At 42.4% G+C, this 104,091-nt stretch overlaps 1 protein-coding gene and 1 non-coding gene across 4 annotated transcripts; both read right to left on the bottom strand.

Annotated features, from left to right (window-relative positions):
- Window positions 1–5,628: 5,628 nt before the first annotated feature.
- Window positions 5,629–84,565, bottom strand: LIFR (LIF receptor subunit alpha). Of its 3 annotated transcripts, none has more exons than XM_053201353.1 (20): window positions 84,442–84,565; window positions 59,364–59,524; window positions 57,604–57,718; window positions 55,113–55,252; window positions 49,243–49,406; window positions 43,624–43,798; window positions 41,564–41,818; window positions 36,461–36,590; window positions 35,863–36,032; window positions 33,601–33,746; window positions 32,018–32,180; window positions 29,796–29,866; window positions 26,295–26,508; window positions 23,476–23,655; window positions 20,757–20,858; window positions 20,041–20,208; window positions 16,187–16,348; window positions 15,180–15,273; window positions 13,241–13,319; window positions 5,629–12,858 (listed from the first exon to the last, which is right to left on the bottom strand). In XM_053201353.1, the coding sequence occupies exons 2-20, from the start codon at window positions 59,503–59,505 to the stop codon at window positions 12,235–12,237; spliced, it is 3,294 nt and encodes a 1,097-aa protein (XP_053057328.1). In that variant the 5' UTR covers window positions 59,506–59,524; window positions 84,442–84,565; the 3' UTR covers window positions 5,629–12,234. The 3 variants fall into 3 exon arrangements, with proteins under 3 accessions (XP_053057328.1, XP_026931430.1, XP_053057329.1); XM_027075629.2 differs by lacking the exon at window positions 84,442–84,565 and adding an exon at window positions 83,601–83,739; XM_053201354.1 differs by lacking the exons at window positions 59,364–59,524; window positions 84,442–84,565 and adding an exon at window positions 56,027–56,324 and having other exon boundaries at window positions 57,604–57,708.
- LOC113594928 (U2 spliceosomal RNA) lies at window positions 28,546–28,741 on the bottom strand. The gene has a single exon (XR_003415420.1). It is a non-coding gene; the product is annotated as a U2 spliceosomal RNA (small nuclear RNA).
- Window positions 84,566–104,091: the final 19,526 nt, after the last annotated feature.

Below are 104,091 nucleotides of genomic sequence, written 5' to 3'. Positions count from 1 at the left end.
AGAACCCAGGGGAGTTGTTGCAAACTATTTCCAAGCAGCAGCGTGCTCCCCGGGGCCCCAGCCAAGAACTGAAAGCACAGGGCAGGCAGCGGAGAAAGCTCGCTGTCTCTCCTCCTCTTCATGTCTGCCTTTGCAGAGACGTCTTTGGTCCTAGAAAGGCTCCTGGGAGCACTTGTCTTTTCCTGGAAGGATGTGAGAGGAACACTATGTCTCAGTATTTGGGATGAGGTCGCAGCTTTCTATTTGTCTATCTTTATCTTGCTGACCTGCTCACGCTCCAAGTGGCTTACAGAGGCACGGAAATCTCTAAACACGTGGTGCGACCTCCCCCAGTGTCCCAGCTGCCCACCTCCAAGCAAGAGCCCCGCTTGGGGCTATGGCCTCCTTGGACAGTTATGGGGCTGCAGCTCCGACTTGGCTGAAAGAGGACTTGGATTGGAATGTCTCTGAGAAGGAAGGCCAGGGGAGCTCAAGAAATTTGCTCAGATATCCTCATTTAGCCACAAAAGTAACAGGCACCGGGCCAGAGGATCAGCTGCAGAAAATCCTGCTAGGCTGCAGGAAAGCAGAGACCAGGTGAAGAGACTAGCAGACCAAGAGAGTGTGGAGGAGAGCGGTATGAGTTTAAGGCTGCCCCGGCTGCGGGCGTCCTGTGTTGTCACTAGCATCAGCTCCAAAGGGCACCTGGCGGAGTGTGGGCATGATATGGGGGCACTGTCAGAGCAGAAAATGTACCCGCTGTTTGTCCGAGTCACATTTCTCCAGCCTCACGAATGAAGCTGGGGGACAGACTGATCCAGCCCCCCAGGACTGGGGAGGTAAAATGATTTGCCAAGGGTTGGGGGTCTTCTTTATGGTGACAGGACTGCCTCTGGCCTGGCAGCCTGAAGCCCTTGGGGTTTGTTCAGAGGCTTGGGGGCTGTTAGGCTGGAGGGAGGCCAAATGATCTCTTGGGGCCTCGCATTGCTTTAGCGCTCGCCTTCGCATAACGTGCCAGGACACGTTTGCTTCATGAACACTCGCTAAGGATTCCCTCGGTGGGAACCGACCCCTGGATGAGACACGGGTGAGCCTACGAAGGACAGAGAAGACCCAGCTCCTCAGATCCAAGTGTCCCCCAGGGCTGTGGTCTCATCTGGCACACTCACCGGCCACCTGCTCCTTCGAAGCGGTCAGGAGACTTTCTTCAAGGCCCGGTCCCTCCCGGTCCCCCCCTTCTTCAAGGCCAGCGCTCCTGATTCGGCTACCCATCGTGGATAATCTTCCTTTCTATGAACACAAGTCAACTGATGGGTAACCTAATCGTGGGAGTGCCATCCTGTCACATTCACACTCCAGGGAGTGGGATTGTAGCAGCCCGTGCACCAGGGGCGAGCATCTCGGGGGCCATCTTAGAATTCTGCTGGCTAGACCCCATCAGCCCTGACTACCGGGCGGTGCTACCTCCCACACAGTGCTTCACCGGAAACCAGATTTGTTTTCCTAAGACACGTTCATGTCATGTGCTCTCTCAGTAAAGAATGCGCCACAGCCTGCCGCGTCCCTAGACAATGAGTCAAAGGCTCCTAGGATAAAGGGACTTCTATTCCCGGAGGGTATCAAAAGATTTCAAAATCCCTGTTTATAGTTCCTGAAAGTCCTGTTTCCCGTGGGTCCAGGGACTCTTACCAATAACGGAGGGCCCGGGATGGGGTTCAGCTGCTGGTGTGGGTGCCCCGAGGACTGGCTAAATTGAGCCAGGCCTTTTCCGACGGCCACCCTGCATGAGCCCTGAGCAGCCCCCACTCCCGAGCTCCCGCTGGCCGCCCCGTCACCTTAGAGGAAGTACCGTGTAAGCAGAATTCTGTGTTAAGTCAGAATCTTCATTAGTCAGTTGGTAGAAAAGACTACATTTTATGGCATAGAAAAGTTGGGGAGCGCTTGAGTATAATGTGCCAATGGTTCCTAGTGTGAAATCTGAGTGTTGTTATTTAGTCCCAGCCAAATCAATGCCAGACGTCTTTGCCTGGCTTTCGAAGTCATCCATTATTTAATGAAAATATGAATAGTATGAATAAATTACAGACTAAAGGAATTCAATAAGGACTAAGGAATAAGAAATTTAAATAATATTTCCATACGCTAGTGTTACATATCCATGAAAGAACAATGCACATGAATATTCTATTGATATGAAAAAACGATTTTCAAAATATGTTAAATGAAAGAGTCAGGTTTGAAAACAGAATATACAATATAACCCTTTTATATATGCACGCATATACACGTATATGAAAATGTGTACGTATTTACATATACACATCCACATAGGAAAAATGTCCGAGAGGATAACAGGCAAAGTGTTAAAAATAGCTAATGCTATATAAGAAGATAGTGATTTTTTTCCCATTTCCTTTCATTTATTTTCTAGTTTTTCTTCAGTGAGCCAGTAGTAAATATTTATTGTTTTGGCCACTTGAAATTCTACCTCTCTTCTTTTGGGGGGACTCTGTGTGGTTTTTGTAAAAGTGGCCTCTGAACAGAACTTCTGTCCAGCCACATGACCAGCCCATGGACGGACACGTGGCACAGGCCAGGCCCACCAGAGTCCTTGCCCATCATGCTGGGAGGCCACTGGAAAAGGCAGTTGCCTGTAAGCTTGGAGAAGCCTGACCTTACAGGCCCAGCTCTCTGGGGTCATCTGACCTGAGAGAAGAAAGTTCTGGATGTAGAGAAGAGACGTGTTAGCCCCAGGTAAAGTGAGGGTCTACAGCCCCGTGTGGCCTGCGCAACTTACCGGGACTCACCTACCCATCAGGTAAATGTCTGAGAGATGCCATAAGGGTTGTCTTCTGGAGAAGCAGATGCACAATTCAGGGAGGAGAGGTGGGGACAGAAATGGATCGCCTGGTTATGCAAATTGTCACTTGGAAGAATACGGAGAACCTAACCCAGAGAGAAGGAAATCGATTTCCAGACAGGGAGGAGGTGCGGTGGTGGTGGATGGTGGGCAGAAGGAGGGCTCGAACCTGTTGTCACTTCAGTCAAGGCTATCCTTTATCCACTGCTGTCAAAGAGATATGAGGAGAAGAGCAAATTTCCTTGAGGAGGAACACAGGGTCACCACGTTCAACAAATACTTGAGGACCTCCGGTGAACAAACCCTCCCTGGCTCACCAGAGAAGGAGCGCCTTGGGCCACCACCTTGTCTGAGGCACAGCAATTCCGTGAGGACGCCCTGTCTTTCCATGGTTGGAGACTTTGCCACAGGCGGATCACCTCTCTGTAAAATAATGTAGTTCTTATAGCCAGGAAACAGGCCACGTATTGGCTTTTCAAGGTACGGTTATTTCGGGACTATCAGGCTCTTGGGGTGTGTCTGATACTGTGCCGTGCTCTGTGGATGCAGCGCTGAGACGCTCAATTTCTGTGTCGAAGAAAGCGTTAGAACCGTGCTCGGTGAGCAGAGGGGGTGGGGGTGCAGGGAGACGTGGAGGTGCTGTGCAGAGGTGGGCTGCCTGGAGGGGTGGGGGTGCCACACAGAGGTGGGGTGCAGGGAGAGGTGGGAGTGCCGTGCAGAGGTGGAGGTCCTGGGACACTGGAAGAGAACTCCCTGAGCCAGCAATGCTTTAACTGAGACGTGAGGACGGAGACAGTCACCCAGGTAAAGAAAGGTGGAGTCCAGCCTATGAGCAGGTGGGAACAGGCCCCGTGGTTCATCTTGGCAGGACTCTTGCCGTGTAACAAACAGCCCTCTGGGTAACTGTGGGCCGTAGCCTAAGGTGCATCTTATCCGTGTCTAAGGCATTTTCACATTTGAGGTGCCGGTCACAAAGAGCCGTTCCCGAGGCTTCTGGAGGGATAGAGTCACATGTAAGAATCTCACACCTATTCTGTTGGGAGCATCACATACACTATGGGAATCCTCACGACAGCTTTGCGAGAAGAGGTTATCAAGACCCACCGTTCAGGGCGGAGGAGAGCGAGAGTTTGGTAATTCCCCCAGGGTGGCCCAGGTAGCAGGTGGTGAAACCAGCTGGGAGCCAGATGTGCGTGGCTCAGGGAAGCCAGCCGCCGCCTGGTCTCACGGGAAACCCCGTCCACCGCCACAGAAGAAGAAAGGAGCCACCAACGGCAGAAAATTAGACTCGAGGTTCATTTGTGAAGGGTGCCATTGGCTGTTGGTAATTGGGCAATCTGGGATTAGGAGGGTGCACGTGTCTTGCACTCTGCTTCTTCAGGGCCTCCTGCCTCTCGAATCAGAATCAGAATCCGCCCTGAGGACCAGGTGAGTGGGGGGCGGGGGGTGTGCAAGTACCTGCAGGGATAGGAAGACGGCGGCGGCGGGGGGGGGGGGGGGGGCTCCTGCCTTGGAAGGCTGTCTGCAGCGGGAGACGCGAGGGCCTGCTTCCACAGCAGTGATAAAGCTGGCTGGGGTCACCCGGGAAGCAGATTTGCATCTGAGCTGGGACCTCAGACTCGTTCTCACCTTTCAAAGGTTCAGAGAGAATCTTGAGCAGCCATTACACTTCAGTTGCACTCATTTTAACAGGATTTCTGCTTCCCAGTTTTTACCAAAATCCTCCTCAAAAGCTTTTGTCTCTTTAATCTGAAACTAATCACTCTGGGATAAAATCATCTCCAATTTAATCCCAAATTAGTTCAAGACATCTCTAGTTACATCAACTTCGCTGGTTCTTAGAGACCGAATAAATACTTTCAATTCAATTTTTCTGTTAGTCGCTCCAGGGGAAGGGTACTGGATCAACTTCATAGGCCATTCAAAACTAACTTTTACACAGCTCTTTTGTAAAGAACTGGGGTTTGTAAACTAACATTTTTAGTGATGTTGAATACATTAAAAACAAGTTCATACATCTCTACTTTTCTTTCCCTAATACATCGTTCCTCTCTTTTTGACCTTTTCAAAGTCCCTACGGTTGATGGGGATACTATGTATTTTGGCTCAAGAATTCACCATCTGGGAAACAAGTTATGCATGGACATCTCCCTGGAGGACAGACCACATGTACACGCTCTCTTAGGGCTTAAACACTAACACGTGTTTCACAACTAATTCAAAATTAGTTCACAGTTTCTTCAGGTTAAATTGTGGCCCATTCATATTTCAGTTGTTACTCTGGGTAAAGCACAGGCTACACAGGACCAAAGACTTAATTTCTCCCCCTTATGAAATTCTACTTAAGATCACTTCTTACTTGAAAATTACTGAGGTTTTGCTGAAGCAACGACTGGATTTCCAAATTCGGTAACTTGAGATAAAACTAATTTTGATATATTCCTAGAAGCTCCAGAAATGTTGGTCTTCAAAGGGAAGAAATTAGAAACCATACTTTTAAGGACCAGTGTTGTTTTATAATGTTGGAGTCCCACTTTTTGGTTATTTTTACGCTAACATTTCTGGTACACAGATTATAGATTTAGTGGAAGATACAGATGATTATCTCAATGGCATAGCAATGTATTAAAATATTAAAAATGTATAGATAGCCCTACGTTATTGCTTCATAAACCAGTGTAATTCTTATCAGAATTAACAGAAGTATTAAACAAAGCAGAAGGTATTTTTCCTAAGTGCTTAAGACAGGAGGGAAAAAAAAAAAAAAAACCCAGTAATGCCCAAATTCGTCTGCGTAAGTTGTAAGAAAATATATTTATTTTTTTCCATGACAATACTATGATAAAATTGTTAAATACATGCACGTTTTAAAAACAAACATAAGTAACATCTTTAGAGTTAACAGCCAAGCATACTAGTTTTACATTTAAGGTGTCTTAGTAATAGGTTACTTATATTCTATGTTCTTGATATAACCATGTTCTCCAAAAGATATGGAAACTAAATTCTGAAATTATACGAGGATATAAAATGTTCAAATTTTCCATTCTAACAGCAACATAATCTCCACATTTTCACAAGGCAGAAAATACTTCAGTTGTCATCTCTGTTAAGTGGAGTTGTTTTATTCCATTTTGAACTCGGAATTCTGTGAATCAGACTGAATCACACAAATATACTGCAATCTGTAGTTTGCTTCCTCTACATGAGTATTTAGATGTTTCCTTACATGATTAAGTATGATTTTAGGTACAGATTATCACAAATTATAGCTCGGGTTTTTTGTTGTTGTTTTTTTTAGGTCTGTAGTGGTGACATTTTAAGAAATGAATACAGGAACGGTGTTGGATTTGATTTCTCCCTATCTTTCCGCTACATCTGCACACACCTGACCAAACAAAAATTAGTAAACAGTTACTAGTATTTATTTTAAAAACTGAAAATATTTAACACAGAACCCTTAAAAAAAAAACACTCACTCTACAAACAACCTTATAAAAAACAAAAAGTTATATCTGTTCACAGTATGTGTATTTTGTAAACAGTAATTCACTACAATGCAATTTTGAAAGTAAAAAAATGGCAATTTCCTAATGTTATGAAGAGGACCTCTGACTTCTGGCCAACTAATGAAAGAGAAGAAAAGGCAACACATTCCTTTAGGATAGTTAAGTTTTTAAGTGACTTTTACCTTTGGACCTGTTTTTAAGGTGGTTCTATCTCAAATTTTGGATGTCTTTCTATCCAGACCAATCTTTTTCAAGCAACTCTGAATTGAAATGTATGTAAGAAAAAGCCATGCTCCTTTCTGAGAAAATAACAGGAGAAACAAAGCCCATGGTATCTTAGAATACCCACCCTTCCACAACAACAAACCGAACAGGGTTTTTTCTTGTGTGTTGTCTTCAACTATTCATAACATATTCACATTTTCCCAAAGCATTATGTTGGAAGGAAAAAATTAAATAGATGAGTATATCATAAACATCCAAAAAGTTTTGGAATCAAATTGGGGGCAGAATATTTGAAAAATGTCTTATGAAAATCATTAATTACTATTGTTTTCTATGCTCAATTACAAAAATACTAATGTTAAACCTAACAGTTTAGCTTGTCCATGTTTCAGTGAAAATTTTATATACCATCTAGAAATCTTTCTGAGCTCTTATAATGGAATGCTTAGGAGAAATAGTAAGTTCAGAAATTGAAAGTTACCCCTTTTTAAAATGGAATAATTATGAAGGGAAGTACATTTTAAATGTATAAGGAACTTCAATACATTTAAATAAGCCATCAACCAGGTATACAAAGTATTTTTGGCTTAAGGACAGCATAAGGTCTATGGTGTTAGTTATTTGGGCTTTTTAAAATTATGACTGGCTACTGACTGCAAAGGCAATCTCAGAAGATTTATGTAACACAAATTAATTTTCTTATCAATTAAATATTCATTTCCCCCACCCACATCTTTTAACTTATAGCCATCAAAAAGTACTATGTTATTACTGATTTGTATTTGGTTAATATTTAATCAGTATAGTGTCCATATTTAAGAGATTTTGAACTTCCTGTTTCTATGGTTCTTCAGCTAGGCACTTGTACATAAAAACATTCAGAAGTTTTCCCTCTTAAAACACTTTTAATTTTCATTAAAATGTTGCAGTTATGTCTTACATAGGTAAATTCTGTCTATAACTTAGACACTTATAATCCAAAATATGAACATTCTTAATAGAGGGAGAAATAAGCACTACCCATGATTAAAAGCAACAGAAACCTTTCAGAACTCAGTATCATAATTGTAAGAATTTGGATATATTCCAGATCAAATCACATCCCCTGGAATTTTACCACACACGATAAAGCCTGACACATGAACTTAATGTTCTTGATCCTCCATATAGGCATTAAAAATAGCTCATTTGTATTATAACTGGCATGAATATGATCATGTAATAGACAAAAGCTCAAACTGAAAAGAAATAAAAATCTCACGACCGTATTGAAATAAGTTTAAATATTAATAGCCCTGGTACATAATCCATGAAGACATAAATGGAGCAAATTTAAACCAAGTGCTTTCCAATGATATTCTAAGGTCATATCTAAAAGATGCATTTACAGTAAGTTTAGAAAATCTTTTCCTTCTGTGAAAAATTTTCTTCTGGATATAAAAAGTAAGATGGATGGGCACGGTACCATGGAATTTTGTTTTGGCGGGAAGTGCCAGTTTAAAATAAACGCTTTGAAGAAAGAGTTTATCCAGAGAATGAATGAGTGCTTATATTAATCGGTTAAGCTCACACATCAGTGTAGTGTTGGTTCGCTAGAACACATGCTGGTTGGCACAAACAGGTCCCAAGTTTTGTAGCCATCAAATAAAAAGACACTACGAATACTCATGAGGGAGGGAATAAGATGCAAGGAATAAGACAGTGATGCTTTTGCAGGAGTCTTTCCCAAGTTTTCGTTGAAACTGGAGCTACTTCGTGAGTAGATCTGAATCTTTCAGCCGATAGTCTTAGATCCACACAAGCTAGATCCTGGTACATACCACCCTTCAGGAAAACTGCTTATTCTGCACTTTCTGGAAGGGGCCTCGATAAACAATTACTCATTGAACTCCCACTATGTACCTAGTCTTTGTAAATAGTTAATGATCTCACATTTGAATTCTGAGATGCTTAATTTTAGATAAGAAATAAGAAAAAAAAAGACATTTTATAAAAGATATGCAAATGTTTAAATGGTTCGAAACAGATAACAGTAAAAATTACTTTAGCGTAAATAGAAAAAAAAAAAAAAAGTCTTATCAGATTATGTGCCTGAGCAGTAGAAAGCTCTGAGATAACATTTTCTGCATGTCGAATGTTAGGGAGTACTTCAATTTCAAAAGACCGTAAAATTGATTTCAAATTCTTTTTGCACTAACCTAAATCTAGTTATTCAAACACAGAAAGGGCTGTAATGTTCCTAAACGTGGACAACATGAAAACCACTAAGAATTACAGGACTAATAACTTCCAGCAAGAATCCAAGTTGCATCAAGTTTTAACAGTGTGACTTTCACTAGTTTCTGAGAGGGCGACAGTACTGGGTGTCTAAATTCTTCAGACCCACGGGCCGTGAAGGTTATGCTGGTATGGAAGACGAGGCTGACACTTCCTCCCTGAACTTGTTCCACGAACGGCTGCTTCTGAGTCTCAGCTGCAGAACAGAGCACCTCTGTCACCTAAGCACATAAACACACAACTGTCCAGATACCCAGGGCCACAATCTCAAATCCAGGCTTCTACAGTTCAACACACTGATGACTGCCACTCTATGTGGAGATTAATCCACGCAGTCCATAATGCACAAGCTCTAGCTAATGCCAAAATGCTAGCTACGTCTTCTAAGAATATTTTTATGCTAAATGTTGTTTACCTAGGAGGGCCACTCACAACAGAAAGGCAGCCATAATGACCACCAGAATCTCCATTTCTCACAAGGGAAACTTGATCTGAAATTGGCTACTAAGTGAACTGGCTTGTAAGAGATATGAAAATGCGTCCTAATACACAGTACTATTAAACAGACATGGTGGGGCGTAACTGTAGTTCAGATATTTAGAATGTTCTAAGCAATGACTAGGCCTTAGTTGAGGAAAGAGGGATTTCCCAATTACCTTCCCAGTCAGGAAGGGCTGGAGAGAACAATTCTAGTCTCCCCTGCCCCAGGCAGAGGCGCTACCATGACTGGACAGAGCAGGACCCCTACGAAACTGCTTTTCACACTGGAGCATGGCCCCAGCATTGACGGACAGTGCACATTTACCAGGGTCTCCAGTGCCACAAACAACTGGATATGTGACAAAGGGCATCTTCTCTCTCCACCCCTCCCCTCTCTCTCCCCGTGTTGAGGCCACCCCCATATGCCCAGGTTGGGGGGTTGGGAGTGGGTGGGAGGTAATAACTTAGGATTTACACAGTGGGTCTGGCTGTCTTCAATTCCGTGGGAAAAGGCAAGGAACCTTTGGCCTGACACCTAAACCACATACTCCGAAGCATGAGGCAACTTATCAGGAGCCTACCCACACTAACAGTGTTACTCTGCTTCCCATTAACCTAGTGATCACTGTGTATGGAACCCCAGAGGCAGGGGAGAGCAGAGCCGAGCAGCTCTCTGAACCTTTTTCATGCAGGAAAAGTACTGAAGTCTCGGACAAGGTGAAAGGACTCAAGAGCCCAGTGACACTCCCTGTCAGCTGAACAAATGAGCTGTATAGGCTGGAAAGGGCATCAGATCCACATGGCCACGGCTGCAATGCATAATGCATATGTACTGATGACACAGATCAATTTCTGTTGGCCTGCCTTTTCCCATTCTCGGTGAGGTGTAGTTCACACCAAAAAAAATGTCTACCTTAGCCAACACGTATGCTATCCTAAGGAGATGAAGTGCAGGATCCATTTGGTTTCAGGGGGAACGAGGCATGAGTTGTGGGCAGCAGGGGTGCGGTAATGACCAACCACGGCGGGAAACGAAGGCAGCCCCAGGTCTGAGTGTCTGGGGTGTAAGCTGAGGAAAGGAGCCCAAGAAGATAAAGAAGAAGAGAAAACTGTTAGGGATGGCTCTGGCTTGATAGATTTTTCACTGTTTTAAATCCCAAGGAGCTATGACATGGTTTTAATATACCGTGTGTGTATATAATTAGTTCTAGTTCATCGCACGTGTCCATGTAACATGAAGCTCAAGAATTTAGTTGAACTCTAGCAATTAGAGCCAGGATTCATAGAGTACCCAAATGGATTTTGCTCCTTGTCACCCTGTGGCTTTTTTCCATGACATGGTTTTTATAAAAGAAACATTAGGAGCTAGAAAAAAAGACAACTGATCCATTATATGCAAATACATCACAGAACCTCGGATGATAAAAAAGAAAAAAACAGGCACATTTTGATGTATTCAGAGATTTCCATTTTTCAGGTACTTTGCCTTAACTGTCAAAAGACAAAACACACAAGACAACGTGGGGGTGAGGGAAACAGAAGATACACTTTTGAGTTTTTCATTCTGACCACATTCGTCCTAGACATCACGTATGAAGACCAAAGGGGACAGAGGATGCTGAGAGGACACACAATCACGGGCAGCTCACAAAGAAAATGCTGTGCCCTTAATGCAGGCGTGCCCACGGATTCAAACTGACTTTGTGACAGTTCATACAAAATAGCCCTTGAGTAACGGTTCCTACAGGAAGCATTATCTTTTTAGTTTTAGATTTAAAACTTTGAGGACTGGATCAAACAGTCTGGACTCACGATCATTTCAGAGGCAGAACCTGCCAAAATGCCTGATCAGGAGGAACGTTTGCTACGAGATGTCCTGGGTCATCACCGCCTGGGTGCGTGGGGCTCCGTGGCACAGCCTTCTCACGAGGCACTGACACCGATCAGGGCTGCTGCACGAGCATAGCTGACACAGTGAGACTGCCCAGTAGTCACCTCAAACAGGAAACCCCTGGAATCCTGTGTTTATCAGTAATACTGAATTTGCTCATGTTTACAAAACGGGCACCATGTCACACGCAAAAAAACAGATGTTTAGGAAAACTTAGATCTGCAGTCTCAGAAATTTCAATTTTAAGTATTAGGGCAACCAACTGCAGCAAGGGAAGTCAGCATGCAAGCTACAAAATAAGGGACAGGTTTGTAAACCCTCCCAAAGCAAGAGAACACGATTCTCATTTGGGCTGGTCAGTGTCACGCTCATTTTCAACGTTTGTACCCCTGAGAAAACTGTTTGATAACCATTATACAGTAGGCACGGAAATCAGTATACTTTATCAAACAAAACACTAAGTAGCTGTTGCTACGTTAAAAATTATATTAATTTTTCGTAAATGCTGTGGATAGAGGAGAATGATGTTAACAATTTTGAAATCTGTGCTTGGTTTTCATCTAAATGGAGCAAGTGTCAGGCAAATAAACATCATCTGTTACTTTGACATTTTTCTCCTGTGCCTGTAAATCTGCTTGCAATTCCATAAAGTATCCGTATGAGAAAACCACTGACAGAACAGAACGCGCTGCTGTGGGAGTTGTTTTGCATGTGTGGGACCGGACAGGATTAGCCGTGAAGTGCTCCCCGAAGGTGGAGCACGAGAGAATTCTTTGGCTCTAATCACAGATAGCTCCGAAACTTGAGTTGCATGGTCTGGATTTCTGAGTTACCCTACTTGGGCCATGAGACTACGTTAAGAGCACATTAACACTTGGAGTGTAACTTGCGCAGTGAGGTCCACCTTGCTAACAACACTTCACAGGATCCCTCCAAGATGCCCCATGCTGGCACGGCAGCACCAGCAGTGAGAGCTTACTGAGATGGCAGACTGAAGTGACAGAGTGACACTGTTAGTCATTCGGTTTGTTCTGGAAGAAGTTTGTAAAGGACCATCCTCCTCCATTCGATTTAGGAGAGTCTTCATCTTTAGGAGGAATCAAAAATTGTCGGGAGTTAATGGAGCAGGGACTTCCAAAAGAGACAATTTCACTGTTGCTGTCTGTGGATCTGGGGGAGTCTGGAGATACTAAGTTCCAAGTATTTACATTGGCCTGAGGTCTGTAACCTGCAGTTTTATCTAAGTCAGCATCTGCAGCCAGGTCTTCTACAGTAGAAGTGATGGGGAGGTGCATTTGTGGCTTATAGCCTGCCCCCTCGACGGGGTCGCTCTCTTGTTCCTCTTCTGGTTTTGCCTGAGGCTGGTACATGGACTGGACATCGATGTAAATGACTTGTGAGGTCCCTCCGGCTTCATCCACTCCCGGGTTCGGTATTTCTTCCTCGATGACTGGCGGACAATAGGACACAACCACGTGGTTCTCGGGTTCCGCATCAGAGCTCTCTTCTGGGCGCTCGGCTACGGGAGAAATTATTTCTGTATCTTCTATTTTAGGAACTGCTGATCGAGTTTCCAGAACTTCAACATTATTTGGGGTACAAGGATTCATTTCTAATGTTTTGAGAGCGCTGTTTCCCTAGAAATAGATTATGAAACAATGATTAAGAATAGCACTAAAAGCTGCCACAATGCCCTTCCCACAAAAAGGGGTGTTGCTGGAGGGATTTTTTTCACAGCTGTTTATACAAATTTGTCTCTACTCTTCTGTAGTACCTGCTAGAACAAAGTTACTTTTTTACATATCAATATGTTCCTTGCTATTAATAGCAATGGAAAAAAGAGCATGGTAAAAACAAGTTAAAATTAATAATTTCAGAAGTTCAGCAGATGTTAAAGCACTGCTCTTTCGCTTGATACATTTTACGTTGAATGATGTTTGCACATTAAAAGCTTTTCACAAAAGACTGAAAAAAGGAGGCCAGTACTTCAAAGAGAAACGTAAGAAAATAAAGGGTTACCTCACAGACACTCTTCTGAAACTGTAAAGCTTTACAATTTTCTGGATTTGGAATGTCAGGGTAGAAGGTTTCTTTAATCCTTTAAATAAAGATGATTGAGTACATTTAATAATTGAGATGATCAATTAGACAACAAATAAGTTAGTAAATCACTAGGTTTACTTGGACATTTTATATGATGCTTTAATGAACTGCTGAGATAAAAATGCAAGATCCCTTTTAGTGTGATCATTCATGAACCTTTCTGTACAATGCACTGAGAGGTTCCTATTTGAAACAGACAAGCGGTACTTCTATTTTAGAACGACAGCATCTTCTGAAAATAGAAAGCAATGAATTGAAATGGCGACTGTCCTCCCAAATCATAAGTGAAACAGAGGACCTGCTCATCTACTCAAACATCCACAGTGCAAACTAGATTAAGCAGGGCCCATTACTGTGGGAACGTATTTGCATCAGGCAGTTGTCCACTGCTCGTAACAGGTTCTGGACTGTTAGGGGAAAAGGCTATTAATGTTGAGCAAAAACTAAATGCAAACGTAAAGGGTATTTTCTCAGTGCCATATTACATTTATAGCTGTTAAAAGGAAGTTTAGTATTTGAAATTCCTGCAGGAAAAAACAAAACAACTTTGTTAAATGCTAAGTATGAAATGTTCTAGCTTTTAAACTCTCTCATGTTGGGGCGCCTGGGTGGCTCAGTCGGTTAAGCGTCCGACTTCGGCTCAGGTCATGATCTCACGGTCCGTGAGTTTGAGCCCCGCGTCGGGCTCTGTGCTGACAGCTCAGAGCCTGGAGCCTGCTTCGGATTCTGTGTCTCCCTCTCTCTCTGACCCTCCCCCATTCATGCTCTCTCTGTCTCAAAAAGAAATAAACGTCAAAAAAAATAATAAAAAAAAATAAACTCTCTCATGTTATCTTTTGTATTAAAATCATTTTTAAAATGTGATTTTTGGTAATGAAAATATGGTTACTGAAACAGGGTATTCTCTAGTTCTAAACTATTACTATGCTAATTTATAAACCGAGATTATTAGAATACGTTCTCTTCTCTGTCCTGAATGATGGCATTTTTAATGCCAGTGAGGGCTGTCTATGCCTGAACACAGCCATCTGTCCCAAGCCCAGCCCAGGACAGTGCCTGCCAGTTGACCATAATGTACTCTCTCACACAGAGTCCCGGCTTACCACCTCACCTCACCTCCTGCCTCTCAAGCTTCACCCAGACTCACAGTTCCTCTCACTTTCTCCAGATGACCAAGCTCTTTCCAATGTCTGGGCCCGCACGGGAGCTCCTCTCTCTCCCTGGAACACTGTCTCCTCTCCTTACACTTTGGGACTCCACTCAAATGGAACTCCCATAGGGAAGTCTTGGTTGGCATCTCTAGTGACGTGGTTCCTGTTATTCCCCTCCTGGTGCCCAGTGACTTTCCTAGTACCCACTCATACTTCATAAGCGTGCATTTACTGGATGATTATGTGTTTAATGTCCACCTTTCCCTACTACGATAGAAGTCTATAAGGATCACGCTTATTTAGTTCACCTCTGTCTCACTCTTCACATGGGAGATGTCATTCATATTTGTTGAATAATGAATAAATGATAGTAGTTTCTAAATAGGTCATCAGGACAAATGTGATCCTAATCATTAATCTCGCATAGAGGTACTGCCCTATTTATGCCTGTAAATATTTTTTGGTATATCTGCTATTACTTAAAATTATTAGTAAATACAGCAGGAAAAAATTTACCTTTCACTTGACTAAAAACCTTTAAATAACATGCCATGTTCTTGCTTACTATTAAATCCAACATTGATTCTGACTAAATCCACATTTTTCACTGACCAGTTTCAGCCAAGTACTTCTCCATTAACACATAAACTAAACAATCATGCTCTTAAGAACACAACAGCAAGAGTAAATGCAGGTACCATTACCATTCTCGTTTCCGATAGCAAAGAATGCTCGTTACCACTCCCACAATGACCGCCACCGCCACTGGGATGAGGATGGCAATAATTAATCCCACAGCTAAAAAGAGAATATTGGATATATTCACATCACTATTTTTAGCATGAAGTATAGAATAAATTCCTATCAGAAGACATTTAAGTTGATAGATTATTTAAAGGGAAAAAAATTGCACTGCTCCAGGGACACTGAAAAACTACTCAAATACGACCTTTAGGCATTTTAATAATGTTTACACTAATACTTAAAATTCTTTAGAGCATAGCTGAGCGCTACTGACCGTTAGATTCTTCTTCCCTGTGTGGGGGGCGGGCGAGGAGGCTGTCGTGCACGCTCTAGGAAGTTCCACGGAATCCCTGGGCTTCACTCATGTGATCCCAGGAGCACCCTACAGTTCTGGGATCCGAAAATGTCACCAGACATTGCCAAGTATCCCCCAGGAGGCAAAATCACCCCTGGCTGAGAACTGTATCCTCATGGTGCTTTACTCAGTGTGTGAAGCCCACCTCAGGGCTACAGGACACGCCGTGCCCCGACTCAAGTTCTTTGCCGTGGACAGTCAAGACTATCTTCCCCAGTCTCCATCTCAAATTTGTGAATGCTGGGCTTTCCTTTTTTTTAAGGATATTTCTTTCACCCTTCTCTAGATATGTTAAAAATCACATTTAGAATAGTTAGGGAAAAAAAGGATAAAGTGGGTCACCATTATCTGAATTCAACATGCATTCAGAACTCCAGACTTCAGAGGTATCCTTAATTCCTTAATTTCTTAGGTACTCACGAGGAAACAGCTCCAGATAACTGACAAGAATAAATATGAAGCCATCCCCATGGCCTCTTAACACTGCTGGCCACCACTTTAAACATGCAACATGTGAAATTTTTTAGAAGAGGGTTCCTACAGCGACAAAACTTGCTAGAAGCGTTATGCACTCAAGTGTGGAAAGCATCTCAACAGCAGTAATTAACTTACAATTTTCCTTTGTCACCACAAACATGCTCTTCTCTGGGCCCATTCCACCATCTGTATAGGCTCGCAGGACCAGATGGTAACTCGTTTTACCCTGAAGATCGGCAATTCTCAGTGTCTTCTGGGAGAGGTCGGTAATATTCTTAACCTTTATGTCAGAACGACCTATTTTTAAAGCGAAGATTATTATTCCTGATCTCTACACCATTTTAAACACCTGGTCATTCATCTCTTGTTCTACCCACATCCCTTTCAAGTGACTGGTTTCTGGTCACCGGGAGGACCAAGGCCTGTGGAATCAGCTAAGTTCTGCCAGTTAGTAGTCGTGGAATCTGGACCTGTTATGTAAACCTCTCTGAGCTTGAGTTTCTCTGCCCGTGGAAGTGAAGTTGCCATACATTCCCTAGGACAATCCCAGCGTATAGCCGACAAACAAGTGAAGTCTCTTCTCTTCCTAAGGGCAGGAGAACACACCACAACCGCAACTTGCTGGGGAGGGGGACGCGGTGCCTGGGGCTGGTCCTGCCTGAGCTGAGAGAGAGGCTCGAGGGAGGAGAGCCCGCTTAGCTAGAGCACTTGCTCCAAACCACCCGGGGTAGAGGCAGCGCACCAGGGTTGCCGGACGAGTCACTGGCGAGGAAGTCTTGAATCATTTCAAAAGAAGTATGAAGAACTGTCTAAACCATTATTTTCAAGTTTGAATCAAAATACCGGAAGACAACAGTTTGCAAAACCGAACTGTACTAAATGGCTAACGGCCAAAAAGTAGCAGCTCCCTGCCAGCACCTTCCCCGCCACCGACAATCACCACACAATCTGCCTCTTTGCGGATTTACTTCCGTATTTTGAAAAAAAAACCTCAGACTGGCAGTGCTTTGATTTACAAATCTGATTTGATTTTGATTTATAAATTTGATGTAGACCTTCTGTATGCAGGTCCTACAAAGATGGTGACGCTTTGGTGTTCTCCACACCCCTTCTCCCCTCTCATCCCACGTCATTCACACAAACACATCGAAATGTCTGGGAAATCCAGCGTGTACATCACTAGGATCATAGAAACATGAATTCCTGTTAAGACAAATTGCTTGGTCTGCTCATGTTTCCTTTCTTGTTTTACTGTTGTTGTAACTGCGTGTTTTTGCCCTCATTTGCTTAGTGTACCTATTCCTAATTCTTCCCATATCCTCCTGTGAATATTCAACACAATTTTTCACGTGGCCCAACAACAAAATCCCAGTGCCACGACCAGCTCCCCCCAAACCCCTATGTCCCCCGGGGTCCCCTCCCCAGGGTGTCTGCTCCAGACGTGAGGCTTTCCTAGCTCCCACCCTCCTGGACGGGCCTGCCCCCCTTGCTTCCTCAGGATGATGGGCTCTTCTAGAGCCCCCTGACAAGGGGGCGGGCATGGGGGAGGAAAGATCTGCAGCTCTCCAGGTCTGAGAATGCCTTCGTTCTGCTCTCACACGGGCTGGAAGATTGACAGAGTACAGACTTCTAGGTTGAAAGATTTTCAGTCAGTATCTTGAATTTTCAGTCAGTATCTTGAATTTTCAGTCAGTATCACATAGCTGTGCTATCTTCTGGCATCTGGTATACTGTTGAGAAGTCCGAGGCCGCTCTCATTCCTGATGCCTCACACACAAGCCACTTTTCTCTGTTTCTAGGACTTGTTCTTTATCTATCAGGTGCTCTGGAAATTCATGACGATCTACCTTGGTGTAGATTTTTTTTTTTTCTATTTATCTGTGTACATTTACTCTATATAGCCTGGTCTTTCACTTCTGGGAAATGGTCTTATGCTCCTTCTTTGGTAATTTCCTTCTATTTCCCTCTTCTCTCTCGCAAGACAGTGCATGTCTCTGATGCTCCAACTTCCTAATCGTTTTACTCCAAAGTTTTCTCCTCTGCATTCATGTAATTTGGGGAAGAATTTCTCTATTTTCAATTTTCCTCTATCTTCTATTTAATTCTTTAAAATTTTCTTAGATCACATTTTTAATTTTGATGAACCCTTACCTATCTTCTGATTGTTCCTTTTTAGAACATGATGCCCTTTCAATAAATACAGCGCATCTCAACCACACAAGGATAGTTTTAAATTTGTTTCCCTACACTGAACCTGTTTCCTCTCATTTCTTCCGGTTTCTGTCCTCGTGTTAGAATCTTTCTCAACCATCTGGTTACCCCTGGCTGCTAGTCATGGTTAAGAGTGAGCCTCTGGAAGGTCACTGTGAATTGGTGGCGCTTACTGGTTGGTGGGCATCGCTTTATCACTGGTGGGAAATGACCAGGTCAATTTCCAGCCTTTCACTGGGACAGCCCCCCACTATCAGCACCTTTTGTGTCGTTCCTCAGGAACCATGTACTTTTTCCAAAGAAAGATCCTCCAATCTCGTCCAAGGAAACAGGCCTAGCTGAAGATGTCCCATTAGCTTCCTATTAGAGGAAGGAGAAGGCAGGGTGCTTCAGACACTGCTTCCTGTCATGTTCCCCTCTCTGGAGGCTCTCTGGCTCAGTTTCTCCAAAGAATAAACCCCTTGTCTTCAGGCAGAGGAGAGAGCACTCATGTTCACTACATGAAGTCGGTGCAGGACTTGGGGGTTCTAACTGCTTCTTGCAGACTTTCAATCACCCTCACTGCTCAGCCCATATCCATCCTAACCATCTGTCTCCAATCCTGGCCCCTACAATGAGTGAAATTATTTCTCACTGAAGCCTGAACGTCCACCTGGATTTCATGGAGCTCCGCTTTTCTCTAGGTCATGTGCCCCACGCCCATCAGCTCCCAAACATCCACATCCGGTGTACTCTCGCCTGTCCAGTTGCCTTTGTTTTCTTCTTTTAGTGACGAATCCACCACCTCTAAAGGGAAGTCCATATGCTAGAATTTTAGCTGATCCAAGTGTAAAATTTCTGAGCATTTAAGAAAAGTTTCACTAGACCTCTGGATGTTTGTAGAACTTTGTGTTTAGGATTTTTCTCACTCACAGGCAGTGGAAGGTTCAGGAAATGCAGACCTCAGTGATGTGGGGGAGGTACCCATGGAATGCAGCTGCTCTGGGAAGTAACCTAGCTAATGCCTGGTCAGCATCTCCATCCAGCACTGTTGTTCTCTACTTGCTGGACAGGCATTAAATAATTAAAATGGCTTCTTTCTGAGGAGAGGTCATTAAGGGAAATGAAAGCTCTCAAACTGAAAAGATGATATGCTTGTGTTATGTGGCTATGAATAGGAATCATCTGACTCCCAACAGAAATATAATTTAGGGAGAAGCCAGAGGTCTGCGCAAACATCTCTGTATTTGTAAATTTGAAAATTCTCTAAGGTCTTTGGACACATGCTTACCAACTGTCGAGGACTGACTGTACTTTTTAGGATCTAATGGAGACACACGTCCCCAGTCAAGTCAGTTAAGCTGGCCAGCTCATTAAGGCCCTGGTGAACTACACGGGTGGCTCTTTGTCACAGAACAGCAGACGCTCCAGAGCCATTCTTTGGGTTCCTGAGCTTTTCTCCTCATTATAATTACAGATGCTATGTAAGATGCTATGTTATGCATCATACAAGACTAGAAAGAGATGGTCTCCCTGCCCTATGGGGCTTATTACCAAGGGCCACAGAATAAATAATTTAAATGAACGGTGGTACATGTCTTTTATCACACACTAAAATCCTAAAATTCTCATATTCATACATTTTCATTTACCTATTTTTCAGACAGTTTTGGAAACAAGTATTAAGTTGCTCAGCAGAATTTCTTTTTCTTTCTTTCTTTTTTTTTTTTTTTCATGGTTAATGAGAACTTCTAGGAAGTACTGTTCTTGCTATACTCACAATCAGGTAATTTACTTACCGGATTCCAAACCCCTGATCTTAGATGTGTCTCTCTCTCCTTTTTCAAAGTAAAATAAATATCCTCTTAAAAAGCCTCTAAGCTCTTCCACAGGAATATCTTCCCATCTTACTAATATTGAATCTGCAGATGTGTCCTCAACAGTAAAATTTGGGGCAACAATTGGAGCTGTAAAAGGGAAAAAGTGGATAGTTAAGGGAGGATTTACTGATACGGAGCAAGACATCAACATTTCATGAAATTTCTATCCTCAAAAATAACTGCATTTGGACTTAGAACTTTATTCTCTACTGAGTCATAAAATTTCAGAAATTCTATCACAAGTGTCCTTCCTGTGAAGCTTATACACTAATAACTAGACACACAGGTGGAACCCAGGACACACACACCCAGGGAAGCGTCCTGGGCCAAGTCTGTAAGCGGTCACTCCAACAGACGGTCTCGAAGCTAATGGTGTTTTAAATGTGTTTAAGTGCAAATTAAGTACCTTTGACATCAAAATGAAGATCTGGTTTTCTCAATGGTGAAATTGTGAAATATAAACATTAGAGAAATGAAGATGAAGTAATCACGATTTTAAATTCATCAAATGAATTATTTTTCCTTCCTTGAGCTAATTATCTCCATTTAATCTATTTATAGAATTTACTCTTGCAATTGATTTCTATTTTTTCACATTACCTTGAACTCCAAGAAATCTTACCCACGTAACTTACCCAATTCTTCTATATATCCAATTATAGAACGCAGTAACTGATATCCTTGATTTCTGCACCCATACAGAAAAAAATTGTATCTTACACCCGGTCGAAACTGATCTACAGGGTGAACACAATTAACTTTAATAAGTACATATTACTATGGACATCTATTTTAGAAATATCCAGTTTATGCTAACTTATTCTGAAATTTCCAAAGCTAATTTTAAACAGATGTTTTCTTCTTCTAAAACAATACATCTGTATTTTCAAAATTGACAAAGTGAAAAGTGACCGAAGAAAAATTAAACAAATTCGCTTCTGTTGTAATGAACAGTATTATAATATGACATGACCTTGAAGGGAAAGAACAGTGATCAAAACTTGCATTTTGTTTCTTAAAATCAAGCAATGAAGACTTCTCCCCAGGATCTGGTCCAGGGTCAGTTTACTAGCAAGTCACAGGTCCCCATCAAGCCCCTGGAAGCCCTTCCCTGGCCAGTGTTCTCTCTCCCTCCTTGCTCCCAAAAGCAGACACTGACATTTCCGCCCTCCCTTGACGCTGCAGGGTGGAAGGACCTGGCCATAGAGTCAGCCTCTCTTTGTAGCATTACCATTCAGTGCCCTTGAGTTATTAACTTCACAAGACATGCAAGAGAAGATTCTTAACTTCAGTTAAAAAATCCCTTTTAAGATACCTCCTCAATACCATGCAACGTGAGAAATGTTGGGAATGGGTGGACACAGTATGGCCCATGGCCTAGAGAGGCTGGCAGAGTGGTGGGGGGACAGACGAATGGGGTAACCATGACACAATGTGCTAGACCACAGGGGTCTATCATAGGCTGTGGCACCTTCAATGACCAAATGAATTTAGGAATATCACGAAAATCCACCAAGAAGTGACATGTGAACAGGGCCTTAAAGGGCAATCAGGAGCTCACCAGTGGTGGTCTAGGGAGATGATACTGCTTGGGGGGAAATTCTGGTGTGGTGAGAGCACCAGATCTCCAGCTACATGCCCAAGGAACACCAGTGGGTCTACAAGCTCAAAGGAGAGATGGATCAACCTCTACAATCATTCTGCAACTTTTTTCTTTCGAGACAGGTGTACCTGAGGTTATTGTAATCTGCACGCACCCAGCGTTATGTTACAATTATGTGTATCAGTATTCTGTAGGGTTCCACCGCCTTAAGAAGAAAAAAAGCCCGAGTGGGGTTCCATGTTTTGAGGTCATAAGATAGAGAGGATAGTGGAGTGAGTACATAAAGGGGACAAGAGAAGTGCCTCCCAGCAACCATATATAATGGAGACAACTCCTGGCCTCCTGAGGCTCCCAACAGCTCTGAATGTGAATCCTGGTGCTATCCCACACCAGTTTTGTGACGTTGGGCCAAGCCACCTACTTCTCAGAGCCTTTGTTCTCTCAACCACACCGCAGGGCCTTTGCTCACCTGCCTTGGCATGGGAGGCTGGCCCTCTCACCCTACAGGTCACATGCTATCCAAGGAGACCCCTTTCCACACCACCGAACCTGCCCTAGTCCACCCAGTCATTCTCAAAGCCCAAGCGAGAAGGCTGGAAAACGGACGAGAGCTCCGGTGGGGTGCGCCAGGACCGTGGGAGACTCAGGCAGCTCCGTGGGGGGAGGAGGGGGCCCAGGAGAGGAGCTGGTGTGAGCTGGGCACTCTGATGAGGGAGGTATGCTCTAAGAAAGGATGAAGGGAACCACTGCATATTTCAAGAAGTGGCAAATAATCTCAACCGACTTGGAGTAATCTCGTGGGCGGGACTCATCTTCACCATTTGACAGTGAAAAGGGCAGGCAGGTAGCCCTGGTTCTCTGGGAGATAAGAATCAGCAGCTGCTTGCTCTCCTGAGCCTTGTGCCCATGTGAGGGAGAACCACGGCAACGGAATGACCTCGAGAAGCACCACCACCACTGAGCTACATGTTCCACAATTCCCGAGGGCAAAGGCACAAAACACTCATCAGCCACTCAGAAGGAACAATGATAGTGGAAAGGGGGCTGTAATTACCAAGGATAGGGCTGGCTTAGCCTGCAGGTTACCACACACTCCTCATGGCTGAACTCGAGACTGCTCATATCTAAAGCAGCTCACCTGGTAGGACTCACGGCTCATCAACAGTCAGACACTGGGAACGGCCCCCCAAAACATGCACGCACCATGCCCCTTGCCACACGGGTGCCCCCATGCCGTACACCAGCAGTGATGGCTGCGAGTCCTTTGTTCTCGGCTCTGCCTAACCCCTCAACCTGCACCCTGAGCACACGATGAGTGAGACCATACTACTTAGGGTTCCAGTCTTTTTTCTTCAGGAGCACTTGTCCTTGGTGTTACATATTTGACACAATCTTTGGCGTTAACATTCCACTTTTTAGATGTACTGTAATTTACTCATTCTCCTGTTTGCTGTTTGGGTTTTCAATTTTTATGTTTATAAATACCACTGTGGTGAACATTCTTACATGGTATCCGATGTCACTCTGATTATTTCTTGGAATAAATTCTCAGACAAGTAATTACTAGATCAAAAGATATGAACCATTTCACACACACATGGCTACAAAGCACTTTCCAGAAAAGTCACACCAATTCACAGTGGTGGTGGTGGGGGGGGGTGGGTGGTCACTCATTATACCCAGTCACACCATATACTGCCGTTTAAAAATAAATTTAAGAACTTTCATTAAGAGGCATGAGTTCATCTTACCAGATTCTATTACAGCTTCAGTGCTGTTGGAAGGGACTTTTTTCCAGTCCATGAGGCAGGGCTCGGCCCGAGAGGAGTTACACCACTTAATAACATAGTCACAAGTCATGCTGGGATCGTAATTCCACGTGAGGAGAATTCCATTTCCCATCCCGACAGCCTGCTCTACTTTGAGATCATCTTCAACAAGAAAGAAGTAGGGTTTTACTTGTATTAAAAACAATAACATACGGTAAATCTCATGAAAACGGGCAGGAGTTAGAAAAATTACTTCACTGTAGAGAAATTTGAAAATAGTGCTCAAACTAGATAAATCTCTAGCAAAGTTTAGAAATGTCGCTCTGTTATTTCTGTTGTAGAACAGTAATTACCAGTATATACAGATAAACTCAGAAGCTGGAGAAAGTAATAAAGAGCACCCAGGATAGACGGTGACACAGCAGGGCTGGGATGTGAAGGTCAGCGTCAGGAGGGATGGGGCTGAGGGCGTGAGGGCACTAGACAGGTGCAGCAAGGCAGGGGGCAGGCATGCCGGAGGCAGGTGCAGAGCACGAGTGGACAGTCCTAACCTCTCCTCTCCTCGTCCACTACAGACATGAGCCCCATGCCAGCAGGCAGAGGCATGTGCCTGCAACCCCAGCCCGGGGCACACGGAGCAGGAGCACAGTGACACGTGGTGAATGAGCAGATGGAGCAGACCTGCTCTTCCTTTCAGGCCCATGGTGGGAGTCAGGGCGCCGGGGGGCTGCAGGGGTTTCTGGAGAAGGTGTGAAGAATGGGGAATCTGCTAAAATGCAGTGGGATCAAGAGCTGTGGGACGGAACAGCCAGTGTGGGCAAAGGGAGGGGTGAGATGCAGAGGTTGGTGGGAAGGGGGCCGTGCTGAGGTTCTGTTTCCCCATCCTGCCAGATCCCAGCCCAGGGATAAGGAAGGCCCAATGTTGGGGGTGAGGATTGGGTAGGTTAGGCCGAAATTTCCCACAGTAATGGGAGAAAAGACATAATTTCTGTAACTGATTTATATTCAAGGGTTTAGTAAAAAAGTCAAAGAAAGGCTTTCTGGGGGAAAAAAAAATTGTGCTCATAAGGCAATTACTACCTAACAAAAGATAGCAATTTGGTTTAGAATTCAGAAGACTTTGGATTTAACATGTTTGGGCCCAATGTGATTAAAACCCCACAGTGTAAACTTGCTCTGAGGCCCAAGGCCGCCATCTTGGGAAATCCTCAAGGCACACTGATTTCTTCTTAACTCTCTAGGTGCTGATGCTAGACCACTGTTAGTTCCATAAACTGCCACCTTCCGAAGGACACAGGGAAAAGGCAGGAATATAGTTCTTAAATTAAAAGACAACACAGCTATTGCTTATCATTATAAAGCAATGAAATACAGACTCTAAATCAGAAGTGTTGGTGTTCTCTTCTGTGTGTCTCTCTTTCCTTTCCTTTTTGTGCTCACACTGCTACCTGGAGACCTCTCTTTCTGGCGTGTGCTGCTTCCTGGGCTCTGTGTTGCGTGTCTCTGAAATGTATGGCGCCTCCCCTCGTCCTTCCTAATTCCCCTGAATTGTTGACTGAAACAAAGCAAAGAACCAGCTAAGTTACAGGCAGTAAGAAACTGCCTCAATCAAGAGTTGAAAAGATACTCAGAGGACCCCAACCGGACCAACTTTTCTTCCTTTAGGAGTGGGTGGGCACAGATAGGAGACCCCATATTGAGGCAGGACAGCAAAGTGGGGGAGCAGGGAATGACCTCAAAGAGGAATCAACCGGGAAAAGAGGCAGAAGTGGCTATTTAAAATTCCCAAGTCTAGAGCTATCAAGGCGGCCAAGAAAGAACGGACACATGATTGGGAATCCATAGTATTTAAAGAAAGGCAGGGGAGTCTGGGTGGCTCAGTCCATTAAGCATCCTCTTGATTTTGGCTCAGGTCACAACCTCATGGTTTGCAAGATCGAGCCCCATGTCAGACTCTGCACTAACAATGTGGAGCCCACTTGGGACTCTCCCTCTTCCCCTCTCTCTGCCCCTCTGCCCTCTCTTTCTTGCTCTCAAAAAAGAAACTTTAGGGGCGCCTGGGTGGCTCAGTTGGTTAAGCGTCCGACTTCAGCTCAGGTCATGATCTCACGGTCCGTGAGTTCGAGCCCCGCGTCGGGCTCTGTGCTCACAGCTCAGAGCCTGGAGCCTGTTTCAGATTCTGTGTCTCTCCCTCTCTCTGACCCTCCCCCGTTCATGCTCTGTCTCTCCCTGTCTCAAAAATAAATAAACGGTAAAATAAATAAATAAATAAATAAATAAATAAACTTAAAAAAAAAAGGCATTAAGTTAATTTCAAAACTGCCCCAGTTACTTTTTCAAGCTTATATTGATGATATATATTATAATAAAGACGTTTGTTGGTAAGACATTACCAACAAAGTGGCTACTTAAAATGAAAATGTTGTCCTAGCAGTGTGCAAAATAGCCTAGCTAATACAGCATCAGCTCTCACGGTCTTGGAGAGAGAAATGAAAACGGTACTTGAGTAAGTAGTTGAAACATTTCCTATGAAGAGTAATCTACCACCATAACTCTCCAACATTATGCACTAAAGTAACTGGGTAATTACTTTATCCATCAGTAGATGTTTGGAGTCAACACTAATGACTGATGACTGCTGTCTCTCAATGAATTCGGGACATTAATCTGCTTGTTCCTCCTTTTGCATCAGCAGCAAGAGGGGATAGGAGAAGAAAGCTGACATTATGAGAGCAAACCACCTTTAAGATGCTTCACTCTAATTCCCTGTTCTTATGTACTACGTTATCTTAAGTACTCACCGTTTGGAATTTCCATACTAGCTATTTTAGAAGGTGGCGATGAACCAACAGAATTTTTTGCCACCACGCTGATGATGTAGTCGTTTTTATCAAGTTGTAGTTCTGCCTTATGTTGAGGATCAGGGATCTCAGAAAGGGACTGTGTCTCCTCATCTAGTGAACATGACACATTATAGGAAAGGATTTTCCCATTAGCTTCGTTAATGGGCAAAGGCTATGAAAAACAGAAAAATAAATTCTGTCAAGAAACCTGCAAAAAATGGCTATGTGATGAGGCAGGCCCACCCATCAAGTCTAAACCAGGTACTGCATTAATCACAACAAGGTAACAGTGGAATAGATGAAGCTGTTAACAGTATAAAACACAGATTTAAAAGGCATGAGACCAGGATAAATCAGGAAAGTGATACTGAAGAAAAACTATACTTACCGTAAGCAGTAAGAACACACAGAAATTTAAAAATTAAGTAAATACAAAACAGCATTTAGCCTCATTTTTCAGACGCAAATGAAAAAAGTAGTAAGAATGACTGCTCTACCCAGCAAAACGTCAAGAATTATGGCATGAGGGACCCCTGGCTGGCTCAGTCAGCGGAGCATGTGACTCCTGACCTCAGGGTTGTGCGTGTAGAGATAAATAAACAAAACTTAAAAAAAATTACTACATCATAGTTTTATGTAAAAAAAAAATTTTTTTTTAATGTTTATTTTTGAGAGAGAGAGAGTGAAAGCTGGGGAGGGGCAGAGAGAGGGAGACACAGCATCTGAAGCAGGCTCCAGGCTCCAAGCTGTCAGCACAGAGCCCGACGCGGGGCTCAAACTCACAAACCGTGAGATCATGACCTGAAGTGGGACGCTTAACCGACTGAGCCACACAGGCGCCCCTGTGGCATCACAGTTTTTAGAAAATATTTACTGTTTTATCAAACCAGTACATGCTCATCACCAGAAAATTTGGAAATTATACAAAAGTTAAAAAAAAAAAACTATAAAATGTTCCCATGTCTATCTCTTAAATACTTTTGCATTTTGATACTTTCTTCAAGTTGTTTTTCTAAGATGTAGATTTTTTAACATTGTTTTAATCATTCTATACATCTTTTTTGCCTTTCTATAATATACTTGTCTATAATATACACACTTTAATGGCTTTATATTTTATGTAGTATTTTTACTAGTTGACCTGAATATTCCTTAAATAAATGAAATTTAAGTAGTTTGCAATTTTTCACAATACTAAGATAATAGTTGATGCACCTTTCAGTGCCACTTTTCATTTTCATGGTTAGGATTAATTCTTTAGTATGGATTTCTAAAGTAGACTTACTGGGCATGAGGAAACATTCAAACTTCTTTATTTATGGAGCTAAACTGCTTTTCAAAACCACTGCTCCAATTTATATGATGACACATGGAAGCCTCTAATCCAGACAGACCTTGGTATCAATGTTCTGCTGAAGGGGCGCCTGGGTGGCTCAGTCAGTTAAGCATCCAACCCTTGATCTTGGCTCAGGTCATGATCTCACGCTTTCGTGAGTTCAAGCCCAACGTCAAGCTCTGTGCTGACAGCACGGAACCTGCCTAGGATTCTCGCTCTCCTCTCTCTGTGCCCTCCCCCCCACTTAGACTATGTCTCTCTCTCTCTCTCTCTCTCTCTCATTAAAAACAGAAACAACTCTGCTGAAAACACTGCTCCACAACAGGTCCTCAGTGACTCTCCGATGACCTGTTCTACCGTACCCATTATCATCCCAAGATTTGTGGGCTTCATCAGATGATGCTGACTGCTCACTCTTTCACAGAACCCCCTCCCTCGGCTTCTGCTATATTATTTTCATCTGGTCTTCCTGCCCATCTACCCTTCCCACTCTCCTCTGCTGGATCCTCTTCCTTTGCTGGTCCTTTTATGCTGTTTTCACGTAGGGGTCCGTCCTTGGCCTCTCTGCACCCTGCATGCTCTCCCTGAGTGATCCCAGTTACATGCTACTCAAAGCTGTGTCTTAGCTCCGACTTCTGCCCCGAACTCCAGAGCCTTACATCAAACCACCACCTATTAGACTCTGCTTGGATATCCCACTGGCACAGATTTTTAAAAACAGATTTAAAAAATTCAACCCCAAACAACTTAATTTTCCACCCAAATATGCTCGTCCTTGACAAATGGCAGAACCATCCACCTAGTCACCAAAGTTACAATCACTTCAGTATTTTTAAGCTTCGGTTAAGCATTCGTCTAGTTTGAACAACATTACAGATTTTCTCTATACCTGAAGTAATGGTTCTGCAGTACCAGGCTGATGTGTGAAATGGACACAGCAAGCTCCTATTCTGTCTTATGATTCCAAAAATCCATGTGTTATATTGTTCTCAGATAGAGGACATATCAGATACTAAACTGTTAAGAACAGATACTACACTTGATCTTAGCCAAAAGGCTGAGAAGTGATATACTGAAGTGACTGTATCATCGTTACTATATTATCATGAAATGTGACAGACAGTTGTTGGGTAGCCAGTAGATTTTCTAATCAAGAGTAAGGGAGGGGGGGCACTTGGGTGGCTCAGTCAGGTAAGCGTCCAACTCTTGATTTTGGCTCAGGTCATGATCTCACAGTTCATGAAATCAAGCCCTGTGTCTGGCTCTGCACTGACAGTGGGGAGCCTGTTTGGGATCCTCTCTCTCCCTTCCCCTTCTCTCTCTCAAAAATAAATAAACATTTAAAAAAATGAGTAAGAGGGGTCATATACAACCCACCACAAAGCAACAGAACTTAGAGTGAACTTGCACAAAGACTCACTTCACTCAAAGTTGTACTGACATCAAATTTTTGCAAAAATAGTTTTACTTTCAACAACAGAATTCCCTAAAGAAATCCAATTATGACTGTTCTTATAATATCTGATGTGGAAAACAATGGTTTTTGATGTCTGCAAATCAGATAAAGAGTACAGCAACAAAAACGGTTGCTCTAGTAGAGAAAAACTGTGAAAACAGAATGCAATTTACACTGTATCTAAAATTTTTACAAAACTTTACAACTTAATTTTCCACCCAAATGCAAAAATTTTAAGTGGCATATAATAATGCAATTTACTTAAGGGAAACAAAGTACACACGAAATACGTAAAAAGTTTCCTATGTGTTCAAGATAAAAAATGTAACACCAACACAACTGAGATTCTAACTTGTGGCTTCTTGAGGTGTTTCTGGCTGAAGTGACAGACGTGGATGGAATTCATGAAATCCTCAGGTCCTTTCCAGTCCTCATGAAATCAAAGTAAAGAACGCTCTGATCCGAGAGAGAAGACCCTCACCACACTGGCCGTGGTGATTCAGTAGTGATGAGGGGTCTGGGGGGTTTTAGTACCAGGTTAGATTCTCAGCAGTGCTGCAAAGAGCCAGTCTGGGAAATCCAGTCTCCTGGAGAACCCAAGTACCACACGCAAGTTTAGCATAATATAATCATTTAAATATCTAAGGAAAAAAAATTGGACATTTACCTTCCAATAGATTATTAAGTTTTTTCCATCAGAACTCCACTCTCTCCAAGTATCTGGTCCCTTTGAAGGAACTAGGAAAGAGATTTAAAAGTTAGCATTCGAAGACATGTACGGCATGTCAGTTGAGACTACCGATAATTGAGACAGTGGCGCTTGAGATTCTTTTCTAGGTTTTTGGAATTCTCCATAAAAATGTGAAGCAGTTCAGTGGCTTCTACTTAGAAGTGAAGGGATGAAACAGCCGAGCTCTCAACGTCTGCAAGACATAAGGCCCCTTCGAGTGGATTAAAATCACCCTTCAGGCCTTACCTGAGGCTCGTGCTGCTCTGGCTCACATCTTCCCACCTCCTGCTGCTCAGGTAGGCTCTGGCCGAGCACGGGCTTCCTGGTGCCCCGCTCCTCCAATGTGTTGAGGACACCTGCCTCAGGCTTCCTGAGCTCTCTGTGACCTCTCTTCCTGTGCGCAGAAGCTCTCCTGCCCTGGTTCCCCGTGTAGCTTGCTACCTCACCTGCTCTAGATCTCAGCTCCAATGTTACCTTAATAGTGAGGTCTTTTCCAGCTACCCTATTTAAAACTGCAACCCCTCTTCCCCCATCACTTTGTTTCCCTAGTCCCCTTTCTCGGCTGTATTTTTCTCCCAACATACTATGTTTAAAATTTTACTTCTAATCCTCTAGCCTATAAACTCCATGGGCAGAGACTGTTTCATCCACTGCTATATCCCTGGTGACTAGAACAGTCCCTGATACATGGCAGGTACTCAATAAGTATTTGTTAAGTGAATTAATGCTGTCATCTTAATGAGGTGTGAATCAAGTGTTTCCTCTTGGCAACAGCAGCTTGTCAACCGAAGGCAAAGGCCCCTGTGGTAGCCAGTCTACAAATGACCAATGACATTGGTCACGCCTCCTGATATGCCTGCCTGTGTGGTCCACTCCTACAATGTATCAGCATCAGCCTGTGTGACACAGAGCGCAACAGACACGATGGCTCCTCCCTTCTGAGGCGAGGCCATAAAAGGCATCGTGGAGGCACCATGGTCTCTCTCTCCTCACTAAGTCTGGGTGGAGCTAGCTGCCATGTTATGAGGCCACTCGGCAGCACTATGGAGAGGTCTGTGTGGTGAGGACCAGCCACTGAGCGAGCCATCTTTCAAGCAGATTCTCTAGTCCTAGGCAAGCCTGCAGCCCCCACCCACATCCACACTGTGGCCTCACAAGAGACTCGAAGCCAGAGATACTCAATTAGGCTGCTTCTGAGTTTCTGACCTAAACTCATCGTGAGAGAATTAATGTTTACTGTTTTAAGCCCCTGAATTTTAGGGTAACTTGTCAGGCAGCAATGAATAACTAACACTCTCCGTCTCTGGATTCATGCATGGGATTCCATTTTGATGATCCAAACCACCTGGACACAATATTGCAAAGCCCCTCTCACCTTTCTAAGCTTCCTTCCTGTGGAGAGGCAAAGTCTGGATCAATACCTATCAGTTTGTGTTTTACTGTTCATTAATTTTTTGGAAGAAGTTTTACACGCCCCCCCCCCAAGTTATCTAGTTTAAATAAAGCTTTTGCTATCTTTTACTGAATGACTCCTGAAAATTATACCTATTTTTAAGTTTTTTGTTTTTGATTTTCAAAGCTGACATGTGATTAATCAAGGATAGAATCTCATTCTGTCTTTGGAAATTATCATACTCAGAAAACCAGTCAACTAATTTTGCGCCTATTCTGACCTATTTGGTGTACTGCAGAAAGAGTAGTTCAAGACCCGTGGCCCCATCCATTTCTCAGGCCTAGGTCGCAAACAAAAATTCCAACAAATTCTCTTTATCAAGAATTGTCTTCAGCAAACAGAACTGAACAGAATTAAAACAGAATTAAAATTCTAGGAAAAGGAGGAAAAGACTGTGAGCAAAATCACCCCGTAATCTTAGCACAGTTTCCAGTTTGTTTCCTCTGCATCATTTTAGGACAGCTGCAATCATCCGGCAGACAGACCTAGAGTTTCCCACACAACACGGGCCAAGTAACTGTCCACACTATCCCAAACCTTAGAGCCACCATTTAAAATGTCTGGATGACATTTTACGAGCAGATACTATATAATTACACAATTCGAGTGTTCTCCTTTTACTCATTTGGTGACATTAAAAAAAAAAAAGTTGTAAAATTTCAGGATCCCTAGTGATATTTAGCCATAAATCATTTAGTTAACTTACTGGCTTCTGTGGTTAAATATTTTTTTTCATTGCTCCATTTGCTCCATTTCCAGAAAGTTTCAGCAGAACAGCGAATCCGGAAAGTATATACAGTATATGGGTTTAACTGGTCCACAGCTACAAGATAACTTGAATTTTCTACTCCTCTGACCGTGACATTCCGCTATTAGAGAGCAAATAAATATGCAAATGTATGTATAAGTAATGTCATGTGTTTAAAAACACACATTTATACACACATACTTTTTTTTGATAAGAAAGCTGCCCAAATTTGTCACATAAATCGACTAAATGTCCACCTGAATTTGCCTTTAGAGCACTAAAGTTAGTTCAGCCACCAAAACATTTTAATTTTTACGTAACTACCAAATCGGTAAAATTATGCTCTGCAACAACAACCAAACAACTTCGGTGTCATTTTAATCCAAATACTGGATCTAAGTAATAATGATCAATTAAATTATGCAGAGAAGATGATATAAATTTTGATCATCGGTCAATGGCTAATGGTAATACAATAAGCCTTAATATATGGTAAGCCTCAGATTTACTAATCTAAGATGACCTTGAGGATTTAAGTACATTAGTCAGGTATATCTGGAAGCTTCGAGGCAGGCATCGTCTTGTGCATTTTTTAATACAGCACTTAGAACCTCTAGTTTGGTGTTAAACATGCGGAATATTCAACAAATTCTTATTTAAATTACATAAAAAATGAAACAGTTTAAACAAATTTGGGGATGTGCATGCCTCAGGAAATCCTCTGAACTCCCAATTACAAAGCTTTTGGGGTTATATTTTGGCATCTGAGTTTTGTAGCAACCATCAATAAGCTTCCAATGAATATTTTCATTACAGTCTCTTTTATTTGGGACTTAGCACAAATTACAAGACGGTACAGTATTAAAGTCAACCTTAAGTATCTAAACGGTATTAAAAAGTCATGCTCTCACTTACTCACTTGTTCCTACTGCTGCACTTGGCAGTCTGAAACCTTCTCTCTGGTGCTTATTATTAGTCCATTAATTCATGCTGGCGGCTATGGCAAAAAACTACTCATTCATTCACAAATTTACTGGGCACTAGCTATGTGCAAGATGCTATATGAGACCTGGAAACAACCTAATAAAAGTGCAACTCATGTTCTAATAATATCCAGCATTATAACTGTGTTCAAGTACTAAATAAAATGCCGTTATTACATTGATGTATAGTGCCTTAGTTCTTAGTAAATCTCTATAATAAATAACCTGAAAGCCTATGCATATCAATTTACACAATTCTTTAAGTTTATTTATGTATTTATTTTGAGACTCTCTCAAAGATAAAGAGAGAAAGAGAGGGGCAGAGGGGCAGAGAGGCGGGGGGAGAGAGAATCTCAAGCAGGCCCCATGCTGTCAGTGCACAGCCCAATGCAGAGCTTGATCCCATGAACCGTGAGATCATGACCTGACCTGAGATCAAAAGTGGACGCCAACTGACAGAGCCACCCAGGTGTCCCTCAATTTACTCAATTCTTTTTGAAAACGAAGTATTTTATCTAAAGTAACCTCAAAGCAAGTCTACAGAAGAATCTTACTCACCAATTCTTGTACTGCGTTAGTTTTATTAATTTCAATTTGACATAAAAGTTTAATCTTTGCAAAGTTGCCCGGTAAATGCCAGGAAAGTATAACAGCTGTTGAATTAATATCCTTCACTTTGATTGAAGTAGGAATACGAGGATAAACTGTAAATACAATTTGTAGAGATTTTTTTTTTTTAATTTTTTTTCTTCAACGTTTATTTATTTTTGGGACAGAGAGACACAGAGCATGAACGGGGGAGGGTCAGAGAGAGAGGGAGACACAGAATCGGAAACAGGCTCCAGACTCTGAGCCATCAGCCCAGAGCCTGACGCGGGGCTCGAACTCACAGACCGCGAGATCGTGACCTGGCTGAAGTCGGACGTTTAACCGACTGCGCCACCCAGGCGCCCCTAGAGATCATTTTAAAAGTTCTTTTCTAACATGACAAATGACAATCAAAAAACCCCGAAAAACGAAAGAGGTATCATCAGTACTGATCAACAATATTCCACTCAGTATCCATGGAACACAAAAGCTCACTTTTACTGCTGATATCATGCCCATAGTTTTCATGGACCAACCACACTCAAGGTTCCTATACTGCCATCAGGAATACTACAAGGTCGTAGGAGCATAATCTCTACCTTTAAGGAACCTCTAACTTGCTGGGGGACTGACAAACAAAAAGAAAAGTAACAAGAGTACATATGCTGAGTTTGAAATGTGTGGCAGAGATATTAACAGCTACTGGAGTTTAGACGTCAGTGTGGTAGGGAAAGTCTTAGAGTGAAGATGGGTCTTAAGAGGAGCTTTGAAGGGAGAATCTGAGCAAAATGGCAGAATGGATGCAGAAAAGCATTTCAGGTTGGACTCTGAGCAAGAACAAAGGCGCAGTGATGCTGATGACAATGCGCATGCCACGTGAGTGGGAGGAAAGCAACATGCGAAAATAAAGTTGAAAGGCAGAGGGCAGGGAAATACACACAAACACCACCACTCAAGTATAAAACGTAGCTGTTTGGACCTTACGAAAACCCGGGAAATAACAAAAATGATGAGAAGGAATAGCTGATGAAGTGTACTTAGGTTTACAAACAAGGCAACAGGGTCATCTACTAATCACTTGCCAGTCTGTTTTTTAATGGCATTTGGTTTAAGCCTTTCTCAGTGACCGAGTCTCTAAGAGAAGGCCTCTATGTCACCGTTCTGTGCTGCAGAGGCTGGTATGGACCCGATGCAGCAGAATGCCCACAGGAATGAATGCTAAGAAGATGGACCATATTTAAGTTCTATTTGGAGCTATGTATTAACAGGGCTGCTAAAAATTCCGGAATCATCGGCAATAAAAAGGAACAAGCTACTTACTGATACATACAGCAACTTGGATGGATCTCAAGGATACTGCCCTTAGTAAAAAATGCCAATCTCCAAAGGTTATACACTGTATGATTCCATTTATATAACATTTTCAACATAACAAAGCACTGAGAGGAATAACAGATTGGATATTGCCTAGGGAGCGGGATGCAAGAGCATGTGTGGAGGGGTGGTGGTGGAGGGGTGGTGGAGGGGTGGTGGAAGGGTGGGGGTGGGGGTGGGGGAGGGGATTTGCCAACGGGGCAACAAGAAGAAGTTCCTTTGTGGAGATAGAACAGTTCTATATTGATTGTGTTGGTGGTTCTGTGAACCTATACGTGGATCCAACTGCACAGAAGTGCGCGCGCGCGCACACACACACACACACACACACACACACCTCTAAGTGCACGTAGAAACTTGCGAAAACTGGGCAAAGTCAGCGGGCCAGCTCACTGGCCTGGTTTACAGTAGTGGACCAGTGTCAACTGCCTCATTTGGAAATGATACTATATAGTTACTAAGACATCAAAAATGGCGAAAGCTAGGTGAAGAGGTCACGGGGCTGTAATTTATATCTTTGCAACCACCTGTGAGTCTATAATTAAAACAAAAAGCTTTTAAAACTGGGGCAAAACATTTTTCAGGAATCAAAACCTATTAGATAAGACCACTTAAAGTTTCTGTGAAAACGACTAATTCAAATTTTTATCTGAATTCAATAAAATGGTGAAACATTAATTATACATTTTAAGGATTCTCAAATAAAATTTATAAAATTTATAAAACTAATTTATAAAAATTTGTAAAACTAGAAAGAAAATAGTAAAAAGTAGTCCCCGGAAGCACTCCTCATTAATCTCAAGACACTTCAGCACTTCTACAATTATTTTTAAGACACTGGTTTATGAAGCAGCTTACCTTTCTCAGTTATGTTAACTAAAATAGTTGATTCTGACCGACCCAGAGGATTGCGAGCATTCAAAGTAAAATTATATATTTCTTGATTTGGACGCATTTGAAAGAATAACTGGTAGCTTTCATTTGTTGGTGCTTCAACTCTTTTAAATTTAACATATTTTCCTGAGAAACTATGAATTAAGAGAGCAACAAGATTAAAATAATTTCAAAATGGCAAGAGAGATAAATACGGCAGGAAAAAATAAGTGGGTAAAATTTCTAATAATTAATCTTTTTAAAAAGTTTATATCTCTAATTATAGATGTTACTACAGACGCTGGGAAGAAAACGTAGAGGATACAGAAAATAGATGAAAATAATTGGCCAGAAGCCTACTACCCAGAAACAGCCTCTGTTCGTATTTGAGGGTTCTTCCAGGATTTTTAAAAGAGCATGCAAATATAGTCTGTGTGCATGTAATATGCATATCCAATTTCATACGGCATACTGGATTTTCTATCTTGCTCATAACATAAATGAGAGCATTCCCTATGTCATTTAATACCCCTCCAATGCACTCCTCACTGTCTGACATTTTTCCCTCACTAGTGATCTTTACCTTTCAAATAAAGTGTAACTTGTATTGCGTGGGCCCACCAGTGCTGTCGGTCTTCCGGGATTCCAAGTACATATAATCTCTTTTAAATCGTATGTCTCACAATTCAGTTTTTGAGGAATATCAGGTGGATCTAATGGGAAGAAAAATGTAGTTACAGGTGATATACCATTTCCCTGAAAACATGTTTCAGAAATGTTAATTATGTTTTGTACAATTTCTTTTAAAAATGAAAATAACTTCGTGTTTACACTTTACCTTTGGAACAATGCAGGAATTTCTGTAGCATGTTTTGGAGTTGATTTTACATTAGAAATGATGGATTAAAATATGCTGACGAATGACTACTAGCTCATTTGGAAGCTCCCCAACAACGACCCCCCCACCCGCCTCAAAATCTACCAAATCTCTCAGAGGAACCTGGATCCAACAAGTCAGAAAAATTTACAGGTTAAAAGTATCAATATCTATCATTTGTAACTGTGATTTGAAAAGAAATTCCAATTCAAATTAAAAGTCAACACGGGTCGTGTTACAAGTTTCAAAGTTCTTAAAGAAGTTGCAGGGACTATTACTTATAAAGTATCTCTTGGTGAAATGCTGCATCTTCCTATAATTCAGAAGTGACTACTGCTCTTTGATTTTTGTTCTTTATTGAAATGATTCCCTCTCATTTTGCAGGGACAAAACAAGAAAAAAAAAGAATGTGTGTGTGTGTGTGTCTTAGACATTTAAAGTAATAATGGAAAATTCTGTGTTGGACACTAGTTACACAAATTGGTTATTTCCAGGGTCACCTGGGTGGCTCGGTTGGTTGAGCGTCCAACTCTTGATTTCAGCTCAGGTCACGATCCCAGGGTCATGGGATCAATCCCTGCGTCTGTTTAGATTCTCTCTCTCTCCCTCTGCTCCTCTTTTTCTCTCTCTCTCTCTCTCAAAAAAAAAAAAAAAAAAAAGAAGAAGAAGAAGAAGAAAGGAAAGAAAAGAAAGAGAAAAAAGAAATTGGTATTTTTTTTTTAAATTTTTTAACGTTTATTTATTATTGAGAGACAGAGACAGAGCATGAGCATGAGCAGGGGAGGGGCAGAGAGAGGGAGACACAGAATCTGAAGCAGGCTCCAAGCTCTGAGCTGTCAGCACAGAGCCCGACATGGGGCTCGAACCCACAAATGGTGAGATTATTACCTGAGCCAAAACCAAGAGTTGCATACTTAACCAACTGAGCTGCCCAGGTGTCCCAATAATTTTATTTTTTAAAAACTAAACTTTAGGGGCGCCTGGGTGGCTCAGTCGGTTAAGCATCCGACTTCAGCTCAGGTCACGATCTCGTGGTCCGTGAGTTCGAGCCCCGCGTCAGGCTCTGGGCTGATGGCTCAGAGCCTGGAGCCAGCTTCCGATTCTGTGTCTCCCTCTCTCTCTGCCCCTCCCCCGTTCATGCTCTGTCTCTCTCTGTCTCAAAAATAAATAAACGTTAAAAAAAAAAAAATTAAAAAAAAAAAAACTAAACTTTAAAAACCGTTCTTAGACTGTGTGAGTAACTGAAAAGGACTTAGCAAATTTCCCATACCTTCCTGAGATAGAATAATGTCCATAAATGATATTTTAGGTAACATTAAGAGGAGTCATGAGTATTTATATTGAAGTCTAACAATGGCATAGTGAGACTAAAACTGACATATTTGTTTTGAAAACTGTTTTAAATCTAAGGCCAAACTTTAAGTCATTTTATTAGAATGACATGCCAAATTTTTGAGTACACTAAAAATGTTGATTATTTTAGTATTTGGCAGATATGTTAAGTTGAAATAGTTAAAATCCAAATAACAGGAGCAAAGAGAAAGAAGGAGAAGGGAAGATGGGAGGCAGAAAAAATATGAGAGGGCAGGATCTGAAAGGTAAGGTACTGTCTTCTCAAATAAATTAACTTATAAAGGAATCACCTGACGCTAGGTAAAAACTAGGTATAAATCAACTGTATTACCAGCAAATAGAAAATGTAATTTAAAAAACAAAGCCATTTTTTATGAAAATGATTTCAAATGAGCAAGTATGAAATCTGACATTGACATAAATATTTAAACACTCTAATTCTATGTCACAGTGTATTCTGTTAAAATGCTTTAAGTATGATGAAAGATTAGTATTTAGGTCAATGTTTAATGCTGAAGTGGCACTATCTATGAAAATAACTCCAGAGGCGCCTGGATGGCTCAGTCAGTTAAGCATCCGACTTTGGATCAGGTCATGATCTCAATGCTCCTGGGTTCGAGCCCCATGTCAGGCTCCGTGCTGACAGCTCACAGCTTGGAGCCTGGAGCCCGTCTCAGATTCTGTCTCCGTCTCTTTGTCCCTCCCCCGCTCGTGCTCTCTTTCTCTCTCAAATATAAATAAACATTAAAAAAGAAAAAAAGAAAATAACTGAGTGATTACTGAAGAAATAGTATTTATAAAATAAGATCTATTTTGCTTAGAACTAAATTAGCTCATGAACAAACACTGACAAGTATTGGTAAATAAGTATTCTTCTGTCTGCTGGATAATAAATTTATTTGCAATTACAATAATAAACTTAAGAGGAAAAAAAGCCACTGTTACTACTAGCACCAAACACCAAATTCATAGGAATAAATTTATTAGAAGATACATAAGACTTTCTATCACCAATATAAATCAAAGAAGACCTAACTAAATGGAAAGATAGACCATGTTCCTGGCTTGGATAACTCAGTATAGAAAGAATGAAAATTCTCCTAAACTGGTCTCCTCAATTAATAGATCTAATGTAACTCAAACCAAAATCCTGGTAGGTTTTTAATGTGTCTTTTGAACACATGGCCGGTTAACACGATATCCATGAGGGAAAGAAAATAATGACTCTTGATCCCTAACTCACACCATAAACTGCACTTGCTGTTAAGTCCCTAAAGAAATCCCTCTGAAGGGAAATTCTACCACTGCTCCGGAGTTAACAAATAGTATTTCAACCACCAAATGCTACAAATGAAGGTTAACATATGAATTAAATAGGTTTGTCCTACTATGTGACAGAAGGTTAGAACACTGTTAGAAATAATAAAAACTTGATGCATATTCTCATCTTCTGAGTTTTAATTTTTGTCTTTTGTACTTTTAAGTGGCTGTCTCATTTTTTGGTTATCACTTATCAGGTAGCCTCACTACATACACCACTGGTTCTCAGTTTATATGCTCCATGATCATTTATGAGGAATGTTGCAAGTCATTTCCTAAAATTCCATTAGGAAAGAAATTTCTAAAGTTTAAATTTGAACATAATCTCACTTTCACTTGAACTGCAAAATGCATTTCTGGGAAGACAAAAAGGGAACACGGTTCCAGCCATCACTGAGAAGTGCACCTAAGCCTGGTTATTCCCTTGGGAGTGTATCAGCGAATCCACAGAATTCCTCCTAAGTTTCAACAGAAGGAATAGACAGGTGGAGAGCTGCTGGTCTAGAGCACAGCTGAGAATCAAAAAAAGTTTAAGAAAAATCACCACACAAGCAAAAGAAAATCACAAAACCCACTCACTACGTTCCACACACTTTATTCACGAGACCCTTTGGCCCAAACTCCGCCTCGAATTCAGAATTGCGGGGGAGGAAGGGAAGCAAGAACTGCTGGAGGCAAAGCCATCAGTGCGCCACGGGACAGTTGCCACAGGAGAGGGGACAGAAAAGCTCGAAACGCAAAGTCCCTGTGGACACTCAACACAGGCTATATAAATAGGGCAGTCTCCCACAATAACTTCTGGAAACATCCTGTACTTTTAGAACTGTAGGAGTGACCACATTAATAACGATGCCCCTGTGTAATGGAGCATATGTTATACACACAAACAGGGAGAGGGGGCCCTTTCATGCATGTCCTCCAGTTACTCCTCCTTCTCAAATATATTACTTTAAAAGTCACAGAAGCCTGAAATACACTACTGAAAGATTTTTGTGTAAAATCATTACAATTTCTTTAATTGGGGTAAGTTTTAAAAGGTATGTTTTAAATTTTTTAAAATTTACTTACTGTAGAGAGAGACAGACAGACAGCAAGAAGGGGAGAGGGACGGAGAGAGACAGAGATTCCTAAGCAGGCTCTGTGCTGAGCATGAGGCCTGATGTGGAGCTTGATCCCACAACCTTGAGATCATGACCCGAGTTGACATCAAGAGTCGGACGCTCAACTAAGTGACTGAGCCACCCAGGTGCTCCAAAAGGTATGTTTTAAAGTTAAATTTTAAAAAGATATGTTTTAATTAGGTGGGATGCTTTACCTTTTTAATTTTAAAAGGTATGTTTTTGGTGGGAAACTGACACAGAGTGGCCCTTGAAAACACAGGGTTTGGGGAACCAACCTCCCACGAAGTTCTCATGGAACCTCCCAAAAATCTACATGCAAGAGCACCCAGCTGGCTCAATGAGAAGAGCACGCGACTCTTGATCTTGGGGGTCATGAATTCAAGCCCCATTGTTGGGTGTATTTTTTTACTAAAAAAATAAACTTAAAAAAAATCTATATATAGCTTTTGACTCCCCCAAAACTTAACTACTAGTTTACTGTTGACTGGAAGCCTCACCAATAACAGACAATTGATTAACATAACACATATTCTGTGTATTATATTCTCACAATAAAGTGAGATATTTAACATGTTAAGAAAATCGTAAGAGAAAATGCATTTACAGTACTGTATTTACTGAAAAAAATTCACGTATAAGCAGACCCATGCAGTTCGAACTTATTTTTTTGTTCAAGGGTCAACTGTTATATGAGATAATTCCTGAACAATGTAGGATTAAGAAGTATTATATACTAATTACCCTTGACTCAACACAGCCGTTAACTAAGAATTTAAAAATTACTGGCTGGATATTGCAAATCTTCTTACAAAACTTTCAAGTTATATAAATACAAGATTAGAACTCATCTTAAAACAAGCAAAAATTTGGATGCCTTCATCTATAATTTATTAAAGAATTAAAAAAAGAGAGAAAGAAATAGCACCATCCCCCATCACTTGGAAACAGCATTAAAGCTTTCAAAGAGGACCAAAACAGACTACTAGGAACTCTTTCTTCAGTATTATATACTTACATCCTGCGAAAATAACTGTCCCAAATATGTTATCTTCTGTTGTGAAAACCACATTTGTTCCACTGTTTGCAGAAACTGAAATATTATGGATCTTGATTGCAACATTTTCCCCATCAAGATGAATAAGGGGACAATTTGTTTGGCCAATCTGTGCTGATAACACTTTTTCTTGAGTCACACAACAAAATGTTATATCTGAGCCTACAAGTATCACTTTGTCTTGAGGAAAAACCTTAGTCTGGGAATCAGGAGACCCTAGAAAGAGCAAAAGGAATCACAAATACTTTAGAAGCATTTTATCATAAAATAGCCCAGTGTATGCAAAACATACTATAAAGTGTTTTGTAATAATGGTGGCCCAAAGACAAGGTATGACCCCCCAGGTTTCAAAGGAGCAAGACCTACACAAGAAATAAAAGTAGGTATGTCTTATCTGCTTATGATGGGTGATGGTGGGGGAATGCAGGGGACTATAGGCCAATAGCTAAGGTCACAGGTTAATGTCTTAAGAAGTGTAAAGGTTCAAATTAAATGGGTTTATATCCACACATAAAAAATCCACACCAAGAAAAAGTCACTCATTATATAATTCTATTCCTCTGAAATGATTCTATGTATTTAGGGCCGACTTCTTACTTTCCATCAGCCTGAATATATGTTTAAGTATTCTACATCTTAAACAGAACTTTTTCTTTAATCCTAATTCCCTGCTGGTTAAAGCCACACCTTTGTTTTTATTTTCCTAAATGTCCAATCTTTTTAATTATCTCTAGTTTCCTACTTACTCTTTAATCTACCACAATGTGGGTCCTACCTTGACCATTCCACTAAGGTGTCTTGCTGGCCTAAATTGCTCAGTCCAACAGCCACTTCTCAGTCTCCCCTTCCCTTTGACATCCACAGCATCGGGTGTGTTGCCTAAGCTCTAACTTCTCAAAACCCCCTTCTCTCTTGGGTTCTACACCACTCTACCCCACCGGGCTACTCTTAACCCTCTGGCTACTGTCTGCTATGCTGGCCTCTTTTTCTTTCATCCTACCCTTAGACATTCAAGCTTGTAAGATGTGTATCCCTGGTCCCCATTTCTCTTTCCCTGAGCATGTTAACCTCCAGACGTAAACAATATGAATCGCATGTATGTTGATGATTCTCAATAGAGATCTTCAGCTCCTACTAATCACTGCCTATGAGACACTGCTACCCAGACACTTCATAAGCACCTCAAGCTTAACATATTAAGAATGAATTTATCTTTCCCACTGAATTCATTCATATATTTTCTGCCTCAGTGGAAGACATCACCAGCTGCTCAGCTGCCCAAACTAATGCTCACATTTGGTTCTATTTCTTGGTTACCAAACACACAGTCACCAATTTTAATCCTGTGTCTTCAGTGTTCACAACTTTTCTCCCTTTTCATTTCCAAACCCAAGTGCCCTACTTTACAGCTTCACTGTCTTTTGCTGAACTGCAAAAGACCCTCCTTACTCATCTACCTGCTTCCAGTCCTTCCTTCCTCGGATCCACTTCTCCATGCTGTCGCTAGAGTGGATCTACAATAAACATCAGCCTAGGTATTGACAACAATTTTCCAGGCCTTCTCTCCCACTGCCAATGTTCTACCTGCATGAATTCCATTCAGGGTGCAGATGAGTTCAGTACACTTACAGATCCCCATGTTCTCTGCAATAACTCTGCAGCTCATATGGATCTGCTCTGTGGGCAAGAAACTAGGAGCCTTATTTTTTTTTTTTTTTTAAATATAAACTTGACGTCAATAACATCTACCTAAAATTTTTAAATGTCCTTCAACGCCTACCACAGTGACTTTCAAACCTAGACGTTTATCCAATGACTCAGGAAGGTCTCTAAAAATACAGATTCCTGACTTCTACCCCAGAGTTTCTGAATCAAAATGTTCTGGGAGAGAGAGACTTGGAAGATCCTCAGGTGACCCTCATAACGCTAAGTGGCATTCGGAGAACTTAAAGCTTAAACTAAACCTTAAGCAAAATTAATCTAATTCATTTGAAACGGAAGCTTTTCACATATAAGCTTACAAGAAATGTTCTTCATTGGGCTCCAGTCACTCCACTCTTTGCGACCAGAGAAATGAGGATCGTCAACATAGCATCTAATTGCCACAGAATGGGTGGTGCACTCTAGGGGCATGTCTGAGGCCCAACTCCAGTGATGAACTGTATCTTTGCCATTCACAGTTGTGTTGTGGGTCACCTAAAAAACCAACACAAATACAAAGTGAGATTTCTAAGTGATACGTTCTGCTTTCTTTTCAGATTAAAAGACGCAACAGACTGTACACAATCACCACTAAGTTAAATAAAGGTTTGTCCTTTTGTACAACCCTCTCAGTTTTTGAAAAGGCATAATAACTTACAGAATCCATAATCGTGATTCATTTATGTTTCCTTCTTTTGTTTTCATTCCAGTATAGTCACCATACAGTGTTAAATTAGTTTCAGGTGTACAATTTGGTGATTCAACACTTCCATACAACACCTGGTGCTCATCACAATGGGTGCACTTGTTTACTTCTTCAACTTTAGGCTCCACTGCATTATTACACATGATGTTCCTTTTTCCAAAACATTCAATACATTTCACAGACAAATGTACCATTGCCTAAAATGATCTCCATTTTTCACTGAGGAAAAATAATGGGTCTGTACTTCCAAGAGTTAAAGGCAAGAGTGCCTGGGTTGCTCGGTCTGATTCTTGATTTTGGCACAGATCATTTCACAGTTCGTGGGGTCAAGCCCCATATCAGGCTCCTTGCACTGACAGTATGGAGCCTGCTTGGGATTCTCTATCTCCCTCTCTCTGCTCCTCTTATGCTTGTGCCCCTCTCTCTCTCAAAATAAATAAAAAGAGTTAAAGGCAAAGAGAGGAGCAGCATTTCAACAAAAAATTGTTTCAGGTTGGATTTGTACCTATGTGTTATATGTTTAAAGTTTTATTTTTAAATATGCAACTTATAAGTAATATAAAATAATATAAATTATTAATTTCAATTGTGAAAAATGGGAAGGATTTCAATCAAATATTGAGGATCTACTAAAAGAGACCTTGGGACCTCCAGCCAATGACAACAGCTTAAATAATTGTATTTCCCTCTCTATTACCTTCCGAAATGTCTCCAATACAAAAGTGCATGGATTTTTTAAAAAGGTATAGATGCACAAGGGCAAACACAGGAGAAGAAACACCACCAGTGAAATTCTGGATGGTGGAGGGCTGATGGACAAGGGGAACAGACTCAGAAGACCTGAGAAAGCTGAACCTGAAGCCTTCAGTGGAAAAGGCAGAAACAACCTGACTTCTATCATGGAAATGCCAAAGGGCTCAGGAAAGGGCTGTATGCACCAGGCTCCTATGGAAATGCAGGTGAAGGTGAGGCACAGAACAGAAAGCTGCTTGAAAGCTGTCTGAAGATAATGTTAGATACCCAGATCCCCTCCCACATTCTGTGCTACCAAAAGACTACTCCTCTTCATCTTGGCAGATGGGAGATTCATGCTCTGGGAAAGTAAAACCAAATATCTCTGGAATGAAGAACCTCAGAAAGAATGGAGAATGGGGAATATGGTACCACAACCAGGAAGACTGCTAACCTATGCACTGTGAAGGCTGGTGTGCTCCTGCCTTCTCCCCCAGCCATTAGGAGGCTGACGGCAGAGTTCCTACTTACCTGGTAGGAACCAAAACGAATTTTCTGGAGCATAGAACAGGGCAAGATGAACACCTAAAATAATACTATTAAGATTCTGCCAACTAGATGGCCCACCCTAATCACCTATAATAACATCTCAGTCAACAAGACCCTGGATGGCAAACAGAAGTTCCTATTAGATTTAAAAATAAAAAAAAATTTTTAAGAGCCACTTAAAATATGAGCAGCAACCAGGATGACCAGAAATTGAAGAAAAAGTTCTGAGGGTCAAAGATCAAAATAAAGAAAAAAGCAACTTGAAGAAACAGAACAGAAAGAAAGAATATTAGGTAACTGATGTCCTCAGAGGTAAGAAGAGATACTGCATCCATTAAACAAACAAAAAGAACAGAGAAAAGGGATATCTTGTACATTAAAAATATATATATTAATATAAATTCAATAATCAGACTGTAAGATAAAGTTTAAGAAAAAACTGCTCAGAAAATTGAGGAAAAAAAACAGGTAGAAAGTAAGAACAGTAAGAAAATTACTTCCCAATCTAGAAGGTCTGATTTCTGAAGAACAGAGAAAACAGAGAGGAAGAAATCAAAGACATAAAATAAGAAAATTTCCCAAATTGACAGACATGTGGTTTGAGACTGAAAGGAGCCCATGACTGTCTAGCACAACAAAGGAAGACAGATCCACAATGAGAAACAAATGGAACAATGTCTTCAAATCTTGAGGAAAATTCCCCAACTTACAATTGTATACCCAGCTAAAATAGTAATCACGAATGAGTGCAAAATAGACATTTTTAGAAATGTGTCTTAATGAATTTATCAAGTAGCATTTTATACTCCCACCAGAAGTGTATGAAAGTTCCAACTGTTCTACCTCTTCTCAATATTTGGAACTGACAGTCTTTTAAATTTTGTTAGCAACTAATTAAGAAAATATCTATCTTATCTCTATCTATCTATCTATCTATCTATCTCTGGAAGCTATCATTGTAGGTAACAGACAGTATCTATAATAAATAGCTAACAACTACGAGAATATACACTTCTACCAAAATGAGAAAATAAGAGGAAGAATTCAGGAAAAAGAGGATCCATTGTAAGAAAAAGGTAAAAGGAATCTCCCAAATGATGACAGGAGACCTCTTGGACTGCAGCTTCATAACAAATGTGCCAAAAAGAAACACAGAGGTTTGCCCTGGATGGGTTACGTGTATACCTAGGTATTAATCTCTTCTAATCAAGGGCTGCTGGTAGGAGTGGAGGCTGCTGGAGCTCCTGAGAAACCTCTGGCCACGAGAGTCCTCAGCTACTTACCACACTACTGCTGTACAAACATTATCTACGTGAACCCTCTGTAAGAAGTGTTGAGAAGTAAGTCAGAAGGTCTCAGAGCTATTCACAAATGTATAGCTGGTAAGATACTAGTGTACGTGGACATTTCAACAGGAGATTCATAAAACTTGGAGAGAATTCAGGAATGAATTCATGGAGCATGAAAATAAAACTAAAAATACAAGACAAGAAGTTGTACCCCCAAAAAAGGAAAATGATAATACACTACTTGGTTCAGTTGTGGATAGTGTTTATATAACCATAATACAAACAATGAATGCCAGTCTACCAAAAATTAGAGCAGAATGAGAGAACGATATTGGAAAAAGATGGGAAATGTAAGAGACAGCAAGCACGGAAGCATGCAAGTGTGTGTGCCCAGGGAAGGCGAGGGGACTAAATTCTCATTACCCACTGTTAAAATAAAACATTGCTCAAAACTGAAAAGAAAAATGAAGAAAGAGAAACATAGGCATGCTATTTGGAAAATGGAAATACATAATAAAAGAATCAGGTAAAAGAATTGAAAATTGTTGTTTATAGGGAGAGAAATATGGGGGGGGGGGGGCGGGAGGGTGCTGCGTAGCTCCCAGGAGTCACTGGCATCCTGGTCTGTGCAGCACATGCTTCCTTGCCCGCATATGAGGCCATGGGCATAAACGGTAAAGTTCCAAATAAACACTAACGTATAGTATTCTTGATTCTTAAACTATCACAAAATAATAGCATATAACCTGTCACAAAATGACAGGTTATAAGCAATTATGCTTTAAATGCTGGTATTAATAACATATAATTATAAACAAAAATGTCACATTTTACTATAGATCTGGATCACCTGCCCTCTTACATTTCACTTTTTAAAAATTAATTTGTTCTATCTCTGTTTTTCTTGCCTCTTTCTCTACTACTCGATACAAAGATTTTTCTTCAAAGATCACATCCCCAAAAGTAGGGAATTGCTACTTTGTCAGTGCCATCTTCTTTCGTATCTTGTGGCAATGAGCTAGATGATCTTAAAAATAGCATCTCTGTTCATGTATGCTTGATTTCACTTATGCTGCAAAGATCAGCCTTCTAACTCTAGCAGCCTTCAGGGAGCCCCCAAAGGAAGTAATGACAAGTGATAGTTGTTTAGCAGCTTTACAGATAACACTAATCATTTACTAAAGCAAAGACTGGCACCACTTCACAAATGACAAAAAGGAGGTTTGGGGAAGTTACCCTAAGCCGGTAAGTGGTAACCCAAAGCACAAAGTGTCAGGCCATGATAAAAAGCCACAAGAGACAATTTCAGATAAGCAATAGTTATAAGACAACAATGGTACAGCTATATCAAAGCTACTTGCAAATTAGACTGACAGACAAGAATTGACATTGAAATTCAAGAAAAGAGAGAGCATTTTAGGCCGAGATAATTAGGATGGGGTTTAAAATAAGGGGCAGGATTTGACTTAGGTCTTGAATGTACATTCAGTCTGCACTGGTGAAAAGGAAAGGGAAGGCTCCTTACACAAAAATAAATATATCTACTTTGTAGCGGAAATTGTGGTGGGTAAGAAAGAGCACAGACTGGAACTAAACTGCCTGTGATTGAGTCCTGGCTCCACTACTTAATGTCTTCCTGTGTCTCTGTATCTTCATCTATAAAATGGGGATGATGTTCATAGTGCCTCCCTCATGGGCCGGCTGTGAGGATGCAAAGAACATACACAGAGCTTTTACCGCAGGGTCAGGAATGCAAGGAATTAACACCTGCAGAGGTTTTACAGGTGTCAGCACTGCCGGAAGCACTGGAGACATGTTGCCTACAGTTATGGCGGCTCTCATTTTAGGAATGTCATACACAGAGTGTCAGAAAGGAAAAACAAGACAGTAACTATAAAGTACAGAGTCATTCTATTTTTTTTTACCTTTACTGTCTATCTTATCTATGCACTCAGGCAAATAATTGTAAAATCATGAGATAGTCTTCCAATTCTTAAATCTATAACTAAGCGCATTTCAAATCCATTGAGGAGGAAGAGAGTTCAAGGAACAAAAGGGGGGATTACCAAGTACCAGCTGTCAAAACTGTTCACTGCTATTCCTCATCATCCTTGCGATTAAGAGCAAACGAAAAGCAGATCATAAGGAAACCATAAACAAAATTTTAAAAAATAGAGAAAAAAACATGTACTATTAAATGTAATAATGTTATTTCAGGTTCAGATAAATTCAAATTTACAGGCTTATACAAAATTTCTCAACAATTACTATGACTAAATAGGTTTCAAAACATTTATTTTTATGTTTATAGTATTAGACAAAAATAAAATAGCAAATTATATGGATACGTTTGTTTATGTAAAAACACGCACACGAAAAAAGCTGGAAAGAAAAAGAAATATGTTTACTATGTTTGTGTGGTGGAATCATGCATTATTCCTCCCTCAATTTCTTAAACTTACTGTAATGATTATACATCATTTTAATAATTAAGTGATTTTTGAGTCATAGCATATAGTTTTTAATGAACCCTAAAAGGATAGTTGATCTACTCCCTTAACACTGTAAAGAAAAGTTCACTGATACCACCTTAAAAATCTTTTAAAAATTATTTGGTTTCTTTAATGTCACAAGAAAAAAAATCTATTTTGATTCAAACTTACTAATTTTGTGATTTCCGTATTTTCTTTACGCAGAATTTTAACTTCCCAGATGACATTTAAGTGATGGGGAAAAACAGAACCCCTGTCATTCCACTTCAGGTGTAATGTAGAAGTTGAGAAATCAGCAGACAAATTCAAGATCTCTGGAGTATCTGGAATTAAGGCTTGGGAAAAAAACAAAAGACAAACTTAGTAAAATAAGTAATGTTGTCTTCATATTGTAATTCCGTTAATCAACTATTTTAAACTCTATTCCTTCTTGATCAAAAAAGAATCAAGAATTAAAAGCAAACTCTCAAAGTGATTACTGACAAAAGAGAACATATGTATTTATTTGTATAAGCAGCTCCCAATGATTCATCAGCCAAATTTGAGTAAATTATTATCAAATCTTAGTATGTTTCCTTATACAAACAGCTACTGGGTTCCCATACTACTGTAGTGTCATCAGTCTGGAATCTACAAATAGGCAACATCAGAGAGAAGTAAAGGAGCTTCCTTTGGGTAACTGTAGGTCAAGCCTAAGAAAATGATGGAATATGGAAAGCTTGCTTTGGTAGACCTTTCCATCTGTTTCCTCTGCACCCTTCCCACTCATCTCCCAGTGTCAGAACCCCCAATGCTGGTGAAAGTCACCCACCTGGGGATGCTACGAGCTATTACTGGTGTGGGTATCTGTAAACAGCAGCAAGACCATAGGAATGACCAAGGCATTAAGTGAGGATGCCAACAGGGTACCATGCAGATTTGCGAAGTACTCAGCAGGGTAAGAAGTCCTTCAGAAAAGCTAGCTGAGCTGTGGCGTGCAATGCAGTGCAGAGGGCTGGGAGACATAATGTGATTAAGTGGGAGACCACTGGAGAAAGGCTGACCAGGGTAGCAAGGATATGGATCGTGATACCTCATCATGTGCATGAGGGATATGGAAAAGGAAAAACCCTGATAGGCACTTCAAAGAAATGACCAGATTGAAGAAATGAGGGATTAGCAAAATGAGAAAGGGAAACATCTAAGATTTCTTCAAGTTTCTAGCCCAGAAAGCAGGCAAAAGGAATCACCGACATTGGGAAGAAACGGGAGGATAGGCTCTGGATGACCAAGTGTCTGGGGAGGTAGAGCCCACCAGTGGAGAGGTCTGCAGATAGCAAGTGAGAACGGGGACCATCAGCACCATGGACACAGACTCAAGAGGAACTCTCTGAGTGTAGCTGAAGAAATGAACTTGAACACAGACTCAAAATGGCCAAAGCTCGTTTGAGAGCTACCAATAGACAGTCACAGCCTCAAGGAGCCAGAGAACCCCAGCAAGAATCCTGAGAGGCACAAGGAAACCAGAGAAGATACAGCATTGCTGAGACCAAAAGAAATGGGTTGTCATCTGGGCCAAATAAAGACAGTTCATAGAAGAAAACTGAGCAAAGACCACTGACATTGGTGAGGGTACTGTTAATATTTGAGAGAGAAGTTTGGGAAGGCAATGGGCTCTGAAGCTGCCTTACAAAAGAAAAAAAAAAAAAAACATGCTCAAGGATATAGTACCTCATAGGGAGAAAATGGTAAATTTCTTACTTTTCAAAACCTTCAAGTCTCCCTACCTACAAGGGATGAGTAAATTACTAAAATAGTTTGGCTCAATGAAAAACACATAAGATACGAACCTGTTCTGTTCTATGAAACACAGGCTTCTGGTATGAAGGGCAGACAATGTTGGGATTCTTTCCTGCATGTTCTCTCTTCAAATAACAATGTGAACGTAAGTTAAAAGAAACCCAGAGACACATGTTCTTGGGGGCTCACACCTTTCCTAGCACTTCCCCAAAAAGCACAGGGGCCAGTGAAATAAGTCACGGCAAGCACAAACTGCAGGACTTTCCAGAGGTAGGGTAGCCAAATGTGCTAAGAGCATAGCACTATATAACCTGTATTTGCACTATACAGCCTATAACAAAAGTGGCAGAGCAAATCAATACAAATTAGTCTTGGCATTTACGAATAAGTTCTCAATAAATTTAGCTGAAATTTGCTGAGCACAGTGCTCTACACTGGATCTGTGTAAAATATTTATGGCTGTACAGGAAATAGTACATGTGGATTCAAAACCTAACCACTATGTAGCAAAGTCAACAGTTTCACAGCTACATGAGGACAGTGGAGGATGCTTTACAGGGCAAATTTTAAGTAGGAACTGCTTTTAAAACAGAAGGAGCCACTGGGGCATCTGGGTGTCTCAGGTGATTAAGTGTCCGACTCTTGGTTTCAGCTCAGGTCACGATCTCACGGTTCATGAGTTCAAGCCCAGCAATGGGCTCCAACACTGACAGCATGCAGCCTACTTGGGATTCTCTCTCTCCCTCCCTCTCTCTGCCCCTCCCCCCTCTCAAAATACAATAAATAAACTTAAAAAAATAAAATAAAACAGAAGGAGCCACTATATCATATACCTGAAACTAATATGTTAACTGGAATTAAAATAAAAACATAATAATAATAATAATAATAATAATAACAATAAAACAGAAGGAGCAAACAAGGAGCAAGAAATTCAAGGTGCCAGTGTGATCACCCAGAGCAGAGGCTTCTAAGAACATGGTTCTTTCAAGTGTTTCAGGATGTCATGATCCAGTAACTTAAAGATTATGGGAGCATTTACACAAAGTATTTGTCTATTAAGATGCTCCCTCCCTGAAAAGTACACGTAATTTACATGTTATCTAAATAGAAGTGGGCTACTCTTCAAAACACAAGTCATATACAGTATTTTAAGCTAAGGAAGGTAATAATCACAATTATACAAATGAAAAGATTAAATACACACACACTTTTCTCACTACTTCATAGTATACATCCTCACAGTAAAAGGGAAGTTTCCCTAAGCTCCCATGAACTATCTATTATCTGCATTTCTTTCCAGCTAAAACGGACACTTGAGGACAATATTAATTTGCTTTCTAAAAAACAGGAACTTTTCAGCTGGGAAAGAAATGTAATCATTTGTGTTTATTTTTTAAAGCTAGTACATCTTTACCTATAACCTCCATGTTCTTCTTCCTCAGGACATCAGAAGATGGGGGCTTCCCTACTTCATTTATGGGATCTACATGATTTTATTCTGCCTCAGACAGATCCATACTTTCAGGTTATTTTAAACTTAAGACACTAAAAATCTTACAAAGACTTCTTTTTGTGCTAGCCCTGGCCAATTAGAAGCTTATTAAAAAAAACTGTACACACACACACACACACACATATATATATATATATTAGTTTTCTTTATATGTATACTGTTGAAAGCATCTGAAGAAAACTGAATTTCTCATACTTTTTTAAGTAACCAAATGCCCCAAACTCCAGATCCTCTAACTCACAACTGCACCAACATTCCACAGCTTCTCCCGAACACAGCAGGTACCCAAAGATTTGCTGATGCAGCCACCTCCCTCTCTTATATTCATCTAGTTTGCTTTTCAATTTTCTTAGCAGTATTATCATAGTAGTAGCAGCTTAGTATTGGGATACTATTAATCTAATATCCTAATCACAATCAGACCCAGTATTATTAAAAATGCTATCAACAAACTACATGATATGTAAAAACAATGAACTATATCATTCTAGTAAGTCATCCAGAATCCGTCTTGATTTGCCTTTCTAGTTCTTTAATTTTTTTTTTAATGTTTATTCATTTTTGAGAGACAGAGATAGACAGAGCATGAGTGGGGGAGGGTCAGGCAGAGAGGGAGACACAGAATCTGAAGCAGGCTCCAGGCTCTGAGCTGTCAGCACAGAGCCCGACGCAGGGCTCAAACCCACGGACAGTGAGATCATGACCTGAGTTGAAGTCGGACGCTCAACCAACTGAGCCACACAGGCGCCCCCCCACCCCTTTCTACTTCTTTCTATCCAATACTGACATCTTCAAGCAGCTCCCAGACAGAATCTTCTCAATACCTACTGAAAAATCAGACAACACAAACTGGCTCTCTGACAGAGTCCTGGGGAATTTTTTAAAACTCTGGAATGAAATTAAGTTAGATTCCTCATACTTTACTACAAAATAATTCCAGATGTGTAAAAGATTTAAATCAAGCATGATAATAAAACCAAAATCTCAGAGAAAAATAGCAAGAGAGTATATTTATATAAAAATGAAAACCATGAAGTTTAAATTTTAAATTTGGGCAATTATTTGTAGGAAATATGGCAGAATTAATAACAATATTGAGAGCTCTTGTGAACTGATGGAGGAAAAGCTGAGTCTCAACACGAGAGAAAAATGAGAGAGGATACAGACAGTTCAGAAAAGAATGAAAATGACTGATCATTTTTTCCCAAAAAAGTAATCACAGAAATGCAAAGTCAAAGTGCTCTAACTGGGGGCCACCAGATTGAAATGGCAGAACTAAGAGAAATTGACAAAACCCAGTCCTGGCAAGGAAGTGAAGAACAAGTCCCCTCTAGTGTGACGTTTGCAAAGAGACTGAAATGCAGAGACTCAAAAGTTTTGGAGAGCAACTGGCAATGGACATCAAAGTCCTAACAAGGGGACTGTTTTTAATGCAGCTTTCCCAATTCTAGGAATTTAGCCTAAGGACATCATCACACAAATCAGAAACACGTATTTGCGAAACATGTTCATTAAAGCATTGGTTATTACACTGAAAGACCAGAAATAAACATCTCAATGTTAATAATCAGTCACTTAAGTAATTATGGTACCTCCACTCAGTGGAATACTCTGCAGCCTATACAAATAATACAGATTTATTTAGATATCAAACCGAAAACTCTGTTTTCTGTTAAGCAGGTTACAAAGTACTAATATGAACCTCACTGTTTATATGTATATGCACAGAAAATATATTTAAGTGTTAACAGTATTTCTCTGTGGGTATTGAGATCATGGCTGATCTGTTCAAAACATTCTCACATGGATCTCACATACAGCTACAGAAAGAAAGTAACAAACATGGCTCTTCTCTCTTTAACTTAAAAGGCAGTGAGACAGATGCTAAGTTCCTGGAAAGCACGCTTTGTTATTATCCTTTCAAAATCTGTTCTATCTCAGACACAGACCGCTCCAAACATGCATCTTATCTATAAAATTGAACAAGTCACCAATTATATTTTTCTCCTTGTTGCAAAGTAAGTCATCCTTATAAGACTCATCATAATGTCATTACGATGCCACGCCCTCAAAGTTGTCAGGAGAGAAAGAAACCTGCTTCTCCCACCATTAAGAGTCAAGAGTACTGGGGTTTTTAAGGTCTCAGTGTGTAGCAAAATCTCCATCTCCATCAGTCTGGGCTATGTCACGAGGGTAACATAGGTCATAGGCATTCAATCAACACACGTGTAGAAGATCTTGCCACGTGCAAGGCAGTGGGCGAGGTGCCAGGTGTAGAAGGCACACTCCCTGCCCTACTGAGCCTATTTCTTGCAGAAGCAACAAACGCAGTGCCTTATTACATACCACATTATTAATGCAACTGTGAGAAATGCCACAAAGGAGAAAAACACACTGCCTAAGGGAATGTTAAGAAAGGAATCGGATCTCCTCTGGGAGGGGACAGTCAAAGACCACTTCCTAGAGCATGCGACACCTGAGGAATTCTGAAAGGTATGCAGGAATCAACGAGGCGAAGTGATGCCAAGAAAAGTACCCGCATGTGGAAAGGATCGTCAACTCTGTGACATTTACTCTGACTCCTTCCTTCCTGATCCTGGCTATGCTCTGGAATCCACAGTATGGTTGCTGGGGAAATGAAACTATTAGTCTAACAAGTGGAATTCAAAAGAAGAGTAAATTTCTGCCAATTACAAAGCACTGTTGCTGCCTTATTTTCAAATCAATTTTCTTTTCAAATACTTACAAACATTTTTTTCATTTAGTGTGAATTTACTCATAGGATTTCCAAAATCATATAGACGATTTATGGTTATTTCATGATCGCCAGGTAAAAGAGCTGGGATTTTAGCATTTGCTTTCTCTGACTGATAACAAGAACGGGACCTGCAATATAAAAAACCACATTTTAATTAGTGGATAAAACTAATAGTGCAATTTTCATAAAAGCCTGATTAACACAAAATGCACCAGAAAATACTTTCTGTTCTTTCATACAGAAACACGATAGGTTACACTGCGTTTTAAGACTGAGAAAAGAGAGGTTAATGGTAAGTGCATCAACATGGAGGATGAATAACCAGATTGGGCCAGAGAGTCGAGTGATAAGCAGAGATGGTCATTTCAAGAAACTCGGGATTTCAGCATGCCCTTCACACTCCCACCAGCCTTCCCTCTGCAGCCTTCCCTCGAGCTGCACACGCCTGCTCCCCTAACCCCCCACCCCTCTACAGAAGACCATCACAGAGTCTCACATGCAGAGGCTGCTCCACAGATAGAGGACAAGAATGAAACTGGCTGTCTGTGGCCCTTCAAACACACCCTCGACTTGGCCACTGCTCCTGTTTTGGCTCACGGTTTGGTCTGAACAACACTTTCTCATCCGCTCTGTTTCCAAAGCTCTTCCAGTTCCCCACCCATCATCCCCTGGACAAAAGTCATTCCTCTCCTCTGTGGTTTCATGGCCCTCTGAACGTTTCAAGAGCGCATTTATATTATTTTAACCGTTATTCATGTATACTTCTAACGTCCCATGCAAATCTGAACTCAAGCAAAGGGACTCTGCGGTGTCCCGGCGTCCCAGCGTCCCTGCCCGGCACCTCGCGCGGGCCTCTCCACGTCACTCACTAGGAAGGACCACCACGGAACAGGTCAGCTCACCTGTTCTCACCCTCACAGCGGGAGGCTTCGTTAGGTGTCAGTAACACAGAACCACCTGAATTCGCTAAATCGTGCTATTTCATAAGTTCCATTATGCCACTGAGCCCCTATCCTTTCAGGCTGGAATGTCGTTCTGTCCTTTTGCTGCTGAGAAGACCGGGAATTCGTACTCCGCAATCACCCCTCCAACAGCCTCTCCGGCACCCCACACTCCTCAGTCAATGCTCCGTCGGCCCTTCACATAGAATTTCCACATTTCTGGCAGCACCTGACCCACAGCACTGCTACGATTGGTCTCCTGTGAACAGAGAGCCAGAACAACTCCCTCTCCCTGTGGCCTGAGGTAAGCCACTCATGTTATTTACCAGGTTTGTCAGGTTCTCCCAGACCTGCTGGACTCACAGCAGGACTGCACTTCCCACTCCTCTGAGGCAAGGCGTAGCGATGCGACTTTATTTGTGGAGAAATGGGAGTGAAAGTCCCATCTGTCACTTCAGGAAGGAAGCTCTGAAAGCCAGCACTTCATGCACTGGAGGGTGAGGGAGCCCTAGGCCGGGCGCCCTGCGGGAGAGACTCGGGGTAGAGATGCCAGCTGGCCCCAGAGGGCCACAGGATGAAAGCAGGTAATAAGCCTTTATTTTCACAGCAAATAAGATGTTAGAGCTGTTTCTGCAACACAACCAAGCTGCTCCTGGTTGACAAATTCCCACAAAGCTTAGACTAATGCTCAATAAATGTACACCAAACGGGGAAAACCTGAGTAGTACTTAAATGCAGACTTATGTCAATTCGCATTAGGTCTGCCCATCAGCCAACTGGCCTCAGAGCCGCCGTGCTGAACAACTCTGGTGTCGCTGAACCACTTTGCCTGGGCCCGTGGAGTCAGGGACAGCGAAGAGAATGTTCTGGTTTGCAGAGAGCCCAAAGGCCTCACCTCCAGGCTTCGGAGCTTGTGGCCTTCTCCAAGATCGCCCGAGAGGGGGAAGGTGGTGGGACCTGTGACTGGCCTCCTGATGTCCACTCTCCCTTTCCCTACATTAACCCCAGGTTTATCCAGGCACACTACCCTGCCTCTTATGCAAAGAAAATCACCCTTCTTTTCCTCATTGCTTTCTGGAAAGGCAGACATGACGGCCACCCCTCAAGCATCCTGGGACCATGAGGCCCTCTGCTAAAGGTGGCACGGCAGCATGATAAAGAGGAACCTGGGTCTCTCATCAACAACCATGTCAGCCTTGAACTGCCTACTCCAGACCTGACCTTTCCCATTTGGCAGAGTCAAAACCTCAACCTAACTGATCTAGACAGATGGTGTGGGACAGACCAGTAAAACTTCTCTACAGATCAGAATCCACAACATATTCAAGGTGTGTTCCATACTTAATATTCATATAACAAAAGAATCAAAGTTTTAACCAGGAGAAGGGTTTTTTTCCACTTTGATTGACGTAAGATTCAGATGTTTTAGGAAATAGCTAAGATTTAAAATTTCATTAAAAAATTTCTAGAACAAAATCTCTATGTTCTACAACTGAAGACCTTTAGGTTACAGCTAATAATCAAAATATCTCTATTACCTGCTTTCAATGCAAACTTCATAAATAGTACCATGGCCTGCTCCAGAGGGTGCTTTCCAAGAACAGTCCCACACTTGCAAATTGTTAGTTATACACTTCAAATCACGAGGAGCCCCTGGAGAAGGAGAGAAACACACACACACACACACACACACACACACACAACATGCTTAATAATTTAACTGCACTGTAAAAAGGTCAACACATCAAATCATCTTTAGTCATGAGTATGAGCACGTGTGTCTGCACAGGAGCCAGGTTCTTTCTGCAGGACTGACTGCAGAGTCACAGGAGGGACTGGTTTTAGATTTCTCTTTGTAGCTGTGGATTAAAAAATGAGAGGAAACCGATGGACGTGGGCCAACCACTAGACCACTTAGGGACTGGGCCTCCATCAAAGTCCCACCTCCAGCCACTAAGATAAATGCAGGGAGGGACGGTAGAGTCAAGGATGAGACCCAGAGAGGGTCTAGAAGATTTTTTAAATAGCCCCATTGGCCCCACTCCTTCCCCCAAAGCAAATAACTACAAGTAAAAATTACGTGTTCCCCATGCCCACAAACACAGCTTCTGAGCACTTGTAGCCATTGCTGTCTCTTTGCCTGTTACCAGACTGCTACCTGCATGGAAACCCCATAACCAATCTTTAGATTTTTATGAAGCATATGACATTTACACAGTAATGAACTGACACGAGTCTGAAAAATATGTCTTTTGTGTAGGCCTAAACAACTGAAAAGTAACAAATGACTCAGAAGATTATAATCCTAATAGTGCTTATTCATACCTATAAAATAATATTAGGTCATGGAATACAGAAGCACGATACAATGAAAAATTATCATGCTGAAAAGAAAATGAAAAAAAAGGAGGGTACGAGAGGGAGGACAAAAGGCAAAAGGAAGGAAGAGAGGGAAGGAGGGAGTGGATAAAGCAATTATAGTGTAAAAAAGGTTATTCTCTCTCAGACTCTATATAAATGTCTCTGAAAAAGATTTTTTTAGTTTTTACACACGATTGGCATGGCATTTCGGAAAGCAATAAATTATAAAGCTATTTATATGACAGAAAACAAAAACGTTAGAAATACATTAGAAATTATCAGTAATCATAATAAAACTATTCAACAGTGATCCTGGGGCAAAAGTGATGTTTAATTATGGAAATAATATTAAAAATAAGTTCAGGGGCAAAAGGATAATGTTCTTCATAAAAATAAGTGAGGTAGTAAATCTACACAAACATTTTCAATATATTTAAAAAAGATGGACACAGCATTTTATTAAAGAAAGATATTTAGATTTCATTTATGTGACATTCAGAAAAGCAAAATTATAGACAGAACATAGGTCAGTGTTGGCTGGAGGTGGGGAGAGAGGGGCTAAATACAGAGGAGCATGGAGAATTTTCTAGAATGAGGAATGTACTACTTCTTGATTGTGCCGGTGTTTACATGACTGTGTACATTTGTCAAAACTCACACAATTTTATCCTAAAAGGGTGAATTTTATTTTATGTAAATAATATCTTAATTTTTTTAAATGGGGCAAGAATATTTACATCTACCTTTATGGGCCTTTATAAAAGAGAACAAAAAGTACACAGAAAAAAAAAAAAGATTGCAAAGAAATGGATTTTAACCACAGAAAACCTGAAGGGTTCAATAAAGACACAGGATCACCTCATAACCAAACCAGTAATGGCAAAAAATAGCAATGGCATTGCAATCAGTTTATTCTCTAAGACTCAGATGTACTTACCTCTTTTCTGGCTATTTACTTGATTCATTAAATACAGAAGAATAAATGTTAGTAAGAGCCGCTGGAAACTTGAAGTCATCCTCATCCTTTTACCATCCACCATCCGGGATGGTCTTCTCAAACGCAAGGAAATGTTCATCATCCGTGCAAAGCAGTCAGTCCTAGGCGAGGAGAAGAGTTTCAAACGGTGCTCAAAGTGCTCCAAAGACCCCTCGTACTGTGCCCACCAGCACAGAAAACAGAGCCATGCGAATACTGAAACATACTCTACATGAACAACTTTGTGCACACGAGACTCAAGCTGCTCGGGCTTCAGGAGATGTGAACATTCAGACACAGCGGTTGCTTCCAGGATCCGTCACAGGCTCAACTTTCAATGACAGCCGCTTGGGGCGCCTGGGTGGCTCAGTCGGGTAAGCATTCAACTTCAACTCAGGTCATGACCTCACGGTTCTTGGGTTCAAGCCCCGCATGGGCTCGGAGCCTGGAGCCTGTTTCAGATTCTGTGTCTCCCTCTCTCTCTGTGTCCCTCCCCCACTGTGCATGCTCACGTGCCCTTGCCCACTTTCTCCCTCTCTCAAAAATAAACATTAAAAAAAATTAAACAAACAAATGATGGGCTTCAAGTTCAAGATTATAACCAAGCACATATTTATAACTCTCCACTCCAATACTATTCAGTATAGAAAAGCAGAACATGAAATTGAAGTTTTGACAATTTTAAACGATGTACGGAATGACATTTTAAATTTTAATTAACATAGTCATTTGTGACAAGTCATTATTTCTTTTTTGTTTATACTGTGATATGTTTATCTTTCATATAAACTTAAATAGTTTAAAGAAAGAATTAGGATAAATAGTAGTATAGCGGGTTTGCAGATGTGACAAAAGTATTGACCACACAGAAATGATGAAAGTGTACCAAACACCACAATGGGAGGAAAGGGGCTGCTGGTAAACAAGAAGATGGGCAGCGATTGAACCTGGAGTGCCATGGGGAGTGGCTGCAATGCAGGCAGGCGCTGTTCAGCCTAAGAGCTCCCAGAGACACTTGTCAGCAGCAAATGCCTAGAGACAGGGTACCAAGCACTGGGTCCCCATCCAGGCACTGGAGATACACACTGAGCCATACCAAGTCCTGGCCCTCAAGGAGCCTGGACTCTAGTTGGGAGATACACATATACAAACAAGTAAGAAATTTCAGATCTTGAAAGGTGCTTTAAAAACTAGAAGAAGTCTGAGGCGCCTGGGTGGCTCAGGCAGTTAAGCTTCCGACTCTTGATTCTTGGCTCAGGTCATGATCTCACGGTTCGTGAGTTCGAGCCCCTCGTCGGGCTCGGCACTGACAGCGTGGAGCCTGCTTGGAATTCTCTCCCCTGCCCCTGCCCCTCCATGGCTCTCTCTCTCTCTCTCTCTAAATAAATAAACTTAAAAAAACCCAAAAAACTAGAATAAGTCAATGTGTGTGAGAGTGTGTGAATAAGTGAAGATGTTAGCTAAGCTGAGGCCTGACTATAACTAGAAGATGGCCATGATAAGAGCAGGGGAAAGAAAGGCAACAGCAGATACAAAGCCCTAAGAAAGGACAAGCTTACTAGGTTCAAACGTCAGGAGGAGGGGCCGGAGCTGGGCCAAGAGGAGGTGGGCTGGTCAGGCCACAGAGGGCCTCTGGGCCATGGAAAGGATATGGAGTTCCGAGAAAAGAATCTACTGCTGTGTTTTAATCAGGGGAGATCCATGATCTGACGTGCACTTTGGGGAGACTTCTCTAGCTGCTACATGGAGGGTGGGCTCCAGGGGAGGAGAGAAGAGGCAAGGAAACCATAGTGCAGGTGACATCATCACCAGTGGTGAAGGCTAGGATTCTAAGAGCAGACGTGGAAGAGGCAGTCACATGTAGGCTCTGTTCTAGAGATGGAAGGTCTTCCCAATGCACCGCAGGCAGGACAGTGTGGTGAAAAAAACACAGATTGGGGCTGAAGCCCAGCCGTGCTACTCATTGTGTGGCCTGAACCTCTCTGTGCCTCAATGTCTTCATCTGTGAAGTGCGGGTGATAACAATATTTTCCTCTTAAGTTTTTTGTAAAGATTAAAGGAGTAAATAAACGTAAAGCACTTAGCAGAGTACCACACACGTGGTAAGTGGTACTGAGCGTATTCAGTGTGTTGTGTGAGATAGAGGGAAAAGACAGGAAGCAAAGATGGCTATCAGATTTGGTGGGAACACAACAATGGAAGGATGGTGGTGCCATTTAAATCCTCTCTGGGTCCATAAAGAGGGAGGCAGCGATTTACGGGGCTGTTTACAGACAGTCTGTTTATAACAGAGATTTGTTTAAAGACCTCAACTTTGATGTGTTCCTACTCCCCAAAGACACATTCCCTGCAGAATGTAAAAGAACTGTCCAGGAAATCAGAGCAGCTACCAAAGGCACAGATATCCAAGAGGAAAGGCTTCCGCATCTGACACACAGGGGTTCCTCAGAGGAATGATGTTCCCATTCACTGCTGCTGGGATGAAGCCCACCACACACGAGTCCTTCCAAGGCACTGAAAACTCCTTGTCAGACCTAACAGTGCCTCGTTTTTATACTGGAACAGACAACCAAGGATCATAAAACATACAGGCAGAGCCCAAAACAATGAAAAGAAATTCCAAATAAACAGGGTCACCAGGGCAAAAATAAAAATTACTCCTAGAGAAAAGGGATAACGTGGAAAAGAGGAAAACTGAAACACAAAGAGAAAACCCACCTCTAAATCGTATTCTCAGAATGAACAGGACTCGGTCATAAAAACAAGAAGAGATGCAATGAAAAAGGAATAATCAGGAATAAAAATAGCTCTTGTAAGTTAAATGCATTGGCTGATACTAAAAGTTTTTTAAAAACGGATACAACATTGAGAGCAATCTTTCAGGAAAAAACCCAAGACAAGAACAGAACAGGTGAGAAGAGATGTTAAGAGCAGGGACTTGAGAGAGGAAAAAGGATCCAACATCTAACTAACTGGAGCCCAAAAAGAGGATTCAGAAAACGCTTTTCTTAGCAAACGCAGATGGCAAGACTTCTCAGCTTGCCAGCAATCAGAACAAACAATCAACAGCAATCTCGAACAAAAACTCAGAACAGCAATCTCGAGTAGCTTAAATAATTATAACCAAAACACAACAAGAGGCACGGGCACACATTTTAAAGGTGTTCAGCCATTTTCTGGCTGAATAACTTCCTAGTCACTTCTGGTGTCAACTCGCTCACATATTAGAATGAAAATGTATTCGTGGAATGTCTAAAATGCCAGTTGCTAAAGTTACAGAATTATTACATGGCCTGTGCAGGAATAACTGAATCAAGGAGCCCCGGAAGCGACCAAACCGTAACTGAAATAACCACACACCGCATTCACTGACTGGCTGAACATTAGCTTGAGGTGAAACAGTCCCTCACTACAAGTTTACAGTTGTTCTAGAAAGGAGACATGTGTCCTGTGAAGTGGCAAGAGGGGTATGTGGGCAGGCGAGCTCTGGACCAGACCCTGTGGACGCAGACTCTCCTCCTGGCTCCAAGACTAATCAGCAGCATGACTGAGGCAAATCACTTGATCCCTCCCGGCCTCAGCCTCTGGGACTGCAGCACCGAAGCCGCCTCTACTCGGGGCTCAAGAGAGAAACTTCCCAAAGTCAAGGTGTGATATTCCACTCCTGTTGGCAGGCAACAAGCAAGCAGATACACCAGCACAAGGTCGGCGCCGACCGCAGGCAGCGATCAAGGACACCACTGACGAGGTCAGCGAGCATCAAGCTGGGGTGCTGGGTGTGCTCAGGAACAGGACAATCAATGGCAATGCCACCAACACCTGCTTAAGTGAACACACGCAGGATGATAAAGAAAACTTTCTTCTGTCCTTAACACTTATGTAGCAAATTCGGAGGAAGTCACTCGCGCCATATGATACGGTGCTTGTGATAGATCTGACTTCACTACTAAGCAGAGTTTCAAAGGGACTCACTTGAGACCACAACAATACACGAACAGAGCCTTCTAATGAACTTTAATGGAAAAAGGACACGTGAAACTGGTCTTTGCTCCCTTCCGATAGAAACATTGCCAGAAATTTACTTTTTTCCCCACCGGATGCCTTATTCCTAGAGGAGAACACGTTTTTAGAGAGCTTTAGGAGCTGATTTTCAAAAGGAGGCTCACTGTGGCTTGCTGCGGCAGCCCAATGCAGCAGCACATTCCTGGAGGACAAAAGAAGTGACAGGCCACAGGGGCAGGCACAAACCGGAGCTCCCCGCCCAGCCTAGAGGTGGCAGCAGCGGGCCTCATGCTGCCAGATTTTATTTTTCAAGCCAAGGTAGAAACCTGGGATGTATATGAAAAGCTCAACTTTGTAAAATGTAAGGAACTGACTTGTATTTTTTAGACATTCTAAAGGCCAAACAAAATATGCCTTCAGAAGGTACCCCACCCGTGGGCCACCAGTCTGTCTCTTATGCAATACAATTATGTTAAAGGATTAAAAAACATCAACAAATCTTCTTTTTAAGAAAACAGATCAAGCAGAACCAATTTATAAAATTGCTGGAATCGAAAGGAAAAAATCTATTTTTCGCTGGTTTAGTTAGTTTCTTTACGTTGCGTCCTGACTTCGCATCGGCTGCGGAGAAGTGCGGGCCAGCCCGCGTGCAGTGCTTTCCGCCCCTCCTGGGGAAATGGAACCTCCACGTATGCACTCGGTTTGCTTCCTCCTCAGCTTTGAGAATCCTGGTTCCAATCTACATGAGGTTTTGGTCCTTTCTGCTGAGGACAATTAGAAAAGAGGGTTGAAAAGAGGGAAGTAAAGCTAAAGGCAGAGAAGGACCAGAAACTGCGGTCCAGACAGATTTTGCTTGATCTGATTTTTCTTCTGGAGGGGTGGAGGGAGGAGGGGGAGGGGGCGGAGGAGGGAAGGGGAAATGAGGCAGAGAGCTAGTGTATCCGGCCGGCAGGACTCTCCCTACAGTGCCTGGGTGGCACTACAGCCAGCGGGAAGGGGCTTGAGAAACACCTGTTCAGTCAGGGAGACATGAATGAAGATGGCCCAGAGCATCCTTCATCCCGAGAATGTAGCTTTTTGTCATCACCATGAGATACTTCCTGTCACCGATTCAGAAAAGGAACGGCACACTGGAGGGAGAAAAGCCACTTAACTACAAGGCAAGGTCACCAAACCTACAGGAGAGATGCTGGAATGTTTACCCCCAAGCAAGGGAGACTGAATGGAAAGTAAACAGGATCCATACTGCTGATTCATACTCTTTCAGTGTCCCTTCTTTATTCTTTTCTATTAGAGGACAAAAGAAAACGTTGAAAAACTGTGACCAGCAACTAGTTTCCTAACTGCATTCCACGCCTCCACCTCCCCTATACACGAGAGCTTCAGCTCCGGGGCACTGCCTTTGAAGAAGGCTTGGCAGGAACATAAACTTCTTTGCAGTTAGGGAGACCCCACTGTGCTGCTAGGTCAAGTGTGGGGATTTGAGTTGAGGGAGACGTACCTATGAAAAACACAAACTTGGCTGGTTTGGAAAGGCAGACAGAGACTAGACTGTGTAGGAAAACAGTAAAGGTTTTTCAGGAAGAGAGAAGCTTGAAGGAAGTGGTGTTTTGGGAAGATTAATTAAGAGAGAACTGCAATAACAAAGACAAAGAATTGTAGATATATATATTCAGCTGCAAAAAAGTCTAGTTCTCAAAGAGCCGGGCAAGTATTCAGCACAGTGAATTTACAGTTACAACAAAGTACATCACTGAGAATAACCGTGTAAAAGAAAATGGCAAAAGCTTCCAGGGAGGGGAAGGCCATCCATACAAGGTTTCGGAAACGAGACACTATGGGAACAGTTCTCTACAACCAGGACGCTGGGACTTGCTGCATGAACCCGACCAGCCCTCCGCCAGCACACGGGGACAGTGACAGCACTATCTTCAGAGCGGGCTGCAGAGGAGACACTGGGTGTGTGGTCCACAGACACAGTGGGGGAGTCGGGGGGAGTATCAGATTTCTTGGCATTGAAAGCTAAAGAGAACATCTCCAGAATCTGTGCAAAAATTATTTTCACACTTGAATTCTATTCTCAAACTACTAATTACGAGAGAGGATAAAATCTATTTTATAAAGCTATGCCAGAACTCAAAAGCTACACCTCCACGCACCTATTCTCCGGAGGCTACTAGAGGATGCGATTCACCAAAAAATGAGGGAGGAAACAAAACATGAGAGAAATGATCCATGGAACTGTAGCCCTGTGCCCTCCCCTCTAACAGTTACCATTTCCAAGCTGCCACACCCCTTCACAACTCCCTAGTATCTGCAAGTATTTCCCTTGGGCCTGGAATTCCTTTTCTGTATGGCTTTCTGTCGCCTCCTCTCCTCCATTCACTTGGGAAACTCCTGGCAGGAGGTAGGAAGAGCCCAGGGCGGCCTCTGAGATCCCTTCTGGGATTCCCCGGCAGGTCAGTGGCTCCTTCTTCTGCTTCCACGCTTTAATCACATCTCTAGTTCAGGGCTTGCACAAACAATGAGCCGTGGGCCATGTCTGCTTTTGTGAATGAAGTTTTACTAGCTCACGGCCGTGCTCATTTGTTACATGCTGCCCGTGGCTGCTTTCGCATTATAGTGTTAGGACTGGGCAGCGTCCACAGAGACTGCATGGCCAGCAAAGCCTAAAAGATTTATTTACTACCTGGCCTCCTAGGGAAAGCTTGCTGACCCTGGCTCCCAGGCATCACTTCCCAGTTTTGTAATTCCTCCCACAGACTCCAAGTTCCTTGAGAGGATGCTGCCTCTCCGTTCATCGTAAACCCCCACTGTCCAGCACGGCACCGACACTCACAAGTTTAAGCTGGCTGATGGCTGACCCAAGGACTGCCCAGCCCAGAACACAGAGTCGGAGCTGGAGCTGCAGTTCCCAATCGACGCACTGAGGCGCCCCAAGGCACAAAAGCAAGCCATCTGGGATATTACGGTGTATTTTAAATTTTCAAAGCAAACAAAGTGACATCACCGTCCAACACTGTCAGAACCTTTAGCTCAAGTTAGGAAGGCAAGTCAGTTTCTGTTTCTTTCTTTCTTTTTTTTAGAGAGAGAGAGAGAGAGAGAGAGAGCGCGCATGCAACACACACACACACACACACACACACACACACACACACACACACACGTGGGGGAGGGACAGAGAGAGAGGGAGACAGAATCCGAAGCAGGCCCCAGGCTCTGAGCTGTCAGCACAGAGCCCGACGCGGGGCTTGAACCCACGAACTCTGAGATCATGACCTGAGCCGAAGTTGGATGCTTCGCTTAACAGACTGCTCCACCCAGGCACCCCAAGGTAGGTCACTTTCAACACTAGGCGATGCTACATTCCTCTCAATGACGTCACTTATCCTGCAAAGACAGGGTCATTGGGTGCTGTGATAAAATATAAGCACCACCCATCCAGATATCAACGTACAAATGGAAACAAGGGTGGCAGTGTCCCGACCTGTTTCCAAGGTTTGAGAAGGTATGCAGTACCCAACAGGTTCACACAAGTGGCTTTTGAAGAATAACATCAAAATATTATCTTTCACACATGTGGCTTTTAAAGAATAACATCAAAATATTATCTTTGTTTTAAAAATTGATATGCGTTATTTTTCCAAACCGCGACTAAAGTGTCAGGTCATAAATACTAAGTTGTCTGGAACTAAGTACTTCACAAAAAGAGCTGTTAGGCATTTCTTTGGACTTAGGGGCACCATGAAAACAATGAAACATCAAGAGCCCTGTGAGCCAAGAAATGTTTGGGAATCTGAGAGACATCTCCACGGCCTCCAGATTCCATTATCCTGCTCTAATCTGAATCTGCGTGCAGGAGAATGATAATGAAATGTGACTTGTGCTATAAGAATATGTCTTCGTGGATTCTGCAGGATAGCGTTTCCCCAAAAGTGTTCCTTGGTCTGAGTTTTTGTTTTTCAGGATCTTTACGTTCCTCTCCTTCAGTTTTGACGATCTTCACTCCAGTGAGGACTTCCCTGTTAATTCAAGGGGCTGTTCACTATCAACTTCAGCGTGTCAAAACAATTTTGAGGGGCGCCTGGGTGGCTCAGTCAGTTAGGGGTCCGACTTCAGCTCAGGTCATGATCTCGCGGTCCGTGAGTTCAAGCCCCGCATCGGGCTCTGGGCTAATGGCTCAGAGCCTGGAGCCTGCTTCCGATTCTGTGTCTCCCACTCTCTCTCTGCCCCTCCTCCATTCATGCTCTGTCTCAAAAATAAATAAACGTTCAAAAAAAAAAAAAAGACAATTTTGAGTACACCACTCTGGTGTCTAAGACTCCTCTGAAGACTCCCCATGATTCCAGCGTCAAGTTCCTGGCCAGCCTGGTAGACAAAACCCTTCAGAGCCATCCCCTTCACCCCCCACTGCAGCAGGGAACCACCCTCCAGCTCCACACATTCCCACAGGCCTCAGGACCCCCCTCCAACCACTGCCTCTTGGGATGCTCCACACCCCCAACTCCTCCTGTGCTTCGGGATCCACCAGACACTCCACGGCGCTGCCGACTGAGGTCTGTACATGCGCCTCTGACCTCCGCTGGGTGGTCAGAGTCGCTGACATGCAACAGCCTTTGATAAATGCTAACAATGTCTATCACACCCGCGAACTTGTTTTTGCCTTCTATCACAAGAGTTAAACGCTCTATTATTACAGTACAGAAACAACCTGAAGAACACTCCTTCTTGGTCCAAAATCAGCCAAGGGATCTTCAACGTGCTGGGGAAAAGCACGATAAAAGCTTACCTTCCAAAAACAAACAGGAACAGCTCGTTCCCCAGTACCTGCTTCCCCACACTCTCACCAAGATCAAGGATTTTTTTTTTAAAATTTTGATCTCTTCCATCTGTTAGGCCATAAATGGCATTTCCTGAATATGTAGTCAAAACTACCTTTCACGTGTCTATTGGTAATCTGAGATGCTTTATGAATAAAATGCTCATTCTGTCTTTTGCCCAGTTTTCTAATTAGACACTAATCTTTTTCTCGCTGCTTGACAAGAAACAGCCTAACATCACAGCCCAGTATACAGATGGACTGCTACATGCACTGCACATATTTCCAGCTTGTTTTCTTACTTTCCAGTGAGGCTTTGTTGGGCTTTCATGAAGTCAGGTTTCCCAATTTTGTCCTTTCTGGTTTCTGACCGTGAACACTTCCTCATGCCGAAGTTGTAAAAATGGTCACCCATCTAATCTTCCAGTACATTTAAGGCTTTTAACATCTGAAACTTTGGTCCTTTTGAAACTAATTTCGGTGTACAAGAGGAGTCGGGACGCAGGTTCCCCTGGCCCCCAAAGGTTACGCTGACCCTAACACCACTAATTAAAGAATCCATTCCTTCCCCCGTTGATTAGAGATGCCCATAAGAGAGCATTCCTTCTCAACTTCCTTGCTGGGAAGGGACTCCCTTAGCCCACCGTTCTTTCACCCTGTGCATCCTCACTGAACAGCATCATCTATTCGGTGGCTTTAATCATCGTTCACAGCTAATGATGTCCAAATCCGTATTTCTAGGACTGGTCTCTTCCCAGCCACAGATGAACCATCTGTCCACTAGGCAACTTCTTGTTTATCTACACAAATCCACTCAAACGAGGTCCTTCAAGAATGACAAATATTTTGACGCGACATATCCACTTAGAGATTTCACAGATCCCTCAAAAACTCCACAGGTATGAAATTAAACTCAGTTTCCCTTCCCAACCTACTCTCTTGCGCCCCAGGTCTTGTTCGTGGCACCAGTCTCTCCTGGGTCACCCAAGCAAGAGTCACCCTTAACCCCACCTTCTTCCCCACCTCGTCCACCTACTCACCAGTTTTACCTCCTACACGTGGCTCCACCTCTCCCCCCCAACCCTTTCCCCCTCTCTCCAAGGCCACTGCTCTGGCGGGCCCTCAGCAGCATCGCCGTCACATGTACTTTAATCACAGCTTAATCCACCTCGTGGCCTCTGGCTTCGGCGATGACTCACCTGGCTTCCATCAGCTTCTCCATCTCTAGCCCTCACTGTCCCTTCAAGCTTCAGGCCAACAGTCAGGAGGCGGCCCAACCAACTGCTCAGGCTGTACGTCCAAACTCAAATTCAAACTTCGGCCCCACAAGCTGATCCTCCTTCTCAACTCCCTGTCCTTGGGCGTCCTTGCCTCCTGGATCTCTTGCAGGCCATCACGCCCAGACGCTGGCATCACTTAATGTTCCCAGTGCACCCTGCACAAGTTCCACCTCGGGCATTTATTGTATCATACCAGGTATTAACGGAGGTTACGCTTTCCCTTCCTCCAACCCTCTCTTCCCATTAATTATGAGCTCCCTAAGGAACAGAGATTTATCTTTATAACACTCCTGCATCTGAAAGGGTTTTATATGCACAATATATCCAAGATCTATTCAGTGAATTGAACAAATCCACCCAAATGGCAATTTTGGTGAGGAAATGAAAATATTTTCATGACACTCAATTATTTCCTTACATTCTGAAGAGGAAGCTGTATGGTATGCTTTTGAATGCGCCTGTCTGCGACAGAAAAAAATTATGAATAAAAAGATAAAATTGGCTCAAATTGTTGGCTTCAAAAAAAAAAAAATACATGGAGTAAAGCCATCCTAAAAGCCCTTTCTAAATTCTAAGAGGAAAAAAATGATTACGTAATAGTTTTGTACGGTTGCGATGCTGGTTTCAGCTAAGTCTACTATGATAATATAGAATGTACAAATGTTATTTTCAGGTATCATGCATTATTAATATATTATTTATCACAAGCAGGCATTGCTTTAAGTTCTTTAAATGCAGTATCATATTTAATCCCCGTAAGCACCCTATGAGGTCAGTATCATTATTCTCCCCTTCTTTATAACAAGGAAAATGATGCACAGACAGGTTTTGACACTTGCCTGAGGTCACACATGTTGTCCGGAACAGAACGTGGATTTGAATCCAGGCCTGATTCCCCCATCTCTAGACAATTACACATAAATGAAAGATGTGCAGTGGAAAACTCACTGAACCAGGGCAACAAGTCCTGGGCTCCAGTCCCTATTCCGCCACTGACCGGGTGGCAGGTATGTGACCTTAGACAAATTCCCTGACGTCTCTAGAATCAGACAACTACCACCCAGGCCTACTTCCCCCTACTTTCCATGTCCTAAGAAATGCACAGTTGTTTCATTCCTGGGGCACGCTGCTTGTCACCGGGAACGAGCAGAGCTAGAATGCGTGAAGAGTGCTGGCCTCCTCCACCCTGCCCAGCTGCCCAGCTGCGTGCTGTTCCTGGGGAAATTCCACCTGCTTTACCAGGCACTTCTGGCTGTCACCTCAAGACAGAGGTCAGACAACCTGTGTTCAGGGAACAAAACTGCAGACTGCTACCACCTTGCTGTTCTCCCAAGTATACTTGGAACTGGTTAGCTCCTAACCCAGCAGGTGCAAGCTCAAACCTACTCCGAGGACCAGCCAGACGAGGCGAGTGGAGCCGGCTGCAGGGAACAAGCACGGAGCGGACAGCGGTGGCGGGTAGCCTGGAGCTCGTGCTGGACTCCCACGTAACCGCCACGTGGGAACACGGCGCCCCGGAAGTCACAGACCTTTTTGACCCTTTTTGAAAAAAGGGACAGGAAGGCAGGTTTGGTTTGGTTTTGTAACGTGAAATCTCCTTATTTTTAACGCTGGCAACTAATTCTTTACAAAACACTATGCGGGCCAAAGGAAACATATCTGAAGGCCAAGTACAGTTCTTAGGGCACCAGTTAACAACCTGTTTTCAAAATGTATTGGCATTAAAAAATTCTTGACTTGTTGTTGAAATGATCTTAAAATATAAACGGTCTGAAGATTTATATTTCAGTGCACAGATATCGACCAAAGGGGGCCTGAATGTTTCTTAACATTGTTTGGGGTTGGAATCTCAAAGCTCTCCTCTCCAAAAGAATTCACTGAGTCCTTTTCTTTCCTTTATGGTATTCTTTAATTACAGATCTCAAAATCTGAAGCATTATTTTAGAATACGAGTGCTTCTCAAAAGAAAAAAAGGAAAAGGAAAAGAAAAAGAATTAAAACAAAACCTTTAGCTTCAGACCACAGTCTACAACATCTTGTACAGATGTGGGGGCAGAGCACTGCACCTTACATTCACTTGAAACTTCTGAACAGAGTGGAACAGAGAATGAAAAATACAACAGAAATAACTGGTTTCTGGCAAAACCGTTTTGGAAAGGGATGTTCTGTGAGACGTTCCGTCAAGAAAGTAGGTTCTACAGACCAGAGACACGGAAGCTTTACAATGATCCTGGGTCAGACTGCAGGACATGTCAGGAAAGGGACCCTAGGCCAGTGTACTCAGCCCCCACCCCTCACCCCCTTACCTGATGAGGCTACTGAACTGGGAAAGCAAGCGTCAGAAACAGAACATATTTACTGAAAGGTATTTATGAACGAGATGAAGAGACACAGGTTGTACGCAAAAGAGTGAAGGGGGTTCTTTCACCATGTTCCCCAGCCTTACTCAAGGGGTGCCTCTTAGCAGATGACGTCACCCTGGACAAAGTTTACTGACAGGTGTGACACACTGTTTCTCTTGACATTTTCATTAACGAACTAGATGATGACACAGGAATCACATTCGTCAAATCCGTGGATGAAAAAAATGGACAAAACAGCAAATATACTGCATGTAATAATGAGGATTCTAATAAACTAATCCAACAAACTAATCCAATAAGATAAATTCAGCATTGATAATTTCAGGTCCAAAATGACACTGATGCTGACAATGACAACACATGTAGAAAATGAACAAACACAGGTTGGAAGAGACATAATTTAGCAGCCACATGTGGGAAAAACACCAAAGACTGATCAGTGAAATGGGCCAATAATGTAACGTAACTGCCAAAACAGTAACAATAAGGATAACTCTTTTGCCTCCTCATTTACCACAATGCATAAAATCCTCTCCTCCGGTGGCATTAAAACTGGAGGATTCACTTTTAGTCTGAAAAATTAACAGGTAGGTAATCAAATGTCAAGGTATCATTAATATGAAACAGAGACTATTATTGTCTTTATTATTGCTCAAACTATGAGAAGTTCTTGCTTCAAGGGCACCTGGGTGGCTCAGTCGGTTGAGCATTCGACTTGGGCTCAGGTCATGATCTTACAGTACGTGAGTTCTAGTTCCCCATCGGGCTCTCTGCTGTCAGCGCGGAGCCCGCTTCGGATCCTCTGTCCCCCACCCTCCTCTCTCTGCCCCTCCCCAGCTCGTGGTCTCTCTCTCCTCAAAAAAAAAATCAAAACATAAAAAAATTATTAAAGAATAAAAAAGAAGTTCTTGCTTCAATATAAATCTCACACCACACTTTCTTATCCCATCTCTCCACAGGTGTACCTACCTGTTTTTTTCTCAGCTTTACTGAGGTAGAGCTGACAAAACTGGATACATTTCAAGTGTACAACTTAACGTGTTGATATGCATGTACCCTGTGAAATGACCACCACAATCAACTTAACACGTCCATCGCTTCACAGTTACTTTTTTGTGTGTGCAGAGTGGACATGCTTAAGATCTGTTCTCACAGCAATTTCTAAGCATACAATACAAAATTAACTGTACCCGCCCTGCTGTCCATTAGATCCCCAGAACCCACTCACCTTAGAACTGAAAGCTCCTACCCTTTGACCAACATCTTTAACCCAAGCAGCTACGTCATCGCTCCGGGCTCCACCTACCACGCACGCTTGGGAACCCCTTGAACATTTAGCAACTTAAGGAGAAGCCATCAGTAGACCAGTGCTTGGGAGCTTTAAACGCATGGAATGCTTCTGCGTGGAGTTCAATCAGAAGCTTGAAAAACGGGGACGGAGGGCCGGGCGCGAGAGGAGCTTGTGTGCCACCGCCTGGACACTGTTAGGACAACACAGACTTCAGGGGCCGGGCCTGGCGGGGGCCCCTTCCGCTCGGCCTGCATTGCTGCAGTGCTCCTCACTGGTCTCCGGCTCCCCAAACCCTCCACAGCACAACCAGGTCACGTTCCTGAAATGCTGGTCTCACAGGCCTGAAGTTTCCCACCAGTCTCCCCGACCTACTGGAAAAGGCGCCAACTTTAGCAGGGCACGAGGCTTTCTTAACTTCCCAATCCCACCTCTGCACACATTGCCCCTGCACTCAAGTTGCCCCAGACATGCCAGACTCGGTGGTCCTCTGGGTCACTGCACACGCTGCACCCTCCGCCCGGCATGTCCGTCCCACTCTTCATCTGTTGAACAAACACCAGCCCATCCTTCGAAACGAAGCTCACGTTGCACAGCAACCTCCCCTGGTGTCTCTCCTTACTGGTCCCCAGAACTGAGACAACTTCCAGTTGTCATTTACCATCTAGATCATCACTGCTGTCTACCGTGTAGTAAAAAGAAAGTGAAGTATCGCTCACTGTGTCTACCAAAAGCATGGAGACAAAAGGCAGATCGGACGCACTCAGCAAGGTACGTGACCTTCACTGCACCTGCAAGTGTTTGAGCTTTTGATCCCAGCAATAAATACAGCCCATGGGATGTGTGAGTACAGCAATCACAGCTTTGATTATCTGGAAGAGAGCTGAAAAGTTCCAAAACAGAGACGTCTGTAATTTTATTGAAGCTGGTGTTTGAGAAAGGGCGAGTGCGCTAAATTCGATGTCTAGCTGACAGCCTACTGTCTGCATGTCAACACGGCTTGGCTGCTTCCTACTCGCCAATGCATACTCAGTACATCTCACTGAGAGAGATAAAGCGTGTTTCTTTCTGCAAAGTGGTCTTTCCTCAACCAAAAAAGGGAAGCTAACTGCTGAGGGGGTAAAATGGACCATGCAAAGCAATGGTGTAGACAGGAAAAACGTGAGATAAATGAAGAATAAAATGTTGGCTCTGCTGGTGCCTCTGACCTGTGGCATGACTTAACCTTCAATGCATTTTGTAGACACAAGAAAAAAGGTTTGTGGGGACCACGTTCTTTTATCAGGCTGTCTGAGGGGAATGATACGCAAGGTCACTACCTGTGAAATTCCAAGGCTTCCTCCGTGACTGTTGGGTCTGCTTTGCATTAGAATATTGCAACTGTTGCCAACTTAAAAACTGCCCTTACATTAGGAAATTACAAAATTAATGTCATTTTATACACTGTCAAGTAGAAACATTACTCTAAAGTGCATGCTTTATTGTCCTCACCCTCAGTAAGAGTATGTGCTAGAATTTCTCAAATGGGATCCACGTATTCCATTCGGTCCTAAATTTACTAGTAGGAACCCATCACAGTAATTTTATAAAAGGTAAGCTCAGAAAGGCCCGTCCTTCACAGAAGACACACAGCAGCAATTTAGAGACTTTTAGCCTCGGGTATTCTCAAGCAGGTGTAATGTAAACTGTCAGTGAAGGCAACAATAACCCAGTCTGCTCCTCAGGTGCTTTGTGGAATAAGCAGGAGGCACAGTTTGTTTCACTGAAAAGTAACATCACAACGAAGTTTCTTTTAAAATTGCAGGGGAGGAAATGAGGTCTGCGTGTCTGTCAGCTGCGGAAGACCTTTTATTGAGTGTGAGCGTGCCTCCTGGCCCTGAACCGTCCTGGTCACCTCCCATGTCATGCAAATGATGGGGCATGTCTGTCCTGGGCGCTGCTGTGTACCTGATGCCTACCCACCGCCCAGGGAAAAAAGGCCCCTAACAGTTACTGAAGGAGTGAATCACATTTCATTCTGACTCTACAAAAGGAAAGATGACGAGACCTTGACCTTCAAGAACTTACTACTGTTAAAGACAAAAACAGAAGGGGAAAAAGCCTTCAATTCAAAATAAAATTTCTTGGCAATGGAAAGCATTTCAGTTTTAAAGTAAATAAAAATGCAGGGTGCCTGGGTGGCTCAGTCAGTTAAGCGTCCAACTCTTGATTTCAGCTCAGGTCATGATCTCATGGTTCATGAGTTTGAGCCCCACATAGGGCTCCACGCTGACAGTGGGGAGCCTGTTTGGGATTCTTTCTCTCTGTCCCTCCCATGCGTGTTCTCCCTCTCTCTCTAAATAAATAAACTTTAAAAAAAAAAAGTTTAAACTAAATAAAAATTCAACAAAATCAGCGACCAAAAGCAATGAAATATTTTGTCAGAATGTCCTGAAATGCTTTTCACAACAATGGGACTTGTAAAACAAATTATTCTGCTTAGAAATTCTATATTAATAGAAATATAATATTGGTCTTAATCATATCAGATAGGTGAAGTCAAGGTAATACTTATCAAACGCTACTTCAGGCACCTTGAGCTGGACGTTATTATTCCCATTTTACAGATAAGGAAAGAGAGACAGAAGCTGCCCAGGTTCACACAACCAGTAAATGGGAAATAGCATCTGATCCCATTGTCTTAATTATATAACATGCTTTATATAGTGGAAATCAGGAAAACAGTAATAAAAAAAAAATAACTAATAGTCACTTGTAATTTCAACACACAAAGATAATCCTACCTAATATTTGGTGTATAATTTCCCTGACATTTTCCCATATAATAGGTAGAAAACTGTATACACATTCTGTATTCTGGACACTCTGTCACATTCGCCCTCCAAAATAAAATCACCAAAAAACTTAGATCAATTTACACATGCATGCGGTGCCAGGGTGGCTCAGTCAGTTAAGCGGCTAACTCTTGATTTTGGCTCTGGTCATGATCTCGAGGTTCATGAGGTCGAGCCCCATGTCTGGTTCTGTGCTGTGCCAAGCCTGCTTGGGATTCTCTCTCTCTCCCTCATCTCACTCTGCCCCTCCCCTGCTTGCTCGCGCGCTCTCTCTCAAGATAAACATTAAAAAAAATTTTTTTTTACACACGCCATTTTACAATCTGCTTTTTCAGTTTGCAAATTCTGAATATCTTTCACATCAATAAATTACTCCCTTACCTACCTCACTGTTCATGAATAAAGGGTTTTTTCCATTACATGTACATACCACAATTTGTTTAACCAATCCCTATTATTGAGCATTTAAACTGTTTCTAGCTTAGAACTATAAACAAAACTACAAAAATCATTTTGCAAATTAGAGGTTGTTTGCTTTTTGTGTGTACTTTGTGGGGACGTCACCAGATTCTGGAAATGTGTTTTTCCCAAACTTCAGAGAGCACCCCGTGCAATTTTGAGACACTCCACACTAAGTGGACTTCCCATCAAGTTAAGAACCAGTGTGGGAAAGACAGCTACTGAGGAATATGGTCTCCACACGCAGCGTGGAGGTAAGAACCATTGCTACAGATTGGTCTCTGTACACATGTTTTTTTTTTCCTTAGTTTAAATTCCTTGTGATGGAAATGCCTGACTAAGAGACATGGCACATTTTTGAGGCTTTCGATGAGTAATACCAAATTGCCCTCCTGGAAAGTTGTAACAATTCAAACACCCACCAGCAGGATTTGAAAGTGACAATTCCCCCGTCCCTTTGGCTAGATTTGTTTTTAAACAATCAAATCCCTATATGGCCTTTGGTTTTAAAAATAGTGAAATGACTGGTAAAACATATGTGGAGAAACAGCAAACAATTCAGACAACAAATGACGTATTTTAAACTTATTTAATTAATTTATTTATTTTGAGAGAGAGAGAGAGAGAGAGGGCAAGCAGGGGAGGGGCAGAGAGAGAGGGGGGGAGAGAGACTCCCAAGCAGGTTCCATGCTATTAGCATGGAAACAATGCAGGGCTCAAACTCCCTAACCATGAGATCATGACCTGAGCCGAAATCAAGAGTCAGACGCTGAACTGACGGAGCCACCGAGGTGCCCAAATGCTGTATTTTAAAATACATGTCTTCAAAAACAAAATATAAAACGTTAATGACATCAGATCCCAGCTGACAGAGCTTACAGAATGACAATTAGAAAATGTAGTGAAGCCAGACTCAGAAAAGTGCCAAGCTAGTAAGTAAAACGCCACACCTTCACTTTCCCATCTGGCTAATATGAGGCTTAATATTGGGGGCTTTAAGAGTAATGTGATATATTTTTTTAACAAGAAACTCATGAAATTGCATATTCTTTCAAGTTTTATAAATACTGTACTATATTATAGCTAATGGGGCACTCTGAAGTTGTTAAAATCCTGTAGATACTCATTTAGCAACAAGTATCTGAATGCCTATGGGCTGGGCAATGTTCTCTGTTGAGGACACAGTGGCGAACCCCACAGAGTCCCTGCCTTCAAGGAGCTGCTGTTCTAAGGGGGGAGGCTCAGGGCCCTGTAGCGAAGAATCAGCACATCGTGGTTCCACAGTCCCAGTCTGGAGCCACTGGATTCTTGGGCAAATTACAACAGCTCTGGTCTTGGTCTCTTCGCAAGTAAACTTAAGAAGTGGACCCGATGGGGGCGCCTGGGTGGCGCAGTCGGTTAAGCGTCCGACTTCAGCCAGGTCTCAATCTCGTGGTCCGTGAGTTCGAGCCCCGCGTCAGGCTCTGGGCTGATGGCTCAGAGCCTGGAGCCTGTTTCCGATTCTGTGTCTCCCTTTCTCTCTGCCCCTCCCCCATTCATGCTCTGTCTCTCTCTGTCCCAAAAATAAATAAACGTTGAAAAAAAAAAAAAATTAAAAAAAAAAAAAAAAAAAAAGAAGTGGACCCAATGACCTGCGACCTCTTGTGGCTCTCAAATTCTATACTTTCTTCGGTTTTGTCTGAATGTGTAAGTTCTTATTACTGATACGTGCTTTGCATTTTAAGCTCTATATAGTTCCACAAAACCTGAACCTGGATCTCCAAAAAAGATAATTTTACATTCACGGTAAAACTCTGGTGAGCCAGGTATCTTCGAGGAATAAACACAGGAGAGGTTTCCAATTAGATGAAGATTTATGCTCTCAACTTTAACAGTTTCTTTGAAGAGGTTTCTAAAACCTTCTTGCCTCCTTCACTTTTGTACTGCACTATGAATACTGAGGCATGAAATGTGAAACAGGACCTCGCTGGTACGGCAGTGGGTCTCCAAGCTTGTGGCCAGGAACGGCCGGCACCCCAGCTTTCAGGCGGCACGGCGGCACTTTCAAGGGCTGCGGCACTCAGGGCTGGGTAGCGGATTCTCATTTCTCCCCAGCTCACCCACACCCCCAGCTCAACAGACACACAATTCTGCCCACAGAACGTCTACCACTCACTGCCCCATTAGCATTTCTAATATTAGAAATGGGAAACACTACTTCTGCCACTTGTTATTTTCCACCAGATGTTCCTGCCGCCACCATTTCCACTGTCCTCAGATCCAGAGTCTCCTTGAAGGCTGCTTCTGAGAGCAGTGAGAGGAAGGCGCAGCAAGGGGCCTCAGTAACCCAAGCCCCCTTCTAGGGAAAGGCCACACACACACTTTCAGGAAGTGACATCACTTCTTTGTGGTCTAAGTGCAGAATGCTGCCACTTAATAACACAGATAGATTCTCAACTCCAGGCACCTATCAGGATTCCAAGTCGTCTTCTGTACCTGCCACACAAAAGAAGAATTGGGTAAATGCCAAGATTTTTCTCACCTCTGTGCAAAATTCCATGAAAAGCTCACCCACCAGAAGTTCTTCTCCAACTTCCAACATAAAACCCATAAAACCGCATCTGATAAACACAACCTTTGCTTATGTGAGCAACATGAGCAGCAGTGATGGGCGAGAAAGTATCTGCTCTGATTTCAGACAGCCGAAGTCTGATTTGGAATTCTGCATCTCTGTGGTTCACAGAGGAAATCAAAAGGAGGCAGGAAAAGTACTTCAGCTCAAACATCTAAGCTGCTAAGTGACCACAACGAGTTACATATAAAACAGATGCTCACGTGCTTCTGCTATACCGCTAAAGAGTTTTTGCTGCAGTGACAGTGACAAGGACAAAGCTGACTTAAGTTTTAGGAGCCACAGAATCCATCCTTTACAGTGTCTGTGCAGAACTCATGAGAAAAAGTTGGAAGAGAAACCTAGAAACAACTTATTTGGTTCTGGTATCAACCAGTTCGAATAGCAAATTAAAAAATTTAAAACCCTCACTCTGCGAGATGACCAAATTCCTAATGTCACACAGAAGCCAAAAAGTCACAGTCAAGAGAAAGATAACAGATTCTTATTAAACATCTATAACAATTACTTGGCACAAAACTCATTTCCCACGCTTTCAATTAATGTAAGGGAACATGTATTTAGAATGACAAACAGATTAGAAGTTGGGAAGAGGAAATACCCCAGTTCCTGATATTCCCTAAAATAGAACATGCACACATTCTTCCTGTGAGAATAGAAGTACCTGCATAAAGTACATATATTTTATTTGCTCATTAGTCTGTCATCTGCTCAAAGGAATTCATCCATTTAGTAAACAAAACCCAAAAAAAGGCATTTTTGAAAATGTTATGCTCAAGCAAATAGCAAATCTACTGATATCACAGGTGAAACTTCTGACTAAATTACTCAGAAGTCACTACAATGTCCTGGAAAATTAGGTATGTTTTTAAGCCCTCACACTTCAATTTCATGGAAAAGCAATCAAATGCAACCAACACAAAGCAATACTTTGAGAGGATGTACATCACAGATTTGGTAATGTCAAGGGCCACAGCCGTGATGGAAAGCTCAAGACTCCCGAATCCAAGTATTTTGGCCAAAATCAGGCAGGATTATTTTTTTTGAAACTCCCCAATTATTCATTACTTCAACAAATATTCACAGCCAGCTGTTCCTGCTGGTGGAGAGGGTGGGGAACAGCCAGACCCCTGCCTGCCCTCCTGGAGCTTTCAGCAGGTGGAGGAACAACCCATCCAAGGCCTCTATTCCATGTCTACAATACTCCTTCACACGTGCAAACACTCGGGCACCAGGTACAGTGCCTGTTCTCCCCGGCCTGGCGCTCTCCCCATCTGCTCTCCATCACGGACCCCAGCCTCAGAGGCAGCCCTCTGCTCCTCTGGTAAGACAGGCCCAGCCTCACCGGAGGGCCTTTGCACCTGCGGTTCCCTCTGCCTGAGCCACTCTTCCTCCAGACCTCCAAACACACAGACTCCTTGCCTCATTCAGCTCTGCTCAAATCTCTCTACCTGAGAGAAAGTTCCAGGAACACTCAATCTAAAACAGCAGCCCCCATCCTGTCTTTACCACAGTGACTCATTACTTTCCCAGTACTTCTCACTACTTGGTATCATTTCCTTTACTGCTTCTCTGCTTTTTATCCATCTCCCCCAGTAATTTGTGAACTCATTAAAAGTGGGGTCTGCCTGCCCTGTGCAGTGCTATATTCGCAGTCCCTCTAAGGGTGCCTGGAATGTAACAGATGCTCAATGTATGCTTATTTAAGAAGAGCAAATATAGACAATATTAGCCGTTTTGTACTACAATGACAGGTGCCAAATAATAAGGAAAAAGAAAACATCTTAAACACTAAGAAAGCTGTTTGATAGGTTAAAAAAAAAGTATAGCTTACCCTCATCTTAAAAACACTCTCCAAAAATAAATGTAATAAACATGTAAAACTCAACATTGGCTAACACTCAAATGTTATGATGTATTAGGCTCAATTTCTAGGATTAGTACTGTTTCTACGATTCGTTTTAAAAGCACTGAGATGTCAATTTTTAAAGAGCCAAATATTTTCCAAAAGCATACCTCCCCTTAAGAGTTACTTCTAACCTCCCAAACTGTACAAATTATAACCATATTATAACAGCATGAAAGTATGAGATACTGGTGATAATCTACAGAAGGCAGGTATTTCAGTGCCTAATGGTAAACAAGTCTCATGAAACAAAAACTGCCTTCATCTTCAACTTAATCAAAGGTACAAGCCTTTTCTCCATGTTCAAAAATATTTAATCTCTTATGAGTTTTTCCTACAGATTATTCTTAAAAATTTGTATCTGTTCTTTTCTTTCTTTTCTTGAAACAAAGAGGTAAGGTGTTCATCAAGGTATATGACCTTAGTTTACTGGCCATCATGGCTCAGGCTTCATCACAAAGACACCAAAGATCTTTACGGGTCACTGTGAAATTATACAAAAGCAAAAAGTGTATATTGGAGAGAAGGGGCATTTATTTCCTGGAATGTGCCACAGAGACGTATGTTACTACTGCCTTTGGGAATAAGTGAAACCCACTCAAAAACTTTAAAAACACAAGTTTTACAATAATTTTATAACAAAATGTTAGAAACAACCTACACATACCTCAATTAAAAAAAAAAAAAAGAGGTTAAATATATTATGGTTCATCCTTATTGGAGTACTCTCAGTGGCTCCCAGAGAATGAGCCAGCTCTTTTAAGTACTGATAGACTGCCAAGATTTAGTACTCTAAGGGAAGGGCGGGGAGCTGGTGCAGAACAGCATATACAAAGTGACCTCGTTTGCGGAAAGACAAATAAAAAGAAACATACAAAACGTTTATACTAGCATAAGGTATATCTGGAAAGATATATGTAAGGAACTAGGAACCCTGATTCCTGGGGAGAACAGGGTACTTGCTGCAGAGAAGGGAGAAAGATGGACTTTCCACTCCAGAGCTCTTCATATCTATTTGATCTCCTCCAGTGTGCACAAACTGCCCGTCCCACAAATTAATACAATACATTTCAATATCAAAATAGCGTATACGGTTACCAACATATTATTCAAGAAGACCCATTAAGAGTACAGGCTTTCAAAAATCACAAAAGTTGTTCCATTCGACAGCAGAGTTCCTGATCCTTAATTCCCAGAAGAGAATCCAAGTCTCCACTAATTAAGAGAGGCTCGCTTGTGATCTCACCTATTACAAAGCAAATAAGCCTCAGTTCAATTCTTGGAAGGGAAAGAGCTGCCTAGGTTCACCTTGAAAACATACCTCGTATTTAAATTGAGCTTGTAACTACCTAATGAAGTCTCCAAATTAACACAGTTTCCACCTGGCAATAAAACAGGACGTCAACGTCAAAAACGAGGGGAGAGTCCCCAGTTTTTGAGAACACACTAACTACTACACTTAGGTTTCCTTTCCTCTGCCAGGCTTGTTTAGACAAGGAACCCTCCGATTTTGGTGAAATATGATTTCAGATCTGCAGCAAAATAATTTTAGGGGGAGGGGCAACCATCATTTTCAGTATACAAACGCTTTAATTTTTCATTTGCAGCGGATGGGAATGGGCTTTAATTTAGGATTCATTTGTGGACCCCTGACTAAATGATACTACTAGGTCACATGACTTTTACTCCAACCAAAACTTTTTTTAATTAAAGAGAAATCTGAAACTGAAAACGAACAATGGGAAGGCAAACCTTAAACTGAAACCTTTTTGTTGAAAAATGTAAGTTAAAAGGACACATAAAAACAAATGCAAAGAATTCATTTTCACACAAATGTCACTCAAAAAAATGCACACCCGTTCTATCAATATTTGACTGCATTAAACACACTCATACAAAAAGGAACACAAAGATACCCAACGGAGAGTAAAGACCTCATGTGCTGCTGAGTTTGTTTTTTGGTAGCCGAAGGTGGGCACCAGAATCCCATTATTCAAGCCCTGAAGTTAATGCACAACCACCTGACGTGCAGAGTTTTCTGTAGGGGTCAGAACTCAAGACTCCAGGTCCTTCCTTTCAGACAACACATCAAAAGTGGCATCGTGCAAGAAGCCTCACTTTGATCGCTAACACTTCAACTTTGGCTTTATCGAGGTTAGCGCCTTCGGACAGAAGCACATAAAAAGTACAGGTAAATTAAATACACTCATAAATCAGGGAGGAAGAGAGAAAGAACTGTTTAATGAAGAGTCGAGGCACGGGGTCACGCAATCACCCGGCTGGTTACATCTCCAAAGGAAAATAAAAATTAAAGCTCCTTCCCATCCCCCAGGTAGCCTCTGGTCTCAGAACTTACTGCCCTACGTGGGGCAGAATTTCGCGGCCAGGGAGTGGGCGCCCTCCCGGACGCGGGGTGGCCCGAGGGCGCGCGGAGAGCAGCACGACCCGCAGCACTCCCCCCACCCCGGTGTCAGTCCTCGCGGACGCCCCCAGACCGGAGGCGGCCGGAGCGCTGCCCCCCACCCCGCCCGAGCCGCCAGGCGCTCGCGGCGACGCGCCCACGGCACCGGGCACCGGGCTCCGTGGCTCGCGCTTCCCCACGCCCCGCGCCGCGCCCACCCGCCTCCGGCACTCACGGGCCGCTCCCGCGCCGCTATCTCGCCATCCCCCGCCGTCCGCTCGGCCGCCGCCCGGGGGCTGCCCGGAGTCCGCAGTCGCCCGGGGACCGGAGGCGAGGAGGAGGGGGGCCGGGCACAACCCGCCGCCGCCGCCTCGCCTCCCCAGTCCCAGCGCCGGGCTGCTCGAGGCGGCCACGAGCTGGGGGCGGCCGGCTGCCCTCCGCGAGCCCTGGGAGTCGCCGCCGCCGCCAGAGCCTCCAGGAGGCAACGCTAACGGCCACGGCCACGGCCGAGACGCTTCAGCCCGGACTGCGGCGCGCGGGGGCGGTGCCTGCACGCCGCTCGGCGGGGGGCGCTGCTGTCCCGGCCCCGCCCCCAGTCCCGCCCCGCCCCGCCGCCCGCGCCCCGCGCGCCCCCGCCGGAAACCGCCCGCGCGCCCCCGCCGTCCCCGCCCCCTGGCCCGGCCGCGCGCGTCCAGCCCTCGCCCGAGGGGCCGCCTCTGGGAGTCGCAGGAGCGCGGCCGCGCGCGCGGGGTCGGAGCGCCGAGGGTGGTGCTTCCGCGGAGAGTCCTGTCCCGAGGCCAATCTCGGAAGGTCATGGAGGAGCCAGGGAGAGCGAAGCGGACGGGGCCGTGCAAATCCCCACAGAAGGCCGGCCGAGCGTGCGGCGGCCCTGCGGGAAGGAGAGTGGCTCCCGAAACGCTGTCAGTGCGCCTTGCTAACGTTGCGTTGAGGACTGGAAAATGTGGGGCCGTGCTTTAGCCTCCCGTGTGAAAACACACGAAAACCGGCTTCTGTGCCTCCGCGAGGGTGGCGGGGGGGAGGGGAGGAGGAGCGATTGCTTAGATTATAGGAGTTACCTAAAAGGCGCCCAGAGCTGGGGCCCTGCGGCTCCAGCCACCTTCCTCCTCTGTAGTGCAGGGCTCCCTCAGTCCGAGAGGGCCCGCGGGGCGTTCTGATAATATCCTGGAGCCATCTAGTCTTGCCTCCAAGGCGTGGTGGGTTTATTTGTGCAAAGAAGAAACGGATCCCTTAATGGGGTGAGATTTTTTCCTCCTTGCATTGTTCCCATTTCCGCAGTTTCACTTGGCCTCGATTTTCTTCCAGAGTAATGCACCAAATGAAATTAGCTGGAGAGCGCTTGATGGCGCAGAATCATGGTTTGAAGATGTTTACACTCTATGCCGGACGCGTTTGATGATGTTCTCTTTGGCACGATTAATTTTGCAAAGTTAAGAAATGTGCCAGATAGAGCCCCTGGCACGCAGAGCCACAGGGCTCTGCAGACACACCTTTGATAGGAAGCCAGCTTGTTTGTTTCATTTGTGATTTATTTGATGCACCAGCACCAAAACCAATGTGTCTTCTAGAGACCTTTGGGTGAAATTCTAAACTGGCAAAAATGAAGCTTATTTTCTGAAAGAACGTTTCACTATTGATAATGTGACTAAAACAGGCAACCAAACACCTGCAAGAATGTTAATTGAAAAGTAAGCTTCAGAGACAAAAAATGTGTTTCACAGTAAGACAGTCCCTGCTTCACAGTCCCTGCTAGTTCCTAAGAGCCAACTCCATCCATGTGAGTATTTTTTTTTCCACGTGCATATTTGCAACACCAAAACTAAATGCTTCCTATTGTCCTTAAGATCTTGTTTGGAAAACATGGTTCTTTTCTGTGTACCTGAAGCTCGGTTTAAGATATACAACATTGCCTTTTGCTTACCCCCATTCTTGAGTCCATGATGGTTAGAGAAAGTTATTATTTATATTGGAGAAGCCTATAACTGGCTTTTCCATTAGGCACAGTGCCTAGGGCCCATAATAGCTTTAGGGGCCCACGTCAATGGTCTCATTTCAAATCAGAAGGAAAAAAGTTAACATTAAGGTCCAAGAGAGTGTTTTAATATACATTAAAATATTTGTCATTACACTAATACAATGTTAAAGTATATTTTTTAATTTTTATTTATTATTTTTTAATGGAGGAGGGGATTCAACAGAGGCAAAAGCGCTTAGGGCCCCCAAAATCATGTGGTCCTGTTACCTAGGATTGAAAAGTTCCTTTTCATGAAAAATATTTGCAGTTTTAAGCACATAAAATGCTAACTTCTGGAACTTTGTTTTCCAGATAGAAAGGAACAAAGAAAGATAAAGGGAGAGAGAGAGAGAGAAGAAAACATTTGGGGGGATAATGCCTAGCCTAGCATCCATTGGGTATATACCATGTACCCGGATCTGTCCATTACTCATTTAAGCATCATGATGCACCTGTAATATAGGTATTGTTATTGGACCTAGGCATTGATGCAGTTTTTTTGTGAGGCCTGAACTTTATGCAATTGGGATAGTCCTCTTAAAGTAAAAACCAAATGCAGCCTACTCATACTGCTCTAGCAACACCCAACACAAAGGAAAGTGACGGAGGGAAAATCCACGTGCAAAAGGACCTCAATCCCAGCTGATTGTGGTTAAAAGAGCTTACTTTTGCCAACTGTACAAAAACACACAACCGCGTGAATATTATTGCTAGGACTCCTTCCAGGGCCATGAAGGGGGGCCTGGAAAAGATGCCTTGAAGCTTAGCTTTAGTTAGCTCCACAGAAAACTGCCTCTGATGTATGCCCTCTACCCAATTCATAGGTCAGGAAACTTAGGAACTTGCGGTAGCTCCGAAAGGCCACCATCGTGCTCACCACATACCCAGGTCTGGTTTGAAGAGGGGGGGGTGTTCACACTTCTCCCAAGAAATCACGGATTTTATATTTCCATACAAAGAAGTGGCTTTAAAAATACGTTGGTAATATCCCGATTATGACGAGGCCATAATTCAGTTTGCAGCACTTGATATGGTCCTGTCATCTGTGCTGATAGAAGTAAATTTTTCTTAACTATTGTGTAAAAAGTGTACTAACCATTGTGGATTCTCTTGGGAATCTCAGCTTAATTTCAAGGGCCATGGATTTCACTCAAGTGTCACAGGCTAGTCAATTTGTAAATATTGTTTTATCGAGTATTTACTTTTTTTACAATTTCATGAGCTGTTGCAAAAGAAATATCAGAACAAGAATTTGTTTCTTTTGATGCTTAGGTCTTATAATATGAAGAGCCTGACACATAGTTCCCATTAAATGCTCGTTAAACAGCAAGAATGAAATAGAAAAGATCACGTAATTGGAAGTAAAAGGGTAGGTTATATTATAAGCTAAAATAAAATGGAATGAAGCAGCGAATTGTTAAACTTTAACTTCCTGCTGGACAGCAGAATTTAGCTTCTTAGTTATTTTGTGCCCAAGATTTGCATTCTTCTTGCAAATTCTTGGCCGTTCTCCCTGCTTTTCTGTTTTATGTTTCTTTTTTCTTTCTTTCTTTTTTTTTTTTTTTAAACAAGATTTCATTTGAAATGCTTAAAATATAAAATAATCTCTAAGTGAAACAAAAATCGTACTCATACCTATAATGTAAGTTCTGGAAATGAAAGGCTTTGTTCTCTGAAAGGGTCGATCACCCACAGAAGAAGCAACCTTGAGAAGATAAGGTTTTGTTATTAAATTACTTCCATCTTGGCCCTTAAGCTGGCCTCTTGGGATGTGTGATCTAACATGCACAGTGTTTATCAATCGAGGGGATGAGAACTGGCTTTGTTTCTGAAAGAAGTTTTGGAACTGAATAAAAATCTACAAATTAAGTGTAGTGATTAACCAGTGAATAGGTGGGGTGAGCGAAACTGTTCTTTGTTTTAAGCCTGACTGATAAATGTAGATTTAAATTGGGTTATTTTAGAGCACAGTTTTGGACAAGATTCAAAACTTTAATTAGATCCCTGTAACAAGAAGACATATGAGAGCAATCAGCTAATTTTCTCTAGATGTCATGTTCCTTACCCAAAGTGGTCTGGAATGCTATTTGAGGGGCATGAAAAATGCGATAAACACCATGAAAGATAGTATCTGCCCAGGATACCGTGTAGAATATTCCCTCTCAGATAAAAAGATTTCAGGGGTGTTATGGAAACTATTTCGGTAAATTATTATATCCCTAGCATAACCCCAACAGGATTACATTTTGTTTGTCTTTTTTTATTTATACTGTGCCTTCTTCCAAAGAGACTTAAGGTGGTTTACAGTGAAAGACAAATATTAAAAAGGACAAGTCAAAAAAACTCTGGCTGAGACAAATAGCATTTGAGCACAAAACTTAGCTCCAAGCTTCCTCATAGCCAAGTGAAATAGGGGAAATGAAGATTTTCATAACTCCCATTGTCAAGTAGAAGGAATCACACAGTTTATTTAGGAGAAAGTCTCTCCTGGCCCAAGTTCTGAGAGGAATTTAAGAGTCTTTATATAAGGGATACTCAAAAGTTAAGAGAGGTGCCTGGGTGGCTCAGTCAGTTACATGTCCGACTCTTGATTTCGGGTCAGGTCACGATCTCACAGTTCATGAGTTCCAGCCCCACGTTGGGCATCAGGATCTGTGCTGGCAACGTGGAGCCTGCTTGAGATTCTCTCTCCTTCCCTCTCTCTCTGCCTCTCCCCCACTCACACTGTCTCTGTCTCTCTCAAAATAAATAAATAAACTTTTCAAAAGACCTAAGTTAAGAAGGACACTACACAACATAATTTTTGGCCATCTTTTGGTGGCAAGCAGAGCTAATATATTTTTTTTCCTGGTGAATAGCTTTGAAATTGCTATTGTTGAAAGTAAGTAGCAAGACGCCCACAGGGTTATTATTTTTTTTAGACTGTCCTTTGAAGGCAAGCCAAGGACGTAATATCAAAACCTTGGTTTTCCCAGTTTCCTTCTTTATAACAAGGGGTTATTAAACGTACCTACCTCGTTGGGTGGTGGAGAGAATAAATGAGTTAATTCCTATAAAACCACTCACCGCTGTGTTACTTTTGCTAAAATTTCCCTCAGCCAACGTGTGCACATACAGTTTTCCCTCCCTTCTTGTAGTTTGTCTTGTATTGCAAACAGCCTCGAGTCCCTTTTGGAAGAATGCATTATGCATGTGCCTGGCACAGGGTAAGTGATAAATGTTAGCTGGGAATATTCTCATTATTACAATTTCTGCTATCCCTCCTAAATCTATCAAAGCAGATGTGAGAGCCTGCTTTGGGACTAAGTGTGGTTGTGAGGTGGTTATAAAACCTTGCTATCCTTACTGGGTAAAGCGCGTCCTCTCCGTAAGCTTTTTCCCCTCCCTGCCTCGCTGGTCTTCTCTTTTCCTGTGTAACCTCTACACTCATGCCTCACATCCTACCTTATGGCCCTCCATCCCTTCACCTTTTCTCTCTTCCTTCTTCCTCTCCAAACCCTCTCCTCTGTCCCTGTTTCTCTCTTTCTTCTCTGTATTCTGTATCTGTTGTCTAGAGTCATTCGAGGCAAAACAAGACATTAACACTGATGCTACCTTATCCCGTATAGTCCATCATAGTCCCAGAATCCTGTGCTGATATTCTCAGTTGAGCTAATGGATGCCACAAAAGAGCAATTTACTCCATTCTCAGTGGTGATATTAAGCCCATTATTTAATTTATTCCTACAGCTACTGCACTCAGTGGGTTGCCAGAGGCCTCTTGCACAGATGGAGCACGAAGCCAAAAGATTAAGGAATTGAGCTGAGGTCAAGCCAGAGGTAGTGGAGTGGTTCGAAATTGGACCCAAATTCCTTAAATCCTTGAATATATTATTCTAACTAATGCACTTAATCCACAGACTTCAATGGTCTGCACAAGACCAAAAATCTAAAACCAAAAGAAAGTTTTCGTTTCCAGTTTCTGACTGTGAAGAATTTTCAATGGTTACACGTTTGCCAACAGACTTAATTCAAGGTCTCTAACACAATTGAAAAATAATGAGTCCGTTAAATAATTAATTTCAATAACGGCAACGTCCCTGGGGTTTCCTTCAGATTCCTAATCTGGTACACCGCCTGGGTCTCCTATTGGAAACAAAAGTGGCCATCACTACGGTAGCTCTGGTCAACAGGGACATTTCTGTTGATGATTTGCTTGCCGGAACTTGAGGTAACTGAGGACTCTCAAAGGAAAAGGTAGCAGCTCTGAGAACCTTTTCCATGACAAACCCAAGAAATCTGGGGTTTCTGACTATTCTGTTTCAGCACAGTCTTACGCTCAAAGAGCAGACAGAAACTTTACCACTCCCTAGATGCAGTTCAAAGTCAAGAGCTCATGGAATCTCATCCTACCCACCTACGTAGGCCTAACCCGGACTACGCCAATGAATCTAAGTTTGCTAGATTTTTTTCTTAACTCTAGGAAAGAGAGACAGTTGTACGTGTGACCTTCAGACTGGGAGGTTAATATTAATTGGTAACTAACCAATTAAGAACTACCAACAGTCCCAGCGCTGGGCACTTTCTTTGTGTTATAGGGATTAGTCCCACTTTACAGATGAACAAACAAAGATCAAAGAAGTAAAATAGAGGCGCCTGGGTGGCTCAGTCAGTTAAGCATCTGACTTCGTCTGATGATCTCCTGGTTCGTGAGTTCGAGCCCCGCGTCGGGCTCTGTGCTGGCAGCTCAGCTCGGAGCCTGCAGCCTGCTTCAGATTCTGTGTCTCCCTCTTTCTCTGCCCCTTCCCCATCCACACTCTGTCTCTCTCGCCATCTCAAAAATAAATAAACATTAAAAAAATTTTTTAGGTAAAACAACAAAGATTTGAAAATACCAGTCTAATTGCAAAGTTGTTATAATGATTTTGAAGACATGGGCTAAGAGCAGGGTTTAGAGTATTTAGTTGGCAGATAATAGCAATAAACATTTATCGAGCACTTGCAGTGTGCCAGGTGCTATGTACTGACTCATGCACCCACTGCAACCCTGTGAGTTTGCATCCCCAATTACAAAGGAGGCCAGGTATCGACAACAGTGCAGTTCAAACCACCACAGACTGGCTCTAAAATCCACACTCTGATTCCTGGACTCTGTTCCACTATGAGTGCTGCCCAGTAAACCTTTGCCACTTCTAGTTTTAGGAGCTTCACTGGGATCTCACCTCCAGCTTGTTGCCACTGTAGGTAATGCTTTGACCAAGTTGGGTTTTGCTGGAGCACCATGCAAAGCCCTTCCCAGCCTAAAGGCATGCTCTACATGTTCTCTGGAGCAACTTGGGAACTGGTGTTGTAGCTCATTCTCCCCATTCACTTCACAGGGTACTGGACACTCGGAAGGAACTTCCTCTTCTCTGGGTAACCGTCTTCTAAAATTCTAGAGGCTGTTCAGACTCCACATATTCCAAATGAAATTCATATTTTCTGCCAAAAGTCCCTAATTTTCATGAACTTACGCACTAATTACGTTCCTGACCAGGGATATAACAGTGAAGACCATGACGTTCTTGCCCTAATTCTAAAAAGAAAAAGAGACAATGAACACATCAGCAAATAAGTAATAATATCACTTCAGTGTCAACTTGAAATACATACTTTGGAAAAGATAAAGTGGGTTTAACAGTAGAAAATTACAGAGGTTGCTATTCTACATGCGGGCAGCTGGGGAGGCCTGCCTGAGAAGGAGTTTTGAGCAGAGAGATACAAATGAGATGAGAGATGGAGACTCACTAATATCTGGAAACCAACAGGTGGGATGGCTGACATGTTCCAGAACTGTAAGGAGGCCAGGGTGGCTGGAGCATAGAGAATGGAGAGACCAGAAGAGTATGATCAGGACTTTGATTTTCTTCTGTATGTGATCCCTCTAGCCTATAGGTGAAGAGCAGATTTTAGGGATCAAGAAGAGAAAAGGGATGTTGTCAAGGGGCCTTTCAGAGTTGTCAGGGGACAGATCATACTGTCTTAGACCATCATCCTTCTAGCTACTTTGGTTTGGTCATCTTCTTTGACTTCCCCTTTTCTTCTACTGGCTACATCCCTGCATAGATGCCCAACTGTTTCTACAATGCACTCTGCAGCCGTTGGAAGCCGGTTGTTTCCCAGGCTTCAGACTCTAAGAGATTATTACCATCGAGGAGGTTTATTAGGGAGTATTCTGAGGACACCAGCCTGTTGAAGAGAAGGGTAGGAAGCCGGACCAGGCAGAGAAACAAGTTCAACTGCAGTGCAGGGGCTTCTGAGGCTAGGATGACCATTCAGAGCTGTGGTGAGAGGTGGTGCCCTTATACCCCTGCAGTAATCAGTCCTTGGACACCAACTATCTCAGGAAGAGGGTATGACTGTGGATAAAGAGGCTTGACGGCTGAGGTCTCTCTGTTGGCAGCATTCTCAGTGACTTGGATAATAAGACCTTTATTCTTTAAAGTGGTCTGGGAACCATTTCACAATACTTACCACCCACAACATCCTTCTTGACATTTGTCACTCAAACTACCTTGATTTAATTCCCCATTCCTTCTGCTTAGACTATAGCCCACTATGCTATCTCCAGAATTACATTCCAAGTAAAGGATAAATTGCTCTTACTGCTTATAGACTTACTTACATTGAGACTCCTTAGCATGGTACAGAACCTTCTAAGAGCCAAACATCATCTTCCTACCATATGTCCCACAATATGTGAAGACAAGTCTATCTGGCACACCCCAAAACCCATGCTGTTGCTTGAATCAGAAATGCTCTTTATTTTATCTGTCAAGGCTAGCTGAATTCTACCTTTCTCTTTCCCCAGAACCTCTAATACTCCTTTCATTCCGCCCGGAGTGAGTTGCTTACTTGTTAGCTGAGTAGGAGCAAGAATGAGTTCCTCATCATTTCACCACCCCCTCTCAGTCCTTAACAGCATTTAGCATTGTGGGCTACCAATAATGTTGGGTGGCTTGGTCTATGTCAGCTTTCCTCAATGGCTAGACTGTATCCTAAGACGGCCATATGCAGAATGGCTAAGAGCAGGGCTTCTGGATCCGTACTGTTGAGGTCCAGATTTGGCCCCACCACTTACTAGGTCCACAGTGCTGGGCAAATTTAATGTTTTATGCTTTGGTTTGCCCATCTCTAAAACGAATATGATAATACCTACTTCATAACGTCATTGTCAGGATTAAATGAATTAGTCTAAGTAGAGCATTTAGAACAGTGGCTGTCACTGAGCCACTGTTAAGTGAGCACATATAAGTGTTGGTTCATAATCATGCCTAGAGGCTACTGGGTACCTGCCTGTGTCACCAGTCCCCATGTTGACCCGTGCTCACTTGTGCTCATCAAGACTGTTCCAGAGGAAACTACTCCTTGCTGAGATTCATACTCCCAATGAAGGGGACTTCATACAGCTCTTCTGTAGGGAAAGCTGCTAATAGAGCTCTTGTTTTCCTCTTAGTAGCATTTCTTTAATGAGTGAGGATATTCTTGCAAAACATTCTGGAATTCTGTGCTTTCCTGGGGCTCTTTCAGTCTGGACTCAGACCTGGTTTTATAATGAAGATCATGCACTTTTCCAATGTTGCAAGAAAAAAAAAAAAAAAAAAACAAGCACAAAGCATAGCATTTATGAGTGAATAGATTCACAGACACTTTTGAACTGAAAGGGACCTTAGAGATCACCTAGTCCAGAAGACAAAAAACAAAGAAATTATGTGACTTGTCTAATTCACACAAATGTATCCAAGTTATTAAAGGACAAACTTATTCAATAACATTATCCAGTTTTTGCCCAAAGACATTATTTCCTTCCATATGTATAATTCAACAAAGGTAGATCTAACTTGCTAAATTCCCGCAGAACAAAAAAAAAGAAATCTTGCTTATTTCTCAGGCTTATTGTGTTATTTAAGATTTCTCCTAGATTTGGCACAATACCTACTGGTCTTATAATTACCTTTTCTTATGAGGACAAATAGTGACCGTGATTATTCATTCAGTTATGTGGTCATTCATTTACTCAAAAGATATTTGTGGCGTGTCTTCTATGCACCAAGCGCTGAGCTAAAAGTTGGAAACTTTTTAAAATGAATGAGCCCTAGTGTTCTGGGACTGGCCCACTTCTAGGCAATCTGTGTTCTGCTGGGTCGTCCAAATTGAAGCAGCTTCAGAATGTGGGTTCTGGCTAGGAACTGACCTTCATTGGACAAAGGTTAACTATTGTCAGTCACAAAGTCAGTGATTGGGTTCAAAGCAAAGTTGCCCATCTATAAAACCAACTACCTTTAAGTGAGAATGGTTGTCTAAAAACAAATACTGTATATTCTCTCACTAACCGAGCTCTACAAAAGCCAGGACCAAAAGAGATGCCATTACAAGCTTTGTAGTATAGCATCATGTTATCGTAACATAATATTAATGCAGATATTGTCATGTTTCAATGAGATGTTAGGAAGTGTCAGGTGGAAAATAAGTTCCACAGTCAAATCAGTTTGAAAAATTCTGGGTGCAATAACAGAAAAGAGATTTCTTTTATTATGCTTCCTTTTCTGAACCTTTAACACATTGATGTGCATCATGGATCTCTACAAATTATTTGACCCAAGTCAAACTAACTTGTCTGCACAAACCTTTGTTTGCCGTGCATTGTCTGTGAATATTTCCAAACCCAAGGTCAACTCAGTAAGTTTCTATAATCTACCATTCATCATGTATTGCTTTTATCTAATAAAAATCCTTTTATAAAAGTTTCTGTATCATACAAGATTTCATATTTTAATATTATTATACTGAGAAAAATGACTCAAAATCATCTGTATAAGAATCTTGTCCTTACCTGCTAATCATTATTTTAATGTTCATTTATTTTTGAGAGAGAGAGAGAGACAGAGAGCAAGGAGGGGAGGGGCAGAGAGACAGAGGGAGACACAGGATCCGAAGCAGGCTCCAGGCTCTGAGCCGTCATTACAGAGCCCGATGCGGTGCTCAAACTCATGAGCCGTAAGATCATGACCTGAGCCAAAGTCGGATGGTCAACTGACTGAGCTACCCAAGCACCCTTACCTGCAAATCATTATTAAAGCAATCCTCCGTGTGTGTGCGACCAGCTGCTTATCCAGAGCTCATGGCAGCCACCGCTATTCCTCCTTTCATGCAGGTCTGAAAGACATTTGGTATCTTTCTCAACGCCATGCTTTAGGCAGCAGTTTCCAAGCCATGAAATTTGCCCTGCCAGACTGAAATGAATATGCCTTAGTTGTTAACTATAGCTGCCCCTTACCGTGTGCCTACTATGTGCCAAGCATTATGCAAGGCCTTTTACACAGAATCTCTCATTTCATCTCCATTAGCTGCTATCACACTGGTCTAAGTGGCCAGCATCCCTCACCCGGACTGTTGCGATCACCTCCTAACCAATCATACCCCGTTCCTCTGCACTAAGAGAACAGTCTGAGACACTTCCATGGTCCACAAGGCCTGTAGGATTCGGATCCTGCCTACCTCCCCAATCTCTACTCACATGACTCTCCTGAGGTCCAGTGATTGATCCACCACTAGGTCTGCTGGTTCGGAAGCTCCGCCTTCTTAGTCCACTATTAGGGGATGAGACCCTTGGGAAATGAATCCTACTAATCAGCTCACAAGAGATGAATGTGCAATGCACACTGCTAACATGTTAATTCAAAATGAGAAATGGAGCAATCAAACCAACCAGATGTTGGTGTTGGCTTGTTGGTGACCTCTTTCTGGAGGCTATAAAGAGTAGTCATTGAGAGTTTGTGGGCTGAAATCTGACTGCCTGGGAGATTCCTGAGGCCATGCTTACTAACTGGGTGATCTGGGGCAAGTGGATCAGTGCATTTTTCGGCATCTACTTCCCCATCAGTAAAACAAAAATAATAATAAAATGGACCTCCTGAGTTGTTGTGATGAGTATTAAATGAGAGAATACACATGTTAGGCACTGCTGAGAATGGAAGTTGGTGCATAGCAACACAATAAATACGAGCTACTATGCTCAGAATGGAAATCTACTTACAGAACTAAGTCAATATCAGAGCAAAGGGGATTGAATCATCTTTTTTTAAGTTTTTTTTTTTAATGTTTATTTATTTTTGAAAGAGAGACAGAGTTTAAGCAGGGGAGGAGCAGAGAGAGAGGGAGATACAGAATCCAAAGCAGGCTCCAGGCTCCACGCTGTGAGCATGGAGCCTGGTGCGGGGCTTGAACTCATGAGCCTCGAGATCATGACCTGAGCCGAGGTCGGATGCTTAACCGACTGAGCCACCCAGGTGCCCCAGAGGATTGAATAATCTTAAACACAATTTTTGTAGATTATGTTAACTTCATAAACTACTATTTATATATTCATCCATTCATTAGTTATTGATACCCAAATAATTTCAGACATGACCGGATTCACTTGGTGGTTCCTCATCCCGTAAAGGTATTTGAATTCATGGGTGAATATTGAACTGCAAATTCATGAATCAACCTACATTTTTGCACTTATGTGATTCTGCCACCAGTCCTGCTTCTTCCACCAGCCCTCTCCTTACTTCCAGTTTAGAGTGCTTAATGACTACAGTAAAGCTCATCACTTAAAGGCTCTTCCTGCCCTTCCCATCACATCTGCCCCGTTCTTCCCTTTGCATTCTTATTCACTCTTTTCCTCACACATGCCATGCTCCTTAGAGCATGCCTCCTTAGATTTCCTTCATACTGTTACATCCGCCTGGAATTTCTCATCCCCAACTCTTGGCCAGACTCATGCCTACTTGGCCCCAGATACTCCTCCCTGACCACCACCAGTTTAAGTTAGATTCCTTCATTGTATTTACCATAATTGTAATGAAATAATCATTGTTTATTCCTTACCAGTAAAATCAACAAGGCAAGGACTCTTATTTTTGGGTCACCACCGAATCCCCAGTATGCTGCACACAGGTAGATATTCGATCAATAGTTGTGGAGTAAATGGATTTCATCTTTCAACAACCTCTATTTCCTGCAATGGAAAGTCAAAGCTTCGAGCTATCAGGTGATACACAGTCACATTTGGCAGAGCAAGCTTCAAACTTAGGCCTGTTTGACACCTACCCAAGCCCTTTGCTGCCCCACATAGCTGCTACTTGATTTCCATAAGCTACATGCTGACCGACCTCCACACACCATCGTTCTCCTTAGCTTAAACCACACTCTATTTCACATCATTGCCTTTTCTTTCCTGAGCTCTGAACTTCTTCTTCCATTCGTGAACCTACCCATACCTCCTCTATCATATGTATATGTATATGTATATGTATATGTATATGTATATGTATATGTATATATGTATATGTATCTCTATATCTCTAACTCTATTTTTATCTCTATCTCTATCTCTATCTCTATCTATCTCTATCTCTATCTCTATCTCTATCTCTATCTCTATCTCTATCTCTATCTATCTCTATCTATCTCTATTTTTACTGCCCTGGCTACAATATGCTACATTTCATCTCATCAAGACTTCTTTTCTCTCCTGTAACCCTAAAATTCCATTCCTACATGTTTACCCAACAGAAATGTGTACATGTTTACCAAAAGGCATGTACTAGAATTTTCATAGCAGCAGTACTCGTAATAACTCCAAACTGGAAACTATCCAAATGCCCATCCAAGTAGAATAGATCAACTATTTTCTTTCACACAATGGCATATTGTATAACAATGAGAATGAATGGTTATGGTCTACACGACAATATGGATGAATCTCCCAAACACAATGTTAAGGGGAAGAAGTCAAGTATATGCTACATGATTCCATTTATAAAAGCTCCACAACTAGCAAAAGAATTTATGGTATTAAAAGTCAGAAGAGTAGGGGCGCCTGGATGGCTCAGTTGGTCGAGCATCTGACTTTGGCTCAGGTCATGATCTCACAGTGTAAGTTGAAGCCCCACGCACAGCTCAGAGCCTGGAACCTGCTTTGGGTTCTGTGCCTCTTTCTCTATCTGCCCCCCCCCCCCCCCCCACCAAACACACACACTTGTGCTCTGTCTCTGTCTCTCTCCAAAGTAAATAAACATTAAAATTTAAAAAAAAAATAAAAAATAATCAAAGACAGAAGAGTGGCTGCTCTTGGAAGAGGAGTGATTGGAGGGGGTGGGGAGTGGAGGGATTTTCAGGGGACTGATCATGTTTTGTTTCTTGATGTGGATGCTTGTTATGCATTGGTGTTTGCTTATAAAAATCCATCAACATGTACATTTGTGATATGTACACTGTTCTTTATGTGTATTATAGGTTTTGCAAAACAACTTCCTATCTGTTTCAGACAACTTCAGTTTACAGAGACTGTTTTGAAATCGAATCCACCATCCAATGTACTGGCCACCCACTATTTGGCCTGATGTGAGCTTCGTATGCATGTAAAGATGCCACTTTGGACTGTTTAAAGCCTTGCTCAGGGCAAGCAGCCTCCAGTTGTTACAACCAAAAATGTCTCCAGACACTGCCAAGTGTCCCCTTGGAAACAAGTTGATCCCAGTTGAGAAATACTGTCTGTCCTAAAAGGGCTTAGATGTTTTCCTGACCTCCATTGTCAGCTGCTTCCTCCCTCATCTTCTGTCCTGCCTCTCCTTTGCACAAATCCGTCTGTCTGGCCTCCCTGCTGTTCTCTGAGTGTGCCAGGCACCTCAGTTCTGCACCTGCTCTTTCCTCTGCCTGTAATATTCTTCCTCCAGGTATCTGTATGGCTCGCACCCACTCCTGGAAGGATTTTCCCAAAGGTCACCTTCTCAGTGAGGCTTTCCCTGGCCTCCTTATTAAAAATTTTAATCCATGGGGCTCCTGGGTGGCTCAGTCGGTTGAGCGTCCAACTTCGGCTCAGGTCATGATCTCACGGTCTGTGAGTTTGAGCCCCACGCCAGGCTCTGTGCTGCCAGCTCAGAACCTGGAGCCTGCTTCGGATTCTGTGTCTCCCTCTCTTGCTGCCCCTCCCCCGCTCATGCTCTGTCTCTCTCTCTCTGTCAAAAATAAAAATAAACATTAAAAAAATTAAAATTTTTAATCCTCCATACTTCTTATCTCTACCTTGCATTATTTTCCTTCAGAGAACACATTACCCTCTAACCTAGTAAAAAAGTTTATTTTGTTTGTTTTCTGTCTCCCCTATGAATATGTAAGATCCAAGGAAGCAAGGGTTTTGTTTTCTTCGCTGCTTCTTCTATCCCCTGTGCCTAGAACAGTGTTTGGCACATAGTCAGTGCTCAATTAAAACTTGTTGAGTAAATGAATGACTGAAATCTATAGCCCAGTTCAATGTCTGCTATGCAATCAATGGATATTAGCTCCCCTTTCCTCACTCTTCTGTGACCAAGCCACTGTTATAACTGGATTTTTCAGGATTTAATCACGGTGCTTTTCCTGTCTTACTGCTCTCCTTGTAGACTCCAGCACCCCTCTCGAGATTAGAATCTATCCTTTAATCCCAGATGGTGCCACAACTTTGGACGAATAGTGCTCTTGATCCCGACTACCTCATTCCCACTACTTCTAGTCCTGCTTAGCCCACCTGCCAGGACATTCACCTTACCTAACCTTCCGAGCACAGACTACTTCCCTGGATTGCCACCTTTCTGTCCCTGGATTCTCTAGGTTCTGTGACCCTGGACACAGGGTCCTGCCTTCACACTGGACCCGCACACTGTCCTCATCCCTCCCTCTGCTCCTACCCTACCAGCAACACGCTCACCCACAACCGTCTCAGAGATGAAGGCAGGTCTGGTCTCCAGCAGTAACGTGACCTACCCACATCCTCAACTCCACAACTTCCTTCTGTCAAAATCTTGGAAAAGTCAAGAGAGATTGCATCTCCCTTCTCTCTGTTCATTTACCATGAAACCTGAAATTGTGGCAGGCCTCTCTTTCCATGAAAGGCTTGCCTGAATTTTCTTGCTTCCACTTGACTGTAATGAGAGCCAGCACTCGGAGCCATAGAAACCTGACACCTTTCAATAAGCAAACAAATGTAAGTGCCAAGAGTCAACATGCCGTTAGAGCCTCTAGTGAAGGACGACTTGGAGTCAGGTCGGTCATCATTTTTACTGCGTCAACATGACATGAGACAGAGTCTTTGGCAGGCGTCACAATCATGTCAGCAGGGACTTCTCTGGGTACAGTAGTCAGTTGCCTGTGATAAGAGAGAATCAAGTAACCTCAGCTGTGCTTGGACGCCTGTTGTGGAGAGGCACTTGGGGCAAAACCCAGACACAACCGAGGCATAAATTTGTGACAACTGGTAAAGCAACACTCTGAAAACGAAAGTTTTAACTGGAAACAGATCTACAGATATAATCCCAAAGTGCTCACCTAAGCAACATAATTAATGGAACGATAGTGCACTTGTCTGTGATAAAATGGAAGGTCGCCTATCAAGCTGTCCGTGGCGTCCATGATTTGAACTGACACTGATGACACACAGATATTTGAGGTTATGAGAATTTCGTGAATCGCTCAAGGAATTCAAGGACACCAGTCGAAAAGCCTGTTACGATTTGGTTTCTGGACATCTAGCCATGATAAGCAGCCAACTCACTCTCCTCCCTCCTCTCTCTTCCCACTCTGACTCCTAACAGCTTTCCTACAAGCTACCAAAGGAAGGGGCAGACACAGATGAGCCCTCCATGCCCTTGAACTTTTCAGTTCCCGAATGCTATGCAGGATGACAGCTATTTATCACCTTCACAATGGCCTATAGGCTGCAGGGGCAGGACAGGAATCTGGTTTCCTGGCTGATTCTATGTTTTCTACAATGGCCCGAAAATGATAAATACACTTGTTGCCGTGTCAGCTCTGCAGAGGAGGAAAGGTGAAGGGAGGAAGGGCAGAAATTGCCTGATCTGCACGATTACACAAGTTATATATAGATTATATGCATCAGAGATATTTCTCTGCAGATGTTGAAATCTTGAGTGCCAAAGCTGTCAACAACTAGATGGCATTTAACAGTCTTCCCATATAAACCTCACTTTCTTAATTGTTCTCCACTTTATATTTTGAGCATTAACAAATAAAAGTGGCTGCTATGTTTTGGCTTTTTAAAAAAGAAGCCACACTTAAAAAATAATCTCATTTTTGGAATTTTCCAAGTCTCTGGTAAAACGTCCAATAGATCTTGGCAGAGCTCTGACTTGTCTCAGAAATGACTCTGCAGTTCAGTGAATGGTGGCATAATGCAAAACATGTTGATATCGGGCTGAGTCATTAATTAGTGACATTTATTGAACACTCGTTGTATACAAGGCATCACACTAACCCGGTATACAAACAAAAATATAAGAATGGGAGTCTACTTATACTAGGGGGAACAAGCAGAGGAAAAAGGTAAAAAAGGTAAAAGAATAGGTCAATGGAGAAATAACTTCACTCATAAGCTTCCTTCCCCTAAATTGTTCCATAATACCACACAAGTGACAGTGGGAGCCATAAGGGGAAAGGCGAATCTGAGTCTAAAACCTTTGTCTGTAAAGAGATCTCGTGCAGATCATCTTGGTTAAAAATCATGAGTCAATAGAAGTCATAATGAGGACTGAACTGCTTCTCTCCATGGTACTTTTAGAACTCTGCAGGAAATGGCTCTGATTCTAGCCCGTAGTAATTAACTTAAATAGACAAGAGGTTGCCAGCATTTTCCCCCTTAAACTTTATGCATCTGTAGAAAATCTGGCTTCCGTGTAAACTACACAATAGTGAATTTAAAGCAAGGTTAAAAAGTATGCAGGTTCAACATATCTATGGGAAAAATTTTCTTAACAGGCAATCTTGAAGAAGAAAACACAGGTTCTTGTGACTGCCATGAGACCTAACTGCAGTCTAAAACACTGAGTTCTTCTCTGATATTTTCCCAGAAAGGGATAGATATGGTTTGTTTACTTTAAACATTTCGCTTGCTGGCTTGCTTTGAAATTGTTTTCTTTATTCATTTGTTGTCCTTTGGGGGAAAAAAAATCCAGTGTGTGAGCTCCCTTTCCTGTCAGATTGCTAATCCAGAGTAAGAAAATTATCATTAAGTCTACAGTGGACAGATTGAATTTTGCCTGCACGGTCTTCATTGCTCCCTTGCTGCTGGGAATAGAGTCCCAATTTCCCTTTGGGAAACCTTTGTGATTTAGATAACTGTAACCTCATCCCTGTCTTCAGAGATGGGCACACAGCCCAGTCCTGGCCAAACAGGGCATCTCTGGCCACAGTGATTGAGCCAAAGATTGGCCTTGACCCAAGCCATACCAATGAGACCCAGCTTGGGGATTACTAAATTGATGGTCACCATCTTGCTCCTCATGGGAAATTCTGCCTGAGAGTGAAGTAACATGGAGGAAAGCAGAACTGAGAGGTGGAAAAAAATAGATACTTGAAGCCATCTTTTGAGCATCTATATCCAACTGTAAGTAAAGCCTTGCTTCCGACTGATTGACACCCTTTACTCTGTCTACCTCCCTACTTTCTTAACCAGCTTCCAAGACTTCCACTTAGTCACACATGCCAAACTTCCCCAGTGCAAATCACCTGAGTAGACTGTCCTTCACCTGTCCCCAGACTCTCCAGGTAGTGCCTTGGTTACTGGGTCTTCCTCCCTCAGAACCCGCACACCATCTTCATTTGGCCCTCTTATTAACTTCTCCCCCTCCTAAGGCACAGGAGCCATTATGGGACCCTCCCATAGGCAGGTGTGGTCTCCAGTTCTAACACATGCTGCCTGCTTAACCAGCAACAAACTTCGTTCTCTCAAAACCATGGACATTTAATTCTGTAACCAATAAATTTGTTTTGCTTAAGATGGTTTGAATTAGGTTTCAGTCACTTGCAACAGAAATAGCTCTTGATCTTCATTGATAATAGAACTTCCTCTTTGTAGAGCAGATTGATTTTTTTTTTTTTTTTGAAAGAGCCAAGGGTCACCTAGAGTCAGGCTTTCTGAATAAGACAGGCATTCACACATGAGTACCATTTTGTGCATAAAATATTTTCCAGTAAACTATAACAAAGTATAATGAATATAAACTAAAATGTGATGTGACTAACTTCATACATGTCATTCAAAGAGGAGTCTTCATGGTGCCTCCTTAAATTGAAATGGCAAAAAAAAAAAAAAAAAAAAAAATTGAAATGGCATTTATTGGTACCTATACCTGGTAATCAGATGAGTGGCTTTAGAGAGCAATACACTCCCCAAAATGTGGCTGGTAGACCATTGTACTGGTAATATCTTGGGAAGCTATTATCAAATTCAGATTTCCTGGATCCATTCCAGGCCCACTGAATCAGAACTTCTGGGAATTCGGCCTGGAAATGTCTATTTTCGACAAAATTCCAGGTAATTTTGTAGGCATATAAGAGTTTGAGCACCATTTAAGTCCTGTCATCTATATATTTATATAAATATGTATATGTCACCTTCCGAAATATGTATTATCTAAATCTATATATTTCACCTTCTGAACCTAAAGAGGAATTCTAAGAATATCTCATCATTTATAAAATTGAAACTGAATGAGTACACCTATAAAAGCAGTCGGGCCCATGTAATTTAGAAATGCTTAGAGGAAGGATGGAGTCAGCTTAGGCTAAGTTAGCTGTGGTACAAATGACCTAAAACATTAATGGTTTACAATGTCAACGGTTTTCCTTATGTCTTTGCATTTCATCACAGGACACTCCAGACCTCTGCGCTATTGGAACAGTCTTTATCTGGCATAGCTGGTCTTGTTAGCAGTGGACTACAGGCTAGTTCTTGAAGTGTCTGCTCAAAAGTGACACACGTGACTTGTAGCCACATTACGTTGGCCAAAGTAGGTCCATAATGGCTCCTATGTTCAGTGGAGTAGGGCAAGATAGTCCCATAGAAAAAGGATACAGGGGCGCCTGGGTGGCTCAGTCGATTAAGCTCCAACTTCCGCTCAGGTCATGACCTCATTGTTCATGGGTTCGAGCCCTGTGTCAGGCTCTGTGCCTACAGCTCAGAGCCTGGAGCCTGCTTTGGATTCTGTGTCTCCCTCTCTCTCTACCCTTCCCCTGCTCATGCTCAGTCTGTCTGTCTCTCTCCCTCAAAAATAAATAAACATTAAACTTTTTAAAAAAAAGATTTAAGAAAATGGATCCTATAAAGTAGGCGCAGCAAACATTCTGAACAGAAATACAATCTACCAGTAGGACATTCAATAAAGTAGGTCATGTGTTCTTGAAAAACCATGGGGATCTATGGTCAGATAAGTGTGGGGACTGCTGTGTACTACATCTATCTAGAGCTATAAGTGTAAACCAACACATTCAAGGCTCCCAGAAGCCCTGCAATGAGAAAAAAATTAAGATTATTTAATGCCACGTTTCCAAGCTTTGTTTCCATAGAGCCCTTTTCAAACACCGTCCCAACATACCTTAACAATTTCAGGTACCCTGAAATTGTGTTGTAGATGCAATAGTATTTTCTTCTTCCCCTACTACAGAGCATGCATGTGGGTTATTCCTAGTACTATTTCCTAATAAATTCTGTGTTTCAAGCTATTCACATGTTAAAAAATTATGCTATTGTACTAAGTTATCCAAAGACCTGGAGAATTCTATGCAAATACTTTTACTATTATTCTAACTAGTTACAGGCAGTTGAAATGTAATAGTGTTACTGTGGATCACAGAA

Source organism: Acinonyx jubatus, chromosome A1 (genome assembly GCF_027475565.1).
Source record: "Acinonyx jubatus isolate Ajub_Pintada_27869175 chromosome A1, VMU_Ajub_asm_v1.0, whole genome shotgun sequence".
Taxonomy (NCBI): domain Eukaryota; kingdom Metazoa; phylum Chordata; class Mammalia; order Carnivora; family Felidae; genus Acinonyx; species Acinonyx jubatus.
This window is presented reverse-complemented; position numbering and strand designations above follow the sequence as displayed.

Excerpts from the sequence above, each read along its gene's own strand:
- LIFR (XM_053201353.1), bottom strand. The coding sequence starts at position 59,505 with ATGATGAACATTTCCTTGCGTTTGAGAAGACCATCCCGGATGGTGGAT. Across the intron at positions 57,719-59,363 it reads AGTAAATAGCCAGAAAAGAG|GGGCTCCTCGTGATTTGAAG; the intron begins GTAAGTACATCT and ends CTCCTTCTCCAG. Across the intron at positions 32,181-33,600 it reads CTAACGCAGTACAAGAATTG|CGGAATGTCACGGTCAGAGG; the intron begins GTGAGTAAGATT and ends GCTCTCTAATAG.